Source organism: Heloderma suspectum, chromosome 3, assembly GCF_057233095.1.
Source record: "Heloderma suspectum isolate Gila_16-S chromosome 3, 16-S_ref, whole genome shotgun sequence".
In the NCBI taxonomy this organism is placed as follows: Eukaryota; Metazoa; Chordata; class Lepidosauria; order Squamata; family Helodermatidae; genus Heloderma; species Heloderma suspectum.
The window spans coordinates 200784661-200928839 of NC_139460.1; the positions used below are offsets into that span (position 1 = coordinate 200784661).

At 43.6% G+C, this 144179-nt stretch overlaps 3 protein-coding genes across 5 annotated transcripts; 1 reads left to right on the plus strand and 2 right to left on the minus strand.

The window, feature by feature from the left end:
* Positions 1-12531: 12531 nt before the first annotated feature.
* LRIT2 (leucine rich repeat, Ig-like and transmembrane domains 2) lies at positions 12532-31008 on the minus strand. 2 transcript variants are annotated; one of them, XM_084841868.1, is made up of 3 exons: positions 30907-31008; positions 19918-20699; positions 12532-15374 (listed from the first exon to the last, which is right to left on the minus strand). In XM_084841868.1, the coding sequence occupies exons 2-3, from the start codon at positions 20528-20530 to the stop codon at positions 14575-14577; spliced, it is 1413 nt and encodes a 470-aa protein (XP_084697994.1). In that variant the 5' UTR covers positions 20531-20699; positions 30907-31008; the 3' UTR covers positions 12532-14574. The 2 variants fall into 2 exon arrangements, with proteins under 2 accessions (XP_084697994.1, XP_084697993.1); XM_084841867.1 differs by lacking the exon at positions 30907-31008 and adding an exon at positions 21306-21421.
* An 85-nt stretch (positions 31009-31093) lies between these two features.
* On the plus strand, positions 31094-111129 carry RGR (retinal G protein coupled receptor). 2 transcript variants are annotated; one of them, XM_084841872.1, is made up of 8 exons: positions 31094-31188; positions 33096-33198; positions 101516-101672; positions 102511-102632; positions 105845-105998; positions 107471-107588; positions 108504-108617; positions 110334-111129. In XM_084841872.1, the coding sequence occupies exons 3-8, from the start codon at positions 101539-101541 to the stop codon at positions 110475-110477; spliced, it is 786 nt and encodes a 261-aa protein (XP_084697998.1). In that variant the 5' UTR covers positions 31094-31188; positions 33096-33198; positions 101516-101538; the 3' UTR covers positions 110478-111129. The 2 variants fall into 2 exon arrangements, with proteins under 2 accessions (XP_084697998.1, XP_084697997.1); XM_084841871.1 differs by lacking the exons at positions 31094-31188; positions 33096-33198 and adding an exon at positions 94741-94887.
* Positions 32263-58238, minus strand: LRIT1 (leucine rich repeat, Ig-like and transmembrane domains 1). Its single transcript, XM_084841869.1, has 4 exons — positions 58117-58238; positions 52173-52639; positions 35232-35537; positions 32263-33263 (listed from the first exon to the last, which is right to left on the minus strand). Exons 1-4 carry the CDS (start codon positions 58236-58238, stop codon positions 32263-32265), a joined length of 1896 nt encoding a protein of 631 aa, XP_084697995.1.
* Positions 111130-144179: the final 33050 nt, after the last annotated feature.

Sequence of the window (144179 nt, forward strand, 5' to 3'; positions counted from 1 at the left end):
CTTCATCTCATACCAGAAGCCTCCAGGTATAACTAAGACAGCCTAGGATGCTAGACCTGGCACTCACTGAAATTTGATGGGCCCTGTCTCCACCTCAGAAATTGGCCTGCCCCAGCCAGAACTTAGGAACCCGACCCTAAATCTAATTGGAGCAGAATTTGACACCATTCCTAATCATGAAGGCTTCACACAAAGAGACTGATATACCCCAAAGTAAGGTGTGATTAATCCACTTTGCCCCAAGTGATCCAAGATCAGTTCTTAGATGCAGAAGAAAGGATGCAGGGGATCACTGCAGGAGGTGACAGGCTGATGTCAAGGAATAAGTCAAGGAATAAGGGGCCCAATACAAGTCACAGAGGACCAACATGGGACAAAGTAGGAAAGGCAGGTGACTTTGAAGAGCTAAAGGTTCCAGAGTTTTCAGGGATCAGATGCAGATTAGGCCAGCAGTTCCAGCCATTGACCTGCACCGGATGGCACATAGGAGGCCAAATAGCGCATAGGAAGCATCGTACCAGTGCTTCCACGGTCCCCTCCCCTCCCCACCCTCAGGAACACCCCCTTTTTGGCTGCTCCACACTGCTCTTCCAAGCACAGAGCCAGGGGTGAACGGCACCTCCTACAAGGCAGTGGGGGAAGGGGCAGGTCATAGGATTTCTGGGAACCAAGCTTAGGGCGCTGGCTCCAAGCTCGGTTTCCAGAAGCCAAAAAGTCCTATGGCCATCTAGACATTGTCTAGCAGCCATAGCATTGCCCCTTAGTTGTTGTTTTGTCAGGCATGTAGGAGCAGTTGTTAAGCATGAAATGGTGGAGGGAGAAGAGAAATATTAATTGTGTGCTTCACACAATTTACATGGCTGTCTAAAGGTGGTTCCTATAAGACCATTAAGTCCAGGGTCTAAAAATTACCTAGCTGCACCACTGAGGGGAAGGGGCAGAGAATAATAAAAACAAGCTCTGCAGAATATTCTAGCAGAATATTCTACAATACAACATGTAGTTTAGGAAAGGGTATATTTTGTCCCATCCCCTACATATGAGCTGTCTTCATAGAAGTGTGAGCAGGTTTTGTTTCATTTGGGGTAATATTTCTAAAGTTACAGTGCTTAATTTCTAGAATGAGAGGGTCTGAGGCTCAAACCTTCCTTACAGTCACAACCTCTGACTTGGATCCTTCCCTATAATCCTAGTTGTGGGGAGAGGCAGGCTCTAGTTACTCATTGGGGTAGGAAGTACACTCTGCACATTCTCAGAGGTGCTCCCACATGTGTTCTCATTTCACATGTTTCAGGGTCAAGTCTTGGCATTCTAAACAGGTATTTGGGCTGGCTCTGGAGGAGCCCTGGCCCAAACAAAGACCTCAGCAAAACAAAATGGCACATCAACACATACAGTATTACAGTCAAAGAAAATTGTACATCGACCCACATGCTCAGTATTATTGAGTGTAGACTTGTTCCTGAGCTATATGCTTCATTTCTCCAGATCAGTGATGTAAAACTTTTACAGAGGAATAGAAAATCAAGTTCTCTGTTTCTAAGAAAGACGGAATTGCTCCCTATATACCTGCAAATCCGTTGTTTACAGCTTTTATGACTATCCTAAACACTGAATGTTTCAATTTCCTGTATTCGTGGGACTTGAAATAAGAGAAAAACTGAAGGCGTGACAGAGAAAGAGCACGAAAGATTCCATCATACAGGAAATCTGGTGTCAGAAATGTTTGCCTTTGAGTAGAACTGTGCAAAAGAAATGTGTCAATAGGAGAGAAAGACAATAGGCTCACTTGCTACCCTGTTACATCTGAACGTCTGTGCTGACATCAATGGCGACTACAGTAGCAGCATCGCTAATATGTTGACACGTAGGATGATACTACCATGTCATTATATACATGGGACAGAAAACATAAGGGTTGTAAGCTGTGTCCCACCTACCAAAGGGTGTGTGTGTTTACTAAAACCTCCTGCCTTTTGCCCCGAATGTCTGAACCACAGATGAGTCACCACATAGAAGCAGCATGGGTCAGGAGGGAGACCTGGCTGTACAGATATGGCCTATAAGGTATATATTGCATGCCCCTGGTTCTAATAGCAGCATATATTAAGCACTATTACCAATTCAGCCAGAAGGCTTATGGAAGCCTAATTCTATATTTGCATCACCTAGACTGGATTGTTAATCTTCAACTGTGGCCCTAATTCGTCGCTAGTTTAAATGAGAGTTGCTGCCACCAAAGCAGCATGTCCTGCTGAATGTGTGTGTTTGTATTGGAAGGGTGGGGTGAATCTGAGGATGTTTGAGAGAAGTAAAAATCTTTGATGTTTGAGAGAAGCAACCAGACTAGCCAATTTGCCCTCCATTTTATGTGGTCAGTTTCAATCCTAAAGGGATTTTCCATACATACATATAATCCTCCTACTTCTATTTCTTGACAAACTATCCATCAAATGTATTTGCACAGTTCTACTCTGGAGTACAGTCCTAAACCCACGAGTCAGATCTCGAGGAACAGTCTATTGAAGTCATAGCAACAGGGAATGGCTTGAAGGCACATGAAACAGTTCTGCTATGGAAATATATCAGGTTTGGTGCTGTAACCTACCTGGATGGGAGAACTCCTAGGAACCATATGTGAGTTGCTTTGAGCTCTTAGAAGGAAGACCTAGGTATAAGTGTCATAAATAATCATAGAAAGAACCACATTTCTTGAGTGTATTATACCCAGAGGTTTGCACTTCCACAATGTAATGACTTCTAAATAATGCAAAATCTATATTTTATTTCTGAATGTACTTAAACAAATGTACTTCTTAAGATTCCAAAAGTTTCTAATGACTATCTGTTCTGTTTTCTTTTCATCATGTTTATCACCAGTATTTTTAACATGACAGGGATCAAATAACTCCAGGGTCACTATCTGTTAATGATTTATACGGATTGTTCATGTCCTGGAAACTCTGTCCATATAGTACATAGAAAGCTTATAATAGGCATAGAATGGAATCATATTTTTTGTGAAGTCAGAATTTTGTGCCCAAAGTTTAATCTGTTCTGCCTTTTGTTTTTAAATTATGCATTAGAGTGAGAAAAGGGGAGCTTCTGAAAGCAGAAAAAAGCAACAGCAACTGGTACATTTTAGAAATACAAGAATGTTATTTTCCTGGGAAACGTAACTGTGAGGGCAGTGCTCCCTGAAAGGCAGGTTAAAAATCAATAATAATGATGATGATCATGACAATGATAATTTGTTTTGTGTACCTTCTCTGGAATGTCCATCTAGGAATTACAGTGATCATTGGTGGGCACTGATCATGTCTTTTCACAAGGCCTTATTTAATCATTTAAAGTAATTAAAACAACATAGATCATTCTGTGTTCACAAGAAGCCCATCTGCCATGCCACCTATATTATTTATCACTTACAAGCTCATATCTCACTTTTTCCCCTCTTGTATAGGAGGCCCAGAGCAGCTATTGCTCCACTAACATGGAGAGTAGCACAACTGCCCATAATTTGGCAAGCTAAAAGGTGGCAACCCTAAAAAAGTAGCATGGTTAAGAAAAGACTTATGCTGTTATAAGTTTTGAAAGAACTAAGGAAACCTGTTTTTATTGTAGGTCATACAACTTTTTTTTTCATTTAATACAGTTATTCTTTACCAAGTAAATGGCATTCCAAATGTTTTTTTGTTAATAAAACCTGTAAAATGCACCTGCTACCCTATTTTGTTTTCCTGATTTTCCCCACTAATTACTTCGATTCAATATTGTATTCTTTGCCAGAACATGTTGTCAAGGCAACCCAGATTGTGCTAGAAGCCCTCAGACAAAGAGCTGGTTGGGTGCTGCAACTCAACATGTGAAATCCTGTTCCTGTGCAGAGCTGGCCCTACCATTAGGCAGAGTGAGGTGTCTACCTCAGGCAGCTGATGCTGGAAGGTGGGGGATGGTGGCAAGGTGTTGTAGGACAGAGCTGTGTGCCTTCTACTCCCTAAGCCACTTGCTGCCCATGGATGTAGTGGAGAATACTATCCCATTGCCAATGCTGATTCAACTTCCGGTCTAGTCAGCCACTGTATGTGGAATGGGAGGGCGACGCCATCCTGTCATTCCTTTCAGGCAGCAAAATGTCTTGGGTCAGCCCTGCCACCACTGGCCAAGAGTTTTTGGCCCTCACTGCCTTTAGAGTCCCCAAGTCCTTCCTGACCTTAAGCTCCATGAGGTTTCTTCAGAACCCCTTCTCTGATAAGACCCTTTTCCCAATCCATTGTACCCTTCCTTCAGTCACCTTGCCTCTCCCTGTAGACTTTCTGTGTCTTTATCTCCTGAGTCCTTTACCCCATCCTTGGCGTGATCCACAGAGTTTTCCCTCTTCCTATGCCCTGTGTAAGGCTATCATCCCAGACAAAGTATTGGCCTACAAGAGCTGAAAACTTTGGGTGTGGGGGGTTGAGCATTTGGAATGATCTACTGATGAAATACCAACTCAGCCTACTGGTGTCAAAAGTTTTACTACCACAAGCACAGTACAATACAGATATTCCACACATATATGCAAGCAAATCTTTTGCATACAATTGCTTGATTTAGAGAACAGATTTTGTTGCCAAGATTCAGGCTGTCAGAGAATTTGTAAAAAAACACACACATTAGCATGTGGTGAGGAAAGGGGGAACTGGAAGGAGGGAAGGGCATAAAGATGAGAGTGAGATGGACCATAGGGTTACAGTGGGAGCGGGGAGCAATAGATGTCACAGAATAGAGGCAGAAGGCATTGCAGGGCACTTAAGCCCCACCTACTGACTACTAAGAACTCCTCTCCAGTTTCTGAGCTTTCCAGATACATTGGCCATGAAAGAGGACTTGAAACTTGATTTTAAAAAAAAATCAAATCTTAAATGAGAATGCCAAACTTTATACCAGATACTACAGGCATGGAACAGAGCCAGTCTGGTGTAGTGGTTAGAATGTTGGACTGGGACTCGGGAGATCCAGGTTCTAGTCCCCACTCAGCCATGAAGGTCACCGTGTGACTTTGGGCCAGTCTCTGTCTCTCTGCCTAACCTACCTCTCAAGGTTATTGTGAGAATAAAATGGTGAAGAGGAAGACCGTGTAAGTCACCTTGGGTTCCTTGCAAGAGGAAAAAAGGTGGGATATAAATGTAATAATAAATAAATAATAAAAACACATATACAAGGGACTAATTCATATATTATGCTGATGATATAGTTGCCTGCCACCTGGGGCCTTAATCACATGGGTGTTGATTTATCTGGTTAGATACTTGTGTGAGACAAGCTCCATGAGTGAAAGCTCTCATTTACAGTGATTAAATGAGATGGATTCCTGCATTCAGCAGCGGGTTGGACTCGATGGCCTTGTAGGCCCCTTCCAACCCTACTATTCTATGATTCTATGATTTTCATTCTGGCTAAGTTTGGTCTGGTTATGGACAGACCACTCCATTTCTAGTCTGTGTTGGTGTCACATGCATTCACTCATGGATTTGTTCCATCCCATTTCAAATCTGCATGAAAATGCATATTTAGATAGTATTTTTAATGCTTTTTCTCACAAAACACACATTCCTAAATATATGTTTTCTTAAAGTACGGATTTCTAAATGTGTTTTAGCCTAGCATACGCATTTTGGTAAATTATTGAAGTCAAGAACTGCATCACAAAATTTGGGGAAGCACAAAATTCAAAGGACAACCTCATTCTTATCCACACATCAGTCCGGAAGCTGTGGACCAGGTTGTTTTGCTTCAAAATACAGACTGAACCAAACCCTCAAGCATCCGTAGTTGAGTCAGAGCCATATGGGCGCCTCTGTGTCACACAAGCCCTACTCTGGGTCCCCTGCATCATCATCATGGTGATCACACGTGACCGAGTAAGATTGTCTTCCAAAGACAGAGTCTATATAGATAACTCTTTAAAAGGATTAAACAGATTCATAGAAGATAGGTCAATCAACACATTAATCTCTAGCACTGGGTCTGCAGGTGGCTGTAAAGGCTGATTCTGGATCTACACAGCCTCCCACAGTGAGGACATAGGTTTCCAGGTGGAAGGCGATCACGATGAAGGTTTGCTAGACATGCCTTCCGCTGAGCTCATTTCTCCCTTTCGCTCTGTACTCGTGCTTCTTCAAAGTCCATAGCACCTTTAATATAGGCTGACCTCCAGTTGGAATGCTCATGAGTTAGAGCTTCCCAGTTCTCAATGCTTATGTTACATTTTTTTAGATTAGCTTTAAGAACATCTTTAAATCTCTTTTGCTGTCCACCAATATTCCGTTTTCCATTCATAAGTTGGGAACAGAGTAACTGCATTGGAAGATGATAATCAGGCACTTGAACAATATGGCCGATCCAGCGAAGTTGATGTTGGAGAATCATTGTTTCAACGCTGGTGGTCTTTACTTCTTCTGGTACGCTCACATTAGTCTATCTGTCTTCCCAAGTAATTTGCAGAATTTTTCGGAGGCAGCGTTGGTGGAATTTTTCGAGAAGTTGGGAGTGGTGTTTATAGATGGTCCTTGTTTCACAGGCGTACAGTAAGGTTGGTAGTACAATGGCTTTGTAAACAAGCATTTTGGTCTCCCTGTGAATCCGATCCTCAAACACTCTATGCTTCATTTGGGAGAATGCTACAGTCACAGAGCTCAGGCGATGCTGAATTTCAGCATCCATGTCAGCTTTTGTGGAGAGATGGCTGCCAAGATAAGAAAAGCATCACACCGTTAAGCTGGATTGATGGTGCTACAGAGGGATTGGTTTGTGCTTGCTGATAAAGCACTTTTGGGTTTTTTTATGTTAAGTGAGAGGTCAAGCTTTTCATATGCTTCTGCGAAGATGTTTAGGATAGTTTGGAGATTTTCCTCTGAATGTGCGCAGATTACGTTATCATCAGCGTATTGAAGTTCTATGACAGAGGATGTAACTACATTACTTTTTGCTTTCAGCCTACTGAGATTAAAAAGTTTTCCATCTGTTCAATATATGATTTCTACACTAGTGGGAAGTTTCCTTTCAACAAGGTGTAGAATCATAGCAATGAAGATAGCAAATAAGGTTGGAGCAATGACACATCCCTGTTTAATGCCTGACCCCACTTTGAATGGATCACTTTGAGAACCATTGTTACCCAAGATTGTTGCCGTCATGGAGGAGCTGCAAGATGTTCACAAATTTATTAAGGCATCCAGTTTTCAGAAGGATAGTCCATAGAGCAGTATGATTTACAGTGCCGAAGGCCTTAGTCAGATCAATAAACGCCATGTACGGGGGTTGGTTTTGCTCCCTGCATTTTTCTTGGAGCTGTCGTGCAGTGAAGATCATATCAACTGTCTCCCTGGAATGGCGGAAGCCATTTTGGGATTCAGGGAGGATGTCTTCTGAGATAGGTAGAAGGCGGTTTGTGAGGATCCTTGCCAGGATTTTGCCTGCCGTAGCTAGAAGGGAGATGCCTCGATAGTTTCCACAATCTGTTCTATCACCCTTTTTAAAGAGAGTGATAATTATGGCATCCCTGAAGTCTGCTGGGATCTCCTCCCTCATCCAGATTTTTTTGATGAGCTTGTGAAGCTGTTGTGTAGCTTCAGGCCCACCTTCTTTAAAGACTTCAATAGGGATCCCATCGGGTCCACTAGTTTTGTTATTTTTCATTTGGTTGATGGCTTTACTGACTTCCTCCAAACTAGGGGATACTGCACGCTCATCTCTGGGGGGTTTTGTGGGATTTGCAAGAAAACCTCATCAGCCACAATACAGTTATGGTTAAGGAGGTTGTGGTAATGCTCTTTCCAACGCAGTGCAATAGACTCTTTGTCCTTTAGAAGTTCGGCACCATCTATTGAGTGTAAGGGGTTTGTACCATGGTTTGTTGGTCTGTAGATGGCTTTTGTGGCATTAAAAAAGACCCATGCATCATGGACATCTGCAAAATGCTGGATTTCTTGAGCTTTCTTTATCCACCAGGTGTTCTTAAGTTCTCTAGTTCTTCTTTGGACCTCAGCCTTTGCACTGGAGTAGATTTTTTTCTTAGTGGCACAGTTGATGTCTTTTTGCCATATTTGGAAAGCTTTCCTTTTCTTATCAATAATATGACCAATCTCCCTATAATTCTCATCAAACGAGTCCTGATGTTTCTTAGTTTGGTATCCGATAGTTTGTTCACAGACTGCGATAATGGAAGTCTTCAGTTTATTCCAGTGTTCCTCGACATTTTCAGGGGTTTCCATAGGTAGATGTCCCTTGAGGGTTGTTTGAAAGCACACTCGCTTAATAGGGCCTTGAAGGGCTTGGGTGTTCATTTTACACCTTGGTTTTCTTCCTTGGAGCCTACGTTGAGGGACAATCTTAATGGCCATTGTGGAACTAATTAATCGGTGGTCTGTCCAGCAGTCGTCAGCACTCGTCATGGCTCTAGTGAGGAGTACATCGCAGCGATCTCTGGCACGGACAATTACATAATCTAGAAGATGCCAGTGCTTTGACCGAGGGTGCTTCCATGATGTTTTAAATTTATTTTTCTGATGAAAGTGTTGGTAATGACAAGATTATGCTCTGCACATTTAGTCAGAAGTAGAATCCCATTCTGGTTGCTATTGCTGACTCCTTTCCCAATGGTACCTGGCCACAAATCAAAATCACGCCCAGCTCTTGCATGAAATCACCCAGGAGGATGATTTTATCCCCCTTAGGTATCTCTGATAAGATGGTGTCCAGTTGGGAGTAAAAAATTTCTTTGATGTCTTCATCAGCATCTAATGTTGGTGCATAGGCACTTAGAATAGTTGCCTGCTGCTTTTTGGCGAGTTTTATTCAGGAGGTTGAGAGTCATTCATTAATGCCAGTAGGAACTTCTGACAAGAGCTTCATAAGATCCCTTTTAATAGCAAAGCCTACTCCATGTATTCATCGTTCTTGTTCAGGCAGTCCTTTCCAGAAGAAGGTGTAACCTCCTTTTTCTTCCTTCAGTTGTCCCTCTCCTGCTCTTCGAGTTTCTTGGAGTGCTGCTATGTCAATGTTAAAACATCTCAGCTCCCTTGCAATGATGGCAGTCCTGCGTTCAGGGCATTCACTATCTGTATTGTCCAGCAGTGACCATATATTCCATGTTCCAAAGTTCATTTGTCTTTTGCAACCACTAAATGGTGACCCCGCTGGACATGGTAATTCCATCAGGGAGAAGATGAGGCAGACTATGTTTAGGGCACCTTTTCTAGCCCCCTCCCCTTACAGGGTGGGCAGAGTGGATCTTGAATAGGACTGCTCAGTCATGGATACAGCTGCCGAACTACTCAATTGCCGTGATCCTTGAGTCAGGATGACTGAATCTGTATCCACCGCCCATGTGCCGGTCCATGACTAGGGGCTTCCAGATTTCACAGTCCTGCCCCCGTTGCCATTCGCCGATCGCCATGGGACTTTTGGTTGGTTGGGTTTAGATTGGAAGATGCCTGTGCATGAATTTGTTTTATGTGTGGAGATCAGTGCACAATGATCAACACACAGTCTTCACAGAAAAGGCTGTAATCCAATGGCATGAATATCATGACAATTGGTGGTCCTTTATCTGCTGCAGCCTTCATCCGCCTTCTCAGCCATTGTAACATATACCTTGTTATCTTCTGCCTGTTCTGCCATTGAGGACTTTCTTGGATCATTCTTTGTCTGGTTCCTCCCCCTTGACCTTGCCTCCATGGGTGACCCTGCTGGGAGTACATAACTCCCGACGGCTTTGCTCACAGGATTCATTGGAACACACAAGCCCAGTCACCACAGCAAGGTGACGATCCAGCGGGTAAGGGGTCCCCTGCAGTAGCTTTGCCACCAGCATACTATATGAACTGGCCCCAGGCCTCGGCACACAGCTTAGGTAACACTGTGTCTGCTTCACTAGCCATCACCATTGTCTGCCATTGCTACAATTTTCAATATGAATTTGCATGGACCTGTTGCAACATTTAAGCAGCTGTTGTATGTTTAAAAAATCTTATACTAAACATGTGTACTGACATCCCGATATTTTGCATTTTCACACCCCTGTTCTGCCCCAATTGGTCATTGTTCTGTGTGTTCTACTCTTTGCACTTAGAACGGCTTTGATTTTCCCTTTCTAGATCAATCAGCAGCTGGTTAGGCTTTACTACCTGCAATCATGCATTGATTGGTTGTTCCTAGGAAGAACCTCTCATCACCAGTTCTTCCTCAGTGCAAGCAAGCCTTCCTCTGGCCTGGTTCACTGCTGCTGTCTTGCGTTGCAGCCTGGAGGGCCTGCCATTTGCATTGTCTTTTCATCTCACTCAAACCATTTCATTTATTTTGACTACTTCAACTTCCATTCATCCTCCTTCCAGAGATAAGTGTTTGATCATCTGCACTTATCAGTTGCATGCTGTTCAAGTTGTGTTTTCAATAAAGTTGAGAATTCATTTTTATGGAAGTGTGGACTGAATGTAAATTTAGCTGCCTGGATAGACACACAGTCCTGCATATGTTGAGGCCAGAACAATCCCCACTCCTATTCATCGGCTGATACTGGCAGAAGGTGGAGGAAACGTAATGTGTTATGACACTAGGACGTGAGCAAGTTATACAAGACATTATGGCAGGGGAAGTAGACATGTGGCTGACATTTATGGGAACATCCATAGTTTTACATCATCATCATCCACCTATAAAATGCTTAAAATTTTCTAAGAGCTGTACATATATTGGAAATATAAGACCAGTCCTTCCCAGAGGTTAAGGATGGGCAAACATGCCATGTTCGAATTCTTTGAAGTTCTCTGAATTCTTCCTCAAAGATCAGTTCACCTCATTCGCATTCACAAACACAAGCATTTTTTTTCCAATTGGGAAAAAGTACACATTTTTAAAAGTGCACATTTTTCCCAGTTAAAAAAATTAATTCCTATGTCACCCTCCAGAGATGTATGTGCAAAATGAATAACTGTGTCACAACAGAGAATAAACGTGGGGACATCTGGAAAATGATACATTTTAATTTTAAAACATGTGTTTACAGCTAATAAGAACTTCTTACCACCACACATACTCTTGATATCCAAAAAGTAAAATGTGATGAAACACTCATACCTAAGGATCAGAACAAATAACTTGGAGGAAATCGTCACTGTTAAATGAGCAAGGAAAGCCCCGAGGTTAGCTACTCTACATAGAAGCTCTGAAACAAGGATCTTACCTGTCTTATTAATGTGATATAGTAGAAAGCAATGGATTTAGACTGGAGAGACCCAAGTTCAAATCCCTGCTTAGGTGTGAAACTTACTAGGTGACAATGGACCAGTGACTATCACTCAACCTAACCTACCTCATAGAACTGCTGTAGAGGGAAATCATCTATACCAGGAGGATGAACCTCAGGCCTTGGGGCCAAATCTGGCCTGCCTAACATCACAAACCAGCCCCATTCTTTGGTGGTGCCCTGGGTTTGTGCAGTTTTTTTCCCCCATATTCTGAAACGTTGAAATGCCTACGGCATGGTTACTGGCAGCAAGAGGTTTAAGCTAAAATATGCCGGCATTTTTGTAATTCTGACCGCGCCCCTTTTGACTTTAGCCCCACCCCGTTGCTTTCCCCTCTCAGAGCTTTTCCAAAATGGAATTTGGACCTCAGACTGAAAGATGTTTTGCACCCCTCGTCTGTACACTGTCCGGAACTCTTTTCAGGAAGGGTGGAATACAAATTCATTTACAAAATGTGTCTCTACACACTTTTTCTTTCTTTCTCTCTTGAAGAGCCCAGTAACAGAATGTTAGTGGGAGTTTCATGCTTTAGCTCAAGGTTACATTTTAATATATATACACCTCTCCAGCCTGGAGTTACACAACTGACTTTACACACATTGTTGTTATGGGCAGGGAGGGGGTTGCAACTTATTTAAAAGAAAACGGCTTCTACAGTCGTAAGAATGAACAATTGTCATGTTTTAAACTGTACTCCGTTCCACTGCTTGTTTTGTTATTCATTTTGTTGTTCATTCTTGCCTGATTTCTATTTTAATTTTGAATGTTTTTTTATTGTAAAATAGCCTTGGGTGCTTGTGCAGAAAGAAACAGGATTTAAAAAACCCTTACAAATAATAAGTAAATTCATTCTGTACAAAGGGAATTGCATTTTTCCTTATGGTCTACGATCTGCTTTTTCCCATTCAAGGGACAAGGGGTTATCAGGATGTTTTAAGGGGAAAACTAAATGTGATGCAGATCTGTGAAGTGTCTCCCAGTCTACTTATTTTTAGTGCAGCTGGTGGGTGGAGGAGGCTGTGAATTTTATAGGAAAGGCTGTGGAGAGAGGGGTGCTTTACCCTTTCCTCACAGGCCATTTGCCTGATCAAAATCATTCTTCCCCCACCCCACCCCCCAGCCGCTTTTCTCCATTCCAGGGAAAATATACATCGACTCGGCCTCTTTTCCCCATGGGCATTGGATTGTGTCCTGTGTGCACAATAAGTCATCCCCATAAGAATGCACACTTTTGTGTCTAAAATATGCACACACATTTTTATTTCTAAATAGCAAAACAACAACAACAACAACCACCCACAGGATTAAACAAGAAAAGTAGTATAGCTTCATTTCAACAACAAAGAGTCGGCTCCTCTGTGGTTTAAGCTTTCTAAAGGTGAGTGACACCACATCTGTTCTGCTATCTAATTTGGGGCATTATCCAATGCGACATGAGCATTAATGTAAATTACACTGTGCTAGCAGAAGGCTAGCGCAATGCCAAAAGTGTTAGCTGGCATGAAGAGTTTTCCGGGGAATCCTGTTGCACCAGCTAACACTACTGGTGTTGTGCTAGAGGTCTCTGACCCTAGCACAATGTAATTTCATTAGCACTCGTGTCGCATTGGATACTACCCTGGGTCTGCAACTAAAACTATGCTGGCTTTTGTACTGTTTATGAAGATGCTCATGCGAGCTCACCAGAATGCTAAAATAAACGTACATAGTTATAAATGGCTGACTTGATCCAGCAAGGGATATCTGTACGAACAGAAGAAGAGCCTTGCTGGATCAGACCAAAATCCAATGTAGCAAAGCATCCTGGTTCCAAAAATGGCCAGCCAGATGCCATCAGGATGTGCATGTTCAGGGTATAAAGGCAACAGCTTCTCACAGTGTCAGTCCCAAGCAACTGGTATTCAGAGGTACTCTACCTCTGAACATGGCTTAGCTACCATGGCAAGTAGCTCTTGATAAACCTCTCCTCCGTATTTTTCTCCATGCTCCTTTTGAAGCTGTCTATATAAATTTGTGAGTGGAAGTGAGACTTCTTCACATGGTGCTGATGCAGACAGGCATCCACATCCCAATGCTCATCAGGTCTCATTGAAATTGGTGGACACCTCTTTTGATGCTGATGGAGTTGTGCAACCTCCTCCAGAATCACTAGTCATTACAGCTGGCTAGACCTGCATTGGGACTGATGATGAACGCCCACCCCAGAAGCACAGCTTATGGGTTGCATCTAAAGTTAGTCCTACTTAGAGTAGACCCATAAAAATGAATGGGACTTAAGTTAGACTATCATTGAATACAACCCTATGTTTTAAGAAACCAATTTGTTTCTTTTTCTCTTTTTTCTGTTTCAGTCTTACACCGTGCTGCACTTATGAACTATTCTTGTGCAAAACAGTCCCTAATATAAGTGAGATATTTCCCCATTTTGCTTTTAAACGCAGGCAAACAAATTCTTCTTGTCTTACCAATGCAATTGTGGCCAGCAGTTTCAGGTCAGAATGCAAAAGGAGAACCTATTCTCAAAGTGAAAAACTTGAACCCAGCACATTTCAGAACCTTCATCGGGGCAATCTACAGAGAATTTAAATTATAAAATCTTTAAAGAGTAAAACCATCTTTAAAGAGTAAAAATACAAACACTGGTACAAAAGAAAGAGGCAACAAGAATACAGTTATAAACTGCCGCTATAAATGTGTTAGGTTCAATAAAAAAGTTTTTTCATGGGCACATTTGAGAATATGTTCTCTTTTCACATTCTGTCCTGTTTTGGTGCTTCCTGTCTGGTTTTTGTCAGTAATTGACTGAGATTTCCCAATCCATTTGTTTAAACAAATAAACAAAGCGAACGATTACAATGGGAGCAAGTGTGGTGAAGTCCTAAAACAGCCTGGTAAATCTAAATTACAAATGGACCTCTACAAAAGTTCCCTGGCCACATATTGATAGTTCATACTCATAAGATTGTTCTATAAGCATTACAGTTCCATCCATCGATTCCCTGCTTTATAAATCATAAATCATAACTAGACAGTGAAAGAAGTATGGAGTTCCCTTTGGAACAGTATGCACTGTGTATTACTCCCTTGCCTATCAAAAACCCTGCCTGTTGCAGGTTTGGGTGGTTCCATAGCCATTTGAAAACAAAGGTCAATTGTGTATGCTTGTTGTCACACAATGACTTCGATGTAACACAAAGACCTACTGTCCACAAGTGTGGGATACTTCTGTCAGTCTTCCTATATTTATCTTACACTTATCTAATATGGGATTGTGCTTGTAGATTGGCTAATAGAGGTCAGCGCTATTTCTGTGCTCAGGTTTCTGTTTGTTGGCCTTCTCCTTGTCCTCACATGCCTTCATTCTTCTCTTGTCATCACCGGAGTCTCGGTGGCACAGCCCCTCTTCGCTGCCAGTTGGCAAGCTGTCGAATGTATTCTCTTTGTTGACTCCTTTCAGATTTTGCCTTTTCCGGTTCTTGTGGCAGAGGTCAGCACATTTCTCCATGCAATTAAACCTGGTCTCAGTGGTGCATGCATACATCCCAGCTGGGACGGCCAGCACCATGGCACACACAATGATAATGATGTGGATGAGTTTCTCCCTCTGTTCCAGTTCACTGATGTCACTTCCTGTAACAAACACAATGCATTGCCCCTTTTGAGGTGCCTGGTTCCTCAGAGTAACACACACTTCATACTTGGTAGCAGGGAGCAGGTCATTGACAGAGTAGCTGTTGATGCCAGGCCCAATGTAAATCATGTCTTTCTTGGTGTCATCATACTTCCCAAAATGGAGGGTGTACCAGGTATCCCCTGGGTTCTCAGTCATGGTATACCACTCCAGAGTAATCCCATAGACTGTCTGCTTGGCAATCCTCACATCAATGTATGAATTCTCCTTGGAGATGGAGGAAGAAAAGGAAGAAGCCACCATTTGGGGGGCTTGAACTTTCAGCGTGGTAGCAGCGGAGGTGTTACCCAAGAAGTTGGCAGCCGTGCAGGTATAATTCCCCTCATCCACAAGGTGTGCTGAAGGAATCACCAATTCTGTCTTCATTGTATCTTCACTAATATGGGTAGTGGACACTAGGGGAAAAAACAGACCAAAAGCAACCATGTTAAATTCTACTTTTCATCAACAGCAGCACTCTAGTTATCCTATTGTTTTGCTTTCTATAGCCCTATCAGAATCATGGAAAGCTTCTTCTGTTTTTAAATTGTAGAGATGTGCAGATCTCCTTGAGAAATTCCATTAGTTTTACTGAAACAATTTTAGCTTCCCTTGAAATTCCTCAAATGTTTTGCCACTGCAGGAACCTCCAAAATTAGGACAGCAAGGTGGTATACTTAGGCTGCATTCCTCTACCCACTGATCTGCAAGTAAGCTCACTGAATAAAGAGGGCCTTACTTCTGAGTAGACACGTATGTGATCGTACTTTTAAGGTATGAGACTTGCACTGGGGAGACCTGGGTTCAAATCCATGCTTGGCCATGACACTGATAAAGCTTGTGAGTGATGTTTGGCTAGTCACTATTTTCCAGCTTGTGCCAGCCCTCTCCTTTTTAATCTCTCTGGGGTCCAGTATATCCTATGCATAGTAGTGGCGATGGTTGATTATATTATTATTATTGTTATTGTTACTGTTATTAGCACTAGTAGTAGAAGTAGTAGTAAAATCTTGCTATAGATGCAGATCATAGGTGGGAACAGGCATTTCCCCCCCATTGAACTGGTATGATGGAGGCATCAGATTCTCTGTTCCATTCTTTCTCACCTGTGCCCCACTGTCAGGCTTTCATGGGACTGTTTCCAACAAAACTCAATGGGTTGGATGCAGACTTTGTCATATTTAAGAGTAGACCCATTGAAATCAATGGGACCAATGTTAGTCATGATTTTCTTAACATTAGTCATGAAATCAATGGGACTGATGCCAGTCATGATTTTCATAAGTTCCATTGATTTCAATGGGTCTACTCTAAGTATGGCTAAATCTGGATCTAACCCAATAAAAATTAAAGTTAAAACTCCCTCTCTCTCAGCCTAATTCAGCCTTCCCCAACCAAGTGCTCTCCAAATGTTTTGGATTACAACTCCTAGCATTACTGACTATTGGCCACACTGGCCGGTGTTGATGAGAGTTGGTCCAAAATGTCTAGAGGCACCAAGTTAGCTTATATTGCTTGCATTTCTATTAATTCTTTTTCTTCCATTTCACTTTGACTTTTGGATTGCAGGGGGACAGATTAGTTGTTCTCATGCCTTTTTCAATTATGCAGACTCCCCTGAGTCCAATTAATAATTAGTCAATTAAGAATGAAGTAGTTCAGGGGATGATCAGAAAGAATCAGTGTTTTGTTTCATTTTTTAATGGATCAGTTCTGAACCAGTGAGGCCTGAAGCCTCTTCATCAACACACAGGTGCCTCGAGGCCTCCATAAAGACTGAGCACCTCCTGAGCTGGATGGAACATTCCTCACCACCACTAGACTTCATCATACTACTTGTGAATAAGTGAGGTGATGATGGAGAAGGTACCATCCAGGCCAGGAGGGATGCGGGCTGCAGGAGGCCTCAGATATTCCCACACTTATACAGTAGACATGATCATGCAGTGATCATGGGAATTCCAGCATTTGTACATCCCATATTTTGAAGGGACCAAAGACCAATCGTTATGAAGAATATAGATTTGTCCAGTGCTTATGGAAATCCTACATAGGATTTGACAGACATTGTCTGGAGCCTAGTATTTCTCTAGTGTCTCAAAGCTTAGTATTTCATTCAAAAATGATATGCCAGGAACTTTCTCCTCTAGTGTCAATCAGGATTTTTAAGTCAACAGAGAAGTAATAATTCATAATGGTTGGCAACTGATCCAATAATGTCATAATAATATGGGACTCTTGCCTACAAGACCAATATCTTCTTTTCTACTCAATAAGGCCTGTGGATCAAACCAACGTTAATGTTTCTAGCTGCAGCTGTTACGGTGAACTGAAAGAAAATTGCAATTAAGACCTATAGGAAAATACAGGGTCCTGTATTATTTATTTTGTATTTTTTGTGTCCTCAGATAACTCAGAAACTAGTTCAACTAGTTTCATTTGGACTGTCTAGAACAATTTACTTCAGGGCTGAGGGCAGCCTAAGAAAATTTAAGCCCCATAGGAATCTGTTCAAGAAAGTAAGACTGCAGAATTATAACTCAGTCTTAATTTTGTTCACTCTGCCATTTTACACTCCATTTTAAGATGTTCAATGACAGTGGGCAGTAAGTATCCAATTTGGCAGCAATGCTAACATAACCTACATAGCATTTGCTGGTGCAACGTTTTTTCTGGGAAAACCCCATAAGGCCAACAAATGCCATTGGTGCTGCATTAGAAGTCACTTAGGTCAGTGCCAGTGCTGAACTGGATACTGCCCAGTAAATTTGCAGCATGAGAAAATAGATGAAAAGCCTCCATATCTGGTATGTTTTGAAGAGAGCGGGCCTAATCCAGCAAACGTTAGTTGCAACTGTGCTCTATTGACAGCAAAGAAAAGGGACTTAACTGGGACTCACCTAGCTCTGAGGGATTTCACTTGGATTGAGTCATGGCTAATTTGTGCTGGATTACGCTCAATGTCTACAATCAGCATTGTGTTAGGGATGCTTAGTCTGAATGATTTCAGTTCAGGGCTGCATCATGACGACTGTATACAAATAACTGATGATCAAGCCAAAGGTAACAAACAAAGTAAGCAAGTAGTACCAGATATGGGACAGCTATTAAAGATTACAAAAATGGCACTCCACTGATACTCCGAAGTGCGGGGTGAGCCCTGAAGACTAAGATGGGGTTCAGGTAGGAGAGAAAGTTAATGGATTCGGCAATCGCATTAAGATTTAAAAAAAAAAAATGTCAGAAAACAGATGACCTAGGATAAGCTTCTTCAGCTTGACCAATAACTCAACAACACTGGAGCAGTCTAATTAAAAACAGTGGGAACCCTCAGAAACAGAGGAAGCTGTCTTAGAACAGGGAAGCTTTTTGGCCTACTCAGCCCAGGCTTATCTACTCCAACTCATAGTGGCTGTCTGTGGTCTCATGCAGAGGCCTTTCCAGTGGAGGCTGGTGGCTCTGATGTCTGTGGGGCTGTGAATCCATTCTGGGTTTCAGTCAGAACTCTAAAGGAGCTATCCAAGGTGCTGAACCCAATCCCCCAAATAGTTTCAGCACCTTAGGTAGCTCTCTGAAGTCCTGACTGGTTCGGACTGAAACCCAGAGTAGATGCACAGTGCCATGGACATCGGAGCCACCAGCCGCCACTGGGTCTTTCCCTTCACTGACCACCTGATCCTTTGAACCGGAGATGCCAGGGATTAAATATGGGACATTCTGCATGCAAAGCATGTGCTCAGGCACTGAGTCATGTTCCCTCGCCTATGTCAGCATGTTGCAATTAGTTTCAAACATAAGAACCACTATTCTGGTTTGCAAATGCATTCTTCATTGCAGGGAATCATCTTTAGAAAGCCTTAAGAAATGTGGGGTGCCAGGAGATTCACCACACCTACTTAGGTATACAGTATGTTTGATTTTTCAGTCTACTGCTTCTGCCACCATAGAGATGGAAGCTGGTGGTGTAGTAATTTGAGTGTTGGACTAGGACCAGAAAGACCCAGGTTCAAATCTCCATTCTGTGATGAAGCTTATGGGGTGACCATGACCCAGTCACCATCTCTTGGCTAACCTACTTCATAGGGTTGTTGTGAGGATAAAATGGGGGAGAGAATAATGAATGCGGCATTCCGCTTCTTAGAGGAAAGGCAGGATACAAATGTAATAAAAAGGAAGGCATTGGTACTGATGGTACCTGATGCTTCCGTTTTCCCAAATCAGTGTGTTTCTTTAATGACTCAAAACCTGATTGGCTTTAGTCATATAACACCATATGACTGATATTCAGGCTTCATGGAGCCTTTATATTCAGCAGCTGGCAGTCCGGGCCGCAACATAAAATGCAATACCGCTTAGTCCCATTGAACCCAATGGGCTAAACCAATTTAACTGCTTTATAGACCACACTCTGAGGAAGAAGAGGAGAAGGAGGAGGAAAAGAGGGGGAGGAGAGGATTAGTTGGAAAACTTTATAATTACTGTAAAACAGGGACCACTTCTTAGCATGAATAGTAGAGGTGTGTGCCAATTCAGACCCCAATTCAGCGCTTTGGAAAATGGCCTGATTCTGCTTGGACCAATTCAGAGGCCATCCACTTCGACTCAAGTATCAAACTCGAGTCAAGATTTGGAAATCCAAAGCTTCATGGCTCCCATTGACTATCATGGAAATCTTTAAAAAAAAAACAGCTATAACTTGTTTTCTATTTGTCAGAAGTGGATGAAATCTGGGGGTGGAGGATGCTATTAGAGACACAGTGTCTGCCTTTCTGAAGCCAAATCATGAACAAAGCTCCATGCAGGGTCCACCTTTGGTTCTGGTCACTTTGGAATGAAACCCACTTCACCTCAGGAAACACCAGAAATGGTTCAAAGGGGCCTGACAGAGCTCAGACTTTGGGCTTTGCCCAATCTGATGTGCATCCCTATTAAATTGCTTGCCTTGGAGTAAAAGCTTACCATTAAATCCTCGCAGGTGTTTCAGCATATAGGTCCACCAGACTGCTGGGGAAGGACTGGCCTGTACCAAGCAGGTCAAAGTCGCATTTAGTCCAACCAAGACAGTAATGTTGGACTCAAAGGATGATACTGAGGGCTTGGTGCAGCTGTTCAGCTCCACTTCATGAAAGTATTTTCCTGCTCTAAATTTAGGACTTGAACAAGTTAAATAGGAATTCATCAGGATGATGGGTGGGCTAACAGACTTGATAAACTGGACAAACCCTCGCAGGCGGCAGTCACATAGCCATGGGTTAGCGTGCAAGGCCAAGACTGCACTGGAAATAGCTTCCACCTTCTTCTTCAGCTGCTGGGAGTGTTGGTACACAGGCCAGTTACAGAAAACATCCTTGGAGATGATAGTAAGCTGATTGGAAGATAAGTCTAAGTAGGTCATGTTAGGCAGATAGCGGAGGGCATTCTCTGGAAGTACATCAAGCCGGTTGTGCTTCAGATCCAATATTTTTAATACCGGGGTATCTTGGAATGCTGTCCATGGTACTGAACTCAACTTGTTCCCCTGCAATCTCAGCTCAGTCAAGTCCTTCAGGTACTCGAGGCTTTTTAGATGCATGACTGTGATGTTATTAAAATTAAGCCAGAGATATTCCAAGCCACTCACATTAGAGAATGACCCTCGAAGCAATTCGGTCAGGTGAGAGTTTTCTATTCTAATCTTTTTGATATCTTCAGGGATGCCTTCTGGGATCTTTCTCAAAGATGTCGACAGGCAAAGCAAACTCCTGGAATGGAAGTCAGCCAAGTTAACATATTGCTTTTATGGGGGTAGCCCATTCAGGGTTTTTTTTTAAAATTCATTGTATCAACTGTGCCAGTGAATGACTGCAAAGTGGACTTTTCTTTTTGCAGGCACTGTAACAATGAATTTGATTAATTTTCATCTCTCTGGTCATAAAACCCAAATGAAAGCACATTAACATGGTTATTAGCATAATAGTAAAAAAATATTATAGGAAACTAGTCATCCCCTAAGATTAAAAATCACTTAAAACCAAATATAATTGTTAAAAAATGCTCTAGATACTTGACACAGTCCGGCTACTACCTAGCTAGTTGAAAACAGTTGAATGGAACACACTTCTCATCACTATGCTTATTTATTCAGAAGCCTTATTCTGTAACTTACACCCAAATAAGTCTGCTCAGGATTGCAACCTTAGTTATTACTAACTTTTGCCCCATTTATTTCATGATGAACTTTGGCTGGATTGTGCCTGTTGTCATCATTTCCCCCGTCTGATCCTGTTTAGCATTATAAGAAGACTGCCCAGAAAGCGAGATCTCAAAAACACCAGTTTTTCCCCTGTGGTGCTCTCACTATTTCTTACCTTCCGAAGTTATAATTGGAACAGGAGCATCCTGGAACACAAGAGGAAATTGCCAGGTTCGTCTCATCAAAGAAAAGAAGAAAAGGGAGGAGGAATAGGTGACACAAGAGGTCCATATTCTTCTGTAAGTAAATACCATACGAGTTTCACAACAGACATAACAGCAGCCTCCAAGTAGCAAATCCTATTAAGACTAATCTCCCTTCACACAGGGCTAGCTGCTTGGGAAGGCAGGGCCAGATCTTAAGGACTTGTGTGCATGTTGCACCACATGCTGTTCTGCCAAGAGGTGCTCCGGTCACAGTAGCTTAGGAGCCTGTCCCTATGCAATGGTTAGCTTTAATTTAACGGATGAAGTGAAAATATGCCAAAGGACACTGAAGTATGCCTCTAGCCAGGACACGCCTGGTTCAAATCACATCAGGCACAAACTCATTATATTTTATTTATTTTGATTTATTTATAAATGTATAAGTTGTCTTTTGGCCCAAACAGGGCCCCAAAGGTGAATTACAATTAAAAATGGCCTTTACGGCATGCCACTCTCTCAGCTCAGCCTCTCTCTCTCCCTCTCTCTCTCTCTCTCAGTCCTCTCTCTCCCCTGCCATCTCTCTCAGCCTCGGCTCCTCTATAATATGGGGAAAATAATATGCTATATAAGTGTGTATATGTATGTAGATAACAACAGTAACAACCATAATATTATAAAATCAATAGAATAACAGTTATTAATATAATAATAATATCGTAACTATCAATGCAGATGCAGCAATACAGTGCACTTCTATTTTCAGAAGTGACATGTTGACATGTTCAGAAGGCACCTTACTTCCACCCCAATCAAATTACAAGAATAAAATGCGTCCAATTAAAAGACTACATAACAACAATTTAAAAGTACATTATAGTAACAGTAAAAAAAAAAAAATCCATCTAATTCCCAAGGGTCTGGTGGAACAAAAAATTCTTCACCTGCCTCTCAGAAGAGACAAGTGGCAGGGGGAATCCAGACTTCTCAGGGGAGCAACAGAATTCTGGGGGTACCCCCTGAAAAGGCTCTGCTCATGATGACAGAGCACAATCTTAGTTCTGTAGAGGACAAATTCTGGATTAGGCCCACACTGGCAGATCTTAAAACCATTGCAGGGGACTCATATGGAACTCCCCGAGATATTCAGGGCCCAAACCATATAAAGTTTGAAGGTTAAAAAAACAGTATCTTGAACTGAATCTGGAATCAAACTGGCAACCCATATAGGTTTCCTCAGTGGCAGCTCTCACCTGTGAATAGGCAGGGTGTGTGTGTGTGCTGTATCAGCTATCATTTCCAAACTGGCTTCAAGGGCAGCCCCATGAATAGTGCATTATAGTAGTCTGTTCTGGAAGTTACTGAGGAATGAATGACAGTAGCTAGGTTTCAGTAGTGGGCAGAGCTGGCAAATCAGCCGGAGTTGGTAAAAGGCACTCCAGGCCCCAGGAATCCCCTCCTCAATCTATGAACCTGCCAAGTAAGAGAGATCATGATTCTGTCAAATGCAAGCATTTCCCCAGCCAGTCCAGGATTTCCCTACTTTCACTGACTCTTGTTGCGTCTGTATTGAAGTTCAGTTTATTTGCCCTCATCCAGTCCAAGGAAGGAACTGCCTCACCTTCATCTGATGAAAAGGGGAAATAGTAGGGATGTTAGAGAATTCCGCCACAGATCCCAGGGGGGCCGAATTCCAGTGAATTTGGGCCCCCGGAATCCGTGGCGGAACGGAGCCCCACCCACCCACCCCCATCCCACGAAAGCCCTGCGAAATGGAGCCTACCTGGCTGCGGCTGCGGCTCTGGCTCCCTACGCCATTTGCATCCCTGCTTTAGCCGTGATAGGCTACGTAAATATTTGCATAGCCTATCATGGGCTTGCGTAGGGACGCAAATGGCGTCCCCTACGCAGGATGCCATTTGCGCCTGCAGCAGCCCAGCAGCATCTGGACGCCCCGCTGCGGGTAGGCGTGGCCAGCAGCTCCGCGGCCTGGCCACGGAGCAGAGCTGGCCAGGCAGGATTCCAGGGGGGAGGAACGGATCGCCTCCCCCCCGTTGAGGATTCTGGGGGGAGGAACGGATCGCCTCCCTCCACCTGCAGAACCCGGCGGAGGCAGGTAAGCGGGGTTTCGTACACCCCTAGGAAATAGAGCTGGGTGTCATCAGCAGAGTTATGGCTTCTCACCCCATATATTTGGACAACTCCACCACCACCACCACCCTTGATGCCCATTAGTTGCATCTCAGTGTTAAAAAGCAGGGGGGACAAAACTGAATTGTGCTGAACTCACTAAGACAATTCCCAAAGGATAAAACAATAGCCCAGTAGTCCTACCACCACCACCTTCTGTTATCAAGGAGCATCTAGGGATGTCCCTGGCCTGGAGTAGATTTTCACAGAGGACAGTGGCGAGTCAATTGCGAACTTTTCACAGAGCCATATACAGTGTCTAGTAGCACATGCATACTTATTTAGTAGAGTAGTTGGCAACCATTTTGAATTTGGAGTTGCTTCACATAGCTGTACACAAATATAATGAAGGTTAGTGCTTCTTGCTACTAATACCAAGCCGATAATGCTCAGTGATTGTCCCATACATTTCATACTTTCCATCTGATAAGTCTGTTCTACTTTGCTCTGAGAAACTTTCTTTCCTGCCAAGAAGTTAAGGCTCCTCTTTTTTCCCCTTGGCGAAGAGGGGGCGGGGTGTCTGCTGACAGTCTTCAGCTAGGTGAGACAAGCCCTATAAAACCCTGGACAGATTGGCCTGCTGCCTGTTCTCATCTGAGAGGAGGAAGGCATACCCCCTGGTCAGAAAAACAGCCCCGGGGGCAATGCCTGCTGCTTCAAAGGAAGTGGGGCAGCTACACCTTCGAGTTGAGGGGCATGTGTAAGCTTATCTCTGCTGTTATTGTCTGTATCTACTTTCCATCAATACACTGTATATCATTGTTTCACACAAGTGGACTTGAATCATACTGGTGCCCTTGAATCTATCTAGTGTGGGTCCTGAGTGGATCAGGACCCAGGTTTAAGACAGTCCTCAACTCCCAAACCAGATGGGTGATCCAGACTACTATTGTTGGCGGTATTGAAAGCTGCCAAGATAGCCAACAAGAGGTACAGGAAAATCAGCAATGTCATATTGCCCGAATGTCTGCCTCTCCCTCTCTCAGCACAGGTCACCAATTCCCATCATCACTGCTCATTGGCCATGCCGGCTAGGGTTGATGAGAGTTGTAGTCCAGCAACATCTGGAGAGCTACAAGCTGACCACCCCTGATGTACATCATCCACATAGGTGGTCCACCCACAGGCTCTCATTTACACAAACAGGACCTCTATGCAAGCCTGCTCTGACTAATGCTTTTAGAAGGCAAATTGCATGAGGCCTGCTATTATGTATGACCCATCTCTAAGAATCTGAGCCTAAATCACTGACCAAACAGCAACATTATTCCATCAGCCTGTTCCTATATTAAGCTCTTAATGTGAGCATTCAGTCCAGCACTAATATGCTGATTGCTGATATTATTAGAGCAGAGATGGGCCCATCCACTGTTTACCTTGCTGTGAAAATCCCAGCCTAATTGATAGCATAACCCATCTTGCCTTGCTGGATGGAGGAGGTTACCCCACAAAAAGTATTCTTGCATTTTTAAAATGTCAGCACAGGGCTGGCACAGTTCAGAGTGAGAAATCTGTATTTGTTTGGTGACATCTAGTGTCAGTACCTGGTTTAATAGTTTTCCACAAGCATCATGGTTTGTTGTTGTTTTTAATTAAATTTTTATTTATAAAGATTTATTTTATCACATAAACATTTAAAAAATAAATATAGCATAAATATAGACGATACCCAAATGAAATAATTAAAACCATCAGGAAACAAAAGCAAACTCCATATTGATAGGGAAATGATAAGCCACATCCCTCTCTGGAGCTAGGTCAAAAAAAGAAATGGGCCTGATCTGGCTTAACCTGCATTAAAAATGTCATCAGAGGGCTGTGGCATGTTTCAGAGTCAAAATCTGTATTCTTTTGCTGCCATCTGATGTCTGTAGCTGGTGCTGCTGTTTACAGCAGACACTATGTTGATGGAAAACTGATAAGCTACATCTCTCTGAGGCTAGGTTGAAAACGGAGATTAGCCTGAACCTGCTTAACTCATCACCTTAGAAGACCAGGACAGAAAAAGTATTTATAGATCTCCAGTGACAGATTACATTTATTTTCCCCAGTCCTGGCTTGCATTTGTTGTAAGTATACTTTGGTCCAAAATCTGTAGCCCTTTGAGCCAGTAGAGCCATAGAATCATAGAGTAGTAGGGTTGGAAGGGGCCTACAAGGCCATCGAGTCCAACCCCCTACTCAATGCAGGAATCCAAGTCACAGCATCCCCGACAGATGGCTGTCCACCCTCGTCTTGAAGGCCTCCAGTGTGGGAGAGCCCACCACCTCCCTAGGGAATTGGTTCCATTGTCGTATTGCTCTAACAGTCAGGAAGTTTCTCCTGATGTTCAGCCGGAATTTTGCTTCCTGTAACTTGAGCCCATTATTCCGTGTCCTGCACTCTGGGATGATGGAGAAGAGATCCTGGCCTTCCTCTCTGTGACAACCTTTCAAGTGCTTGAAGAGCACTATCATATCTTTCCTCAGTCTTCTCAAGGCTAAACAGGCCCAGTACTTTCAGTCCCTCAATAATTGAAGAAGCTGGCATTGATATAAACATCATGGCAAATACATTTTCTTTCCTGAGCATATTCTCATCGACATAAACAGTGTTTATGTTTATGAACACCTTCATGGACTATTTGGGCTATGTCTCATTGGCTAATTATAGCAAAGCCATTAGGTTGTGTGCTCAGTTGCTCCCAATTACTGAGTGTGTTACAGTATGATCATATCCTCCACTTACGCTATCTGGACATTACTGAGTCCCCTTGCATGTGACATAATGTGACATTATGTTGTGCTGTGAAGCTACCATGTCATCACTAAGCTACTGCTACTGTACCAGTGGAGGTCCACAGATGGGTACTGAAGGTGGTGGGGTGGGGAAGAATAGAAGTGGCTAGGTTAGTGACAGTTCCTTAGGACAGTGGACTGTGGCCACTTCCATTGACCAGAGAACCAAAGGTCTGTGGGAGGCTGCATCCCCTGCCACCCAGGAAGAACATCATGGCAAGGGGGAGGCCAAAATGGCCCCATACATCAGCCAGAGAGACAGCAGGTGCAGGGAGCTCATTTCACCCCTCCCTGCCAGAAAGAACACCTATAAGAACTTTGACACTAAGAGCGGGTGCCTCCGTTTTGCTTCTTCTTCCCCCCCCCCTCTCCCAAACACTTTTCCTTTTGTGTCATGTGTTTTAGACTGTAAGCCTGAGGGCAGGGACTGTCTCATTATTAGTCTTTGTAAGCTCCGCTGGAAATCTTTTTTGAGCAGGGTGCAATCCTATGCTTATTTAGACAGAAGAAAATCCTACAACTCCCATTGTACCCTAAGTTGTGATGTTCTGATTTGGTAAAGGTGCTCTTCAATGATAAAACGGATAGATGATAACACTGCACTGCACATCAGGTGGCCAACTGCAGCAATTCCCATAATTGTAGACCAGGAACGGTTGGTGGCAACACCTCTCGCCGATGTTGAAAGAGGTTTGCTGGCTTCCAGTCTATTTCTGAGCCCAATATAAAGGGCTGGTGTTTACCTTTAAAGCCCTATGTGGATTAGCATCCTGGTACCTGAAGAAATGCCTGCATAAGGCATGTACCTGTGCATTGAGGTCACCTTTGGATGCTCTCCACCAGATCTCCCCACCATCAGAGCTAAGGTGAGGGGTAGCCAGAGACAGAGCCATCTCAGTGGTGATACTCCAGTTGTGGAATCCCCTCCCTAGAGAGGCCTACCTGGCTCCAACATTATTATCTTTTTTTACAGCAGGCAAATACCTTTTTTTCCCCAGGTTTTTAAATATATTTTAATGTATTAATGAATGTGTACAAAGGGGTAGGAAACATTTTTGGGCCCAGGGGCTGAATACTAATTTGGGAAAGGTCTCAGGGGCAGCATTCCAGCAGCAGGTGGAGCCAAGGACAGGAATTAAGTGGGTGGGCCCAGATATAATTCTTACTAATTTGGACATTTTCCCACCAAGCATACAAACCACAGCTCAATTCTAGACATGCCTACTCAAGAGTAAGCCCCAGTGCCAAAGCTTTTGTGCCTGCAAAGCACCTGTCAGTTCTATGCAGGGTATTTAAGAGCAAGGCATTTAATGTTTAAATGCCTGTAAACACCATCTAATCTTCAGAGATAACAGCAGCAGAATCTCGAAGGGGAATCTGTTTTGTCACATTCAGCCTGCAGCTGGAGGTTCCTCATCCCTGGTTTAAAATATGCTATTTTATGTTATATTTGTATATTATCTTATTTTTGTAAACCTCCCTGGAAGCTCTGCAGAAAAGCAGCATAGAAAAATATGTACATCATCAATACATACTGGGATTTGGCTCTAGGCAGCACCTATAAAGAGAGGTCAACTGCTCTTTTTACAATTCTCCCCATGAAATTTTTCAACAACATCATATCCAAGCTTCTAATTTTTTTCTTCTTCTTCAAGCAAAAATTGATGAAGACTTGGGTTCAAAGGCTTCATGTCACTGAATTGTTCAGTGTATATTAGGCTGCCTGGCTTGAGTTGGAGGTAAACCCTTGTGAGTTCAATGGGCCTTACTCCCAAGTAAGTGTGCATGGGCCTGAGGTCATAGAGGGCCAGACATGCCTGTGTATAGCTGCAGCCAGAACTCGAATCCACAGCAATTCCTGGAACGGGACTGAGAGATGTCAGATGTATGTGTGTGGGTGGGTGGGGTAGAATTCAGTCTGTGCACCATTTTATTTGTTTGTTTATTACATTTCTAATCTCTGCCCAATAGCCATTAACCATCACCAAGCTCTGGCCAAAGTAGAAAATTGTAAGGAGCCTAGTAGGAGTGCAACAATATGCCAGATTACATTAAGTGCCAAGGCCTAACCCCTATAAAAAGGTCCAAATCCAGCATGCTTTCCGTTCTAGCTGATGCAAACTCTGCTGGCCATCTTTCTCCTTTTAATGCTGTGCCTCTAGCTCTGTTCATTTCATCATCACTCAGTTTCTCATTTTTCCAACCGTACCTTTGATTCATTCCGTTTCCTCGTTATGAAAATGTGTACACATTTTTTTTGTTCATTTTCCCCCAATATACACATTTTAATGCAATTTTGCCTAATATATGCATTTGGAGCAAGCCATTTTCCCTAACAGACAGCATTTTTATATGCTCTTTTCCCTAATATATGCATTTTGCACACAACATTTGGGAAAGTGTGACAATCAGAGCATAATTGTGTTTCGGTTCACGTATTGCTTCAGGAAGTGTGAATTGGATACATTCACATTTGACTGTGAACCAAATGAATTCTTCCTCTATCCCTTCCTGCTGTACCCCATTTTGTTCTCTTGACTTGGTCTGGAAGCATGAGATCAGGCCATAGTTCCTATTCATACAAAAAATGGTGGAGCATGGTGGATTTGTGCAGTTGTGTCTGGGGGCTGGATCCAGGGCTTGGAATACAGCTTGTTCCCCCCCCCTCCAGTTTTTTTTTTTGCGGGGGGGGGGGAATCTGCTATTACTTACTACTTACACTGTGAAAGTCCCCTGATCAGCTCAGGGACAAAATCTCAACATTGTTAGTGGGCTACAACTGTGCAAATGTCCATCATTTAACAAATCGACTCTCTTAGTATCTTTTAGGGCACAATCCTATGAGATAGACAGGTGCCTCTGACACACACACACACCCAAAGTCGGAGGCAACTGTCTATCCAATGTAGGGTGGAAGCAGCACGGAGGAGAGGATTCCCTCCATGCTGTACCCACTCTATACTTTGCCTTAGACGCGCTCTGTATTTTGCCTTAGACGCATGGCTGGCTGGGGAATGCTGGGAGTTGTAGGCCTTTTCTCTGTCTAAACATGCATAGGATTGTGCCCTTAGAGAATGATTTTTCTCTGTAGGAAAAAGACACAGAGAAGGATTGAGTAAAAGGAGAAACGATCCACGAACAAACAAAACTTGAAGCCAGCCAGCCACATCCAAACCAACACAGAAGCTCTCACTTCTTACTTACTTTGCTACAGATAGAACAAACAAAAACTGAGTCATTAGAACTCAATCCCTCCCCCAAAGCACAACAATTGGAACCTCTGGTAAAATGTGCCCTAGGATTAGAAGGTGGATCTGTCCGTAAGTTAACCAATCTCCCTCTTCCCCTGCTTATAGTCAGCGTTTAGAGAAACGAAACCAAAAGACGTTGTTTGGAGAGGAGACAGAATGTCTGTCTGCACCTCCAAAGCCCAAGTCAGTAATGAAGCCTTATCTGAGTCCAGTTTCAGTTCTGGTCACTTCGGAGGGAAGCCTGCTTCACCTCAGGAAACACCAGAAACTGTCCAAAGGGGCCCAATTTGGCTCAGACGTTGGCCAAATCTGATGCACATCTGATGCTCCTGTTCCCTGCTGCTTGATCCCACAGAGTATCCAAGTGCAAAGAAGATGTGTATGTTCTCCCGACTTACAGTTTGAACAGGTACATCCTCACAGGACCTTTGTAATTTGCAGCCCATTCAAACTGGAATGTATGAAGCAGCTGTAGCATTTTGAGCTGCACAGCCTTACAAATCAGAAGAGCGTTGGTTGTTTGCATGCAATTTGTTTCTAACTGCAGTCAGAGCCTGAAACTGCATATGGAACTCCATACTGCAACAACATCTATTCTTTAAAAACAGTGGTTTTTCAAGGTATCACTAGTTTTCTGTCAGCCCCTTCATTTGCCTTTTCTCTTCACTAAAGCTGCCTTCCACAACATTTGGCGGACAGTCAAAATATTGGCTAAACAGTGACAGGTTCCTCCATATATACACTCTCTCTCCAGGAGACTACTGAAGAACTCTCTCTCTCTCTCTCTCTCTCTCTCTCTCTCTCTCTCTCACACACACACACACACACACACACCTGCTGTAGAGTGAGCGATTTACACATGTTGGTCTGGTTTAAACTGAAGTAGCCGTAATTCAAACTACTCTGAACAATTTCTCTAAATGACACTTGGTCCATTTACCCTGAAGGAGCCACATAATATTAAAATCCTAGCTATAGAGTTTTAGTCGGAGGAAGCATCTCTGAGCTATTTCACCAGGGTACAACAACTCTTGGGACATATATGACAGCACACCCGCCTGCTGCCATCTGGGGGTGCTTCAACAGCCAGCATATTTAAGGGCGCAAGGTGTTGCACATTTTGGGCACCGTCAGTCAAAGAACAGCCACACTGGAGCCAGAGCTTTTAGACTACCTCATTATTAGGCCAACCTTGATTAGGATCCAAAACCCAGAATCACCATTGACCCATCTCATCCCCATCCTGAATAAGCCAGTGTCACTGGTTTGGCTTGGCTATTAGTTTTCATTAGATGTTTAGGTCAGAGTTGTTCAGTGATCATGGTAGAAAAGGCTTCTAGGACTGATGGACTTACCATACTGTTCTTGTGGGGGATGGAGAGGGAGGTAGCGGGGATAATAAGGAACAGCAGCAGGCCAGTATCAACCCATCCTGCTCAGCAGTTGCAGCTATCTTTTTAAGAAAAGTCACTGATCCATTTGTTCCAGCAGCGACTGATGTTGCTTTGCTAGACAAAGGTGGCTGCTGCTGGAGAACATGATGAATGGCTTCTGCAATAGATGCAATGGTAAAATGGGATGGGTTGATGCAGAGCAGCACCAGATCTATCTGCTTGTCCTCCTCACTTCTTCTCTGAGTAAGTACAGAGAAGTATAAATTGGTTAGGGTTTTTTTTTTCTAAGATACCACAAGATTCTTTGCCATTTTTGCCAAAGGTGAGGCATTCAGTCCTCAAAGCCTCTCCTTTTTTCAGGTAACAAACAGCTGATGATTCTGTGAATCCTGCTGCCAATTTAATGTGACTTTTAATATTGATCCAAAGTCATTTCTCTGTGTGTCACTCAGAAGGGAATTTAGCACACCTCATTTTAAATTATTTGATGGACTCCAAACTGAGAATAGCCAACAAGATGCTACAATATGCGTTCAACATCGTTACATATATGTACATGTATTCACGGAACAGACTTCATTTTGCTGAAAGGAACAAGGGACCTAGGGTGTCTGCAGGACAATATGTGACACTCCCATTACCCACCAGGCTTCCTTTCCTCCTCTGGATATCAAATCCTTTCTAGGGAACTACACAGTAAGTAGGAGCTAACTGGAGGGGGATCATTTAAGGATCAACCACCATATCTCATATTTTTTTAAGGATCCACCACTCCGTACTAGCCTAGAAGAAGTCTCCAGTCATTTTCAGCCTCACAAAGACTTACATTTCTTCCATGTTCATCTGCGCATACACACACGCACACATACACCCAGTCTCCACCCCTTACAGCCTTCAATTTCACAGCTGTGCCCTTCTTGGTGTGGGGAAACTAGAATCCAACCATCATCTGCTGGGTCCTGTTGACTTACAATTTCATCCCCTCTCTTTCCCCCACACCCTCACAGTCCCGTGGAGAGGAAGTCCCGCATTACATGAAACTGTAGAAAATGAAATCTTTCCATTGTAGATTAATGGATACATCATTGAATTTTGAACTGTAGAAAAAAAGTCCCATTAAAGCTGCATATAGTCTTTTCATCATGAAATTGAGGGTGGGATGGGGATGTCCCAGTAAAACCACACGTAGTTCTTTTGCCAAATTTATTGGGAGACAATACTTGTGACGTGAGAGTCTTCAATGTCAGGCAACGTGCAAATTGCCAAATCAAGGGACATAAGTACATTTGTTAAGCAGGTGTTACTAACAGACAAATATCAGCAAAAGTATTCATTCGGTTGTCCTTCTGCCTTTGGGATTGCTTCGGAGTCCACACTAGACCGTGCAGAGAGCAACCTGTTAGATTCATCAGGTGTGTGTCTAGTCAAATATTCCCCTTCCATTCCTTTCACTTTGGCCCCTGGAGAGAGGCTTTCAAAGGTGACGTAAGAATCTTGAATTTCCTTGGGTTTCCGCGTGAAACATTTCTTGCAGCGCCGTTTCAGGGCCCCACAACAGACCACTAAGGTCAGAGGGACTGCGATGACACAGGCCACGCTGATGACCACCACGTTGATCAACTTTTGGGTTCCACCAGCACTAGTGACTTCATCTGTGGAAAAGATGATGCACTGCTCCTTCCTGGGGATCAGCCCTTTGACACAGACACATGCAATGTATTTTGTCTTCGGCATCAAACCATTGATGGTGATCTTAGTCTTACCTGGCTCCACATTGATTCTACGCATGTCCCTTTCTCCAAAAATAGCATAAAGGATGCTGAACACCGTCATATTCTTGGCCTGCGGAGCCTTCCATGCTAACGAGACACTATGATCAGTGTCTCCTATTACTCTGACAGACCTTACGAGGCATTCAGGCTCTTGCTGGGCAGTGGATGGACTTGCTATCAGATTTCTTGGATTGTTGATCATATTTAGTGCCTCATCTCGAAGTGCCATGTTCCCTTCTGTGTTGGTGCGAATTGATCTGATACCCAAAGTAGGGGACGTTGATGTTGTGATAACATACCTTGCAACTAAGTTGTCATTGTAAGCTGCCACTTCCATCCCACTCACTTTTCCATTCCACGTTCCTTTTGAATTGGCAGTGGTGTCATCTGTGCTTTCCGAATCAGTGATGATCAGGGAGATGAAAGCTTCTGTTGCTCCGAGAAAGTTTTTTGCTTTGCATATATATTCCCCAGAATCAAGGTAAGAGACAACAGGCAAACCTAAAATAGACCAGCTCATTCCATCACTGGAAATTTCTTGATGCACTAGAAGGAAAGAAGGAAGAAAGACCATGACATTCAGCTAAAAGGGATGGCATTTATTTTCTTTTAAGTATCGATTTGATTTGGATAATAATGGTAATTTTTCTGTTAACTTCAGAGGATATCAAATCAGAATCGATATTATCATGATATTTAAAAAAAATACAAGCAAGTTAAAAACAGAAGCAGTGCCTTTCTGGATTGGACCAACTTCCTTCTATTCCACCTTGATCACATGAGCAGAAGTTGTTGACCAAAGGAGCATGGGAACAACCACAGCGGTGACAGGACCATGCTACCCTGGTTAATGTTTAAAGCAGGGTTGGGCAACTTGTGGTCCTCCAGATATTTTGGCCTACAACTCCCATGAACCTTAGCCAGCATAGCCAATGGTGAGGGATGATGGGAGTTGTAGATCAAAACATCTGAAGGGCCAGAAGTTGCCCACTCCTGATTTAAAGGGAATGTCACTCTGCTTAAGAACATAAGAACTGCCCAGCTGGATCAGACCAAGATCCATCTAGTTCAGCATTCTCACAACCACCCCTTGTTGTTTCTCCCCAGCATCTGGTAACCAGAGGTATACCGCCTCTGTACATGAAGACTCCATTAAGTTATCATGGCCAACACTCATTAAGAGCCCTATTCTCCACGTACTTGTAGAATCCTTTTTAAAGTCATTGCTGAGCAAGTGTCTATAAGTCAATCCACGTTGAGCCAGTTCACATGACATGAGGGTGGTTAATAAGCCACGGTGGATTGTTAACCATGCTGTACATGCAGGTCACATGCTGGCCTGATTTACATAATTACCCTTGCTGAGCATGGCATCTTGTGTTGTCCGAACTCGAGGAGGGTGGCTTGTTGGGGTGGTTTTTTTTTTTAAAAAAAAATAAAATTAAGGTGTTATCTTCGAAGAATCGTGGCTTCTCCATGATTTTTTTTTTTCTAATTCAGGCATGATCTTCAAAGATTTGAAAATTTGAAGCTTCACATCTTCAAATTTTTGAATCTTCGAAGATCATGCCTGAATTAGAAAAAAAATCGTGAAGAAGCCACGATTTTTTGAAGATAACGCCTTAATTAAAAAAAAAAAAAAAGCCGAAGTGGGGGATAGAAGGAGGCAAAACTTAGTCTCATTTGAAGGGCTAGAACAACCTCCTGCTCAATGCAAGAAGCCTGATTCCCAGGTGGTCATCCATCCAACTACTGACCGGGACTGACCCCGCTTAGCTTCCAAGATCAGACAAGCATGCAGACATCCAGCCCTTTGCTTGTTGCTGAGGAAACATTGAGTGCTGAGGAAGCTACGCGATCAGTAGCCGGAAGACGACATGGGGCCGTCGAGAGCTGTGATTGGACAGGAGGGAAATACAAACACCGCCGCATATGGACAGGCGGGGGAGGGGACTATGACCAGATACGGTAGCAAAAGCGGAAAATCAGAGCACATTAAGGGGAAATACTGGGATATCAGGCTATTGAAAGCAGGAGCACAGAAACCAGAAATTCCGGTTCCAATTTGAGGTGGGTACTGCATAGTGTGAAAGACGGGCGGTGAAACCTCATTGGAAGCAAAAACACCTGTAAGTGCAGATTGGCCCTTATAGCTATCTTTAAAACCTGGCCTGAGAAGCAGACTTAGGTTGCCATCCTATACATACTTACCTGGAAAGAAGCCCATTGGAACTCAGTAAGGCTTACTTCTGAGTAGACATGCATAAGATTACATTTGAGAACAACCTTCCCCAGCCTGGTACCCTCCAGATGTTTTGGACTACAACTCCCAGCATTCCTCACCATTGGCCATGCTGGTTGAGGCTGACGGGACTTGAAGTTTGAAACATCTGGAGGGCACCAAGTTGGGGGAAGCCACACTGGAATGATTGCTTTCTTCTTCACAAGAGCATGTGGTTGCTTCATTCTTCAAAAAGCTCAATCACAGCAATGGAGAAGGAGGACTCAGCCTACCTGTCCCATTGAGTGGATTTCCATCAGCCCTCCTCCAGCTCAGCTCAGGAATAGGTACCCCAGTGGTCCCACAACGTAACAGCACTGTGCTTCCCAAGATGGTCTTCACTTTGGCCACTGATGTGTGCACGACAGGTCTCTGGCACTTTCTCAGTTCGACCTGGCTGAAGAAAACACCAGACAGACTCCGAGGCGTGAAGCATTTGAGTCTTGGTTCGATGAATGCTACGTTGGGGGACTGGAAATTGAGGAAGTGGACCATTTCATAGAGGCTGCAATCACATGCCCAAGGATTGTCCTGTAAACCTGAGGAGAAAGGCAATCAGAAGATCGTTAATCATTACATCATCAATAAGCCAAACAAGTGAAGATCCACGTAAATTCACAGACAAGTTTACTGGTGCATACCTGCTCTATCTCCATCTTGCCTTCACTCTCTTTCATACCCACAGCCATTCACACTGTTCACATGCAATGGAAGAGTAACATTGCAATGGAATATATTGCATTGGAATATATTGGAATATAAATGGAATATATATAAATGGAATATATATAAATATATAAATGGAATATATAAATGGAATATATTGCATTGTAAATGCGATGGAAGAGTAACATAACATGCTACTGAAGCACATTATTCATATATGCACCAAATCACAGGTGGGCCAATCATGGCCCTCCAGATGTTGTTGGATGGCAACTCCCAACATCCCTTAGGGCTACTGGACATTGCAGTTCAACACTATCTGGAGGGCCCTGCACTACATTCTCGCTCTTTTCTCTCTCTCACTCACAGTCCCTAATATTTGAGTTGACCAGCTGTTCAAGAGTGCTAAACCTCCTTCTCTGCGTTCTCTTCCTATCAACATTACATAGCCCTGTCTGTCCTTAAATCTTCTATGCAGACAGTTGTTTTAAAATGTTTGAGCAGTTTGATCATGTCATGGTGGGTTGGGGGTCAAGTAGCAAAAACACTATTTTCCTCCATTTTGTTTTTCTATGACCCTAAAAGTTCCTGCTATAAAAATATATCCAAAGCTGGCTTTGACTTTGCAAAAAGATATGAATTTATTTTATTTTAGATGTTTGTGCATTTGTTTGTTGGTTTGTTTAACATTTCTGTACCACCCAACAGCCGAAGCTCCCTGGGCAATTCACACAATAAAATTTAAAACCATACAATATAAAAACGTAATGTCAAAACTTAAAAAATTTTAAACAATGACAGAATAAAACCAAAGTAAAAACCAGCAGCAGTGAAGATCTAAAAAGCATTAACACTGTTTTAAAAACCAGAATGACTAAAAGGTTTGGGAAAATGAAAAGGTCTTCAGCTGGTGCAAAGTTTTCAACACGCATGCTCTGCCCCAAATGCCTTGGAACACAAAGAACGTGCATCAAAAAAATATTCTTGAGTGCTACTCCCCACCAACCTCAGCAATGAGGTTGGCTATTAGAGAGAGGGAAAGTTGCCTCAGGCAGCTGATTTGGGGTGTCATAAAAGGGCTGCAGATTGTTAGCTATTTCATTTATTATTGTTGTGCTTTTACTGACAGGGGTAAGGTGCTAGTTAGATTTTCTGCCAGAAGTGCCAAAGTGATTTGGGTAGCTTTGGGTACTATGCACCTTGACTTGGGTGCAGGCGGGACACAAAATATATTGGGCTGGCCTTTATTGCAGATTGCCCTCCCAAGAGAGATTCATCTACTTCGCCACCCTTCACAAGCCAGACAAAGACAGTCCTGTGGTTTCCCTGAGCCTCTTGTTGAAGTTTGTGCTTCAAGTACACTATTTTTAATGGGATTTATTTGTGTTTTGACAGTTTTGTAGTCATATGAGCTGCCTGGAATGACACCATGTGGCACTACTTCCACCATACTTTAGTACAGATATCTCTCTTTTCACCCTCTGATTTCCTTGGAAGCAAATAGGATACAATTGAAACAAATAATAATAGCTACCAGGCCCAGCCCAAAACAGTTTGCTCCCTGAGGCAAAGGACAAGATGTCACCTCCCCCCACCCCTGATTCCATCAGTTGCATTTTATTTCAACACTGGTGACAGGACAGTGTCCTCTGCTGCCAGGTACCTCAATGGATGCAAGGCAGGCCCCATGGCACATACAGCTCCATCCGTGCCATGCCTATGAACATTTGCCACCTGAGGCGGCTGCCTCACTGTGCTTTGAGGAAGGGCTAGCCTTGATCATTATTCCTTTAATGCTGGAGCAATAAAGAAATGTATATGCAATTATTTGTTGGTTATTTGTATTTATAAAATATCTATACAGCAAGTTCTCTAGCCACGATACAATTAAAAATATAAAACAATATAATGGAAAGATCTAAAAACACAACAGTAAAACCAGTGGGATGAACAGGTAGAGTCACTGAGGGAGGGGCCCCACTGAGGGCTTCTTGCCCAAGAGCCCCCAAAAACCTGGAGCAGGCTGGTTTCAAGCAAGTTCACACCCCCGCCCGGCATCTCCAGGTAGGGCTGGGAAAGGCTCCTCTCAGAGCCCTGGATAGCAGCTACCAGTCTGGGTAGACTAGCCTCTCTCAACCTGATGCCCTCCAGATGTGTTGAGCTGCAGCTCCCATCATCCCCAAGCATTGGCCATGCTGGCTTGGGGCTGATGAGAGTTGTAGTCCAAAATCTGGAGGACACCGCTGAGCTAGCTGGGCCTATGGGTCTGTCTTGGTATAAGGCAGCCCCCTATGTTTTTATGGAAGACTCAGTCCCCAATCTTCAGATGGTGTCTTGTGCCAGAGACACTGTTGCATGCTAATATCCTCATGCCCTCATGGCTTTCAGGCTGATCTCTGCCACTGCCATGAAAGCTAACCATGCCAACTCTCCGCTAGAGGCACACCCACCTGCTCCAGGAAGGTCTCACAGGCTCACTTGCCTATGCGCAGAATATTTTTGTTCAGGCATTCCCTAAGACAGCCTTCCCCAAAATGGTGCCCACCAGATGTTTTGGATCGCAACTCCCATCACCCCCAGACAGCATGGCCAATAGTCAGAGATGATGGAAGTTGTAGACCAAAACATCTGGGGGGGCAGGTTGGGGGCAGGTTGAGGACAGCTGCCCTAAGAGGATCTGCACACAGAAACCTCACCGCCTCTTCTTTGGGAAAGCAAAAGCTAGTAAAATAGATTAGAAATGGGGATTCATGGGGGTGGGGAGAGAAACAGCTGCTCAGTTATGAAGGAAAGACAGTGACAGGGATAGAAAGAATGCTGAATTATTCAGTTCCTCCTTTGCAATGGTCTTTATGAACACGCTGCAGTGTGATGAGATATTTGGAAACACCCACAAACTCAAGGATGGGAAAGAGCTCTGATCAGGATAACAAAGGGAACGTGTTGATTTGTCACCATGACAACCTGAATGCAGCCGCATCAGTGAAGCTCAAGGATTTTCATGGTAGGCTCCTGAAGAAGACAGCTGGGTGAATCTCAGGACATAGCTAGGCCCTGGTGCCCTCCAGATATGTTGGACTACAGCTCCCATCGTTCCCAGCCAGCATGGCCAAATGCTGGCTGGGAATGATGGGAGTTATAGTCCAAAAGGCAACAGATTCGGGGAGGCTGATCTAGATGTTTAGCAGCAGGCCCACATCTGGCAACTTAGTTTGCTGCCAAACTGCTGCAAAGTGGTAAAAGGGGAAGATTTTGGTAGAGAAGCCAGAGGTAAGGAATGCTCTCTCTCTCACACACACACACAGCCACTTTTCCCCTATAGTCCTCCAGCCACTTGCATTTTTATTAGACCCCCATTCCACTCTATCCAGTAGGTTGAGAGAAGCTTGCAGCACTTTTTCCAACCAAAACACTTCAGTGCCCAAGGTGATCTGTAACACAGTCCCTCTTCTCCTTTGAAAAAATGCCCAGGGGTTGTTTCCATTCCTTACAGCAAAGCAAGGAACACTCACATATCCTGAGCTTTTGCATGAATACACAAGATGATGGCTGGATCTACACTTACCACCTTTTTTAGCTTCCAGTGAGGTTTCACCGCCTGCCTTTCACACTATGCAGTACCCGCCTCGAATTGGAACCGGAATTTCCCACTTCCATGCTCCCGCTTTCAATACCCTAATATCCCAGTATTTCCCCTTAATGTGCTCTGATTTTCCGCCTTCCCTACCGTATCCGATCGTAGTCCCCTCCCCTGCCTGTCCATATACGGCGGTGTTTGTATTTCCCTCCTGTCCAGTCACAGCTCTTGACGGCCCCATATCATCTTCCAGCTACTGATCACATAGCTTCCTCAGCACTCAATGTTTCCTCAGCAACAAGCAAAGGGCTGGATGTGTGTGCACTTGTCTGATCTCGGAAGCTAAGCGGGGTCAGTCCCGGTCAGTAGTTGGATGGGCGACCGCCTGGGAATCAGGCTTCCTGCACTGAGCAGGGGTTATTCTATCCCTTCAAATGAGATTACGTTTTACCCCCTCCTATCCCCTGCTCAGGATGTTTTTTTTTTTTAAATTAAGGCATTATCCTCGCAGAATCGGGGTTTCTCCGCTATGTTTTTTTTCTAATTCAGGCATGATCTTTGAGGATTCAAAGTTGTGAAGTTTCACAACTTCAAACCTTTGAAGATCATTCCTGAATTGGGGGGGGGGGGATCACGGAGAAGCCCCGATTCTGCGAGGATAACGCCTTAATTAAAAAAAAAACATCCTGAGTGGGGGATGGGGGGTGAAACTTAGTCTCATTTGAAGAGATAGAACAATCCCCTGCTCAGTGCAGGAAGCCTAATTCCCAGGCGGTCGCCCATCCAACTACTGACTGGGGCCGACCCCGCTTAGCATCCGAGAACAGACAAGCCCGTGCAGGAAAACAGCACAGCACTCGAGTGTGAACCGAGGTTGCGCATTCGATGAAGCACTGCAATGGGGAAAATGGGTGAGTGTGAATAATCACGTTTTAATGCGAGAGCGTTTAACCCGAGGGGACACCAAATTCATTGTGATGGCGGGCGCAATGTAGATCGGCCCCAAGTCTTCCTCCCATCTGGCAGCATCTCCAGTGAAAATCTTTCCTAATTTACACTGCCTTCCCAATTTACACCTCTCCTCCTTGACTCTTGGAATGACAAACGCTAAGCACTCATCTGCGGAAGATTCGCCCTGTGTGGACATTCCGCAGAGCCTTTTATGGCCTTTTGACTGCATATCTGTGTCCCCCCCACACACACACATTAATAATCATCCTACCTTGAACACAATATTGAATGGTGTGGTTTCAGTATATTCTTTTGCCTCCGCTTGCTCTGAGGATCACTGAACACACGCTTCAGCATTGTGAGGAAGGGATGCTCATAAAGGATGCCATTCATCTTCTGAAGTGCTGGACCTGTTTTTAAAACCATCTGAAGCTGGGAATTTATTCACTGAGGGTTCATCCTCTGCAGCAGCTAAGGAAAGCTACCTAATTTGGTTTCTGTTGACTTGTTTTTACCTAGTACAGCATCTAAAATGATCTGCAGCTTTGTTTAAACTGCCTAGTTTCAATCTACTTCTGTTTTCTACTGATCGAGAAACCTGGGTGTTTCACTCATAATGAGGACACTTCTGGGTATCAGCTGGATTTTATATTGTCACAGATGGGCGGGGGGACAACCATTGTTTCTTCCTTCTTCCCAGCAATCCTAGGCACAGTTCCAGGTGAAACTAGAAACTATCACATCACCTGAGTAGATTCCAGTTCTAATGTCTCCAAATCCTCCTCCTCCATTTCATATTAAGGCTCTGGCCATGCAGACATCATGGCTTCACTATCAAGTCACACACCCCCTTTCACATGCATTTCACACACATCAGGATCTTGCCTGATGAAGAGGTCTCAAACACTTCTACATTTTTGTGACCTTGGAGTTGGCCTAATAAAGGTATTTCACTAATATGGGTTTTGGAATTATTTTTAGAAGAGTAACTGTGGGAGGCTAGGTAGGAAATGCCCTGTCTGTCTGTCTGTCTTTAATTGTTGTTCAGTCGTTAAGTCGTGTCCGACTCTTCGTGACCCCATGGGCCATAGCACGCCAGGCCTTCCTGTCCTCCGCTCTCTCCCAGAGTGTGCTCAAGTTCATATTTATTGCATCAGTGATGCTATCTAGCCATCTCATCCTCTGCCATCCCCTTCTCCTTTTGCCTTCAATCTTTCCCAGCATCAGGGTCTTTTCCAGGGAGTTTTCTCTTCGCATTAGGTGGCCAAAATATTGGAGCTTCAGCTTCAGCATCTGTCCTTCCAATGAGCACTCAGGGTTGATTTCCTTTAGGATAGACTGATTTGACCTCCTTGCAGTCCAGGGCACTCGTAAGAGTCTTCTCCAGCACCACAGTTCGAAAGCATCGATTCTTTGGCACTCAGCCTTCCTTATAGTCCAGCTCTCACAGCCATACATTACTACGGGGAAAACCATAGCTTTGATTATACGGACCTTTGTTGGCAAGGTGATGTCTCTGCTTCTTACTATGCTGTCTAGGTTTGCCATAGCTTTCCTCCCAAGGAGCAAGCGTCTTTTAATTTCATGGCTACAGTCACCATCTGCGGTGATCTTGGAGCCCAAGAAAATAAAATCTGTCACTGCTTCCATTTCTTCCCCTTCTATATGCCAGGAAGTGATGGGGCCAGATGCCATGATCTTAGTTTTTTTTAATGTTGAGTTTCAAACCAGCTTTTGAACTCTCCTCTTTCACCCTCAACAAGAGGCTCTTTAGATCCTCTTCACTTTCTGCCATTAGGGTGGTATCGTCTGCGTATCTGAGGTTGTTGATAATTATCCTGGCAATCTTAATTCTGACCTGTGATTCATCCAACCCGGCGTTTCTCATGATGTACTCTGCATATAAGTTAAATAAGCAGGGCGACAATATGCAGCCTTGTCATACTCCTTTCCCAATTTTGAACCAATCGGTTGTTCCATGTCTGGTTCTTACTGTTGCTTCTTGACCCTCGTACAGGTTTCTCAGGAGACAGGTAAGGTGGTCTGGTACTCCCATCTCTTTAAGAATTTGCCACAGTTTGTTGTGATCCACATAATCAAAGGCTTTAGTGTAGTCAATGAAGCAGAAATAGATGCTTTTCTGGAATTCTCTTGCTTTCTCCATGATCCAGTGAATGTTGGCTATTTGATCTCTAGTTCCTTTGCCTCTTCGGAACCCAGCTTGTACTTCCAGTAGTTCTCGGTTCACATACTGCTGAAGCCTAGCTTGTAGGATTTTGAGCATCACCTTGCTGGCATGTGAAATGAGCGCAATTGTATGGTAGTTTGAACACTCTTTGGCGTTGTCCTTCTTTGGAATTGGAATGTAAACTGACCTTTTCCAGTCTTATGGCCACTGTTGAGTGTTCCAAATTTGTTGGCATATTGAGTGCAGCACTTTAACAGCATCATCTTTTAGGATTTTAAATAGCTCAGCTGGAATACTGTCATCTCTACTAGCTTTGTTGTTAGTAATGCTTCCTAAGGCCCACTTGACTTCACTCTCTAGGATGTCCGGCTCAAGTTCAGTGACCGCACTATCATGGCTATCAGGGTCATTAAGATCTTTCCTGTATAGTTCTTCTGTGAATTCTTTCCACCTCTTCTTAATCTCATCTGCTTCTGTTAGGTCCCTGCCTTCTTTGTCCTTTATCATGCCCGTCTTGGCACAAAACGTTCCCTTGAGATCTCCGATTTTCTTGAAAAGATCTCTAGTCTTTTCCATTCTATTCTCTTCCTTGATTTCTTTGCATTGTTCATTTGAGAAGGCCTTCTTGTCTCTCCTTGCTATTCTCTGGAACTCTGCATTCAGTTGGATAGATCTTCCCCTTTCTCCTTTGCTTTTCGCTTCCTTTCTTTCCTCAGCTACTTGTAAAGCCTCATCCGATCTGTCTTTAATACAGCCTCCTATTTCTCTGACTTCCTTTACTTTCAATCCTTAATAAAAGAATAAAAGAAACCTGGAGTTGTTCTTGATGATGATGATGATGACGACGAAGATAATGATTTTGCTAAATTGGAATCTGTCTCACCCATGTGCTTAACCATCTGTGCTACAGGCTTTCTAAGGAGAGGTGGAGCAAAGGTATGGATTGGGGTCTTGTCTAGACAGACCAGAGGACTTGCTATAAAAAAAAAAAGCTTCCTTCTCTTTGACTAATTTCCATAACTCTCCACTCCCTCATGCTTGAAGAGTAAGAAAAAATAGAGGCTGTTGGCAGTTGTATGTAATTTACCAAGGCAATGCCTCTTCAGCTGTTCTACATCACAAGAGTGGCAGAAGAGAGTGTCCTCTTTTGCTACACCACGGGTGGTGAACCTCACACCTGGGGGAGCGGGGACATATCTAGGCTGTCTGCACACCTGAGCTTTTTAGCAGGATCGTTCTTCTTTAATCACTGGTTTTCACAGGAGCTTTAGATGACGCCGCTGCTCTGCTGCTGCCTCACAACTTTCCTTCTCTCTTCCTGTGTTATCTGAGAATGGAGAAAACCCAGCATTTTCTGTGCTTGCGATTTTCCTTGCAGCTTGGCCCAGCCATTAAAAGACATAATGCGGAGGGACGCGCCATGAGAGATGCTTGTATACTGGACCAGTCTAAATCCCAGAAGGATCGGGAATCAAAAGGAACGGTTTGTAGTGGAATAAAATGCCAGGTGTGAAGAGAGCCCTAGTCAACCAGGGGTTCCATCTGGCCCTCCGGGGTTCCCCAGAATTCTATGCCCCCTTCCTCTGGCCCCGCCCCCTTTTCCCCAGCTTTGGTGCAGTTTTTCCCCATTCTAAACAGTTGAAATGCCTCTCCAAAGGCAGTAAGAGCTTTAAGCTACAATAAGCTGGTATTGTAATTTTGGCCTAACCCCCTTTGCCTTGTACCCTGCACACCACTGGAATGCAGCCCCCAAAGAGCATCTCTGAAACTGAATATGATCCTCGGGCTGAAAAAGATTCTCCACTCCTGCATTATACGTTCAGAGAATCTTTACCCCATAACACGGCAAATATGCATCTGGACTCCCATTCTCAGCCAAAGGGGAAGGAGCTAGTGGAAGGGGGTTGCAGGGGGAAAGTGGCTGGTGAGGGAAGGGGTTAAGCTTCTCCTCGCCCACTCACCATTTCTCTGCTGCAAGTCACCTCCCTACAGATTTGCAGTTGCTCCGTTGCAACCCAAGTTCCCAGAACTGGGTTTGCTGCCAAAAGCTGGTGTAGCCCTGTGCATGGTTGCATGAAAAATCATGAAGAATCAGAACCAAAGCTTCTTCTTTCTTTCATCTTTAAGGAGGAGGGAAAATCAGGGAGTTAGTGGTGAGGATTTCTATAAATAGAAATATATTAGAGGGTATAAAAAGCCACAGATCTATTAACATTAGATAAAAATAAGAGTGATGATTAACAACCCAGCAAGGCTCTGATCAGAACACATCATGCCAGGACAACCTAATTTCCCTTACTCAGTGGTGAATGGAAACTTAACAGTGTGCTGTTTTAAATTAGAGACACAAACGGAGGTCGGAGAAATGATGTACTCATCCTCTTCTAAAAATGCTGAAGATAAGAAGCGGGATTCACCTAATTTTAATACTGTTCCTGCTGCTGATAGTCAAAATGTGTTCAGTATTTTTTAAGTCTATACTATTGACTATGTCCACCCTAATGGCAGAAAGCGAAGAGGATCTAAAGAGCCTCTTGTTGAGGGTGAAAGAGGAGAGTGCAAAACTTTCCTGTTTGAAACTCAACATTAAAAAAACTAAGATCATGGCATCTCGCCCCATCACTTCCTGGCATATAGAAGGGGAAGAAATGGAAGCAGTGACAGATTTTACTTTCTTGGGCTCCAAGATCACCGCAGACAGTGACTGTAGCCATGAAATTAAAAGATGCTTGCTCCTTGGGAGGAAAGCTATGGCAAACCTAGGCAGCATAGTAAGAAGCAGAGACATCACCTTACCGACAAAGGTCCATCTAATCAAAGCTATGGTTTTCCCAGTAGTAATGTATGGCTGTGAGAGCTGGACTATAAGGAAGGCTGAGCGCCGAAGAATTGATGCTTTCGAACTGTGGTGCTGGAGAAGACTCTTACGAGTCCCCTGGACTGCAAGGAGGTCAAATCAGTCCATCCTAAAGGAAATCAACCCTGAGTGCTCATTGGAAGGACAGATACTGAAGCTGAAGCTCCAATATTTTGGCCACCTAATGCGAAGAGAAAACTCTCTGGAAAAGACCCTGATGCTGGGAAAGACTGAAGGCAAAAGGAGAAGGGGACAGCAGAGGATGAGATGGCTAGATAGCATCACCGATGCAATGAATATGAACTTGAGCACGCTCCGGGAGAGAGTGCAGGACAGGAAGGCCTGGCGTGCTATGGTCCATGGGGTCACGAAGAGTCGGACACGACTGAACAACAACAAATTGACTATGTATTGACTTCATCTGAATAAACAGTATGAATATTTCTAGACTGGTATAAATCCATAATGTTAATACCTCGACATTCTAACATCTCCTCCGCACTGCTGCCCTATTTTCTTATTTCTGTGTTGTTGCTTTTTCTTGTTGCCAACTCTGATTGAAAGAAAAGGTTTATGTATGATAGCATAGTGGCTAAGAGACTGCACTATGAAACAGGAAGTCTGTGGTTCGACCGTTGCCTCTGCCATGAATTCAGTAGACAAGCCACTCTCTCTCAGCCTCAGTCTCTCCCCCTCCTGCTCCCCACTGCTGCATCTGCAAGGAGGTCATATCAGTTGATCCTAAAGGAAATCAACCCTGAGTGCTCATTGGAAGGACAGATACTGAAGCTCAAATATTTTGGCCACCTAATGCGAAGAGAAAAGTCACTGGAAAAGACCCTGATGCTGGGAAAGATTAAAGGCAAAAGGAGAAGGGGACGGCAGAGGATGAGATGGCTAGATAGCATCACCGATGCAATGAATATGAACTTGAGCACGCTCCGGGAGAGAGCGCAGGACAGGAAAGCCTGGCCCATGGGGTCACAAAGAGTTGGACATGACTGAACGACTGAACAACAACAACAACAATACTGATTTCCCTTACAGAGTTGTTGTAGGGTTTACAACTAGATAATGCATAGGAAGCACCTTGGGCACTTGAAAACACTGTGCAAATGTTAGGTGTTATAGTTCACAAGGAGAACCCAGTTGATACAAAGTTGTCCCTATCACTAGACAGAGCAAGGAAGCCTGCTGCACTGAGATTCTTTAATGGGCAGCAAATTTGTCAATGGTTTAGTTCAGGGATCCCCAACCTTTTTGAGTCAAAATGGGCACATCTGGAACTTTGAGAGAGTGTCATGGGCACTCTCACCAATTGGCTGCTATGGGATGGGGTGGGGGTGCCCATTCATAAAATGGCTGGTCACAAAGCATTCATTTCCTAGAAAGCAAATGGTGAGACTAAGCAAAAAGTAACTTGCTCAAGAACCTAAGTACAAGGCAGAGGTGGCGTCTGAGCTCCAAAACACAAAACCACTCTTTCGGGCCCAAATAAAGATGGCGCTGGAGGGCAGCACTTTGCTTTGCAGCATGCCAGACTCCCAGTTAAATAAAATAATTAATTAAAAAACCTTTTAAAATAAAATAAAAACCAGGAGGGGCAAGAAGCCTGGTGGGTGCCAAGAGAAATGTTCATGGGCACAGGAGAGTGTTGTTGCACTCATGACCTGCTTCTGAACTTCTCATGGGCATCTGTTTGGCCACTGTAGGATCAGAATGCTGGATTAGATGGGCCTTTGCTCTGATCCAGCAGGGCTCTTCTTATGTTCCTAGGTCCACATCACATGCTGGGGCAAGAAACAAATCATGCTCAGCTTAGCTGGGGCATCTGGTGCTGACCCTGGATGGAAACAGAATACTGAACTCTAGGGCCCCATAGTCAGATGCAGCAGGATTCTTTGTAGGTTCAAGAGGTGAGCCCTAACATGTCCAGACAGTTTGAAGGGGATCTGTGTTCCATCTCTCAGATCACAGGCACTTCACTAGTGTCTGTAAATATACTGCTGTTCAAGGGGATTCTTTGGGTTGCTTGTGGAGGGAGGGGTGACTTTGTGTTTGCCATTAGGGTTTGGCTGTTTACACCACTACCACCACCAACACCACCATCCCAGCCCTAGCAGGAACCTTCATAAGGGAGCTGCTGCTATGTTTGGTATGTGTTTTCTGTCTTCAGCTCTTTACCCTTTAATGAGGACATCAGCCTAAATAGAGACTTTTTCTGTCTTGCCTCTCTTAGAGCTTTGCTGCCTAGAGACGATCAAGGAGGATGAGGGTGACCTTTCTTGGTTCAGAACATGGGGCCCTAGTGAGAAGAGGGTCTCTTTGAGCTTTAGTACATGAGGCTGTTAATCCACTGTACCTACTTTTGGTTTCTTTGCAGAGTTGGGGTCCGAGCACTACATGAGGCTCATTTCCTTTACTGCTTTTCCACTACATAACCTCTAGGTGGAGGTGTCATATAGCAGGATAGTGCAAATACACAAGAGGAAATTGCACTTGCTTTTGCTTTCCCAATTAAATGCCGCATTTTCCCTGCTCTAAAAAAACTTGCCAAATGTCCTGGTTAGACACAGAAGCAAAACTGGAGGGTCATGATGTCATCTAAAGAACCCATAAACAACCATGAATAGGGAATGATGAGTGCTTGATAAATGTGTAAGAAAGCACTTTCTTTACTTGCGGGTGGGCTGTCTGAAGTGTCCTGTGGTTATTTTGTACTATCTTTCCTCCCCCCCCTCCTTTTTTTGCTGTGAGTTTGATGTAAGTGTGGTATCTGAACAGTGTAGTGAATTGCTTATGTAAGTATAATGTTCCTCTTATTTGGTACTAAATATCGTTAACTGATCTACTGGTATGTTTTTGGATATATTTTAAATGAACTGTAATTGAGTTGCTAATTTCCAAAGAAGTAGCTGTGTTAGTTTGGTGCAGCAACAATAATAAAGATTCTTGTGCCACCTTAAGCTTTAGACTAACACATTTATTATGCATAAGTTTTTAGGGACACCATCCACTTGTTAATGTAATATTGTAATATATTGTAATTATGGTTATTGTATTTGTTTTTCCTGTGAACCACTCTGAGCAAGATGTATTGTAGATAACCTGGTATACAAATAAATTGATTTTGATTATGACATGTGTTAGCAGTACCCCTCAGATGACAGAAAACTTCAGCAAACTGCAAACGCTTTAGAGGACAGGTTAAATATTCAATATGACATTGATAAATGGCAGAGCTGAACAAACGCAATTCAAGAATAACAGATATAAAATTTTACTTGGAGTAAAGAGAAACCAAATGTTCAAGTTGAAGGATGGCCTGGCTAGGTAGCAGCACCTCTGAGAAATGTTTCGAGTTTACACTCTATCAGAGTGAACATGAGATAACAGTATAATCTTGTGTCTGGTAAGCTGATATCATTTTAGTTTGTGTTCATAGGAGAATCATCTCAAGAAGTTAAAGTATTCTTCTATTCATTCCTGGTAAGATGTTATTTGGATTATACTGCCCCATTTGTAACATAATTGAATCAGCTGCCTTGGACAGTTGTAAAATATTCTCCTTGAAGGTGCTTTAGATCATAGCTGTATGACCTCATGCCCAAATCTGGCCCACCTGCGATCCCAATCTGGCCCTTCCCTCGGCCCCACCCCCTTCCCCCAAACTGCCAATCATTTGGTGGTTTCCTGACTTGTGCCTGCCCTCCCCCCCAATTCTAAAAGAATAAAATACCTCTTCTAAGGCTTAGTTACATGCAGTCAGAGCTTTAAGCTAGAATAGGCTGATATTTTTGGTAAATTTTGAACCCTCCCCTTTAATCCTGCCTCCTTTGGCCTCTGGCCTCATTACCACTGGAATGCAGGCCCTGAGAGTTTCTCTAAAATTGAATTCAGCTCTTGGGGGGAAAGGGGTTCAACACCCCTGCTTTGGATGTAGGTTACCCTGTTTGGGGGCCACTGCCTGTAGAGTGCACACAGCATGCGAAATCACCATCTTAACAGCAAAGTTGTCCCCAAAACACATATTAAAATGCACACATCAAATAAGTCAATGAATCAGGGTGTCTGCGCTCTGTGACCAATGGCAGCAACACCAGTGTGCCAGCATAAGTGCACAAAAAGGGTTCTTGGCATTTGCTCTGTGTCTACCCTTATAGTACCATATGGTCCCTGAGTGCTCTTGGGCATGGATATGGAGGAGGGTGAATGATGGAGATAAACCAGCTCACACCAGTATTGGTGGGTGCCAGCTGGCCAGCTGGCCTTTTTTTTTTTTTTTAACATTCCAGCATGTTTGGTCTTCCTCTGCTTCAAGATGAAGGCAGAGCCAGGACAACAGAGGCTCTGGGGTTAATGCAGAGGACTGGGCTGCTGAGTTAAGAATGAGGAGGAGGTGGCAGTGAGATAGGTGATGGAGAGAATGGGGATTTTTCTTTCTAGGTAGGGGTGGGGGGAAAGCAGAGGAGAACATGGATTTGGAGGCATGCAGAGAATGCACTTTAGAAGAGGGAACTTAGTTTAGGTGGAAAGCATTTTGGGAAAGGAATCTTTGGAGTAATGGATTCGGACATTCATTTTGGTGTGGGGAGTTGAAATGGGAACAAATGCTTTACGTAGTAATTAATTGAAGTGGAGTTGTTTCGGGGGGTCTGGAATTTTGAGGGGAATTAATACAAAGGGAAATTATTGGCGGGTGGTATGTTTGGGATTCGGATCCCACTATTGCCTTTCACTCAATGTGTGGCCTTAAAACAGCCGGCCTTCCCCAAATTTGTGCCCTCCAGATGGTTTGGACTTCAACTCCCTGCATGCCTGACAATTGGTCATGGTGGCTGGGGCTGATGGGAGTTGAAGTCCAACACATCTGGAGGGCACTTGGTTAGGGAAGGCTTCTTCCCTAACCAAGTTCCCTCCATATGTTTTGGACTTCAATACATTTGTCTCTCAAATTTACTCATTTGCTTTCAATAAAGGATGACACAGCAACAAAAGTGGAAGTGGGCACATTTGGGTCTCCAACTGCACCGCTGCCTTGTACTTGGCTAAGTGGAGCCAAGGGAAGATGTGGTGGCCTTCCTTGTCCTGCAGAGTGAAGATACATGCCCAGGAATTTCTTTTAAAATTCACTTTCTTCCTGTGATACATATTTTTAAGATATGCATGCAGCATTCATGGCAGTAATTGTGCATCACGAAGAAGAAATTAATTACATAGGTTTCTATCCAAGGGATTGTATCCAATGTTAGTCTAATTTATTCATTTCAATGGGTCTACTCTTAGTAGGACTAACACTGGATAAAATCCATAAAGGACTCTTTAGCCTAAAATCTCCATCCAAAGGAGGGTTCCTCCACAGGGGCGGGGGGGGGGGAGGTAATTCTTCCACATCCCTGCATCAGGTGCAATTGAATCACTCCATCACTGCTGTTACAGAGACACAGCACAAGTCCCTGACCTCAGAGGAGGCGCACTCAGAACGTAGGCTCATGAAGAAACACAACTGGCTGTCTCCTCTCCAACCATATCCAATTTTAATTCAAACAAAAGATGCCTCAGCTATCAGAAGTTTGGAGACAATGGCCTGGATCCAGACTGTGCCATTTATACATGTCTGCTCAGAAGTAAATCCCATTGAGTTCAATAGGGCTTACTCACAGATAAGTGGGAGATTGGATTACTATAGATTGTAGATGTTTAGATTAGTGCAATGCACTTTACGTGGGGCTACCCTTGTGCTTGGTCCAGAAGCTGCAGCTAGTGCAGAATGCAGCAGCCAGGATGCTGAGTGGAGTGCCTGGCAGTGCACATATTACACCAGTGTGGAAGCAACTGCCCTGGCTACCTCTTAGCTACCGAGCCAAGTACAAGGTCTTGCTGTTGGTGTGTAGAGGCCTGAACAGTTTAGGACCAGGTTACCTGGCAGACCACCTTCCCCAATACAGACCTGTGTGATCATTAAGATCATCGGAGGAGGTCTTGCTGGTTGTACCATGACCTGCAGACTGCCATCTCACAGCAACCAGGAATTAGGCCTTCTCCATGGTGGCACCCAATTTATGGAATGATCTCCCCCCTGGTATCTGTAAGTCGCCAACTACAACATGTTTTAGGCACCAGTTAAAGAGCCGCTTCTTTACCGAGGCCTTCATTGAGTGAGTGTTCTGCCCAGTCAGTTTGTTTATAATTATGTGTTGTAGTGGTTTTTAATTGGTTTTAATGGTTTTATTATTGTTTTATATTAATGTTTTAGTATATGTATTTTAATTGTATTTTAATGCATATCATGATGTATTTTAATGTTTTTCATAGAATCATAGAATAATAGGGTTGGAAGGGGCTCATTAGACCATGTTGTAATTTAATTTTCTTGTAAACCACTCAGATATATTTTTAAATATGGACAGAGGTATACAAACCTATTCAATAATGAATGAATTAACATAGGATTCCAGCCTAGATTAAGACCTTAGGCCTCACTAAAATCAATGGGACAAGTTAATCATGACCAGTCCCATTGATTTTAATGGGAACCAGTTTCAACCAATTTCAACCCATTAGTCTGGATCCAACCCAATGGTCTGTGGCCATAAATCATGTAGGGTTGGATCCAGGACCTGCCTTCCATTGTCAGAAGGGCTCTGCTTGTGGAAAGTGCCTCTGCCCAGTTTGGGGGGATCCCCCTCCTCCTCCCCCCCATCCACAACACAGCTCACCCCATCCATCAGGGTACATAGAATCATAGAATAGTAGGGTTGGAAGGGGCCTACAAGGCCATTGAGTCTTTGGGTAGCATTTTCAGGGGCTGGATGGGCTGCCATGGGGAGGAGGGGGCAGGGAAGTCCACTTCCATCAGCACAGTTGATCCAGCATAAATCTGAATCCAACCCATACAGTTTTGTTTCTCTCACTTCCATAGTAAGACATCTTACCTAAGATGATCTTAGAATTGTCATTGGGGAAGTATGGAACCGCCTGGAAGTTCGACCAGGCTGCGGTAAGTTCTTGAGGAAGCGTCACCAGTTTATTGCTTGAGATATCTAGGTAAGTGATGTTCCGGATGTACCGAGCTGCTTCGGCTGGTACAGAGGCGAGTTCATTGTTGTGCAGATCCAGCAGCCTCAGCTGGGGCAGGCTCAGGAGGGCCTCCCACGGGAAGGCAGTCAGAGTGTTCCCATCCAGTCTCAGCTCTTGCAGCTGGTGGAGGCCCCTGAAGTTAGTCACACTGAGACTTGCCAAAGAGTTGTAGGGCATCCAGAGGAATTCCAAGTTGCGGAGGGAATGGAAAGACTCCCCTGGAACCCTTCGGATGGCAGTCTTTTCTATTCGGAGTTTAAATGTATCCCCTGGGAAGTTGACAGGCGTAAGCGTCATCTCTGGGTCATTGCAGAGAACAGCTCTGTTGGAACCAATGGATTGTTGAAATTGTGCTTCAAAACTTTGAAATCTTTTGATCATCTGCTTTGTTTATGCATAGATATATATATATATATATATCCTTTCAATTTCCTTTTCTGTGCCTTCCCCGCTCTTACTATAGAACTTTGCTTCATTTTATAACATTTAAATAAGTGTCAATGACTGCAGTGATCCCTACTTGGGTATCACGCATACTCTGGTCTGACTGAGGCTGGGTTCAGACAACATGATAACCCACACTCAAGAACTGAGTATGGGTGGAGTGTGGGTTGTCGTTGAACCATGAGTTCTAGTTGAAATGTGGGTTATTGTGTTGTCTGAACCCAACCACAAACAACCCACAATTCACAACCCAACAACAAACTATGGGTTCTCTTCATGGGTTGTTCATGGTTAACAAACCATGGTTTGTTAGCACTGCTGGGTTCAGACAACATGATAACCCATATTTCAACAACAACCCCCAGCTCAACAACAACCCATACTCAACCCATACTCACCCTTGAGTGTGGGTTATCGTGTCATCTGAACCCAGTCTGAGTCTTCCTTTTTCAGTTATTTCTAGGAGGAGGGGGATGGGGGTGAATACCAAAGGCCACAATTTTACAATGGTTTGTGGAGTCAGTGCCCTTTGCGAGCTACTGAGCATACAAAGCAAAGTGTGCCAAAGTTAGGTAATTGGTCCATCTGGACCAGGGTTGTCGAACTGCTTTTAGCCCAAGGACCGAATCCAATTTTGGAGAAGCTCTTGGGCCCCTCAGTCCAATGGTGAGTGGTGCTGAAGGCAAAACATCAGGGCCAAGGGTAAAAGGGTATACAGAAAATACCAGCATCTTCTCGCTTAAAGCTCTTACAGCCAGTATCAAAGCCTTAGGAGAGGCATTTCAGCCTTTTAGAATGGGGAAAATCTGCACAAAAACTGGGAACCCACTAAATGACTAGATCCAAAATGGGGTGGGGCCAGGGGAAGAGGGCGTATCTATCTGGGGAGCCCCAGAGGGCTGGATTGGACCCTAGGCAGGCCAGATTTGGCCCCCAGGCCTGAGGTTCTGCAACCCTGAACTAGACCATTATGGCCTTCTCCAACTGGCTATGGATCTTCAGGATTTTCCCAGTCTTGCTATCTAGATCCTTTGACTGGATGTGACAGGGTAAACACTGAACTTTTGACATGAAGAATACAACCTCTTGGGGAGATCTTGGGGAGGGGAAGAGATTTCAAGGGGTCAAGATTCTCAGTAAGGTTGCAAGCCTGTGGGGGGGAGGGGGGAGGTTGGACAAGGGAGGATTTATGGTCAAACCATTAGACAGGTCAGCTCTGGCCAGGTACATCCTTTTTTAAGGTCTAATACAGGCAATGCGTTGCCATGGAAAAACAAAGATATGATGCTGGAGCAGTGGACTTCATGCTGTCTCTTGGAGCATTTAAGCCAGCCTGCACCAACCTGGCTCCCTCCAGGTGGGTTGGACTACAACTCCCATCACTCCCAGCCAGCAGGGCCATTGGTCATGTTGGCTGTGGCTGATGGGACTTGTAGTACAACCCATCTGGAGGGTGCCAGGTTGAGAAAAGCTGGTTTAAGCTATGCTCCCACCTACACTCAGCCTGTATCTTTGTAAGTAAACACAAAATGCCAATACGCGTCCAGTGACCACCTCTCCAAGGAGACCAAACCTGGCTAAGTGCTGTGCTCCTGAAGCATCTCATCACTCACACAGGTGTTCCTTTTTAAGCTGCCCCAGGACTCATTGTTTTTGCAAAAAAAACAAACTAACATGGCTAAACATTTGGAAAACCAAAGGTGAAATTATTGGACACAATCCAGTGCCAGTTACAGGTCTGAGGGGATACGCAGGCAATTTGCCCTCCCCTTCTCCTTCCTGCAATTGCCCACTTGCTTGCTTTCTGCTGCTGGTCATTATTCCTACTTCAGCCTAGACAGAAAGAGCAGACAAATGATCAAGCAGCCATTGTTTGCTTTGACTCTCCCTCTGGGCCAGAGGGAAAAATTATGTGAACAGGTGGCAATGGCAAGAGAAGCAGCAACAGGGTCAGGGAGCTCTGGTAGTCAGCAGTGGAGCCCCTACTAAGGTGTGGGCCTCAGCAGGGGCCCAACAGTGCTGACCTCTGATGCCAGCCCTGGTGCAACTCAGTTCAAGCTAAGCATTTTTTTATCCCCATGATTTTAAAGGGAGTGATAGGAAATCCAACCTTAACCATGTTTGCTTGGAAGTCATTCCTACTGAATTCCAAGTAAATATGCTTAGGATCACAGCCTTATACACATGTTTAACTGCCACACACCACAATCAGTGGGAGTTCGAAGTGTTTACATTTGGCTGGTTCAGGTCTATTACTCCTATTCTACTGAAATAACCACAACTAGTAATCTTAAAAATGTCCACATTCAGGGAACACTCTCCATAAGCCTGTCAGCCACAGAACTCCTGTGGACCACAGAAAGTTCTGGGGCTCTTTCTAGGACCTAGACCAAGTTCACATGGGTCACTGACCAGGCCTTGTTTCATGCAAAGTGAGAGCATACCCTGTAATATGCTCAACGCACTTTTGCAGCTGTGCATTGCCGGAGAACATTGACAGTGGCTTTTCTGGGAAGCTTGACTGCCATTACTGTCTTCTCACTAAGGAACCACTACTAAGCATCCAAGGAACCCCAAGATTCCCCAATACACAAAGAAGAAGAAAGGAAAGAAAGGTTCCTCTTGTTCAAGCACCGAGTCGTTACTGACCCCTAGAGGGACGCCGGTTTTCCTTGGCGTTTTCCTGGCAGACTGTATAGTGGGGTGGTTTGCCATTGCCTTCCCCAGTCGTGACAGGCACTTACACCCAGTTAGAGGATTCTGAACCTCCCCATTTATGTAATTCTCATATATTCATCAGTAACTAGTGTAATCTTTGCCTATCATGGCGAGAATGCCATGATGGGAGTCAATGCAGTGAAGTCATTGTTTCAGAAAAAAAGATTAACCCATGTTGCTATTAAGCAACCATTCTCTATGTCTCTAGTGCTGCTAGAGATCAGAGGGAGAAGCCTTGTTCTGTGTTCCCTTCCTTGAATGTATCACTGGTTGGATCACAGAGTAGGGCCTCTTCTGTGGTGGCCCCCATCTTCTTGAATTCCCTGTTTATGCAGATCTGTCAAGCCTCTTCCTTGCTTTCTGCTCCCAGGTTGTTACATTTTTATGCAAAAGAGCTTTTTCCCTCTGTTGCTGTCATGTTCTTTTCCCCCAGCTGTTGCTGTTCCAGTCATGTTTTTGTGGATTCTTGTATGATATGGAATAGCATTTTGACAGGATGCATAGCTGCTTATTTTAGCAGGTAACAAGTTTATAAAATCTTTCTATATTTATTTTTTATATATATTTATTTACAATATTTATATACCACTCCACATCAAAAGATTTCAGAGCGGTGAACAGCAAGGATAAAAGAATAAAGTACCATGTTAAAACAATTGAAACATTTTAAATATGTATTATTTAATTAATTGATTCAAAATATTTTTACCCAGTCTTTTTGAGATACTCAAGTTACAAAAGCCAGTTCCCAACATCCCATCATTCCAAGAATCAGAATCCAGTATGAGTTTATTATGCAGATAAAAGCAGAATTGAGCCTCAATGGCTGGGGGCCACTAGGGCAGGGAACAAGCTCAGCCTCATCACAAAGGTGTCCCCAATTGCTCCCCTTTACCTTCTCCCATGTAAGTGAACAGTTTCCATTTATTCCTACCACGGAGAAATTGAGGGCTCCGGTTGGGGACAGTGTGGCGGTGAGATTGCGCATTCGGTATGGAACAGTCATCACCTGGAGCAACCACTCCCATCATCCCCAACCAGCATGTCCAATGGGGTGATGGGAGTTGTAGTCCAACACATCGGGACAGCCACCAGGTTGGGGGAGGCTGACCTAGGGGTTCATATATAATAAACTGCTAGGGTTGGTAGGACCTTTTCTAATGCCTGGCACTGAAACATGCTACTATAACTAAAATGAGCCCTGTCAAATGCGTGTCCATCCTTGTCTTTCAAGTCTCTGGAGAAACACATCCTTGGGGCAGCTTGCTCCATTGCCTACATAGCTTTAGGAAGTACTTCCGACAGTTTTGAATCCATTTAGCTACATTAGTCTAAGTCTTGCTGATATTTTATCGTATTCTAGTCACCCCCAAAGGCATCACTGATTCAGTAAGGTGCCACAGCATACACATGGGAACAAGACTTCCTTCTATTTTACTTCCTAGAACAGTAACTAAAGAACATTTCCATAAGCCATTAGCTTATTTGTAAGAAAAGCAGCCCTGGTTGATAATACTCTTACAACATTTGTATTTTACAGCAAACAGCTGTCATTTTTAAGCGAGTTGCAAAGATCCATGTTATATGCAACAACTGAAGATCTGTAATTTCTTTAATGTTTTATTATTTGACTAGAAATCTGCTGCACACACCACACACACACATACACACACAGGTGTGTGTGTGTGTGTGTGTGTGTGCATGCGTGTGTATAGGAACAATGAACGTGAGCTGTGAGCAAGGAAGTTGCTCGTTCAATCAAACATTATTTCAACACATCAGGCAATCTTAGGCAAACCATTATTCCTCAGGCCAAGAACTCCACTTGCAATTCAGAGATAACAATTCTGACCAGCCTTACAGGGCTGTTACAAGAATTGGTGGGGTGGGAAACTAAGTGAACAAATGTAAATCAACAAGGAATCTTGCTCCCCTACAAATCTCTCTGACTACCTGCTGAAACACATTCAGTCCTGTTCTATGCTTGCAAATATTTTCAGTAATATAGTTTGTATGTACCTCTTTAGCCATAATCCACATGTATGTCCTTAAAATGAAGACATATTGCTGTTCTTTTTAGACTGAATTGAAATAATTCTTAAATGCTTGGAATAAACATCAGGTCATAGTTGTTGTTGTGTGTGTTGTTGGTTTTTTTTTTTTAAAAAAAAACCTATTCAGCTAGAAGACCAGTAACAAAATGAAATATATAAATAATGTTTAAACCTTTTTAGAAAAATAAAAGTCCAGAATTATATTTTGTCTCAGTCCAACATAGCTTTTAAAAACTTCTTTGTTTTGCATACATTTTTCAAAAGCTCAGTTTTAGTCCCCCATCCCCCAACATTGTACTAATGTTAATTATATCAATTCAGCCGTGGTATAGAAAATCATCAAATGCCATCTTTGAAATCAGATTACAGTGTGCTCCACTGCTAATCCTACAGCACATAAAGCCATAGTACAAAGTGATTGGGAAAACAGCATTTGCAATGAAGAACTACAGAGCAACCCATGTCTACTTGGGGTTGCTGCTCAGGCACTGCACTAGACCTGTACTTCAAAAAAATGTCCACCAAATGATGCTTTAAACTCATTGAGAAATAGTTTTTAAAAAACCAACAGTTGCAAACTTACCTTGCTTTTGTTCCTTCACTGATACTGTGGAAAGAGCAGCTACATTGGGAAGGGCAAGAGCAGAGAGCCAACGGCAGCCCCACAAACATTAGGCAACAAACCAAGCCCACGGTGACCCACATTGCTACCGGGACATGAGAATGGCACCAGGATCCTAGACAAAGTGGAGGAGGTCGTTCTCTATTGTTTGATCCATGGGACCGGTCACATCTTGTTAATGCGCCTTTGTCTTCTGTCACACAGTAATCTTCCAGCCTGTACTGAAGCCATCAGATAAAAACGGATAGGCAGGGGATTAAGGCTGAGGCTATTTTCATGTAGGTGCTTATTGCTATCTGAAATCACAGAGAGGTCTCTTCCTTCTTCCCTCAATATCAAATGGTTCACAGTGATGCATGAATTGGAGCTGAGCAATAGAAACAATTTTAAAACATTGTTCTTTTTAGATTAATGTAATGATCAATGCATTTTCATTGTATTCCTCTAGTTTGGAGTATTTGTCTTTCATTAACAGTGTGGTGTACTGGCTAGAATGTTGGACTGGGAGCCAGGAGATCCGGGTTTGAGTCCCCACTCGGCCATGGAAGCTCACTGGGTGATTTTGGGCCAGTCACAGACTCTCAGCCCAACCCACATCACAGGGTTGTTGTTGTGAGGATAAAATGGAGAGGAGGATTATGTATGCCGCCTTGTGTTCCTTAAAGAGGAAAAAAGGCGGGATATAAATGTAATAAATAAATAAAGCTGACATCAGAGAGAGAAAATGTCCATGGACTAGCAATAACATGGTCTGAATCTCGGCCCAATGCAAAAAAAGGCTTGCAGACTTTTCACATTAATGAGTAGCTAAGATATTAGCTGTAACTTGTGAGCTTGAAAATCTCTAGTTCAAATCTTGTGTCTATCAGAGCAATCTTAAGTGGGGATGGGGGAGAGTGAAGTGGTGGATGATACTCCACTTCCAAAGCCCTGCTCACTCTGGCCAAGGCAAGAAGTGGAGGGAGTTCTTTAAAAAATCCCACACACACACACACACACACACACACACACATTGGTTTCAATGGGAGAGATATTAACTACAACCGCTCCAGATGGCTATGTTAACAGGCCCAATCTTGGAGCCTCTCAGGGAAGTGTGAGGGCTTTGGATCCAGGAGATTCGAGGCCATCCCCAACACACACCCCTACAACACCCTATTTTGTGGCCTAATGCCAGCAGAAACACCACCAGCAGTACACCTATGCCCAGATAGGGTGGCCACTTATGAATCACCAAAAAAGAGAACAAAAGAGGGTGCTGATTGCATAAAATATGCATATGCTAATTTATATGTATAGGTGCAAATTTAGAAATAACTAATATAATTTAAATAGCAATACAGGACGTCTTGCCATAGTGTGGAAGATTGTGACCAGATGATCTGTGTACCTTGCTCAGTCTGCTGTCCAGATGCTGTCAATGGGCAAATTCAAAGCTGAGCTCTTCCTTCTGATAGTTCTTTATTGTTAAACTGGACTTGGACAGGGCAGCCTTCAGATAGAGGACAGTCCTCTGTAAAATAGGAAATCTGGTCACCCTAGGAGGTTTGTTGATGCTGCTGGGTTGCCACACACGTTTAGCTCCTTAAAAAAAAAAAATTGTAAAATTCATAAATGATCTGGAATTAGGAGTGAGCAGTGAAGTGGCCAAGTTTGCCAATGACACCAAATTATTTAGGGCGGTTAAAGCAAAAAGGGATTGTGAAGAGCTCCAAAAGGATCTCTCCAAACTGGGAGAATGGGCATCTAAATGGCAAATGCGGCTCAAGTGTAAAGTGATGCACAGTGGGGCAAAAAAATCCCGACTTCAAATATAGCATGATGGGATCTGATCTAGCAACGACTGACCAGGAAAGAGATCTTGGGGTTGTGGTGGACAGCTCAATGAAGATGTCAACCCAGTGTGCGCCCGCTGTAAAAAAGGCATACTCTATGTTAGGCATAATTAGAAAAGGAATTGAGAATAAAACTGCCACTGTCATGCTGCCCATATACAAATCTATGGTGCGGCCACACTTGGAATACTGTGTATAGTTCTGGTCACCACACCTAAAAAAGGATATTGTAGAATTGGAAAAGGTGCAGAAAAGGTCAACTAAACTGATCAAGGGGATAGAGCATCTCCCCTATGAGAGAAGGTTACAACAGCTGGGATTGTTTAGCTTGGAAAAAAGAAGGGTAAGGAGAAACATGATAGAGGTGTACAAAATTATGCATGGTGTAGAGAATGTGGACAGGGAGACATTTTCCTCCCTCTCTCAAAATACTAGAATCTGGGGTCATCCCATGAAGCTGATTGGTGGGAGATTCAGGACAGATAAAAGGAAGTACTTCTTCACACAGCGCATAGTTAAACTAGTGATGGCCACCAATTTGGGTGGCTTTAAAAGGGGGGTGGACACATTCCTGGAAGAAAAGGCTATCAATGGCTACTAGTCCTGATGGCTATATGCTGCCTCCAATATCAGAGGCGGTCTGCCTATGTACACCAGTTTTAGGTGAACATGGATGGGTGGGTCCTGTTGTGCTCATGCCCTGCTTGTGGGTTCCTGGTTAACAGCTGTTTGGCCACTGTGTGAACAGAACGCTGGACTAGATGGACATTTGATCTGATCCAGCATGGCTATTATTATTAATAATATTATTAATAATAATTACATTTATATCCCACTTTTTTCCTCCTTAAGGAACCCAAGGCAGTGTACATAATCCTCCTCCTCCTCTTTATTTTATCCTCACAACAACAACCCTGTGACGTAGGTTGGTCTGAGATTCTGTGACTGGCACAAAGTCACCCAGTGAGCTTCCATGGCCAAGTGGGGACTAGAACCCAGATCTCCCAACTCCTAGTCCAACACTAGTCACTACACCACACTGGTTCTTCTTAATTACAATGCATTCATATGAAATGTCTATATGAGTGTGTGTGTGTGTGTGTGTATGTGTGTATACACACACACACATTAGCAAACAGACCCAGCTTCGCATGGGTTGGAATTGCCCTTAGGTTGATACAGGGAAGCCTTCAAGAAAACATGCACAGCTATCACAGTTGGACACATTGTTCCCAAATCTGAGTGAAGGCACACCTCCTGGCACCCCTAGGCATGGCCCCTGCCATGGTCCACCCCTATAGCCCCCTGAGGGAGGGGTTTGTCCACTCCATCCCCCTTAGATGGAGCTGCCCCACAGCAGGGAGGAGGGGGCATGCCTATAACTCAGCCTCCTAATCTTCCCTGGCTTCAAACTGTGCTTGTTTTTTTTTTTTCATACTTTAACATGCTTTTTTTTTTTCAATATTTGAGGCTTCTGTGGGAAAGTTAATGTCTAAAAAACAAGAAAAACAGGAATGTTGTATGGTTAAAATCTGTTTGCTGCAGTACTGAATCATGATGGGAAGTTTGGTTGCAATTGATCAAATGGTATTGAAGCAGTCTAAAAATTTTGATTTGCCACCTTTTTGGTTCAAGATGGTGGTTGAAATTTTCACTATGCCTAAAACCATTTGAGACAGAGGTGGAACAAATCCTAAAACTTTCATAACAATCAGATGTATGGTCTTCGAGTCCATCGAGGATATACAAAAAAAAAATTCCTTTTATTTGTATAAGAAGAGAAGAATACACACACACACACACACACTTCAACAAAAGCAGACCAAATATCCAAATAAGCATCCATTCGCACCACCCATTCAAATGTTGAAAGCATTCTAAGAACTTCAAATTATTGCATTATAGGAGGTGAGCATTTATCCTCCCAATGTTGTAATATCAAACTTTTTAGCTGTCAGAAGGGTGCAGAGAATCCATTCGGCCTGACCATGCACAAATTGATTTTTAACTTCCAGGATGCAGGTAAATAATTTCAAGAGCATGTACATCAGTAAATGTTAAGGAATGTTCCATTACTAAATTTATCTGTATAATATTCTCCTGCCCAAAAGGGGCACCTTCTGGGCATTGCCAAAACATATGCTTAGAAGACGCATTAGCTGCATTACACCTCTAACAATTAGCTGACTTAGACCCGCCTTATTAAAAAGACATTGTGGTGTCCGATAGACATGAAAGAAAAGTTTTTGCTGAATACGACGCAACCTGAGATCCACAGACACTTCAGATACAAAAACTTCAGATACAGGCACCTAATCCATTGATTAGGCAACATGGGACAATCCAGTTCCTTATTCCATTCCTCCTTAAGATCCTGTATATCATATTTATTCACCAATAATAAGTATTTCTAGACATGGATCGTAGGTCAATTTGCCTGATCGGCCTCTGTAAGTGCTTCCAATAGTGAGGGAGACTCTGAAGCTATAAAACCAGCAGGGCCAAACCTAAATACTACCAATGTTGTAACTGCAAGTATTGCCATTCAGCCATAGCTGGCAAATCATATTTAGAGAATGACAAAAATTCATCATTAGCACCCACCACTTGATCCAAGGTAAAAATTGCCTTCTCCATCCATATCAGCCACAAAAACAGTTTCTTACCCATTTTTAAATCCGGATTTCCCCATGGCGTTAATTTATCTCATCTGGGTGTCTCCACTCCGGGTGTGCACAAGGGTGAGGGAAGCACCAAATATGTTCTTTACACAAGAACAGGAAGGAAAATGTATGTTCTTTAGCATGTGGGCGAGACAGGAATATGAAGTGTAGACGGTTCCTGTGTGAGAGACAGGAAGAAAGGAACACCGGTTCTTGTGGCATTTTTGCAGGAATGATGCCATGGTATTAACAGAGCTTTCAAAAGAGAAAGATCATTTTTAGTTTATCCCACACTGGTTTTGCACTTTATTGAAATCTATATTTGTATGATTGAATTCTGCATTCACTTAATTAAATGCTGCACTTTATTGGGCCTTGCACTTTATGGATTCTAATCCAATTCTGCCTTAGATTATTCAGTTTATAGCTGAATAAACTATAAAATCTGATAGCAATTGTTACACACTGTAATCTGTTGCTGCACTTTATTCCATCCTTCTCTGACTACACTATATTTAAGTAGCTGGTTAGTATGTGCATGGGCAAAAGGATTCCTGAGATGGGAGGATGGGGTGCACCTATTCCAGTAGTCACAGGCAGAGGGAGGTATGATGCTAGGGGATGGATTAGCTAGTCGAGGGGAAGAGTGGTAATGGTAAGATGTCTAAAACCGTACTCTCTTCTCATCCGTCTGCTATCCAAAGGGATGTCAACCCTCCTCTGGTGTTGTGGTCCTGCTTTTCCTCTAGTGTTGTGGCCCTGCTTTTGAATGCCAGGTTGGTCCATACAAAAACATCTCTTAACCATGATTTAATTGTGGATGAAAGGGCCAGCCTGGCATATATAACAGAAATCTGGGCATTTAAAAGTTGATTATAGTTTTTTCTGACTGTGTGGATTTTAGCTAGTTGAGGAGCTTTGTTTTAATTTCATTCAGTTTTATGGACTGATTTTTATTGGGTTTTTATTATACTGTATGTATATTTTTCTGTTTGCATACTGACCTGGAACCCATTTTGGTGGGTGAAGGGTGATCTAGAAATTGTTTCAATAAATAAATAATGGGCTGTTCAGGCTTTGCCTATGGCCATTTTCATGTTTCATTTCATGTATTACATTTCTATGCCTCACGGTAGCCAAAGCTCTCTAGATGGGTCACAAATTCCAAAAAACATAGGATCCGCACATGTTCCTGTGTGGAGTTTATGCAGAAAATGTGTATTAGTTCATTCACTTTAAAAAGTTCTGTCCTGTCATTCTTGTCAAACATGACAACATACATTAGAGAAAATGTGCACATCTAAGTATGCATTTCCATACATATTTCTTTTAAGAAAAAGCAAACAAAAAACACACTCATATGGAAACAGAATTGAACAAGCTTGAGCTTTAAAAAGTGACCATTTTGATGAGATAAAAATTGACAGATCTATCCATCCACAGAACAGTATGCATTGAGCGGCATGAGAGGAGCTGGTCCCTTAGATATCCAGGCCCCAAGCCAGTTAGGACTTCTATGAGACTGGAAAGAAACAGATAACCAATGTAAATCAAATTAATTCTATTTGATCAAATAAATCAAATGTACTTACTAAATAGATCAAATAAATTAACATCCATATTAGTAATATGTTCCAACCAAGTTCAGATTGCATTCTGTACCAGCTGATGTTTCCAAACACTTTTCAAGGGCAAGCTCCAAGTACAGCAAGGGAGGGGAACCTCTGGCCTAGGGAGCCTCACCATCTAGCCTGTGGAGCTTTCCTAGGTTCTTCCCCTTCCTGGATGAATCCCCAGTGGAGGCTGGGCGGGGCTGTGAGTCCATTCTGGGTTTCAGTCAGAACCAACCAGAATTCTAAAGGAGCTATCCAGAGTGCTGAATCTTATCCGCAAAACTGGGTTCAGCACCTTGGACAACTCTTTTAGAGTTCTGGCTGGTTCTGACTGAAACCCAGAATGGATTCACAGCCCCACTGAAATTGGAGCCACCGACCTCCACTGGGAATCCCTATGGTTATCAGTGGGGGGGTGAGTGTGGGGGGGACTGGCCCATACTGCCTTTTCTGTTGGAGAAGTTGCTGTATGGGCAAAGCCACTGCAACTGGGCTTGTGGATGGAGCACTTCTCCAGCTGCCTGCTCAGCAACAACAGCATTGCCTGCCCCCACATCCTCTCCCCAGTGGAGAGAGGGGAAGTGAAGTGGCTTTGCTGCAAGTGGGCCTTCTCCCATGGCTGAAGCCATTTCTCAGCAGATCCACTGGGAGAATCATCTTCCTGACGCACCCATTGGGACCAAATGACATCAGGGGTGTGGCCACCTGCCCTTTGATGTCATTTGGACCTTGGAGAGCTGGGTAGGGATTCATCTGGCCCACCACCCAATTTTGATTGCCCACCCCTGATGCAGAGTGTCTTACCGGATTCAAGTCTGGAGGTAACTAGAGCATGAGTGAAACATATCCATAACAAAGTCCTCAAATGAATAGCAGGATCACACTGACATGACTTTTATTACATTGGTGTTATTGTGACACAGTATGCACAGACATCCAGGCCTTCGGGAGTTGTCATGGCAACCACAGAATTGCTCTGGAAGTTTGACGTATGAGAGCAGGCTAGTTGATTTTGAATGCCTCTGTGATGGAAAGTTAATAGTGGTCTTGTTTGCTTCCTGTACGACAGCTTTGTTATTGACACCCTCCCCTGACACTGCATATATTTAAGGGAACACATTCAACTGGAAAACAGGAAAAAAATTAGAAGTAATTTATAAAGATGTCTTAATATTGTATACGTGAGTGAGTGAGTTGTAAGGATCAATATCCAGGCATATGTGTATGTGTGCTGCTAAAATTTAATTAATGTTAATTTAATAGCAATTTATAGACATTATCCAATTGCAAAAACAATAACAAGCTGTGGAACCCTTCAGGAGCCACATGGGTGAGCAGAGCTGGCAGTAGGTGGGGTGGTGGTGGGTGGGACCAGGAGAAACACAACCCTTTCACTCACACACTTGTTCACTACTACAGGCACAGTTTCCCACTGCTATTTGAAGCAGGAAAACAACAACCTTGCCTCTTTCAGTTAAGGCCTCCCCCACCCTACCCCGCCACTGCCTTGATCAGCGTTCCTGATCAAGATGGCTGGTTCAGCTACCTTACCTGCATGCATCGCTGGGCGAGGCAAGGTTAACGGCTTTCCCTTCTCCAGAAATCCTTGATCTGGACAGGGCAGCTGATCACTGATCAGCTGGACAGTGGCAGAAAGTGGGCGGGTCTCATCAGTGGGCCAGATTAAGTGCAGCTGAGGGCGTTGCCCACCTGTAATTTGCACAAACACGCTCTCAACTTGGCTTTATTTGTATTCATTTGTTTCATTCAGTATTAATAGGGAGCACACTTGCTAGAACACACACTGAAATTATGCTGACTCTTGCTTCCTTTTTTAATCTTAAACTGCAGATTACTGTTTTCTTTCTTATAGGCCAGAAAGGCAAAATGAGTAGTGTGTGTGTGTGTGGGGGGGGGTGATGACATCAGTAGGCCTGGCCATGCCCACTGACATCATCCAGCTTTCAGATACCCGGGGGGTGGGGCACTTTGCACACACACCCCGCCAAAAACCTATTCCCCAATACTAAACTAACAATATGGTTTTATTCAGAATTAACTGAGCTAATATACATGTCTCAGAATACAATATCTGATAAATTTCCAGATTGTTTTTTTCTTTTTCACACACATACACACACTTGGAGAATTCCGCTCCCTCCTCACCTGGAGAATATTAGTTTAAATGGCTCCATCAATTTCACCATCCCCAAATAGGGTGGGGATTTTTGGAGGCCATTTTTGCTCAGCTCTGCATAGATTTGCTCCACTAGTGTGCTGTTTCATCCATGTGGCAATGCATAGGGGTCCTTGAAGGAAACACTCTAGACTGAGGAGAGACTGTAGCTCAGTGACAGAGCACCAACTTTGCATGCAGAAGGTCTCTGGTTCAATCCCTGGCATCTGGAGAGCCACTGCCAGTTAGTGTCGACAATACTGGGCTAGATCGACAAAGCGTATGATTCTGTATAAGGGAGTTCCTAAGTTCCTATGTACCTGTAAGCAGCCCATAAGCCTCAGAACATACCTCACATTAACACAATTCCTAGATAAGGAGGACAATCCTGGTGGCATCCACAATGCAATGGATCTCCAGTTGTACAATAGTGAGAATGAGTGACCCTTGTTCAGCCATGACAGCTCAAGCAGCTACCTAATATACTAGTTAAAATAGTAAATAAATGTAACACAAGCAGTAACAATTCTTTATCCTGCCATTTTGTTACCCAGACTTTTTTTTTTAAGGCACTTCGCAGCCAGCTGCTCAAGTGATTTCATTAGTCAAATGTATCAGGCCAAAAAACCCCTTCATGAAAAAACCCCTTCATGGATCACTGCCTTGTTGTGGCGAAGGGGCTTGCGTAACTCAGTGAAGCCATAAGCTATGCCGTGCAGGGCCACCCAAGACGGACACGTCATGGCGGAGAGTTCTGACAAAATGTGGTCCACTGGAGAAGGAAATGGCAACCCACTCCACTATTCTTGCCAAGAAAACCCCATGGAACATATCACAAGGCTAAAAGATATGACGCCGGAAGATGAGCCCCTCAGGTCGGAAGGTGTCCAATATACTACTGGGGAAGAGCAGAGGGAATTTCCAAGTAGCGCCAGAAAGAGTGAAGCGGCTGGGCCAAAGCCGAAAGGACACTCAGCTGTGGATGTGTCTTGGTGGTGAAAAGAAAATCTGATGCTGTAAAGAACAATATTGTTTAGGAACCTGGAATGTCAGATCAATGAATCAAGGTAAGCTGGAGGTGGTCAAACATGAGATGGCAAGACTGAACATCGACATCTTGGGAATCAGCAAACTAAAATGGACAAGCATGGGCGCATTTAATTCAGGTGACCATTATATCTACTACTGTGGGCAAGAATCCCTCAGAAGAAATGGAGTAGTACTCATAGTCAACAAAAGGGTGGGAAAAGCAGTACTGGGGTACAATCTCAAAAACGATAGAATGATCTCAGTACAAATCCAAGGCAAACCATTCAACATCACAGTAATTCAAATCTATGCCCCAACCACTGATGCCGAAGAAGCTGAGGTTGATCGGTTCTATGAAGACCTACAACACCTTCTAGAACTAACACCAAAAAAAGATGTCCTCTTCATCATAGGGGATTGGAATGCTAAAGTAGGAAGTCAAGAAATCACCGGGATAACAGGCAAGCATAGCCTTGGTGTACAAAATGAAGCAGGACAAAGGCTAATAGAGTTTTGCCAAGAGAGAACACGCTGATCATAGCAAACACTCTTTTCCAACAGCACAAGAGGCGACTCTACACATGGACATCACCAGATGGTCAATATCGAAATCAGATTGAATATGTCCTTTGTAGCCAAAGATGGAGAAGCTCTATACAGTTAGTAAAAACAAGACCTGGAGCTGACTGTGGCTCAGATCATGAGCTTCTTGTTGCAAAATTTCGGCTGAAATTGAAGAACGTAGGGAAAACCACTAAACCATTCAGGTATGACCTAAATCATATCCCTGATGAATATACAGTGGAGGTGAGGAATAGATTGAAGGGATTAGACCTGATAGAGCGCCTGAGGAACTATGGACGGAGGACCATAACGTTGTTCAGGAGGCAGCAACTAAATCCATCCCAAAGAAAAAGAAATGCAGGACAGCACAGTGGCTGTCTGATGAGGGTTTACAAGTAGCTGAGGAAAGAAGGGAAGCGAAAAGGAAGGGAGAAAGGGGAAGATATACCCAACTGAATGCAGAGTTCCAGAGAATAGCAAGGAGAGACAAGAAGGCCTTCTTAAATGAACAATGCAAAGAAATCGAGGAAAACAATAGAATGGGAAAGACTAGAGATCTTTCAATCGGAGACATCAAGGGAACATTTTGTGCAAAGACGGGCATGATAAAGGACAAAGGAGGCAGGGACCTAACAGAAGCAGATGAGATGAAGAAGAGGTGGAAAGAATACACAGAAGAACTATACAGGAAAGATCTTAATGTCCCTGATAGCCATGACAGTGCGGTCACTGAACTTGAGCCGAACATCCTAAAGGGTGAAGTCAAGTTGGCCTTAGGAAGCATTACTAACAACAAAGCTAGTGGAGATGACAGTATTCCAGCTGAGCTATTTAAAATACTAAAAGATGATGCTGTTAAAGTGCTGCACTCAATAGGCCAACAAATTTGGAACACTCAACAGTGGCCACAAGACTGGAAAAGGTCAGTTTACATTCCAATTCCAAAGAAGGGCAATGGCAAAGAGTGTTCAAACTACCGCACAATTGCACTCATTTCCCATGCCAGCAAGGGGATGCTCAAAATCCTACAAGCTAGGCTTCAGCAGTATGTGAACCAAGAACTCCTGGAAGTACAAGCTGGGTTCTGAAGAGGCAGAGGAACTAGAGATCAAATCGCCAACATTCGCTGGATCATGGAGAAAGCAAGAGAATTCCAGAAAAGCGTCTATTTCTGCTTCATTGACTACGCTAAAGCCTTTGATTGTGTGGATCACAACAAACTCTGGCAAATGCTTAAAGAGATGGGAATACCAGACCACCTTACCTGTCTCCTGAGAAACCTGTACAAGGGTCAAGAAGCAACAGTAATAACCAGACATGGAACAACCGATTGGTTCAAAATTGGGAAAGGAGTACGACAAGGCTGCATATTGTCACCCTGCTTATTTAACTTATATGCAGAGTACATCTTGAGAAACGCCAGGTTGGATGAATCACAGGTCAGAATTAAGATTGCCAGGAGAATTATCAACAACCTCAGATACGCAGACGATACCACCCTAATGGCAGAAAGTGAAGAGGATCTAAAGAGCCTCTTGTTGAGGGTGAAAGTGGAGAGTGCAGAAGCTGGTTTGAAACTCAACATTAAAAAACTAAGATCATGGCATCTGGCCTCATCACTTCCTGGCATATAGAAGGGGAAGAAATGGAAGCAGTGAAGATTATATTTTCTTGGGCTCCAAGATCACCGCAGATGGTGACTGTAGCCATGAAATTAAAAGACGCTTGCTGCTTGGGAGGAAAGCTATGGCAAACCTAGACAGCATAGTAAGAAGCAGAGACATCACCTTGCTGACAAAGGTCCACATAATCAAAGCTATGGTTTTCCCAGTAGTAATGTATGGCTGTGAGAGCTGGACTATAAGGAAGGCTGAGCCCCGAAGAATTGATGCTTTCGAACTGTGGTGCTGGAGAAGACTCTTATGAGTCCCCTGGACAGCAAGGAGGTCAAATCAGTCCATCCTAAAGGAAATCAACCCTGAGTGCTCATTGGAAGACAGATGCTGAAGCTGAAGCTCCAATATTTTGGCTACCTAATGCGAAGAGAAAACTCCCTGGAAAAGACCCTGATGCTGGGAAAGATTGAAGGCAAAAGGAGAAGGGGACGGCAGAGGATGAGATGGCTAGATAGCATCACCGATGCAATGAATATGAACTTGAGCACACTCCGAGAGAGAGCGGAGGACAGGAAGGCCTGGCGTGCTATGGTCCATGGGGTCACGAAGAGCTGGACACGATTTAACAACTGAACAACAAATCAGGCCAAAGCCTCTGAGAGAGCACCCTTGGCGAGTGGCACATCTGACCTACTGATGGAAGCCTGAGAGCACATTAATGCATTATGTCATTTGGAATTGGATTTTGCACTTAAGGCTGATGAAGAAAACTCCTCCAGACCTATTGGACTTAAGTCATTACATAGAACTACTAGGTGTGCAGATGAAATAAAAGAAATGCTGATGTATTTTGGCATGGAATATTAAAGCCTATCAGAGCTGTTTCTTTGGGGTTTGTGCAACTGGAACATTACCTGATTAAAAGCGGGTTAAACCAGCTGCCACCATCTTTCTTACATTTTCTTTTTGTAAAGGTTTTTGTTTCCCTTCTTTGCATCTGATCATGAGGAAAAGGCACTGGAGCAAAGCAAAAAATAAAAATAAAAATCATGCACTGGAGGAGTTTTGCAGTGGAGGAGTCCAGTGTCAAATGGCTAGTGCTGAGCTCTTGTGTATCAGCACTCAGTGCCAAATTCTTGCCCTTCCCCAGGGCATAGTCTGGATGCAACATAACAAGCTTGCTGAAGCGAAGCAGATCTGGATCCTTTCAGCACCTGGATAGGAGACTGCCTGGAAATCCTATGCACACCCAAACAGCACCCAGCATCCTCAGGCAGGTGCCAAGGGTCCAAAACACCAGCAGGGCCCACAAGTGCTGATGTCATTCTGGATCCACCTGTGCTCCTGTGTGTCCTCTTTTACAAAAGACAGTTTTCTATTTAAGGGGCTGCCAGAGGACCATCTTCTCTTTGAAGGCATCATCTTTTTGAAGGACTGACCTGTCCAAGTCTGAGTTAAAGACAAAGAGCCATCAGAACTATCAGCCATCCACAATTAGCACCTGAACAGCAGGCTGAACTGGCAGGTAGGCAGGCACACAGGTCACCTCATCATAGACTTCCACACTATGGTGAGAGGTGCTGTATTTCTATTTAAATAGACAGAAATACAGTATACCTATAGATAGATAAATATCTATAGATAGAAAGTATGCAAAGTTAAAATAATTAGTATAATTTTAAATTTGCATATGATTTATCTATCTATAAGCATATGCAAATTTTATGCAAATCGATGCCTTCTTTTGTCCTCCAGTCTGGTGATTCATAAGCAGCCACCCTATGTGCTCTCATGGATGCTCCATCCAGTCTCTGTGGGTAGTTTAAATCATGGGCAGCTCACAGCCACCTGCCACAGATCACAGCAGTGCTGTTGCCCGTGGTGGTTCCCCTGCTATCCTAGCCACCCTTTATTTTGTTTTTATTGTTTGTAGGGTATCAGGACCACTTTTCTCCCTCCCTGCCACTGCTGCCCAATTTCTTCTTATTTTTACCTTTGTGGGGTTGGCTTTGCTCTGCTCCCCTTCCCTGGCTGGCTGGCAAAGCATTGCACTGGCCAGCTCTGAGGCTGCAGCCACACGCCATTTTAATTTAGATCATTCCCACCCAGAGCGAGAGTGGCAGTGAGTTGAGCTAATCAGGCACCATCTTTTGGGGGACGGGGCTCGCTGAGCTTGCTGCCACTCCCACTCTGGGAGGAAATGATTTAAATCAAAATGGTGTGCAGCTGCAGCCTTGGCTGCCCGTGCAGCACTTTGCTTCCACCCCGTGATTCATCACTGCTGCCTCTCTGGTGTTGTTTGGGGGCCCTCTGGGCTGCCCCTGGTCTATGGGGCCCATGACTAGAGGCACCACTGATCTTGGCATTACCTGTAGATAGCGATATGCTAAGTGCCATGTGGAACCACCACTTCAATTGTGATTCCAGCCGCTTAAAGGAAAGTGATGCCTCATTTATTTATTTATTAATTCATTCATTCATTAAATTTATTAATCTCCCATCTGGCTGGTCACCTAGCCGCTCTGGGCAATGCACAACACAAGAACAGTTTAAAGCAATAAAATACTACATTAAAATACTACATTAAAATACTCAGCAGTGCTAAAGGGACCTAGACATTATAGAAGGAAAGGTTACAACCCTTCCCTCTAATGTGCCCGTTTTCTGTGTGAAAAGAGTTTTGCCATGGGGAAACATTCCAACACGTGGTCCTCTACCACATTCTGAAATGGTTCGGACAGGACGGGCTGAGTCACATGATGTTTTTGAATGAGTCCTTCAAATTTAGAGAGATGATGAAGAGAGAGAGAGAGTTGGTGCATACATTTTGAAGGGACAAAGAAGAGGCAGAGTAACTTTCAATGTTTCCTTTCCTTCTTTTGGTGTAATATAAAAAGTGAGGCTTGTATGTCACCCCCACGGTGATATTCTTGGCCTCATATAGCTTCTGGAACTCATGGATTTCCCTGTGGGGATACCATGACACCTATTGATCATGTGACGCCCATAATATGCCAACAGTAGCTTCACCATCCTCTCTAGACATGTGAAGTAATTCTCAGGATCACTTAACTGAACTGAAGGTATTTATCCATCACTCTGTGCTGCTTTTTAAACTGAATTTGATACAGATTTTTTCCTAGATTGATTTTAAGTGAAACGTTTTTTGATACTGGGCTGTATACTTTGTCACAGCAGCAAGTAGGGTGACCACTTGTGAATCACCAAAAAAGAGGACATGTATTACCAAAAGAGAGGACAAAAGAGGATACCGATTTGTGCAAATTTGCATATGCTAATTTATATGTATAGATGCAAATTTAAAAATAACCATAATTTAAACAGAAATATAGTACATCTCACCATAGTGTGGAAGACTGTGACAAGGTGGCCAGTGTGTCTGCCCTGCTCAGTCTGCTGTACAGGTGCTCACTGTTGATGGGCAATTTCAAGGTCCAGCTCTTCCTTCTGATGGTTCTTTACACCAAACTTGGACTGGACAGACCTTCAAATAGAGGGCACCTTCAAAACAGAGGACAGTCCTCTGGCAGCCCTTGAAAGAGAAGATTGTCCTGTATAAAAAAAAAAAACAGGACAGATCGAGACCCTACGCCCAGAAAGCACTTCTTCCCCCCCCCAGGTTGGGGCACCTGATTTTCGCCAAGCCATTCTACCTACTGAAAACCTCCACACCTTATCCCATTCTGTTCTGGAGGGTTCTCCAGCCCTCAGGAGCAACTTTTGTGGGAAGGGACAGGGGGCTTAAGTGACCCAGGCGATCAGTAAAGAAACAGAAGGTGCTCTGACTTGTGTGAGTGTGCGTGCCACCTCTGGATACAGCCCTCTGTGTTTTAGATTGGCTGTATTGCTGTCTTGATATGGCTGTTTATTTTTGTTGTATACTGCCTGGATGCCAGTTGGGCTGGCATGCAATCATAAAATAAACACATCCACACATAATTCTCACCATTGCTTTAACAAGATATGGATGCATTCTCAAGACGGTAGATGTGGCAGTGAGCAGAAGTGCTTAAAAATTGTCCTTGGAGGGAGCAATCCTATGGCTGCTAGCCAGAGACTAGACAGCCTTAGGATACGTCAGTTTCAGGGAACTGACCTCCCCACCTCCCACACTGCCTTGTAGGCAGTGCTGAACAGCCCCGTACTCGTAAGAGCAGTGCAGAGCGGGGTAAAAGGGGCGTTCCCGGGGGCAGGCCAGGTCAGGGAGGGCGGAAATGCTGGTATGACACATCCTATGTGTCGTCTGGCCGCTGCCACCCCCAGTCAGACTTCCCCTGGCTAGACAGCAGAAATCAGCTGTCTAGCTGCGAATGCAGGGCAGGAGAAGCACGGAGGAGACAATCCCCTCCAAGCTTCTCCTGCCCTGCATTGGATAGGCAGTAGCCTCCAAGTTCAGAAGCAGCCGCCTATTCCCATAGGATTGCGCCCTTAAAGAATTATAAAACGTGTCCATTACAAGATTGAAACAGATTTCTAGGACACAACATTATCATGCTTTCTTCAAAATGTACAAGCCTAAGGCAAATACATTGGGTGGGTAGATGGGGGATAGAAAGAAAGTGAAACAACATCCCACCTGGTTTGTTTGAAATCTTTTTGGGTTTTTTTTAGTTGACACCAGACTATTCCAACTGGCCACTTTATGCAGAATCAATCTGTTCTGATTTGAGCCATAATAGTATTACCTTAAGCCCCGCTGGGTCACCTCAGCTTAGCAGAGACAGTGCTTGCTTCATTATACATCAGCTTTGTTATCAATTCATTGGAGCAAACAAGGAGAATAAATATTAGCCATTATTCATTTATTCAATGCCTCATGCAATAACCATTGCACGGAGGGGTGGGGGAAAGTGTAGGGATGCACTCGTAGGTCATGAACCCATGTCACTTGGCCCAGCCACCCTCTGTGGGTTAGAAGAGAAGGTCTGCAGTGGGGAGTCTGTTGTACTCATGTAGGCGACCCCTGCAATGCAGTCCCATGATCATGCAGGGTTCTGAATCACATGGGGAGCCTAAAAAAGTACAGCAGGCTCCTTCCCCCCTCCCCCCAATGCTATAGGCTTTCCCCTGGTGGGGCAAAGGGTAGGGCCAGCTAGGACATCTCTGCTCTCCTCTTGCAGGATGGTAATCACATGAGGAATTGAGCATGTCAATAGGGCTGTTCTGTATCTCAGACATGGTGCCCATGAGTGCCAAAGTCCTCACAAACACCTCTCTTGGCATCCACCAGTCTCCCTGACCCTCCTATTTTGTATTATTATTATTATTATTATTATTATTATTATTATTATTATTATTATTATTAAACTGGAAGGATGACTTGCTACAAAGCAAAGTGTTGTCCTCCAGTGCCATTGTTATTTGGGTTCAAAAGTGCAATTTTGTGTTTAGGAGCTCAGACCTCACCTCTGCTTTTTACTTCGGATCTTGGACAGTTCTTTTTCTTTTAGTCTCATATGTTTGGCTTCTGTGAAATGAGTTTTCCATGACTGGCTACCATGGCAGCTATTTCATGAATGCACAAAGAGCCCCATGGCAGCCATTTTTTGAGAGTGCCCAGGACACTCTCTTAAGAGTCCAAATATGCCCACCAACCTAAGAAGTTGGAGACCCCTGCTGTATGGCTTGATCTTGCCTCTATTTTCAAGTGTGGCATAGCAATATCTCCCTAACATGCTTCAGTGGAAACTGCAGGCAGAAAAAAAGTAAATGGAGGGGGGAAATGCCCTGGTTTAAACTAGGGACAGCTAACTATCCCTCTCACCAAATTACCTAATGAGTTAGTACATGTTAACATCCATAAAGAGACCTTCCATTCCCTGGTTGCCACACTAATACAGTTTGCTTTGTGGGCCCTCTTCCCAATCATCTGAAGAACCTGGTTTGCACACCAGCATGACTGGTGGAAGATCTGCATGGAGTGCCATAATTTACACTAAGGCAACCTTCTCCCACTGGGGGCCTTTCAGATCTTTTGGACTACAGCTCCTAGATAAGTGGGTATAGGACTGCAGCCTTAGAAAACCAAAAATCCCATAGCAATAATACCCTATAAAGCTCCACTAAAGGTTGCCATGTTACTGGGGAGATTTTAAAGCCATGATGCATAGGTTGTTATTCTATCAGTTTGACAATTTGAGATATAGTAATGCCCATTTACCTGGGATGGACCTTTTGCTGATAGGGCTGTAATTTCCTAGACCTCCCACTCAGATCTCTTTTTAAACAAAAACTATTTTACACTTACATTGACTGTCTTCCAGTCCACTGGTAAGGACACCTGAGGTGTTTGTGTGTATGTGTTTAGATAAGATTCATACTTCTGACAAAAGATCATTTGAGCTATCCAAGAACTCTCAGAGAAATGTCACAATTTAGTGTCATTCAAGGAGCACTCGTGGGGGGATGGCACCTGGAGGAAGGCCTCCAGCCTGATGCCACTGCCCTCACCAGAGGGCAGTGGAGGAATACATTTTCAAACAGAGAATAAAAGGAACCGCCACCACAAGCAAATAAGGGGCTCTGAAAAGTCCCCTATTTCTTTTACTCCTTTTTCACTTGCCTTCCAATTTCTGGTGGGGGTGGGTAGATTTCAAAGCTGAAATTTTCTAAAGAGACATTTTGGATCAGCACTGGTACAAAATCAAAAGACTTATTAAAGTGCAGGTGCTATTTTTTGTGGCTCCCCCCCCCCTTAATAGTTAAAGGCACAATCCTATGCATGTTTAGACAGAGAAAAGGCCTACAACTCCCAGCATTCCCCAGCCAGCATGGCTGGCTGAGGAATGCTAAAAGTTGTAGGCCTTTTCTCTGTCTAAACATACATAGGATTGCGCCCTAAATGGTGGGCACTTTGATTCAAATTTGGTAGGCCTGCCAGCAGCTAGATAATATTGCATCAGCAACCAGATCTGGCCTGTGTGACACCACTTGCTCACACCTTCTTTGAGCTCTTATGTTAGACCATGAAATTCCCAAATATATTTGCTATTATTTCTGTCTCAAAGCCAGTCTTCAAAGAATTCAAGAAGAAAATTAGATAAGTCATACACATTAAAGGTCTTGCTACTTTGACTGGAATTATTGCAAAAAGGATGCCACCCTGAGTAAACGGGCGGACATAGTTAATCTGAAAACAGCCTTTGCTGAGTTATCTTCAATGGGTCAATATCCAGTGTTAGTCCAACTTAAGTCCTATTCATTTCAATGGCTTTACTCCAATTAGGACTAACATTGGATACAACCCACTATTTCTGCACTGCACAGATCACAGGCTTACACAATGCTTGAAACAAATTCCTAATTGGTGTGAGAGAATTCAGTCCAATTAAGCTGGCCAAGTTAAACCAGGAATCTTCAGGCTTTATGCTGCTCATGCTTGTTGTTGTTCAGTCGTTCAGTCGTGTCCGACTCTTCGTGACCCCATGGACCATAGCACGCCAGGCCTTCCTGTCCTGCGCTCTCTCCCGGAGCGTGCTCAAGTTCATATTCATTGCATCAGTGATGCTATCTAGCCATCTCATCCTCTGCTGTCCCCTTCTCCTTTTGCCTTCAGTCTTTCCCAGCATCAGGGTCTTTTCCAGGGAGTTTTCTCTTCGCATTAGGTGGCCAGAATATTGGAGCTTCAGCTTCAGTATCTGTCCTTCCAATGAGCACTCAGGGTTGATTTCCTTTAGGATGGACTGATTTGACCTCCTTGCAGTCCAGGGGACTCGTAAGAGTCTTCTCCAGCACCACAGTTCGAAAGCATCAATTCTTCGGCGCTCAGCCTTCCTTATAGTCCAGCTCTCAAAGCCATACATTACTACTGGGAAAACCATAGCTTTGATTAGATGGACCTTTGTCGGCAAGGTGATGTCTCTGCTTCTTACTATGCTGTCTAGGTTTGCCATAGCTTTCCTCCCAAGGAGCAAGCGTCTTTTAATTTCATGGCTACAGTCACCATCTGCGGTGATCTTGGAGCCCAAGAAAGTAAAATCTGTCACTGCTTCCATTTCTTCCCCTTCTATATGCCAGGAAGTGATAGGGCCAGATGCCATGATCTTAGTTTTTTTTAATGTTGAGTTTTAAACCAGCTTTTGCACTCTCCTCTTTCACCCTCAACAAGAGGCTCTTGAGATCCTCTTCACTTTCTGCCATTAGGGTGGTATCGTCTGCATATCGGAGGTTGTTGATAATTCTCCCAGCAATCTTAATTCCGACCTCTGATTCATCCAACCCGGCATTTCTCATGATGTACTCTGCATATAAGTTAAATAAGCAGGGTGACAATATGCAGCCTTGTCGTACTCCTTTCCCAATTTTGAACCAATCGGTTGTTCCATCTCTGGTTCTTACTGTTGCTTCTTGACCCTCATACAGGTTTCTCAGGAGACAGGTAAGGCTGGCTAGAATCATTTCCACCAGCATACATCAGGCCCTAATGTCTACTGTACCTCCTGCTTTGAAGTGTAGGCCACATCTAAACGAAGTATACATGGTTCAATTATAATTTCTCTTTCTCAGGGCACCCAGGGAATTGTAGTTCTCTGGGGAGGAAGAATAGGGATCTCAGCACCTTCATCATACCACAGTTCCCAGCATTCTTTGGTGAAGTCACGGCAATTATACTGGTATAAGACCATTATATGTTTGTAGTGCAACTAACCCCTAATAGCCATTGCACACGTTAGCTAAATCAAACCCTGGTTAGCCACCAATTGTATCATCAACAGGGAGCTGCAGCCCAATGCAGCTCCCTGATTAATATACCTGAATAAGTGTTTGTCAGATTCACATTTTACTTTTTTAGGTGTACACCTAAAATGTTTTTGGTGTGCCAAGGACAAGGGATTGAACCTCAGGTGAGGCAAGGGAGTGGCCCTCAGGCTTGCATGGTGTTCACCGCTCCCTATATAACCTTTAATGAGAGCTAGGCCCAATTGCAGGGCAACACATGAACATTCCCTCTTCTCACAGGAGATGGCAGTCATGAGGAACCTGGAGAGGAAACAGGAAATCAGTGTCATCTGGGGAGGAAGTAGGAAGTTTGTGTTGGCTGAAAAGCAGTATTTAAGGTTTAGAGAAGGAGCCAGGGTAGGGAGGATTTTCTCAGAGCTTGGCTGGGTGCCTGGAAGCTGGTGAGGGGAGGAGAAGGAAAGTTGTGTGCTGCTTAATCCCCCTTCCCTCTGTCTGAGGCTTGAGTCCTGGCCCACAAATCCTGCACTCCTTTCTGAATCCTTCTGTGATTCCACCTTGTAGCGATACAGCCACAATAAAAAGAGGGTGGACAGATCATACAAGCAGGATCTACTTGTGTAGGCATTTCTATATATAAGCCCCAGTTGTCACTCACCAGTGCTTAAACATATGGTTGGGGAAGGCACACAAACCTAAGGCTCACACCTGCATTCTACCACTTAACTATGTGTTCAGGCCACACATGCTCTAGAGACTCTTGTAAAGTCCCTATTTAAATGGTGTGATAATTTAGAGATTTTTATGATAAAAAGTCAAAGCATAGGCATAAGTCAGAGGAAAGGACTGGGAGAGATACAGCTGAATGCTAATAGATCCATTTGGCCAAGGTCACATGCTTCACAGTCCTTGCTTCAATCCGCCTCACAGCAATTAGGGATGTCTCAAAAATATGTGAAATCAATTCTTGAAGGACAAACTCTGGGGCATACAGGCCCTCCATCATACACTGAATACATTATGGCTGATTTCCATCAGGCAGCCTTCCCCAACCTGGTGCCCTCCAGAGGTGTTGGGACTATGACTCCATCATCCCCAGCCAGCATGACCATTGTAGTCCAGCATATTTGGAGGGCACCAAGATGGGGAAGGCTGCCATAAGGTTTTCCTGTGGGTCATACCACAATTCAGCTGTTGCATTCATAGTATTCCCTCTTGTTGGCAATAGTCAGGTGTTTCAGCATCTCGGGACAATACTTATGGGGGATCTCTGGCCCACAGGCCTAATTTAGCCCACGGAGATTTGAACTCCCTCCATGGGCCCCAGCCCTGCCCAACCTCCACCTTTGGAGGCTACCAGGAGCTTGGGGAGGAGATGAGGAGATGAATCCCGGCTGTTATTTCCCATCACAGATGGAAGATAACAAGGATTCCCCTTACTTAGCCTGCTGCTTGCCCTCCCAATCGGGAAGGAGAGTGGGGCATGCTAAGTGCTTCACCTGCCCCACAGTCCTTCCAGTGGAAGAAGGTACAGGGCAGGTGAACTTGCTCCAACCAAGAAACAGCTTCAGTGAGTGTGGGATTTCCCTGTCTAGGGAAAGTTGTTGTTGTTGTTGTTCAGTCGTGTCCGACTCTTCGTCATGGACCATAGCACACCAGTCCTTCCTGTCCTCTAGGGAAAGTTCCCATGCACCAAAGCCAGGGACCCAGTCAAAGCAAAGTGGTGGATCATTCCTCCACCTGGTGCCTTAATGGCTTTGGTGCTTGCTGGCTTTCCTCCGCAGGGTGTAATTATATGTGTTTGTATTTGGTTGTGTTGTATGGGAGGGGGGACTCATTTGAGAGTTATGCTAATTAGTATAAAAGGACTCACCTGATACTGTAAGAGAGGAATGTAAGTTTGAACACCAAACATTACATGGTGTCAGAAGTGCAAGGAAATTGATCAGTTGAAGTCTCCAGAAAAGCTGTTATTTGAAGGTAATGTGGCTGAAAACTGGAGAAATGGAGGCAAGGATTTTAATTATATTGCATAGCAAGTGGAGCTGACAAGAAAATTGAGACGCTTCAAGCGGCTTTATTCCTGCATGGGGAAGGAAAAGAAGCCAGAGAAATATATAACATCTTCCATTTTGATGATGAAGCAGATAAGCACAAGATACAAATTTTGCTGAATAAGTATGAATTATATTGTGCTCCTAAAATAAATGTTACATATGAGAGATATAAGTTCTTTCCAAGGGCTCAGAATGAGGAGGAACCTATTGACTCTTATGTGACTGACTTAAAGTTATTGGTATAGTCATGTGAGCTTAGCCAGCTGTGTGAGTCTTTGATTAAGGATAGAATTGTTTGTGGAATGAGATCAGATAATCTCCAGGCATGGCTGTTGAGAGAAGTGGTTTTAACCTTGGAAAAAGCTGAGGACATTTGTAGAGCAGAAGAAGTGACTGTAAAGCAATTAAAAGGACTGGGATCATCTGAGAAACAAATAGATATTTTGAAAAGTAAAGACAATGTTAAAAAGAAAACTCAGCTGCATAATGGGAAGACTGTGAAACCTGTTTCAAGTTTTGCTTCAAGTTCAAAATATTGTTCTACATGTGGTAACAGCCATAAGATAAGACAATGTCCTGAGTATGGCAAAGACTGTCAAAAATGCGGAAGACCTAATCATTTTGCAAAGATGTGTAAAGTCATAGATGCCAAGATTGTTCACAAGAAGATGCACATGCTGGAGGAAGAAGATTTGCAATATATTTTTATTGGGACATTAACATCTAATAAGTTGGAAGAAGAGTGGACTGTAGATCTTAAAATAAAGAATAAGGATGTAAAGTTTACAATAGATACTGGAGCACAAGCTAATGCTATTTCCTTAAGAATGTATAAGAGCCTTCAGAATGAACATTTACAGAAATCAAATATAAGATTACTTACTTAGTCAGGTGCAAGGTTGGAAGGGCTGGGGAAGTGTGTTGTGAAATGTACATACAGAAGGAAAGAATTTGAGATAGAATTTCAAGTAGTAAATTTTGAAACACAAGCCATCCTGGGTTTAAAAACAGTTACTAATTTAGAGTTAGTGAAAAAAGTAAATGTGTTAGAAAATAAGGAAGGAAAGGAAATATATTAGCATTATATATATTAGCATTATGAAGATGTGTTTCAGGGATTAGGATGTTTTCCAGGACTTTGTCTTCACAACAGTGAAAGGAGAAGTGAAGGGAGGCTTACCCGGATTTTTTCAAAGAATCAGCTTTCATGCACTTTGGTCTGCCCAGGGCTCCACGAGTGAGTGCACCACTCCAGTATAAGTCGCGTCACATAATATACCTCTGGGTGGAGTGGGAGGATTGGCGTAAATGTCATCAGATTGGCAGTGCTGCTCAACCAGTAAGAAAGCCTCCCCCCCCCCATCCAGGCTCTCCTTTTTCCTTCCCCTGATACTCCCGTAAAGTGATGGATGGAAACTTAGCCTCATTGACCACAATGGGTGTTACTTCTGAGGAGACCCTTTACCCAAACTATGCCCAAGTCCACCAATTGTTTTTTTTTATTTCTCCCCCTCTAAAACCACTATCTCACTCTGTCACTATTGTGCGATAGCGCTAATGTGTGATAGTGAAATAGTGAGAGACATGTCTCATAGCTGTTGCTAGACAAATACGTGATAGTTACATAGTGACATCAAAAACCCCTTTGTAGGTGCGATTTTGTAAACCTTCTTTTCTGGATGGGTGATTTCTTTCATTTCTCTATGTCCCTATCACATATTTGCTCTATCACACAAGTGTTCTATCGCTCTATCACACAATTGCACGATAGAGCAAATGTATGGTATAGGCATAGAGACATGAAAGAAATCACCCATACAGAAAGGAAGAAGTAAAAAAAAATCGCACCTATAAAAGGGTTCTGAATGTCACTAGGTCGCTATCATGCATTTGTCCAGTAATAGCTATGCCCCCAAATAGTGGCATAGTGAGGTTGTGAGATAGGGGATAGAGGTATTGCTGGACAAATGCAAAATAGTGACATACTGAGATAGTGAGATGGGGGAGGCATAGGTACTGTCGACAAAAGCTCTATTGTGGTTTAATACTTTAATTTTTTTTAAAGAAGTTAGAGGCTGCGTGGAGCACCCCTATACTTTGCAGGGATGGCTACCAGAATTCAGTGGTATGCAAAGTGAAATAAATGCCATGGGGTAGCACAGAACTCTGATGACCAGCCCTTAAATGGTGGAAACAGCTGGGAAACACAAGTGGGGAAAACACTGGGGAAACACCCCTTGACTGGGGTCAGTGAGGAGAAAGACACACCCCTGGGCAGGGCTACAATGCCAGAGTAAACGCAGAGGCTGGTGTACACCACAACAGAAGGGCAGACAAGCCAAATTAAGGAAAACAGTCAGGCTAAAAGTAGTCTCAGAAGAACTTGGTTTTTGGCACAAAACTCTGGAGTGGCTGAGAGATGGCCACGACATCATGTATCCCTAACAATGTCCAAACACAGCCAACTCAGAGTAAGTTGCTCATGGAGATGCCCCCAGGTCAGTATGTAAACTGAATTTGTGAATTTGGTAGTGTCTTGTCTACCTATTTCTGATTTGAAATATAAAGAATTTAAATTAACAACACTGAAAGATAACATTTTGCAAGAATTAAAGGCAGTTATTTTGACAGGATGGCCAGAAAAGAAAACACAAATTTATGAAAACCTTAAACCATATTGGACTGTTAGAGAGGAATTAAGTGTGTATGATGGTTTAATATTTAAGAACAATAGACTAGTTGTACCCCAAAAGCTGAGGAAATAAATATTGGAATTAATTCATGATAATCATTTGGGAATTGAACTGAGTAAAAGAAGAGCTCAAAATGTGATGTTTTGGCCAGACATGTGTATGCAAATAGAAGCGTTGATACAATCTTGTATGCCAAACTTTCACAAATAATAATCAAAAGGAATCAATGTTACCTCATGGAGTACCAGAAAGACCATGGCAGAAATTGGCAATGGGTTTATTTGAGTGCTATCATCAATAATTTGATTTCTGCTATGTGTACACACCCCTGTTTATTGAGTTATCACACCCTGCCTTTCCTCTAGTGATCAGAAGTCGTTGTTCCATGTTATCATTACAACACTGCTGTGAGGTAGGTAAGAATTAAAGAAAGGGACAGGCCCCAAGTCACACTATAGCCTTCCTGGGTGAGTAGAGACCAAAGCTCAGTTCTCTTCAGTTTAGCATTTCTTCCATCCATTGTACTGGTACACCAATCGCTGGGTAAAGCGAGCTCTTTTAGTTTTAGGAATTACAGGCATAGGAGGAAACACTGGCAAGTCTCTTTGTCTATTTGTTTGGACTTCCTTGGCGTATCAATAAACATTTAATGGTAAAAATAAAATAAAAAAAACTGTATCCAGCAGAGACTCCATTGAAATAAATGTAAGGGCACAGGCAGAAGGCCAGAACAAGAGAAGCTCCTGATAAATTGTGCCCACAGTGTTTGCACTGTGTGATCTCAGGAGAAATCAAAACAAGATGTTTTTGGACCTCTCTAAAAGAGCACACCAGGGACAATGGAAAGGAGAGTTTATGCAATAGCTGTGTCCTCTCACTAGAACAGTCTGCTCTCCTTTTTCATGAAGGTTATAAAAGGCCTTTTAAATATCCACAGCAGAGACACTGAAAAAGGTTTTACAGGGCAGGCTCATAGAAATCCCATTGTAATGGTCTGTAAGTGGATAGCATTGAATAGGGTACAGTGTCCAGATCTATGTTTCTGCTTGGATGTGCAGTAGAAAGAAATCAAGCCAGAAGCCCCTTTTTAGTGTGAATGCAAACAATGGACAAAGGCCCTGTCTATAGGATTTATTTTTCAAGACTGTATTTGTTATAAAAAGGCCATGCAACCTATGACCAAACACAGGACAGGACAGGACAGGAAAGGAAAGATCATAATACAGTAATAAAGGGAAAGTATTACCAATTATCATGTCTGCCTGGCATTCCATTTTCAGTCAGTTTCAAATATATAAATAATACATATATTGTAACTAAGCCAGAGACATCAGGGGATTGTCTCCACAGTTGATTTGCTGCTACCTGACTCCTTTTGGAGGTTTCTTGGGGTACATGATGTCGTAGCCATCCCACAGCCATCCCAGAGCTTTCTGCGGAAAAAACGGATTTCCTGAGACTACTTTAAGTCCGATTCTTTTCCTTAAGTGGGGTTCTCTGCACTATAGTTGTTGTGTGCCCCAACCCTTGCATTTACTTTGGGTATGCTGGTTCTGCCCAGGGGTGTGCCTTTCACCGTGACCCCAGTCAAGGGGTGTTTTCTGTCCCTGTGTTTCTCAGCACAAACCTATTAGTGTCTACTCAGAAGTAACTCCCATTGTGGTCAATGGGGCTTGTCCCCTACATGCGCACTCCTGCAGTTACCGAGATCCCCATAAATTGAAATAGCATATTTTAAAGCACTAAGTAACTCCCCTAAAGGCTGTGAAGCACTATCTCGAAGCTGCATTTCTTTAATGTTTGGTTTATTGCGGTTAGGAAGTCACTAATGCACAGCTTCGATCCTTTGCAGCATCAGATTAGAAAGGGGGCTGGTTGGAGCCACAATCAAGTGTTTACAGGGGTAAAAGCTGACTGGTGTAAGTCCCCTAAATGACAGTTTAAGAGGGAAGGAGAAAGGGGGTAGAATCTGGAGGTGGGGAGCCTCTCTTATTGGTTGAGCAGCCCCTGCCAATCTGATGACATTCCATTCCAATACCCCCATCCCACCCAGACCTATGTTCCTATCAAGCGAATTACAAAGGTGCAGTGCACGCGTTCATGGCTCCCTGCATAGACCAAAGCTGATTCCTTGAAAAATCTGGGTACTCCTCCATTCACTTCTCCTTCTGTTGTCATGGAGATCCCCCCACCCCAGGTTACTTTACCTAAGACTGCTAAATTCCATAATTTAATATGCCATTCCTTCAATTTCAGATTTTGTTAAGTTTTCAAATACTTAGAATATGACACTCAACCTGCCATGATGATGTGGAAGAGCAAATCGCCTTTAACGAAGTCAATAAAATACTTCAGAGTCTAGAGATTAGCTTCTGAACTTCTGAGGAAACTAAGAACACACGTTTTGAGGTTGTTCTCTCCTGAACATGGGTTGCTCTGTCATCTGGACACATGGCAAACTATTAAAAAGAAACTGGAAAAGTTGATGGAGGAAAGTGGGAGCCACTCTTCTTCGCATTCTAGTTACTGAGGAGATATGGCGCTCAGCTCCCCATCTTTCCTCTGAAGCGCATAAACATGTGAGGCTACCTTAGAGTTGAACCAATGGTTCAGCTAGCTATGTGAGATGCTTTTAAATGGAGATTCCATGTAATCAACTCATGATCTTAATATTTATTATTTCAGAAAATTTAATATACCGCTTTTCTTTCTTAAAAAAAGATCCCAAAGCAGTTCACAAAGTAAAATTATAATAAAATGCAGTAAAGCCAATCAATTAAACAATGCAGCAGCAACAAAGCAGTAAACGCTGATCTTATGCCAGCAAAGCACAAAGCATGCATTCTGTCATTGAGCTGTGGCCCTTCCTCTAAATGTTTTAGCCGTGGATCCTCTCCTTTCCCTGCCCGCTAGGATTCGAACCTGATCATGGGATTTGAAAGGACCTGAGGGGCACAAGCCCAGTAAGAGCACCTATGCTAAATGATTGAGCCACAGCCCTTCCTGTGATAAGCCCAGAAGCGTGGACTTGGTCCTCTCCTGATTCTGCATCTATTTTCGTGATGGAGAAGCCCCAGCCTGTAAATGGTCACGTGCAGTCACAATGGACAAGACTGCATGTATCCATCACAGCTTAAATGCAGGCTGTGTTTGTGCCTCAGGATCAAACTAGATGCTACAGGAAACTGGTGGCGGCTTGTCTACTTCCCTTGCTCCCCTCTGTAATAGTACTACAACTTTCTTGCAGTGGCTCAGTAGTAAATTTTGAAGTGCAGGTGGTCATCATGGCAGTTCCCATAGCTATGCCAACAAGAAGAGTCCAAAAATATAGGCAGATCTGTTGTCCCATATCAACAAACCATTTCTAGCTGTTTTCATCACCAGGAGCAAGCCTCATGTGAAGCTAATGGGTCTAAATTGCCCATTCCAGACCAAGCTACTCCAAAATACTTTGTGTTACAACAGAGATAGATCACAACTATATACTGTTGCTGGGGAAATCCATCCCCACCCCACAGCTACTGTGAGAATTGCAGCTACATTCAGAGGGAACAGGGAAGTCTGAAGGGGATGACAGGTAACATCAGTGTCCCTGCCAATCAAAGGGCCCTTGTGCTTTGATCCCACAAGCCCTGGCACCACTACGACACTGTTTTCCCATATCCTGAAGTCATGGCATTCCACATTCCCCTTCCACTATGCTACATCATTGGCTGCCAATAGTGGGAGCATGGAAAATAAAGCACACTGTGATGTCATGACATGAGGGAAACGTGGCACATGGCAGCTGCATTCAGTGGCAGCAACGCTAAGCATGTATCATAACATCCCAAGTCATTGGACCTGAGTTCAAAATGTACCCTGTGAATCAGCTTTGAGTGGGACTACTCAGTGGAGGCTGATGGCGCTGATTTCAGTGGGGCTGTGAATCCATTCTGGGTTTCATTCAGAACCAGCCAGAACTCTAAAGGAGCTATCTGAGGTGCTGAGCCTATTTTGGGGACAATGTTCAGCACCTTGGATAGCTCCTTTGGAGTTCTGACTGGTTCTGACTGAAACCCAGAATAGGTTTACAGCCCCACCTAAATCAGAGCCCCCAGCCTCCACTGGGACTACTTAACTGGGCACCAGCTTGCAAAGTTGATTGGCCCTTTTGGCCTACTTCACCTCATTAAGCAGCTCAGATATGTAACTTTGGTTTGCTTATCTACAAAATTATTAGAAACAAATTACAAAATAGGGCCAGCGAAGGAGAAAAATAGTTGCACAACAACTGTTGGGAAAATGTCCTGTTGATTTCTTTCATATAATAAAGAAATGTGTACACCAAAAATTCCTTTTGGTGTACCCATTTTCCCTAATTAGACATTTAATAATGTGTATTTGTTTTTTCAGGTCACTCCCCAATTACATATTACTTTCCCTCCCAGCCATAACAGCCTTCCTTAATTCTTTCCCAGCGTTGCAGAATTAAGTGGGCTGCAGTCTTAATCTTGTCTCTACAAAGGCCTTGTTGTAAATTCAGTGAATGCTTTCCTTTTGCCGTAATTCACAAATACGATTTGCAGTTGTGGGGCATGGGGAGCAGGGAATGGGGATTCATTCATGGCATTCTTGTAGGGATTGCTTTGTTGGGATTAAAGACCCAAAGCTTTTATGTAAGTACATTTATGTGTCTGTGCATGGTTTGGTCCTTTAAGAAGGTCATGGTCTTAGGCTACTGGAAGAGAGGAGGAAAATTCAGTGAAAAGAAGTGATAAGGGAGTGTGCTGGCTGCAGTGGGGAGCCCAAAATAGGGGGCAGTTTTATTGCACATATGGTTACTTCTGCATATCCCGTTCCCGAAGGCTTCACTGAATTAGAGGTGTTTGTCATTGGCACTGTCCTGCTGGCAGAAGGTAAGCTGGTATAGCATATAGCAACTGGAAGATTCTCTCTATTTGATTACGCAGTTTCAGAATAAAAATTGAGTCGGAAACCATTTCAAAGGGAAATAATGTGCACTTTAACCATCTCTATTTACCATGGACAAGTCCTATTTTGAGGGGTATCTGTTTAGCTTTTGTGGAAGAGGTCGAGGTGGATTTTAAAATGTTGCTAAGACACTGCACACCTGAGTCCATGAGGTTTCAAGTCAAGCCCTTCCTTTGGTCTCTAGAAGATATATATCTGAATGGGAAGTGGGCTGCACTTTACCATGTCCAGCCTCCCCCAACCTGGTGTCCTCCAGGTTGAAAGAAGCTCCATTAGAAAAATCAGCTCCATAATTTAAAATGATTGTTGTATGAGGAGCTCTTGGACAGAGGAGTGAGAAAATGGAAGTGGTAGAGAGTTACAGTGGAGTCCTATGGATGTTTACTCAGAAGTAAGTCCCACTATGTTCAATGGGGTTTAGTGCGAGGTAAGTATGCATAGCCTTCCCCAACGTCAGATGTTTTGGACTTCAAAACTTCCTGTTTTGGCCAATGATCAGGAATGCTGGGAGTTCAAACTTCTGGAGAGCACCAAGATGAGGAAGGCTGCCATAGGGCATGTACATATTAATGCATATGGAAAGACACAAAATGCCAGCTTACTCCTTTCGTTCTTCCCTTTTCCCCAATACTGATTGTAAATGTTGCCAGACATACTGGAGTTGCTGCTGTTGTATAGTAACTAGTATTAGACAGCCTTTCCCTAGCACTGAGAAGGGGAACCCCAGTCCTGATAGAGCAGGTAGGGCCTTTCACAGGAACTGGTAGGCCAGATGGGAAACTCCTGTGGGCTAGATTTGGCCTACAGCCTGCAGATTGCACTTAAAACAACCTTGACTTAAAACAACCCTGTAAGGAAGGGCAGTATTATTATTTCTATATTGTAGTTGGGAGGGTGAAGCTGAGAGGCAGTGGATTGCTTAAGAATCCTATTAGTGATTTCATAGCTCAGATTATATTTGAACCAAGCTCACACTCCTAGCCTAGTTCTCTAAGAAGACCAACTATAGCTGCCAACAAGAAGGAATAATATCATATTTTAAAATGGATCTTAGACTCCTTTCTTGAAGTTCAAGTCATGATATTAGACTTTTGAGATGCTAACATCTGTCTTCCTGTTAAATGCCATTTAATCTTCTCCTAAGACATGCTGTGGATACCAGTCTCTTTTTGTTATAATCTTATGTTACACCAGTAATGTTGCAGAGGACAAAACTGGTAATTGGACACAATTGCTACTTCATTGTTGTTGTTCTTACAACAACCTGCCTGTTTGGTTGCTGTACTCAGCAGGAGATACCCTCCTGGTGGTTCCCAAGATTTCAGCAGTCCAGTCCGTGATGGCTCAGAATAGGGCCTGTAGCATCACAGCACCCACTCTCTGGAATTCCCAACCACTACAGATTAGACAGGCATCAATTCTTCTGACTTTTCGGTGCCTACTGAAAACATAGTTTTTCCCACAAGCATTTCCAGGAGGGTAATTATACAGTAATAATACAGAGTATTTAATTACAATCTTATACTGTACTGTTTTGTACATCGCTTATACCTTTTTATTAATGTAGGCGATTCATTGTTGTTGTTGTTGTTCAGTCGTTGAGTTGGACATAAATATAATTAAATTATTATTATTGTAATTATTATTATTATTACTACTATTACTATTATTATTCCAATTCTCTGGATGATCTAACTCAGTTGATTCATGTAGATATTAAAAAGCGGGACTGAGCATTAATGTTAAACAAAAGCAATAGCCAACCCACAGGCCTTTTTGTGTGTCTCTGCCAAACCACTGATAAAAATAATCTGTAGAATTCCCCCAAGGGGTTTATTGCTCCCCCAAAAGCTTCAGCGTAAAAATCAGTTCACAACCATCTGGGAAGCTAGACAGTGTTTCTGGGATGCCGTTCCAGATGGTTGTGAATTGATTTTTACATTGAACCTTTTGGGGAACAATAAACCCCTTGAGGGAATCCTTTGGATGATTTACATCAGTTGTTTGGAAGAGACACATAGGAGGCCAGAGGGTTATTTTCAGCTGCCCAATATGAAAAATTTAGCTGATTCAACTTGGTTTTGATGAAGTACTGAAATAAGATATGATCCGGAGATCTTATCAGCAACTACAGCCATTCCACTAACTGCAACTGCAAACAACAGCTTTTATCATTCCATCCTTGACTCAGTTTCTATAACAGTTCTATTATACTTCTAGCATTACAGTTTGCTTTTTTGTACAAGTCTAGCTTTACAGTGTTTTTTGGTCATACCAAAATTCTGGAGCAGATTATAAAGCAATCCATCTGTAAGCACCTTGAAAACAATGCAGTGATTACTCGAAGCCAACGTGGATTTGTCAAGAACAAATCCTGCCAGACGAATCTGAGCATGGCAGCAGTGGAGCGCGTGGGGTGGGGATCCAGCAGGTGAATGCCTGGACTCACACACACCCAAAAAAGTTGCCCACCTGTCTTATACAGTTATATAACTTTGCTTATGCAAGCACCTGTCTTATACAAGTTATATAACTTTGCTTATGCAAGCAGGTTTCTGAAGTTGTTTTAACTAGGCTTTCATACCTGAAATAAGGTGGTGTGATTTTTGCATATTCCTCTGTTTCTTTACAAAACTGTGGAAGTCATCTGTCAGTGATAACAGCTCTATTGTCTATTTTATATGATCATGTATCTCAACATGAACAGGGTAAGACAAGAGTCCCCAGTCTTGCTAGGGTTTCTTCTCTCTCTTAAAACTCTTTTCAATTTTCAATTCACTCCTTTAACATGTAAGCAAATCTAAGGAAAAAGTTGTGAATGAATCAGAGGCTTAATCAATGGTTGTTTTCCTAGCATACACAATTGTGCAAAGAAGCCCAGAAAAGACTATTTGTACTATTAACAGAAAGAGGCAGCAATCTGTGTAGTTACATACATATCGAATTAACTAAGAACCCTCCAACTATGATCTTTTTCAAATAGCTGTTCAGTTTGAGAATTGATTTGACTTTCAGTCTAGGGCAGGTATGATGAACTGGTTGTTTGGGGGCTGGATTCCAACTTTATCTGGCCTTTGATGGCCCTCCCTTTTTTGTTTAATTGCGCAGCAGTTCCATGTAAGGAAATGAATAAATGAGTCTCCATGTGAAGGTGGGAGAGAGGATGCAACCAGGGTTCTTTCTGCCTCTCTCACTTTTCCCATGATCTTATAAGCCACACTTCCACAGGGACAACAGAAGAATCCTGTCTGCTTCAGCAGGGGGACGGGGTGTGGACAATGAGGACCAGGGAGGAGCAGCGGGACAGGAGCTATGGCCACATCTTCTTTCACAGCTGAATGTTTGTAAGACAGACAGAACGGTTCTCCAGATTGTAGCCTAGCAATCCTAAAAAGACTGCATCCTAGCATCATTTCCAGATAAGGATCTCCCTTGATCTTGTGTATGCTGACTGGAAAGTAAATCCCACTGAGTTCAATGGGGCTGCCTAAAGCATGCAGGGAAATATTTAAGTCCCATTGCTTCCAGTGGGATTTAAGAATGTCTTATGTCCTCTGGATTGCTTCCAAGGTAGGCAAACACCCTAAATCAGCCTTCCGCAATTTGGTGCCGTCAAGGGCTCCTTAGAGGGCTCTCTCAGTCTAATTTAGTAGCCAAGTCCAGATGCAGACAAAGGGATTCTTTTCAAAGCTTTATTCTTCTTTTACAACTTACAACTCTACAGGTAGCAACTAGATCTGAGCAGCAGCATCCCTATGCCCTAAGTTGGAACAGTTGGTCCCCGTTTGAAAGGCAGTTACTGGCAGACCCCTGAATATAAGGACTAGGGAGAATCCCTCCCCTTTTCCCTTGGATTCTCTGGGCGCAACCATTCTTTGAGCACGAACTATTTGGCGCCGCTCTCTGCATCTGCGCCGTGCATCCCCCCCAGTCTGCTATCTGTGCTGAGTCACTCCCTGGACTGCTTTCTAAACTAGGCATGTGGGTGGGAGGAATCTCCGTCAGCTGTTGGTCCTGGGAAAAAAGGAGCACGCTCCTCTCCCGAAGGAGCGACTGCTCTTCCTCAGCATCAGAACTACTCTGGGATTCTATGGGCTCAGTGTCCACCCTGACAGGTGCCCTCCAGATATGTTGAACTTCAACTCCTATCTTCCCCAGCCTGCAGTTGGAGGACACTAGGCTGGGGAAGGCTGCCCAAAATGTTCCATATGACTTCCCGCAATATGTACAAAACTAGGCTAAGAGCCAGAGAAATACCTCAAGCCAGGGGTGGAGAACCTGAGGCACAGGAGCCAAGTCTGGCCGTCAGGAGATCCCAATCTGGCCCTCCAGGTTTCCCCAGAAGACTGCGTCACCTTCCCCTGGCCCTACCCCTGGCCCCACCACCACTGCTCATTTGGTGGTTTCCTGGCCATTGGGTAGTTTTTCCCCCAGCCAAAAAGGTTGAAATGCTTAGGCTGAGTCATGGGCAGTAAGAGTGTTAAGCTAAAATGTGCTGGGATTTTGGCCCCACGCCATTTTGCCACTGGCCCCACCCACCACTGGAATGTGGCCCTGAGAGCTTCTCCAAAATTGAATCTGGCCCTTGGGCTGAAAGAGGTTCTGCACCCCTGCTTTAAGCATACCTAGAGGCCTGGGTATTCGGCCATTTCCCCTTTGAGCAACAGGTCCCCATGTCACATTACATGCAGCTTTCGAAACTCAGCTGAGCTTCAAAAGCAGTTTACCATGTGGTGGACTGTTGGGGAGGACTGTTTAATAAAATACAAATCCAAAGCTTTCTTCAGCATGAGGAACTGAAGAAACGACAATGGAAGGAGAAGGCAATTGTAGCTTACCCGGATTTTTCAAGGAGCCAGCTTTGCTCCACGCAAGGTTCCATGAGTGAGTGTATCCCACCAGTGAAAGTCGCTTCACAGAACATACTTCGGGGGGGGGGGAGTGAATGTCATCTGACTGGCAGGGGCTGCTCAACCAATAAGAGAGGCTCCTCCCCTCCAGGCTCTCCCCCTTTTCTCCTTTGAGAATAAGAGAAGCTTCCCCACATTCTAGGGACAAGCCTCATTGACCACAATAGGAGTTACTTCTGAGTAGACAATAATTGGTTTGTGTTGGGAAATACAGGGCAGACTCCTTCTCTCTCCCCACCCCTTACTTCCTTAAATATACAATCCTTTCCAGAGCACAGTGCTCTCACTGCCCTGCTTCGATCAATTGAAGCTTCGAAGCTTTGACATCAAGGCTCCCTAAATGCGTTATTTCGATTCATGGGAATCTCAGTGTGCATTTTGGGAACAAGCCTCATTCACCACAACAGGAGTTACTTCTGAGTAGACACACATGTGTTTGTGCTGGGAAAGGCAGGGAGGGGAAACAAAGTGGGGGGAACCAACTCCTTTTCTAACCTGATGCTGCACAGGAACGAAGATCTGAATTAGTTACTTCCAAAGGCAATAAACCAAACCGGGAAGAATCGCTGCTTGGGGAAAGTGCTTTACAGCCTTTAGGGAATTAGTGCTATAAAATGTGTTATTTCAGTTGAGGGGGATCTGTGGTGTGCCCATTCAGGGGACAAGTCTTATTGACCACAATGGGAGTTACTTCTGCGTAGACACTAATTGGTTTGTGCAGGGACGGGAAACACACAGGAAACACCCCTTGACTGGAGTCATGGTGAAAGGCACACCCCTAGGCAGGGCTAGCATGCCCAAGGTCAATGCGGGGGTTGGGGCACACAGCAACTATACTGCAGAGAACCTGACTTAAGGAAAAGAATCAGACTTTAAGCAGTCTCAGGAAATCCATTTTTTTCTGAGATAAGCTCCAGGATGGCTGCTGTATGGTTATGACTTCATATATCCCTAACAACCTCCAAACGCAGCCAACTTGGACTAAATCACTCATGGAGACACCCCACTGGTTATGTCGTCTTTGGATCCTGGTCTAGTTCTTAGGGTGGCCAAAACAGAAGAAATGCATCCTCCAAAAAAGGACAAAAGGGCCACAGATTTGCGTAATATTTTCACATGCTCTGTGTGTGTGTGTGTGTGTGTTTATTTTTTTAATAGAAATACAGTGTGTCTCCCCATAATGGCGAAGGCTGTGAACAGGTGATCTGTGTGCTTGTTCAGTCTGCTGTCCAGGTGCTGACTCTTGATGGGCAATTTTTAAGGCCCAGTTCTTCCTTCTTAGGGTTCTTGAGCTTTAACTGGACAAGCTTAGACTGGACTAAGACTGGACAACCTTTCAAACAGAAGATGCTACACATAGAGGACTGCCCTCTATAAAGAAGGACACATGGCCACCCCAGTTTTTTATTTGCTGAGGTTTGTTTTGGAACAAAATGCCTATCTGGACAGTCATATGAAATGTGCATTGTGTACAAATGAGAGAAATCCTTTTCTGGAAAAATGGTCACGCTAAAACCATGTAAGCATAAGTTTCCATATTCACAAAGTACCTGTTGTAAGGACGATAAAAGCATTCTTCTTTCTTTCATGAATCGGACAGTTTGTAGAACTTATGGTGGATGGCTGCTGTCATTTGCTTTATTAAGGGAATTTGGAGAGAGGCTGCACTCAGAGCTACTTTCTCATAATTTTCGGTCAGTGTCCATGCATGAACTGGCCCCTTAAGAAGGGAGCTGCCTTGGGCTTGAGAGAGAGTCTGTCACAGAGAATTGGCTAGTCTCCTGATGAGGCAGAGCTTTGCTTAGTCTAGCCTTACTGCTACAAAGATGGCAACATCTCACCCTCTCCCAGAAGGTTTCTCTGAACTTGAAGTATTTGGTTTTGGCACAGTGATGATGGCTGAAGGTAAGCTGGGATGGGGTGTAGTGGGACAGGAAAAATCTGATCAGAGCTTCTCCTTGCTGTTTTGTTTCTTCACTCAAGCAAAAAAGAAGATGAAGCATCTGACAAACTAAAAAAAAACACCCCACACAACATTTTCAATAGACCAGTATAGGCTTCGGGGTAAATGTTGTTACTATGACTACACCATTGTTCATTATGCCTTTATAGAACAGGGCAGAGGTTGCTTGGTAGTTACATGTTATGTAACTAGGCTATTGAGGAGTACAAGATAAGTTTGCTGTTCAATGAATTCGGGGAATAAAGATCTTTGTTATGTTTCTTCCATATGGACTTGAAAAGTGATTTTGCATTAGGAGGCAAGGTTTATACAGCTAGTTCATAGATCGTACTATTTACTCTATGAGTAAGTCTTGTAGCTTTTCAGTTTTGCCCATTTTATTGAAAATCATTTGTAGTTTTATATAACAGAATGCCTCAGGTATGGGCAGTCATAAGCAAGTGTCCAAAACAGGGAATACATCTTCACTTGATTTTAAGCATGTTTCACTTACAAAAGAAAACCATTCTGAAAAGTCCAGCTAAATGGACTTCCCCTACCCATTTTTCACATAATTTTACAAATCCTCAAATTCTCCACCAATAGTGATTATTGTAAGAATTCTAGTACACTTTGCAAATGCATTCACAATGGTCATAAAACAGCTGAATGTCCCAGCTTCAGAAACAGTTGTGTTAGTAATAAATTAGCAGATGCCCCATGAGTCCTGTCCTGTATTATCATCTTTTCTTCTGTATTTATTAATTTGTTTTTATTCTTCTGGCCTTTCTCAGAAACCTGTGAACTTCGTAGCAGCTTTCATTTTTTTTACCGTATCGTCCATTGTTGTTCATAAAAACAGATAATTTCCTCAGTTTTTTTTTTAATGAGAACTGAAAAATGGGGCACAACCTGGTCAAAGTTTTAAACACACTTTTATTTCCCATTGAACTAGAAATTCAGTGCCTAAAAAACATCCATCCATCCCACTGAAATCAATTCAAAGTGCTTAACGTCAGCTGGATTGTGCTCGATGTGTGATGGTTTTATGCATGTGACATTTTATGATGATTTGTGCCAAGCCAAACGTGGATGCTATTCCTGTTTATATATTTTCGTTTCATTTTAATGATCAAGGAGAATGGTTTGATTATTTGGCTAGGTTCAGGGAGGAAATGGGGATGCAGACTGATAAATGTAATCATAGTGAAGCTGTTGTTTTTGTTGTTTTTCAGGATTGTCCTATCTATGAAAAAGAGCAATGTATGTCTTTTGTCCACCATTAAAATCTTGCAATAAATGTAGTGCATAATCCCTTCAAAGTTGAATTGACTTCCATGGGAGGAAGTTTGGCTGCAATCCTATGCACAATTTCCTAGGAGTAAGCCCCAGTGAAAACAAGGAGACTTACCTTTGAGTAGACATGTGTAATATTGCTGAAAACCACATGCACTGACTCTCTGCTTTAAATCAATGGGACATTAAAGTGTTTTACTTTGGATGCACCATGTGCCAGGTTATAATAGTCCATCAGCAATGAGCATAGGGTTGGATCCAGAATGGCCATTCCATGAACAGAAGGGCTCCTTCTGCTCATGAAACAGATTGAGATCCAGTGGAGGCTTCCCACTGGAGAAATGAGGGGGAGACAATTTGTTTCCCCTGCAGTCCCCCATGCTGCCTCTCATGCTGATCTCAATCCAGAGCAGATTTTCAGGAGGGCATGTGGGATCTATCAAAATCACTTCCTTCGCTTCCTCTTGCATTAGCACATCTCTGCTGATCTAAATCCAGTGTAGTTGGAATGATTCTAAGGAAGCTTTCCCCAATCTGGTGCCACCCAAATATGTTAGACTGCATCTCCCATCATTCTCAGCCACCAACTGACTGGGAATAATGGAAATTGCAGCCCCTCCTATCTGAAAGGCATCTGGTTGGGGATGGCTGCTCTAAGATCATTCTAAAGCTGCAATACCGTGTACATTTCTGTGAATTGAGTGCGGCTTGCCTCTGAGTAAACTTGTGTAGGATCAGACTGCAACAGCTGCAGTCCTTTACTTGGAAGTAAATTCCATTGAAAATGGATGGGATTGAGATGAACATATGAAATATGCAGTATACAGAAAAGTGGCTTTAGAAAAGGAAAACCAAGTTCCCAGCCCTGCATAGCCATGAAGGTCACTAGCCAGTCACTAAACCTCCACCTGGAATTATATTTGTGCAGCATACATGCTCTGTGGCCCTTCCTTCAACTCAATCCCAGTATAAGAAACCTGCATTTATATCATAGACTTGGGAAAAAATAAGTTAGGAGTTTCCTCTCAAGCCAGAGTAGCATAGATTTGGTCCATAAAAACATTCATTTTGAAGTGCTGAATATATCTGGTGATGCAGAAAGAAGATATGTTGTAGTGATGTGCAGACTGGTCAGATAATCTTTAATACTGTCATTATCTATGCCAGTAGATAATCAGGGATAATCAGCGATGGAAAACCTCAGGCCTGTGGGCCAAATCAGGCCCACATAGATCCCCCTACCCCAGCCCCAGCCCCTTTCCCAGCATTCATGCAGTGTTTTCCCCATTCTAAAAGGTTGAAATGCCTCTCCTAGGGCTTCATTACTGGCAGTTAGAGCTTTAATCTAAAGTATCCTGTGTAACATCACATTTGGCTTTTCACCATTTCAGTTCACATGAACCATCAACCAGTTCATACATTTTGTTCCTGAGAATATTCAAGAAAATAATTGGAAGTTTGGCCATTTTTGTTGTAAGATGAAAATTTGAAGGGTTAAACACAAAATTCGGTCTTTACAGAGGTTAACCTTTCATTGGTCTTCTCTTGTAATATGTTGTCAGTCTTTTTGAAAGCTCATCCTTGACAGATAGTTATATCTTTTTCTTGCTGTAAAATGAAACAGCAAGATAGGTACCCTGTGGATTTAGAATTGCTGTAGTGTAACCCAAAACTATCTGCGCGATTTTAATTCCATTACTTGAAACCAGTTACTGAAAGTAATGACATAAACGTGTTATACTCATAAGAATCTGAGGGTCTCCTTTCTTAAACTCCACAGTCCTCCTGGGAGTCTGGGGAAAATGGCCTTTTGCCGATAGAAACAAAGAAATAGAAATGTAGTCGCCTGCGTAAACTCTTCTAAAAGAATGTTTGGAATCCATTCTAAAGGAATTCAACCATTTTTACGAAGACTTATATATGAAAGATAATACTCCTGATCCTAATAAATTTCAGGATATTAATCTACCAGCTGTAAATGAAGTTCAGATTGCGTTTCTATCTCATGAAAAGCTGATGAAATTTTCTGTGCCTTTCAATCTGTATCAACATGGAAAGCACCAAGACCAGGACTTTTAAGGGTATATTAGGTCCCATTTTACTTTTCACCTTAGAAGAAGCTTTTATTCTCCCAAGACATTATTACTAAAGCTAGTATTTCTGTTTTCTTACAACCCAGGAAGGAGTCAGTGGAGCAGAACTCTTCTGATAAAATATCCCACATACAGTGATCCATGATTGTACAGGGTTCTCAGTCCTGAGTACAGTTGTACATACATAGGGCTTGATCTCACCTTGAATGCATGGTGGGGCCAGTGGATGCATGGAGGTCAGGGTGAGACCAGCGGGCATGATTCTGTTTCCTCCTCCATCCATTCACTGTATGCAGGAACATTATATGAGAAGATGGCTAATGTAATTGCTATAGACCCATTTTTCTTAAAGATGTAGACTCTTAACACTTTGTCAACAATGATGGGCATTACAAGAAGAAATATTATGGTCATATTGATCTACCTAGAACAGATGAGGTGGTCTAAATAATATGGCCTGGATCAAATTAAGATGGCCTTGTTCAAATTAGGCTACTTTTAGTTGTATTTATTTATTTATTATCATTTTCAGCTTTATGGAAAAAATCTAAAGTCATGATACTGTTAAATACAGACAAAACATTTGACTGAATTAATTAGTTTTGTTTTGTTTTGAAATATATTACATCAATATAACTTCTTCGTTAGCTTCCTAGGGCTGCAATTCTGTGCATACTTACCTGGGAGTAATTAGCTAAAACTAACCCATAAGCATGTGTGTTCAAAGTTGACTGTGAAGTGAAGATCACCTAAATATTTTCTCTTAGCCAAATATCTCAGTTAACTTTTTCTCAGTTAATGATTAGTTTGGTGCTCCAATGTTTAGCTGTGAAAATCAGATGAAATTTAGACATAACTAGAGTGAATATTCAAGGAAGGGAATTATTATTATTATTTAATAATAATTACAATTGCAATTATAAATGCAATTATAGGTTGATGGTATTGGACTTGGTCTAATCCATTTTCCTCAGTTCTGAAACTGTTAGAACTAATAAATAAATGCTTCCCTTGATCATGTTTTTTAATAAATTGGAACACATCAGTAATCATGCTTATCAGCTGTAAGGAGACAGAACCTCTTCCACAAAGGTAGCCATTCCAGCTGAATTTTAGTGTTATTAAGTATTTTACTTAATAACAGCTGGTCTGTCAACCATCATCACCACTAACTTGGATCCTTTACTTGAGGATATTAAATCAAATTTCACTCTATGGCCAAAAACATCCATTTTCAATCTGGGCCACAGAAGCATAATATAACTGGCCCTTTTACTTCACCTGGTTTATGATGATGGCTGTCTCGAATAATTCTGCATAGAATGTTTTTGAAATTTGATCAGATAGAGAATTCTTGTGAGGGACCTGAGGAAGAGATCCAATTGACCATAACAAATTGCAGATAACCTTCATGGAGGACTTAATTTTCACAGACTTCAGTTATACCATCTTGCTGGTTTAATTTTTGAAGGTAAGTGTTGGATTAATCCTGAGGCTGAGGGAGCTCCTAGGTGGGTCAAACAGATGGTGGCATACTACAACTACTAACTGGCTTAATGGTATTACCATCTCAACATCAACTGAGTGTCTCCATCTATACTACTGCTAAACATGGCTGGCAAGTAATTGCAGAAGGGTTTGACCCATTTATACATGTGCTCTCTCCAGTTGGGAGCCATCCATCAATATGCATTGAGAATATACTCATAACGTTGGTTAAGCCATTTCACTGAAGAATTTTTTATACTCCTTTCTCCAACTTCTACCTCATTGACTTTTTTGTTAAATCAGATTTAGGTTCTCAGAAACCTGGGTTGTCTATGTTCACATAATAGACATGCTTGTTTGTTTAATGTGTTTTTAAACAAACAAACAAAAAAAACAAATATTAAAATACTGAAATTGGATATATTGTAAGAACCTGTTTTATTTGTTCATATGTAATTGCTACATTTACATCCCACCTTTTCCTCCAAGAGCCCAAGGCAGCATACATGATCATCCTCCTCTCCGTTTTATCCTCACAACAACCCTGTGAGGTAGGTTAGGCTGAAAGTCAGTGACTGGCCCAAAATCACCCAATGAGCTTCATGGCCAAGCGGAGACTAGAACCCAGGTCTCCCAAGTCTTAGTTGCCTTTTTTTAAAGAGAAAATACAAGTGCACTGTTGCTCAGTGAAGACCACCATACCCCATGCAAAAGAGGGAAATACTGCTACATCAAAAGAGGGTCTTTTTTTCCCCCCAATAATGCAAGTGAAACCAAAGGACCAAACTAGATGTGACTTGGGCAATCCATGAATAAGTTCTCTCACAGGTATTTTATTTGTTTTTCCCATTTAAAAATGGTGGTGGTGGAGCACAATTTAGATCGGGCCATGGTGAAGAAGTTAATCCTTTCCCCTCCATTATTTTCCAAATTATAAATCCCCCACCCAAGTTATTTGCCATACAAGGGGAAAAGAGAGCTAATTTACAGGTATCTTGTCTACTGCAAGACAAATACCAGCTTGGGAGGTTTTAAATCAGGAAAATAGCACAGGAGGGGAGAATTCATAACCCTCACCTATCCCCAATGCCAAAGACCTAATCCAAATAAATTTCCCCATGGTTAAATAATAATAATAATAATAATAATAATGATGATGATAATAAAAAAAAAACCTGGGAGGGTTCCTGTACACCAATATCCTCTGTGGACATGTCATGCTTAGTTAGACCTGAGGTGCTCAAGCTATAGAAGTTTCAAAGACTGCAGAGTTTCACCCCAGTTTTATTTTTCTTTTCACCCTTTTATCTTGATGAGGGAGGTGGGAGAAAATTTGCAAAATCACCATTTTCCTACTAATCAATTTGCCTCATGTTTGATTTGATGCCTCATTCATCTCTCTATTGCCAGAGCTGTTGCCCTAATTAGCCAAAGCCGACTTTGATTTTATAATGTTTACAAACATTAGTATCTGGAATTGTACCATACTTTTTGTCTGTTCCAGTTAGTTCTGTTCAACTGAGCACAAGTATACAGCCCTGTCTTAACATTGTTGTTTTGTTGTTGTTTTAATCAAGTTTTTATTTAATTTCTATTATTATAAGCTGCCTTGAGTGCCATTTTCTTGGTCAAAAGGTGGGGTACAAATCAAATAAATAAATAAATAAATAAATAAATAAAATGCAATGTTATAAAACAATTGTATTTTTTCCAGCATTGCTTGGATTCTCCCTGAATATGTTGACCATTGTCTCTTTCTGGAAAATCAGAGAACTTAGAACACCTGGTAACTTTCTGGTTTTCAACCTTGCGTTGTCTGACTGTGGAATCTGCATCAATGCATTCATTGCAGCTTTCTCTAGTTTCTTAAGGTAGGTTTTCTTTCTTTCTTAAGATAATTTATATCCTGCCTTTCCATTAAAATAGAGCACTCATGGTGGCTAACAGCAAGTTAACAGAAAAGAGATGTGATGTATGCATCCGTATTTGTACATATCCTATATTGTAACATACATCTGGATGCTACAATGTTTGGACATACAGAATTCAAAATCTATATAGTGAAAGCTTCCAACGCCATAGCTCAGCTGTTTCCAACCTGGTCCTCCCCAGATATTTTGGACTATAACTCCCAGCATTCCTGACCATTGGCTATTCTAGCGAGGGCTGATGGGGGCTGAAGTCTAAAACATCTAGAGGTTGGGGAAGGCTGCCATAGTTGGTGATTTCTTTGTCTATGGCAGGCTTCAGTATGGAATGTCAGTATCCAGTGCATGAGACACTGACTCAGAGGATGGGGTAATGCCATTCCAGTCCCCAGCACAGAGTCAGATACTAACCCAAAAGACACAGTATTAGAGGATCCACATTATTCTGGTGAACTGCAGCCAGCAGCCTTGACACTATGGCCAGCCCTATGATTAGGCATAGTGAAGCAATTGCCTCAGGTGGCAGATGCTGGGAGGTGGCCGGAAAGTGGTGGAAGAGAGAGTTGTATGTCATGTGGCCTGCCCTAAGCTAGTCTGCTGCGGGGGGGGGGGGGGCTTTAATGAACTTCCCTGATCATTCCAAACTAAAAAGAAAGCATTACATAATGTTAACGCTACATGAATGCTGATGCCCACTCTCTTCCTACCATTGTTGAGCCCAAGATCAATGCCCCTATTCTCCACCTCCCTGAAGTTCCATTGTTTTCATTTCACTTTTCAGATATTGGCCCTATGGCTCAGATGGTTGTCAGATTCATGGGTTTCAAGGATTTTTAACAGCACTGACTAGCATTAGCTCTGCAGCTGCAGTTGCTTGGGACCGATATCATCATTACTGCACTAGTAAGTACTCTTACCTGATTTGTAATTTTTGAAAATATTTTATTATAATTTAGTTATAAATACATTACATTTGCCCTGATGTACAAAACTGAGATCTGTTCGAAAGTGCAGAAAAAATTATATAGAAACATGACAAAATATTTAAGAAAGTTTCCTATGTGTTCTCATTCATGATGGAAAGTGGAATCATGGGGCACAAATCCATAAGACAGGAAGATGCCGTATTTCTAGGGGTGTGCAAATCAGCAAAACTCAAACTCACTGAACTTCTCCAACTTCCATCTCAAAGCTTGTTGCAACTCAAGTCTGTATCAGATTGTGAGCTTTTTTTCACACACAAATCCATGCATATTTTTGTGCATATTTTCCCAAATATACTCATCCATTGTGTGCATCTTTGAAAAGTACATATTCTTTTCCCATTGATTAAAGAGTATTTGTGTGTATTTTTCAAAAGTACACATTTTTCATATGTATTTTTCAACTGTACACATGCTGTTGAACACAGTTTTTATGTGGGTTGTCCCCCCACCCCATGAATGACATTGCAAGCTCAGAAATGTTCAGACTTTGACTATAAATTGCGTCTGAGTCCATGTTTGATCCGGAAGGCATGAACTGGGTAAATCCTGATCAAAAACAAACCGAAATGAATTTTGGATAAATCCTTACTTATGTCAAACCATGGGTCCATCTTACTCAGTTTTGTCTACATTGCCTGGCAGTAGCTCTCTGGGATTTCAGACAGAAATGTTTCCCAACCCAACCTGGAGATGCTGGGGATTGAACTTGGACCTTCTGCATGCAAATCATGCGTCTTCCTCTGAGCCATGGCCCATCTTTACCACTTTTAAGTCCCATTTGTTTCAAAGGGAGAGTTTAGCACATGCTTACATCTCTCCCATTGAAATAATTGGGATGAAAAAGTGTAGAACTGTGGCAGGGGGGCAAAGACTTAAACTCCCCACCCCCATGCCATGGCCCCAATCCAAATTGGAATCCCTTGCAGATGCTATTTGTAAAACAAAAAGATATCAGGAGTTCCCGTCACAGAACTCTCATTTGAGCTTATCTCCTACAACTGTCAAAGTCATATGGATGCATATTTAGATATATGGACTGCTTATAGTAACGTATATATTTGAAATGGAAAAGTTAATCCTTTTTTCCCCCTCCTTGTGGGTTGTTGTTTTTTTGTTTTGTTTTTTGCCCTTTTCCCCATATTGAGGAAGATGCTAAAGATTACTGTATATTGATATGCTTCATGATGTGATTTTTTTCCCCCTGTCCTTTCTTTTTTGTCTGTTGTAACTGTTGTGTGGCAACTAAAAATACTTTTTAAAAAAAATTACAGAACTCTCTTCTAGTTTGATCTTCATATACCAAGCAAATTCTTTTCAAGAGAATGTTGTAAAGACATTCAGCCTGGTATTAGTAAGTCTTCAACATATCCATGTAGTATACTGCAAAAGCTTATCTCCATCCCTTCTGTTGACTCTTCCTTGGTACAATAAAAGCTACATGAAGATCTCTTTAAATAGTCCCTTAGCCATTTCAGAGCCACTTTTCAGCATGAACAGCTCCTACATCACTAGGGTAGCATTTAAATGACCCAGTGGGACCAGACCATGTGGGTCTTTCCCACTGAATTAACACCCTGTTGCTCTCAGAAAAGGTGGCTCCCAAGGGTATATGGGTAACATTTAAAGGGATCCTCAGCCAGTTAGGCACTAATGGGGTGCTTTATTTTGTTTGTTTAAAAACAGGAGCGACAGTTGTGCTTTCACTGAAACAAAGCCACTTTGGAAAGCTTGTAACCCAAGATTATTTCCCTAAGAGATATATACCATTATTAGTTTTTTCTCTCCTGGAACTGCTGATTGTGTTCAGCTATTCTTGATATTTATTTATTTCCTTTCTATACTGCCCAGTAGCCAAAGCTCTCAAAAAGTTTACAACAATTAAAACCACAAAATACATGATAAAATACAATATAAAATGTAAAAGTTTAAAACTACAGTATAGAAGTACAACCCCAAATAAAACCTAGCAGCAGTGCAGAGATTTGAAATACAGTAACAGATTTAAAACAACAGAACTAAAAGACTAAATTGCCTGGGAAAATAAAAAGGTCTTCACCTGGTGCCCGAAAGAGCATAACGTAGGTGTCAAGCACATCTCTCTGGGAAGCTCATTCCACTACTGGGGTGCCACAGCAGAAAAGGCCCTCTTCTTGGTAGCCACCCATCTCACTTCCTTTGGCAGGGGCTCCTGGAGAAGGACCACTGAAGAAGATCTTTGGGTCTGGGCAGTACATATGGGAGGAGATGCTCCTTCAGATAACCTGGCCCCAAGCTATTTGAATGTTAATACCAGCAATTTGAATTGGGCCCAGAAATGGACTGGCTGCCAGTGCAGAGACAGAAACTTATTTACCTTTTTTGTACACCAGAACTCAAGGTAAAGCCAAACCTTCAGATAATTCACAACCATGCTATCTAAAATCAAACTAGCAATTAAATCCGAGACTCAGCAATAGGGCTTAAACCTATGAAGCTGTGGATCTATATTTGGGTAATAAAGGGAACATTATCTTTACCTGTTGAAGAAAAAAACTCAACAAGTTTCAGTGTAAATTAAATCTCTCCCTGTGCTATGAAGCATCAACCATGGTGACTGTCACTCTGAAACTGATCTTAACATTTTGGGATTAGACCACACAAGTGGAACCCGCAACAAAATGTTGCAGTATGGAGTCCTCTTTGTTTAGGATTCTTGACACTCCCTGCCATCCCTGCCTGCTCAGTTTTCCTTTTTTTTTTTCCCCTCCCAACAGTCTGTTAGCATTCCACACCCAGTGAGCATGCTCAGACCTTATTGGGCTGTTTGGGGGAGGTTTCCCTCCCCTTAGGTTCCCTCCCCCTAAAATATTTTGTACTTCTGCAGCCCCAGGGTTCCTTTTCAAGTCTGATACTTCTTTCTTGTGCATAGATGCTTCCTTTTTGGCTACATGAGAACCAAAACTTGGAAGTCTGATATCTCTATGGGTGGATATGATAATTTACCATGAAATAGTGTGGAAAATAAACAGGAGCTTTGGATGTCACAGTGTTACAGAGTGAAATGGAGGTACCAATCCATCCAAGCATTCCAGTTGCTCAAGGAAACCCTCTAATTCAAAATAAAACTTTTCACATGTCTCTGATGTGCAGGAAGTAAGCTGCAGTGGAACTCCGTGATCTCCATGGTGATCTTTGTCTGGCTCTTTGCCGCCTTTTGGTCTGCGATGCCACTTCTGGGCTGGGGCGAATATGGCTATGAACCTCTGAGAACATGTTGCACATTGGACTATACCAAAGGAGACCGGTGAGCTAGATCTCGGTGTTGCTGATGCCTTAGCATGTCCCTGTGGCTTTTTGTAAAGGGAGACACAACCAGCCAAAATGAATTTCAGAGAAGTATAACCCATAGCCACCTCTGTAAGACTGTGGAGGAAGAAAACCTGACAGCACCTCAACTCTGCACCACTAGCAGAGCGGGCCTTGCCATGAGGCAGAGTGAGGCAGTTGCCTCAGGCAGCAGAAACTGGGAGGCGGCAGCAAGGTATTGGTGGAGAGAGCTGTGTGCCATGCAGTCTGTCCTGTGACACCTGAGCTAGCCTGCTGCCTTCAGGTGCAGTGGATGATGCTGTCCCATTTGTCAGCATTGAAGAAAGATTCACAGAACAGTCCACCCTGCTTTTGTATATGAAAGAGAGTGGACACCATCTTGTTCTTCACCTCAGGCAGCAAAACGTCATGGGCCAGCCCTGGCTACTAGTTGGCATGTCTATACTCTCCATCAAACGTTCTGTAGGAGATGCTAGACCTGCATTGGCCTAATGCTGCCATTACAGAGATGGCTGCAGTACACATTTCGATGACTTGGGTTCACATAGGCATGTTCATCACTTGATGATTCAAAACTTGATAGCTTTCAGCTGAATGTGTAGAAAAGGTCTACCTGTGATGGCTTCATTCACGCATGCAAGCCACCGCTTGAGGATCAAGTGATGAGTAGGCATTGTGTTCATCTGCCCAGAGTCACATCTATATAGAAGCACCAACATGGAGGTGGACATTACGGAGGCAGCTATGTGGTAAGGAAGTACAAGCACAACATTATGCTTAGAATTCTTAGATTACCACTGGTAGTACATTTCCAAGAGCAACTTGCTTTTGGTTGCAGCCACTCCCAATCCCTTTTTGCTAAGCCCTTTCATCGGAAGTCTAAAGAGCTTTTACCACCCTATACTTAAAAACCATCCTTGCCCTGTAAAGCACTCAACACATAGCCAGGACCTTCTTGGATCCTTTGCTTTCTACTTTGCTTATATCGCCTCCCTTCTCCATTACGGTTGGGAAGTTGCAATATTACCCAACCTGCCCCACTACCAGTGTTTCTGTTGTGTTCCCCCACCCTTATAAGTCATGCAGCCCACTAGGGGTAATCTTTCTAAAGGTCCAATATTGCATTGGACACACATGGGTAACCCTTAAGGCATTTTGCTGCATCTTAGCATTGTATTTTTAAATTGATTTTTTTTTTAATTGACTGTATATTTACATTGAATTATTTTGTTATATGGTTTACTTATATTTGTCTGATTTTGTTATATTGATTATGGGCTTTTTGATTTTGTGTAAGTCACTTCAAGACTTTCTTGGCAGTGGGCAGTGACAGAAATGAAATTGATAATGAATAAATCTAATCGAATATGTAACTTCCATTATGATGAGTGGCTTTTAATATCAAATACATAAATTTACATAATAGATTTCCATATCCCTTTTTTACAGAAATTATATCACTTATCTTATTCCTCTGGCTCTTTTCAATTTTGTGATCCCAGTTTTCATCATGCTGACAGCCTATCAATCTATAGATCACAAATTCAAGAAAATTGGACAATTCAGGGTAAGAAAACACACTGAAGTGAAATTCCTTCAGAGCTTCTGAGCCAAGCTTTGGACACTGCTTTCTTTCCTACTCAAGAAAAAGTCCCCTGTAGCTTGATTATATAATGTCTTATTGAAGTACCAGTCTTCTAACTTGCTTCGTTGTCATCGTATTTTGAAATTCACTCAGCTTTAGGGCAACTTGAATTTAAACTGAGAGAGAAGGGCTTTCACCACCAGGGCCGCTGCTCCAGACCCCATCTGTTAGGAAGATTCACATGACTGGACTAGAGAGATAGGACTGGCCCAACCCAATAGGCCAGGAGTGAGGAACCGCAGGCCCAGGGGCCAAATCTGGCCCTCCTGGGGTCCCAATCTGGCCGTTTGCAGTTACCTAGATGGCCCCACCCTCTTCCTCATGCCCCACCCTCTTTCCTCCAACCACCAATCATTTGGGAGTTTCCCAGCTTTTGTGCAATTCCCCCCCCCTCATTTTAAAAGGTTGCAATGCCTCTCCTCAGGCTTTGTTACCGGCAATAAGGGTGTTAAACTACAATATGCTGGGGAGAACGAGTTGTATGGTCTCGCCCCTTTTGCCTTTGGCCGCTCCCACCACTGGAATGCAGCTTTTCCTTTTTCATGGAGGAAACTCAAGTGGAACACAAGTGGGGTAATTTCATACCTCATTATGTCCAATCTATTTAAAAATGGAATGAAGGTCATTTAGTGCAGGATACACCCTGGAGGCTCACCGCATCCTCTAAAGGGCCCACAAACTTCCGTGAGCGAGCAATCTCAACAGCAGGATAAAAGCTCCGTGTGAAGAAGCCCTGTGACTGACTAATGTTGAATGAAAGGTGATTTGTTGGTTATACCTATCATTTTATATGGATCATTATGAATACACTGCCACATCCTTTCTGCTTTTTTCCAGTTTAATACTGGTTTGCCTGTGAAATCTTTGGTCATTTGCTGGGGGCCCTACTCGCTTTTATGTTTCTATACTACAGTTGAAAATGTGACTTTCATCTCACCCAAAATCCTAATGGTATGTAAAAATTGACTGAGCTAGTGAAATACCAAAATCTATCCTCCAGTTTCCATAAAACATTCTTGTCCTGCTAAAGAGATTTTCGTTCTTCTGCCGCTTTCTCAGGGCACTTTAGAATTTCTTTAGAATTTCTTCTGGTGGTATTTTTGAGCTTAACTTATTGTTGAAAGGTGGCCAAGCGTGCCATGTTTTCTTTTCTTTCTATTGCACTTTTCTCCATCACTCTGCAGCCTTCCCAGCTGTCCACACTTTCTGATCTGAAAAATCCCCTCATGAGGAGTCAACTCATGATATGTTTCCCTGGGCTTTAGTTAAAGCATTGGAAGCCAGGGAGGCTGCAGACCACCAGAGAGATAATTGTACAATAAAAGACAGAGCACTCACATATCTTCCTTGGCCATGTCATAATTAAAGTAAGTGCAAGAACCTTACACCTCACCCAGCAGAATTTCAGCCGCATGTTCATATTTGAATTTTCTTTCGAAAGCAATTTCTTTTCTATCGAATTGAACAAGAACAGTTGAAAACATGTGGAATAATTTTTCAGCACAGCACTAGTCTGGGGACATAAAGGTGCCAGATGCAATCCAGCCCAAGTTAAGCAGCTGATTTCAAGAGGAGAGTATATTAGGAAGAACATTCCACAGTCAGAGGCCAGGAAAGTTAAAACCTATAATGGCATTTCTTCATATTCATCCCTTTCCACCTTTCCTTCTCTCCCTTTACCATCTGTTGTCTTCCCCAAATACCGTCAATTAGGGGTGCCCACCTCTCATTAAATCCATTCCATCAGTGTTTAGTGGATTGTCAAACGTCTTTTGTTCTGTTGTCCGCTCATTGATGGACTTGGAATTTTTTTTACCAGAATTTCATTCTACTTGCGCTAATTCGCATTAGCTAATGCATACTTGTGCAAATGCACTAATGTGCACTAGTTAATGCAAATTACCACTAATGTGTACTTGAGCTAATACCAATTACTGCAAATCTCCACCACCAAGTGAAAATCCAGACCACAAGTCCACAAAAACTGGTCCGGTGAGGAATCTGCAGGTTGGATTCATAGACATCTGTACTCATTTGAATCCATTGCGCAGATTTCCCCAACATTCCCACCATCGAATTTGGATTGCAAACCCTTGGCAACAGGCAACTAATCTTTTTGCTTATGACTTATGAAACTTGGTAAAGCAGCATATGCATTGATGGAACTGGATAAATAATAAGCGTCACCACTTGACTGGCCTTAGAGATCAGGCAAAAAGAAGCACACCTGAAGTCCCAGGCAAGGTGCCACGCCCATGAGAAGACATGTAGAAATGAAGAGCAATCCATCCTTTGCCCAACCAGCAAAGATCACAATGGAAATTTCCCATGCTGGTTGGGGATGATGGACATTGTAGCCCAACCGATCTGGAGGGCACCTGGCTGGGGAAGGCTGGTTTAAATGAAGGGTTGTTGTTCATACCAGAAATGTTAGCATTAAAGGACCCTTTGCCTGTGACTCAACCCATGTAGGTCAGTGGCTGGAGCCAATGTTGCTGCCCCATCAGCCCTTGTTCCATTAAGAACGTATGGCCCCTGTTAAAAATTAGTTGCTGGCCAGCATACCACAGCCCAAACCAGATTCATTTAATTGTTTGCACGACCTCTCTGTATGGAAGCATGGAGCACTACTAATCTGAAGTTGCTAAATGTTTTGCTTCTTAACAGATTCCTGCTGTTATTGCCAAGACCTCACCAGCCGTGAACGCCTTAGTCTATGCCCTGGGAAATGAGAACTACCGAGGAGGAATATGGCAATTTCTCACAGGGCAGAAGATCGAGAAAGCCGAAATTGATAACAAAACTAAGTAACCTCTCACAGCATTAAGCTAAGGGCCTCTTCACATATTACAATCTTTCAGTTAGTTGCGGGGGAGAGGGGTTTAAGTGTGCACTTCAAAATATAAAGTGTGAATGTGATAAATAGGTGTTTGACAACATGTACACCCATATGGGTATGCTCATCAGAGAGCCTGGATGGACCTGCGTGTTAAACTCAGGTGTTGTGTGAAATGGCCCTAAACAAAGGCAGACATTACTGCAAGCAACCTGTCTCAGAAACCATGTGCATTTATTGTAACTTAATTGTGGTTCCACGTTGGAAAGCTTTTGCATTGTCTGCCAGCAATTACTGTATTATGGAAAAGATGTCATATGGATCTAACTGTTGAACTTGTCTTTCAACCTGTCATGTGCTGTTTATCCAACCAGCTGCCTCAGACCTCAGCTGGTCAATGTCAGTCACATTTTATATGTCAGTGCAAAAATAAATTGCAAGCTGTGAAGAACTGGGCTGGGGGGCTGGGGGGAGAGAGAGATGGAACAGCAGACTTCAGAAAACAAACTGCAGGAAACACATCGAGGGCATCCAGTGATGCCTGGCGGAAAACATTTCCACTTGTCTTGTACATATGGTATTTCTGGGTTATCAAGAGATTAAAGCAGTCTCCGGCATTTTTACGCCATATGTTTGTGTCTGTGTCTTCCATTTGCATAAAATGGATGTTTGCAAAAACAGGGCATTATTTCTGAATTCTTTACTTATTTGTGTCATTTATTTAAACTGGCATCTGACTGAGAGATGCTGGACTGGATATTTCATCAGTAAAGCCTGGCAAATCAGTATACATTATATATGTTGTACAGGTTTTGAATGCTTCTCAGTCTAGCAGTCTGCCTAGCAAGGTCTGTATTGCTATATTAATTAGGTTTGACTATACGTACTGCAACATTTTATTTTGTTTTGTTTTTATGCCCTTGGGCTGGAGCTAAATGTTGTGAGACGCACAGAGTTGCTGCCCAAAACAGCAGCGCTGCCACTCCCCCTCCTCTCTCCCCTGTAATATTAACAGAAGCATTTGGAGAAAACCTGATGTGTTTACAAGCCATGGTTTGTGAGGGGCTGCCAAAACAGGATATCAAACCACAGTTTAAAGCTGGTTTGCACTGACTGTGGTTTGTTGTAATGTTTGAATTCCTAAGCCATGGTCATGGCTGTTGCTCCACCTCAAGAGGCAGCTGCAGCATGGAGATAGGAGGGTGCTTGAGCAGATAGAAATGAAAGCAGACAAGCAGCTCTAAACCATGGTTTGCCTGTTGTGCATTTTGAAGCTGAAGCCATGGTGTGGATTCTTAACTATGGTTAGTGCAAAGCCATGGTTTGGTGTGTGATGACTGAATTGAGTCAAAGTGCATCTACAATTGAGTCATATGCATCACACATTTTATATTTGTCGACTTTCAGTTGGATTGAGACTTAGTTATACTAAGAGTAGACCCACTGAGATTAATGGGATCAAATTAGGCATGGCTAACTAAAGTTCCATTGACTTTAATAGGTCTACTCTAAGTATGACTAAGTCTGGATTCAACCCACTTTGTAAACATGTAGTGCGTATGATATCACTGTACTCCATAGAGGGGTGGGGAAATACAGGTGGTGGTCACATCATGTCACACACCTCAACTCAATTCAGACACCATCCCAAACCATAGTTGGCACTAACCCTAGATAGGGGTGCACGAAAGCCACTTACCTGGTCTCACAGCTTGCTTCGCGGTGGGGGGGAGGCGCTTTGCTGCTCCCCCCAAAGTTCAGGCCGGGGGGGGGGAGGCTTCCCGCCTTGCCCAGCCAAAATTCAGGCAGGGGAGGAGGCGCCTCGCCCGGCCGCAAAATAAAAAGTAAAAAAAAAAAAAACACTCCCATGATAGGCTACGTGACGATTAACATAGCCTATCATGGCTAGATCTGCAAAGTCTGCCATAATAGGCTACGTTAATTGTCACGTAGCCTATCACGGGTGACTTTTTAAAAAAAAAGCGCATACGCAAATGGTGGCCCCCACAGGGAGCTGCCATTCGCATTCCTCATTTGGTCGCAGTAGTCTACGTAAATCTTTACGTAGACTACAGCGACCAAATAAGGAACGTGAATGGTGGCTCCCTATGGGGCCGCCATTAGCCGTACGTGCTTTTTTTTTTTTAAAGTCACCCGTGATAGGCTACGTGACGATTAACGTAGCCTATCATGGCTGACTTTGCAAATCTAGCCGTGATAGGCTACGTTAATTGTCACGTAGCCTATCACGGGGGCGTGTTGTTTTTTTTTACTTTTATTGGAATGGCGGCGGCGGCAGCCGGTCGAAAGACCAGCTGCCGCCTCTGCCCCTGTCGAAGACCTGCCGAACCTCCGCCGGGACCCGCCGCCGGGAGGGACATTCGGGAAAGGTAAGTCCCATCCCGGGGGGGCGGGGGGGAGAATTTCTCCCCGAAACTACTTCGGGGGGCCGAATACATTGGCACTCGGCCCCCCGAAGTTTCGGGAAGAAATTCTCCCCCGTCCCTAACCCTAGATAAAAATCCACACCATGCTTCAGCTTCTAAATGTACAACAGGCAAACCATGGCTTTCTATTGGATTAGCTGTCTAAGTCGCATAATGGCTATGTTCGCACATCACAACAACCCTAGGTTTTCTTTCTTTAAAAAATACCATGATAGTTGTGAAAGAAGCAGGAGTGAGCATCTCTGGTTTGTTTGGCATGACGTCTGAACCAGGAATTCTGTCGTGTTGTCTCCCCCAATACCACAGAATTCCCGATTTGGATGTCATGCTAAACTCTCCATTATTTAGCCCCAGCAGGAGAGATTGAACAGTGAGAGCTGTCAGGGTTGTGCACAGGGAGTGGGATAGTAGTTCAGATTCTGAAGGAGAACTGCCAGACATAGGGGAGGTGTTTTCCCAGGCTAGTCCAGACATGACTGGCCCAGCTTCTCAGGTTACAAATGCCCAGATGGTTGAGGATGAGGGTCCCTCTTCACACACCCCTGTGAGAGACAGGAGGTGGGGTTTGGGGAGTCCGATCTAATAGATGCCAGGTGCAGGCACAGAGCAAAGAGAGAGAAGGCAGGGGCGGAACTTGGATGGTCTACTCAACTGGCCTTGCATGAGAAGCTGCGCTCAGAAGCCTCACGAGAGAGAGGTTCCTCCCTCACTTAAGTTAGGCTAGTGAGACTTTCTTCCTCTTCAAATGGCGGGCAACTCTCCTAACTTCCTTTTGAATTCCCCTGAAGGCTTTCCTTTGTAGACAGAGTCCCTGAGAATTTGCATCTCTATGACCCTGTGAAGTAATGGATTAAAAGCTGTAGACTGAAGCCTCTCGTCTGTGTTTGTCTTTGGCATTGAAATAAAGTGGAGGCTAAAGGAATCCTGACATGAGCCAACACACTCCTTTGCTCCCACTTCATTTACAACAATGTGTTGTGATGTCTGAACACAGTCAGTTCCTAGTGTTCATCTCAGACTTCTGGGTGGCTCACTAGTACAGCCCTCAGCCTGACAAAGATTGGGCAGTGGCCTTCAGCCGACAGAATGAAAACCTATATCAGGGGCTGCTGAACACTGCACAACAGTTAATCTACAGTTCAGTGGAGGCTGGTGGCTCTGATTTTGGTGGAGCTGTAAAGCCATTCTGGCTTTCAACAGAACTAGCAAGAATTCTAAAGGAGCTATCCAAGGTTCTAAATGCATTTGGGGGATAGGTTTTAGGAGCTTGGGTAGCTCCTTTAGAGTTCAGGCTAGTTCTGACTGAAACCAACAATGGATTTATAGCCCCACCGAAATCAGAGCCACCAGCCTCCACTGCTACAAATACTTCATACAATAAAGATTCCAATAAAGTACTGAAAAGCGTTCCTACACATACTCACAACAGCTCAAGCTCATTATCCCAAATAATGGAAATACAATTGCCTGGTGCACTAATGATGAGAAGGCAACAAGGAGAGCATTTTGTTCCCTTAAGGCCCCACATACAATTAAATTTCTTCCATTGCCTTTTTAACATGCAGGATCTCCCACGAACACCAGAGTTCCTGTGGACCTTTGCATTGGCCCACTTGCATGCCCAGCGCCAGAGATATCCAGAAATGCCTTTCACTTCCACAAAGGCAGGAAGGAACACACACAGTCCTGTTTTTAAAAGCACTTCGTGTCAGAATTACTCATTATAATGCGACACTCCCTGTCAGGAATCTCTCAGTGTTAAATGTTCCTGAAGGACTTTCTTGGGAAGGCACAAGCAGAATAAGAGGCAGGACATCTACCCATAACTATCTAGGCAGGTTTCTGAGGTAAAGAACGGGTGGGCGGTGGGATGAGACACACATAGGCTTAACACCTCACTGAGAACTAGGCCTGAGTCTCCAGGGAGAGAGGTCACAGGAGGCCTGCCGAACATGGGCTTTGCTGTGGGATTAATAGTAGAAAATGGAGGGGAACTAATCCAGTTGAGGACCCTATTATTGCCTTGCAGTACTAGAAGGAAAAAAAGAATAGCAGTCTATGATTGCTCTGTCCCAATGCCAAGTTTTGAAGACAAAACTTCATGGTGGATGAGGGACTGTGCAAATGTAAATATGATTAAAGCACTATAGTCAAAGGTCAGTATATGAAACAACACTTTCTTTCTCTGTTTCTATACTTTAAGCCTTAAATATTCAGAAAAGGATTAGGAAGGCTATACTTTTGCAAGGACAATGCGCAGTGTCGCTCCATGAACATATAGAAGCCAATTCCAAACAAGAATACAACATAAGATGGTAAACTTGAGACTGACTGGCTCTGGGATGGCCTTGGATCAGGATTTCTCTTTGCATTAAAAGAACAGCAGTGAGGGGATTACATTCTTCAGAACTTAGCCAGGCACCATTATCCAGGAAGTCACAAAAATCCATATTCAACATTAATTCTAAAACTCATTCTATAGAACGATGCTTCTAGGAGCTGAACAGTAAGCAGCGATCAAGGCTTCCAGTCTGCATCAAACTTACAAAATATTTCTTTTCGGAAAAACATATGTTTGGAAAGGCAAATACCCTGGGGGACTCGTTCCTTGCTCGTGCCCATTGGAGAAAAATCACTTCCATAATATTCTCCATTCTGTGGAGTACACCCAGTGACGTTGCAGCATTAGCAGGAATGGACACCAGCACGACAGGAAGCTAGAGCTCGCCAGCAGAACTGGAAACTAGCCGAAACCGCCACTTCCAGAAAGGGACAAGTCGGCGGAGCTCACAAAAAATCACTCTGCTGACTTGTCCCATCCCAAAAGTGGCAGTTTTGGCTAGTTGCCTGGGCTGCGCTCGCTTCCTATTGTGCCGGCTGGCATTGCATTAAAAACGGTGCAACGTGTTTGGTGTTGATGGACTGCCAGCACTGGATACTGCCCCATTTATCCAGCCTCAAGCCAATTGCTACTAGAGATTCCTTTCAGTGCAGGTTCTTTCACTGAAGGTTGAGCGACACTGGTGTAGGAATCTTTCTACATACGGGAAGTGCAGGAATATCTTAATCATGTTGCATGTTTACATAATCATGCTATGCTGCCCTCTCGTATGCCAGTGGGAATTCATCTACAAAATACAAAAGCAACAAAACAGAACTGAGCTACACAGATCACAGTGGGAGCAAGGTGGTTCTAAAGCCTTTTGACAACATTTGCACAATGTTACTGAATCGTAGCTTAACGTATCATTCTTTGTTTAGGTATTTTTGGCGAAGGGGTCATAGGTTGCATCCAGACTTAGTCATGTTTAGAGTAGACCCACTGAAATTAATGAGACTTAATTTAATCATGACTAGCTTCGGTTCTTTTGGTTTCAGTGGGTCTACTCTAAGCATGACTAAGTCTGGATCCAATCCATTTTTTCTTTTCTCTTTACATTGGGGTAATTATAGTTTTCATATCCATGGAAATCATTGTACAGCGAGAATAAGAGCCAGTTCATGTTGCTCCTGAATGCTACACCACTTGTGGACAAGGCAAGGAAGTAACAATCCTGCAATTTACTCCCCACTTCCCACAACAGTGGGAACTTCCAAGAGCAGCATTGCCAGACTGAGTTTCCACTGGATGAGAGAGCGCTAGAGATGTACGATGCATTTGTAATGTTTGCTTTCTATACCAATACAGAGCAGTGCAGGTAAACAGGCACTCCTTCCAGGCAGCACTGCAAATCCACTATTTATTTATTTTATTACATTTATATCCCACCTTTTTTCCTCTTTAAGGAACCCAAGACGGCATACATAATCTTCCTCCTCCTCCATTTTATCCTCACAACAACCCTGCGAGTGGCCCAAAGTCACCCAGTGAGCTTCTGTGGCTGAGTGGGGACTAGAACCCAGATCTCCTGACTCCCAGTCCAACACTTTAACCACTACACCACACCGGCTCTCACCATCCCACATCAGATCTCCAGAGAGAGCAACTCTGCACACCAATGTGCTTCATCTTCAGTCAACAGAGTTCTCTCTGCCCTCTCTCAGTCTCCACATTCAAAAACATAGTTGCTGCTTCCCAGTACTCTGGCCCACTCCACTCCAGTAATGTATAACACTAGATAAATCACATAGGCTGGATTGTGTGCGACATCACTGCACCAGTGCCACCAGCCTCCCGGGTCATTTTGTGTAACATCCAGTGTGACCACTTAAATACATGAGTGACTTCACTAAATCATACAGTATTAAATTGCCATGGGATAGCACCACAGGAATGTAGCAACTATCCCACTCAGGTAATGTATAAATGTGACATGAGATAAATATATGCACACACATACAGAAACTTATACACATACACACTATGTTGTTCAGTTGGATCACTGATTGTACTTGCTCTAAGTCATGCTGTAAAATGTTGCCACGAAAAAAGGTAGATATGCCTTTGTTTAGGTGATGATGATGTCATTGTGATGACACACATTAACACACATCGTGATGACACATGGTCAGCAGTTCTCAAATTGTGGGGTAGGCCCTCCTGAAGGCTTGCTGGATACCTGAAAGGAAAGGCGTTCCAAGGACAGATAGGATCCCGAGGCAAGTGGACCTTCCCCCCTTCTATCAGCCAAGATCTGGATGGATTGAATAGCCCCTGGCAGATGACCCACACTGATTCACTTTAAGACATTTAAATAAATAAATAAATAAATAAATAAATAAATAAATAAATAAATAAATAAATAAATAAATCTAATCACCCATCTGGCTGGTCACCCAGCCACTCTGGGCGATGTACAATAATACAACAGTTTAAAACAATAAGATTCCACATTAAAACATCGTATTTCTAAAAATACCCTAACCCACCCCAAATGCCTGCCTGAACAACCACGTTTTTAATACGTGGTGGAAGCTCATTAAAGAGGGGGCATGGTGGAGTTCCCTAGGGAGGGAGTTCCACAGAGTGGGAGCCACCACAGAGAAGGCCCTCTCCCTCATCCTTACAGCCTAGCTGTCCTGGCTGATGAGACAGAGAGAAGGCCATCTGAGGCTGATCTTGTTGAGCGGCCTGTCTGGTGTTACTGGAAGTGCTCCTTGAGATAGGCTGGGCCGGAACCATATAGGGTTTTAAAGGTCAAAAACAACACCTTGAATTTGGCCCAGAAAACAACTGGTAACCAATGCAACTCCTTCAGCACCAGAGTGATGTGATCACGCCATCAGTGGTCTTTAATCAGGTGAGCCGCCACATTCTGCGCCAGCTACAGCTTCCATACTATCTTCAAGGGTAACCGTACGTAAAGCACATTACGGTAGTCTAGACGAGAGAAGACCAAGGCATGTACTACTGATGGGAGCAGATGGTCAGGAAGGTGTGGGTGCAGCCACCATATCAGATGGAGTTGGTACAGCATTGTCTGGCTCACAGCTGACACCTGAGCCTCCATGGACAGCTGAGAGTCTAAAATGACTCCCAGGCTGAGGACCTTGTCTTTCAAAGGTAGCCATACCCCATTCAACACCAGGTCAACATCCCCCAGCCTTCTCTTGTCTCCCACCAAAAGTACCTCGGTCTTGTCAGGGTTCAGCTTCAGCTTATTCCTCCCCATCCAGCCACTCACCGTCTCCAGACATTTGGACAGGGATTCTACAGCCAACCTTGGTGAAGATTTGAACGAGAGGTAGAGCTGCATGTCATCCGCATATTGATGACACCGCACCCCAAACCTCCTGATGATAGCCCCCAGCGGCTTCACATAGATGTTAAATAGCATCAAGGAAAGGATGGAACCCTGTGGCCACCCCCAAGTGAGTGGCCATGGGTCCAAAACCTCCTCTCCCAGTGCTACCCTCTGATACCTGCTGGAAAGGAAGGATTGAAACCACCGTAATACAGTGTCTCCAATGCCCAACCCCTCCAGGCAGTCCAGGAGGATACCATGGTCAATGGTATCAAAAGCCGCTGAGAGGTCAAGGAGAACAAGGAAGGAGTATTCACCCTTATCTAAAGCCCTCCTCATATCATCCACCAAGGCAACCAAGGCCATTTCTGTCCCATGCCCAGGCCTGAAGCCCAACTGAAATGGATCTAGATAATTGGCTTCTTCCAAGTGTGCCTTCAACTGCATTGCCACCACTCGCTCAATCACCTTGCCCAAAAATGGCAATTCGAGACTGGGCAAAAGTTGTTCAGAACTTGGGGATCCAAGGAGGGCTTCTTTAAGAGTGGTCTTATCACTGCCTCCTTGAGGGCTGATGGAATCACTCCCTCCCCAAGGGAGGCGTTCACCACCGCCCTGATCCCCTCACCCAGTCTCTCTCTGCAGCCCATAATGAGCCAAGATGGGCAAGGATCAAGTAAGCAGGTGGTCGGCTTTACAGATGAAGGCACCTTGTCCACTTCATCAGAAGGAAGAAGTTGGAACCAATCCCACAAAACCGATTTGCCACAGACCATCTCTTGCTCACTAACTTTATCCACAGTGCATGGAATAGCGCTCCTGATCCGATCAATTTTATCTGCAAAGTGCCTTGCCAAGGCCTCACAGAAGGCCTTAGAATGCTCCAGCAGTTCCAGAGCAACTGGACTGACCAGGGTCCGGACCACTTGGAACAGCCCCCTGGGATAGCACTCTGCAGATGCAATAGAGGCAGCATAATATTCCTTTCATGTGATAGGCTGAAGATACAGCTCTAGCCCGTGTCTGATCATCTTCGGAGCGAGACTTCTGCCACCAGTGCTCTAGCTGTCTCACCTCCTGCTTCAGGGCTCATAACCACAGATTGAACCATGGTGTAGTTCAAACCCTGTTCAGGGGGAGAGGGCGTTTCAGATCCACCCGATCTAATGCCCCAGTGATTGCGACATTCCAGCCACCCACCAGGATCTCGACCCAGCGGCCATTTGTGTGCTCCAGAAAATCCCCAACGCATTCAGGAATCCATTCAGATCCATAAGATGCCTGGGGCTGACCATTTTAATGGGTCCTCCACCCCTGCGGAGGGGTTGTGGAACTGAGAAGTCCAACATCACCAGATAGTGATCTGACCATGACAAGGGTGTGATGGATATACCCCGACTTCCAGATCACTCCCCCCTTCTCCAGAAACAAACACAAGGTCTAGAGCATGACCGGCTACATGGGTGGGCCCAGTTGGAACAGGGTACAGCTCCCAGGAAGCCATGGTCTCCATGAAGTTCCAAGGTGCCCCCATGAGGACAGCCTCTGAATGTACATTGAAGTCCCCCAACCCCAGTAAGTTAGGGGACTGTACATGCACATCAGACACCACCTCAAGCCCCTCAGCCAGGGAGTCAGTCGTGCAGCAAGGTGGGTGGTACACGAGCAGAATCCCCAGACTGCCCAACCTCCAGTACATGCATGCAGCAACCTTGGTCTCCCAGAGAGGGGGTCTGGTGAAGACCAAGGACTCACAATAGATAACAGCCACTCCCCGTCCCCGATCCCCAGCCCTTGTCTGCTGTGCATCCAAAAATCCAGCTGGACACATGGCTGCAAGAGTGGGAGCAGTGGCCTCAGCCAGCCAGGTCTCCGTAATACATGCCAGGCCTGCATCCTCATCCTGGATCATGTCATGGATGACAGATGTTTTCTGGATAACAGACCTGGCATTGCAGAGCAGCAAATGAAGGCCAGAAGGTGGAATCATACCTCCCCCAGCCATCCTTTGGCTCTGGACAGGCCAGGAGCAGGGGACAGATATTACACATCTCTCCCTTGTTCCCCTTACCTGGCATGGCCTGCCCCTAGCACTCCAGCAGCACCTGCCACCCAGCCTCAGTATGTTCTGGCCCCCAACACTTCCCCACTGCCTCCATCAGGTGGACACATGCCCCCTTGCTTCTGCCCATCAGGCAGGCTACCCTCCCCTAAAAACACAACAAACCCCCCAAAAAAAACCAGCCCCCACCAACAGTTAAACAAAAATCAACAAAATACAACACCTTTATAAATATTAACCCTCCCAGGCCACCTTAGCCAGCCAGCTTATATAGTCCTTCCAAGAAGGGACAGGTGGAGGTAGTCAGCACAGCTGGCTCAGTACCTGGGGGCCTGGTCCTGCAGGGAATGGTGGTCTGCCAGGCAGAAGCCCACAGGGAAAGCAGTGGTGGTGGTGACACCAGCAGCAGCAAGCAACAGCAGCAGCAGACACTCCCTCTTCCCTGGGTGGTGGCTTCTCCTACAGATATTGGCTCACTACATACTACAGTTGTGTTAGTATGGGTGTCTTCCCCCTGTACCATCATCCCACTCCGATGAAGTTCTCCATATGTGAACTTTAAGACAGAGGTAGGGAATTTGTGGGCCTCCAGAAGTTGTTGGACTATGGTTCCTATCATCTATTACCTTTGGCCATTCTGGCTGGGACTGATGGGACTTGAAGCCCAACAACAACTGGAGGGTTATAGGTTCCCCAGTCCTATTGTAGAGCTTTTCTACACAAGGCTGTTAACTAGCAGTTAATCTGCTATATCAGTTTTCAGTTTTGTCACAGAATTGAGATCCAAGCACTACATGAGGAAGGTTTCCTTTCCTGCTTTTCTACTGCATAACCTTTAGGTGGCACTGTGGTATTGCAGAATAGCACAATTACACAAGTGCAAAAAGCATTTTCTTTCGCTTTTACAATAAATACTATGTTTCCCTTGCTCTAAAAAACTTGCAGAAAGTGCTGGTTAGACATAGAAGTGATGTCAGCTAAGAACCCATAAACAACCATGAGTAGGGAATTACAAGCACATAATTAATGCCTCATGTAGAAAAGCCCCTAGAGAGAAGGGTCAGATGTCCCATTCTGTTTCTTTTCTAATGCCAGCACTGGATAAGTACCCAGTCAAAAGATCCTCACATGCTCACCTGTACAGGAGAATATCTGCACATCAGATTATTGGTGCTGAGGGACTGAAAGCATTTTGTACTATAGATGGCTGCTGTTTGGGGCTGGGGCGCTGCACTGGTTCAGCATAGCAAACTGATTTCAGTTTGTCATCAGTTTGGTATCAATTTGGCATCCATTTGTGATATAATCAGGGACTGGCACTGCTGCACACGAAGGGGCTTTCTGGAATGTGGATTGAGGGGGAAATGAGAAAAGACTGCCGTGGTTCAATTGGGAAGAGGTGGGATTGGGGCTATTTGGGAGCCCCTTTGAGGGAGCCCATTCTCCCCAGAATAATTTTTGAAGTGAACGTGTCCCATCTGAGGGGAGATGGGAGCACAGAATCAATTCCTGCCTGCGTTACAAACTCCAAGCCCTGTTCAATAACATTGGCCTGTTTACTCGAGGCAACTTGTAATGCACCGTGAGGATTTGACCAATTTAGAAACTGAGCCGGTCTTATTAGAGAAGTCACACTGCCTCCTGCCAGACTGTGGAGGATGCTGCAAGGGAGCTTTTTCCCCCTTAATATGCTTAAAGGAAAAAAAAAACTGTGGTAAAATAGACTGAAGCTGGAAGTCTTCCTTTTACAGAAGGAGTCGTAAACTGCACCCAGGGCTGCTCAGGCAGTTAACTGTGACTTAGGTTAGTAGAATGCCTGCAAGAAACAAAAATAAATAACCAAGCTGGGAAGAGAGAGAGAATGAAAGTGAGAAAAGACTGTGGTATAGGGCGAGGCGGGGGGAGGATCCAGTCATTTAGGGAACAGTCTAAGAATCTCTTCCTCAGGCTTTTTGTAAAAGGGCTTTTCTACATGAGGCTTTTAACCCACCATGTTACCAAGGCTTCTGCTTCTGGATTCTTTGTGGGATTAAGATCAGATCCTATACACATGGTTTTTTCCCAGGGTTTTTCTTTCTCTGCCTTTCTTTTTGTGCCATTACATAACCACTAGATGACACTGTGGTATAGTGGAACTGTGCAACTACTACAAGAGGGCTTCATTCCACCATTGTCAAATATACCAGACTTACCCTGATTTTTTTTTTTAAAAAAAAAACAGAGAAATTGTTGCAAAGGATGGGAGAGGACCTGGAGGATGACAATGTTGTGCAAATCACCTGCAAACTACTGTGAGTGAGGAATCATGAGCGCACAATAACAGCCTCATGTAAAAAGGCTCAAAATCACTCAAATGAGTTGTTGTTGCAAAAAAATGCTCTCAGCACTTTAGGCCAATGGGAACTTTCACTAGTACAGGAAATGTTGCCTTTACTCTAACTGGCTTCATTTGCCCTTGGAGACATCAGCATATAGCCTAATCTGATTGGTTACACCATATTCCAGTATCATCACTTCCAGCAGACAAACCCTGATTGCCTGGGACTGCTTGAGGAGGAATACAATGGGGAGTGGGGGCAGGGAAGAAGTCAAAATAGCAGCAGAAGGGAAAACAATGGCTGCAAATTTTAGTGAGCAGCCATGAGAAAAGATAAGATTAATAACTTTTCCAGAGACTTTATCCACACAACCTTCAACTGCATTCAGCTCACGTTCCACTGAGCTTCTGGGGATTGCCATCTTTTAATGCTCCTTTGCTTTCAGAATTCCCTAATACAACAGAGAGAGAAGTTCCAACCCAGCTTACTCCTTCATATATTAATTTTCTATTTGCAAGAAATGTGGTTCTTTTTTTCTTCTTCTTTTCAACACAATGGAGCATTAGAAAACCGTGATCCTCCACCCACAGTCTGAATCGGTCCCCTCCATTCTACTGCCTGATTCCTGTTGTTTTCTGCAGCATCTGTAGACTGGGCTTCAAATATACCTCCTGTGTAGAAATTAAGGGATTCTGACTTTCCTGGCAGGAATATCAAGAAATAAAGCTCAATGCGGCACTGAGCACTGGAACAGTCTTTAACCCATCGATATAGAAAGCCTCAGACTACTGATTTAAATTCAATTTTTGGTGTTAAGGAGGACATTTGCACATCCCCATTGGGGGCAGGGCAAAGGTTCCAGTGGAGGAGAAGCAAGATTCAAAGGCTTCCTGTTGGATAAAGTAAAGATTAAATTCTAAAAATGCAGCGTATTTTTAAAACTTTTGTTGTGGTAATTTCCTTCTTTTTCTACTTCATGATTTAATCATGATAACAGTATCATCATCCACACAGGACAAGCATGCAGGGGTGCTGTTAGGCCTGGGTGCCTGGAGCCCTGACCCTGAATCTTTTTACCAGGGTCCCAGATCTATTCCACGGAGCTCTGAGTTTCCATGATGCCAATGGAGGGAGGTTTTTTTCACAGTTTAATTGCCAGGCAGTTTTCAAGGGGGATCGCAGCTGAGGAGGGAAGAGTGAACTCTCCCCGTCCCACCTGCTGAAACAGCAGCACCCCAAAACTCTTCCCTTGAATAGCAATTGAGCTTAGAAAAAATGTTTTCTAGCTCTTTGGAATGATCCAGGTCAGGATGCAAGTTAATTGAAGAATTTGTTTCATTCCGGATGATTTGGATGAGAAATCTATCAGCTGGTTTTGCCTCCTGGAAAATGTAAAGAAATTATAGTAATTATTTCTAAATTCGTAAATATAGATTTGAATTAGCAAATGCAAAGTTCGTCCAAATTTATGTCCCATGTGCCTGGGCTTGGAAAATGTTAAGTGCCTAGCAATGCCCCACATGCACATCCCATTGAAGTTAAGGGACCTGTAACTTTGACATGCCTGTCAAGTAAATAAACCCACAGGGGGAACAATCCTAAGCCCCCAGAAGGCTGCCTGAGGGGCTACTGGATGTGGGGACTTCCCTCCACACTGGCAGAGAGGGAGGCGCATCAGCAGAGTGGGAGGTGCATCCACAGAAGTCCTCCCTGCATGGTTCTGCTGCTGTGGCTACCACATCTCGTGGTATTTTGCCTGCAGTGGGGCAGATAATGAGGTGGTTGGGGGGGGGGTGTTGAAGGCATTTCAGGGCAGCCAAGAATCCACAGGATTCTGGGACCACTTGTTCTTCCAACAAGCCCTCAAAAATAGCCAGAAACTATGCCAGTTCAAGAGCTGTCATAACAAATTCCCTCCCACTGGAGGGAATGGGAGGAGAGTGGGAAGAAAATGGCTGCTGACACCCCACTTCCTGCCCTGACCATTGTGGATAAAAAGGCTCTGGATTCAGCAGTGGCTGCACTGAAGATGTCCTTCACTCCAGGACATAGGATTGCTCTGTTAATTATCTGTATCCCTCATGTGTAAAACCAGTGAACTGGCCAGACAAGGCTGCTCATGAAATGTACTTTGAAACACTGTGGACCTACTCTTCCTGGAAGGCAACCCTGAAAGCCAGACGTATCTCATATTTAACTTGTATTCTGATCATTTGTGACTTTCTGTCCATTCCAGCTTTGCAATTGGTTTTTTTAAGCGATTAGTTCCATTAAGTGGTTATCTGTGCTCTGATTTCCTCAGGAAACACAAGTTCATTTAATCCTCTTAGGTTCTTAAATGACGCAACAGGCGACTATGGCTGCTGTTTCAAAATCCCACTGGTACCAAAACAAACTGGTTAAAGAGGAAAAGGAGTTTCTGCTCTAAGTTTTCAAAGGTGAAGAAGTTTTTTCATGCTTTCTTTTGTCTTCCTGGGCATTTGTCAAAGATGACGAGTGGCGTTTCGGTTAACACACACAATGGGGAAAAGACTGGACAACTAATTTAAGAAGACAGCTTAATTTTGTTATATGCTTATGGATACTCCCAATAAGGCTAGCACAGAGACTCACCTGCAAAATGACCTTTGTAACCCTGCAAATCTCATCCTACACACATAACACAATTGCAGGCTGGGCTTCCCACCTGCTGTTCCATTCCTGGAAATAAAGCAAGAGATGTGATTCTTGGTCGTATCTACTGCCACCAAAAAAAGAAAATTGAAAGGCACGTCTTGTATCTCTTTCTGTGGGTAAATAGGTGACATCTGGCCAAGTGGTGCTGAGCTGAAATGGGAGGGCATTTTTTTCAACAACAACAACAACAATACCCACCCCCTTTCAGTAATTTTTTTCAGAGATTGTTGCAAAAGGCTTGAGAAATTGATTCTTAGATGGAACCCTGATTGGTTGGATTGCCCATGTGTAGAGGAAGACATACAGCAGGGGTGGGAAACTCTGGCGTGTAAGCCAAAGCTGGCTTGCAAGTCTTCCCCATCCAACCCACCAGCTTCTCTCCCAGGCCTGACCCAATGCTCAGTGCTAGAGAAAGGACATCAGGGGACAGAGCTTCAGGGGGAAAGGTTGGGGCTTCAGGAGGAGAGGCCTACCCCTCGACACCATCTGGTCCTGGGGGATGTCTCGGGAGGCAATCTAGCCCTCAGCTCTGGAACAGTTCCCCACCCCTGATGTTCAGGGTTCTAGCACATCAGAGCCAGGCCGGTACGATCCAACAGAAAAAGATAGGGAGGCCCTCCCTCCTGCCTCGACCAGTTGCAGGGTGCCTGCGCTTGGTGCTGAAGTTTGTTAGGTATTTGTGTCTCACTGCAGGTCCTTATGTTTAATAAAGTCCTGGGCCTTCCTCCCAAACACTGTGTGATGTGGTCATTGTGGTGGTGGGGCAGCTCTCTTGCTACGAGGAGCACAACAGAACTGAACTGAAAACCCAGGTGGAAAAAGCTCCATTTCCCTAACAATTGAATTTGTGTGTATTTTTACCTAGACTGCTGCCCGATTCTATTTATTGAAATCCATTTGGGGTGGTAATAACCCGTCTTGAATATAAATTTAAATTTAACGCTCACCAAAGCAGCTCACGCGTGCACTTCTAATACAGTGTACAGAGACACTTCAAGAACCCCCTCCTTCGAATAAAATTTACTGAGTTAACTCTGGTTTTGTTTGATTGTTTGGTTGTTTTAAAGCTCCATTGGAAAGGTGTGCAAAATGGGCATGGATCTCATTCTCAAGAGCAAGGACAGCCAGCTGGAGGCCCAAGGGTCTCACTTAGCTTCCCAGATGATTTTTTTAAAAAAATCTCACCCTTGATAGCCTGGATGTTCTGAGTAGCACCATTTGGTCCCATATTGGTGCATCTGCTTCCTCCTTCCTTCACCGGCAACTTTTCCTTATGTACCCAGCAGTGCCAGCTCCAGGTTCTTCAGAGGCCTTGGGCTAGATACCCTCAGCCCCTCCCTCAGTGGGTCTACCTTCTCACCACCTTTTTCACCAGCCACTGTTGTTCCTCCTCCTCTTTCTTGTCATTTCTACCACTTGCACAGGAAGAAAGCCAGTGAGCAAGCAGGCCATGGCATCTACTGCTCCTCCTTCTTACCACCACTGGTGTCTGGGCCAGAGCAAGACGCAGGTATACAAGCAGTTTACAACAGTGAAGAGGAGGAGCAGGTCCAGGGGGCTCTTGTCAGTGGGCCCCTGCTGGGGTGGGGCCTTCTGCAGGTGCCCAACCATGCCTACCCTTGACATTCGCCCTGGTAACCAGATTCTTCCTCCAGCCGGGAGATCCGGGTTCTAGTCCCCATTCGGCCATGGAAGCTCACTGGGTGACTTTGGGCCAGTCACAGACTCTCAGCCCAACCTACCTCACAGGGTTGTTGTTGTGAGGCTAAAATGGAGAGGAGGAGGATAATGTAAGCCGCCTTGGGTTCCTTGCAAGAGGAAAAAAAGGCGGGATATAAATGCAATAAATAAAATAAATAAATAAATAAACCTCCACTACCATCACCACCCCAAGCCTTTACACAGTTCTAGGCCTTGGTCTTCACAAACAGTAGACCAGGATGTAACATTGTTCCTGGACTGTGCCACTTCAGGCTGCAAGGAGATGTCGCATCTTTGCAATTGTAGCACAGACCTGGGGATAAGGAGGCAAGACAACGTATTTGGGTTAATCAAGGAGCACAGCTTCGTAAAAATGACAGCAATGGAATGAATCCCTTAACTTCAAACCTCCCATAGTGCTGGGGCCTCCCTGGCCTGGTGCTGTGGACGCCAGTTCTCCACTCACCTCACACGGACATCTGGGCATGCTCTGCCCTGGCTCCAAACTCAGGAGCTGTCTCCTGTTTCTCCTCGCCACACGCAGGGAGGGAGACCCTGCCTCATGACACAGGGTGCATGAGGCAGGCAAACCCCAAGCGGTTTCTGTCCCTTAACCCTTGGAACCTACTACCCCTGAAATCTGTTCTCAATTATCACACGCCTGGGCCTCGCCAAGTTGCTCTAACCATTCGACAAGGGTGGTGATCTCTTTTAAATGTGCAGCCTATTGTGACTTCATTAGAGTTATGAAACCCCATTGTCACATCATGGTAAATGTGAGTTCAATTAAAACTGTGCACCAAATGACACCACGAACACGAGATTTCATATCTTGCCCGGTCAACATGTGCATTTTCCAAGTCATGATGAAAAATGTGCACAAGCAGTCAATGTCAGTCAGGTAGTGTGTACAATCACACACATACATACACACACTTGGGAATGCTGTGTATTGTCCAGGCAATCTACAAAATGTCTCTGATCAATTCAAATTCCCTGACCTTCATTGGCAATTATCCCTACTGACCAGGCAGTACGCAAGATCCGCTGTCAATGTTCTCCCTTGATGCATGTTCACTGTGCCTTCTCCAATATGTCTGCAATTGCTGATGTTGCTTCTGCACATTCACCAGTCAACTCACATTAACCTGTTGCCCAGAAATGCAGTGATGCATTAGCAGTCTGTAAACTCAAGTATACAAATGTTACTGAGTTTAGGGTGGCAGGAGATGGGCAAGGGGAGAAGGCAGCATATTTATCTCAGGCAAATCTGCTTCCACAGTGTACAGTTAACAATGATATGACTGCGGCATCCTCTAAGTGCCAATTAGAGATGCATTTCTTTACCCACCCTTTCCCTGATTGCTTGTGCTGCCCAGTTCCTCTGTTCATTACAGTGTTTGGAGTACTTGGTTTTCATGCTTTATATAATGTTTTAATAAATGTTTTATATAATGATTGCATAAATGTTTTGTATACTGTTTTATATAATGTTTTAATAAATGTTTTATATAATGATTGCATAAATGTTTTGTATACTGTTTTATATAATGTTTTAATAAATGTTTTATATAATGATTGCATAAATGTTTTGTATACTGTTTTATATAATGTTTTAATAAATGTTTTATATAATGATTGCATAAATGTTTTGTATACTGTTTTATATAATGTTTTAATAAATGTTTTAAATAATGATTGCATAAATGTTTTGTATAATGTTTTATATAATGTTTTAATAAATGTTTTATATAATGATTGCATAAATGTTTTGTATACTGTTTTATATAATGTTTTATATAATGTTTTAATAAATGTTTTATATAATGATTGCATAAATGTTGTGTATACTGTTTTATATAATGTTTTAATAAATGTTTTATATAATGATTGCATAAATGTTTTGTATACTGTTTTATATAATGTTTTAATAAATGTTTTATATAAATGTTTTTGTAATTAATATTATGTATTTTAATCTTTCTTTGTAAACCACTAAGGTTTTTTTTTAATGGTGAGCAGTATATAAACGTAATAAATAAATAACTAAATAAGAACAAAAGCGGGAAAGAATCCAATGTTGGGGTCTTGATGAAACTATTCTGAATGTGCCCCATATATAACCACCAAATAAAAAATACATTTGCACCCCCTACTGGGGAAAATTCATGTTGAAATAGTATCAATCTCATTCAATACACTACGATTCTCTCTTCATTGGGAACCGTAATCCAGCTGTAATGTCATCTTTTGTCTCCACAGGATTCATTTGTATGCAGATACATGTTTGGGGGAAAACACTTTATTCTACATCACTACCCTCCAGGTCTATCCAGGAATCCATTCTCACCTCATAGTGTCCTCAATCCAAACACTGCACAGATCAAGTCAATATTTTCGTGTCTGCATGCCTGAGAAATATTCCATGAGCTACTCCATGGAGATAAAATGTTACATCAAAAATGGCCCTATGCACTAAAAAAAAAATGTCTGGAACATAATAAAGGGGCTACACTTCTTTTTAAAATGTTTCTTATAGGAATTGCACTTAACTTAATTTGCCATTAGCTTTGTGGCCTAATGATACATGCAACAACAAAACAGAGGGAAATCTAAATGCCTTCTCTTTTTTAAAGAAGTGCTTGTTTGTAGCAACTGAAAAAGTACCTTTTTAAAACTTGATATGAAAACCAAATGACACATTTGCAAAATAGATGAGAGTCAACCAAAGCTAACCGTTTTTAAAATATTTCAGTGGGAGTCTCATGTGCTAATGATAGGCATTGCCACATCCAAAGACTGGAAGAAAAGTTACGTTCTGAAGCTGTCGAGATAAACTACAGTACTAGAGTAGCTTAAATTAACACAGTAAGACCCGTATGCAATTATATATTTCAAACACCAGGTGGCAGTATACTGCCGCAGATGATTGAAGGCGCTGTCCATCATCGCCTCGTGCTGAAGTGGCAAGAGTTGACACTTGCGTGAAACTGACGGTACTGTGCATCCAGTGACTATTTCACACATTACGTTGAAGCAGATCTGGGGTTGCCACATTGTGTACAGATGACAGAGATCTATAGCCAAACCTGGCTCTCTACTGGGTATACCTGCAGAATACATGTTTCCCCAAATACCTTTGTCTAATTCACATGTAATAGGTGTATACGTACAGCGTTCCATCCTTCAAAATGTAACAATAATCATAGCTTCCTTTGAAAAAGCCAAGTGCACTCTGCCTTTCCTAACCATTTATCATGCATAACTGGCATTTTATAGGAAGTTTCAATAGTTGATCTCTAAAGTTGTGATCTATCCTCCAGGCTCTGGTGCTTGTTGGATCTAGCAGGGTATTCTTCCACGTGACCAATGGTATTGCCATTTATATGCCAAGTGAAGGAACAGTCCATTTTGTTCCATTTGGCCAGGGGTGGGGGGGAGACTAAATGGCCTTTATTTCCTCCATCAAGAAAAGACCACATTTGCTAGGGAATGAATCCGAGAACGTTATTCAAACTGTGACATCCTTTGCCTAGGTATCCAGAAAAACCAAAGAATGGCCTGTTACAGCTCACTCATTAGCTATTTATTTATTTAATAAGAGCAGTTATATCCTCCCTGTAGGAAACTGCCTCAGGCCAGCCCAGACTAACTGTCAGTCTAGCAGGCTTGGCCGCCTTCCGTTTCGCTTTGGGGGGTTTGTTGAATTGTGTGTTGGGGTGGGGGGCATTTTGAGTGAAATCCTATAGTGCAGACTTCCCCAGTCTGGTGCCCTCCAGGTTGGAAAAGGATGCACTATACTGGACTTCCATTCGCCCCAGCCAACATGGCCAATGGTCAGGGATGCTAGGGGTTGTCATTGAAACCATCTAGAAGATACGAGGTTGGAGAAGACAGCTATAGTGAAATGAATGAGGAGGAGACAAATGATTCCATTTGGGGGGAAAGCCAGTTTGCGGAGGAAGAGAACTTAAGTATAGTTCCACCACAGGAGATCTTACCTTCCCTCCCCCCCTTCCTCATTTCTCTTTCCTTTTTATTTTAGTCTTTTTTCCCTTTTCTTTAATAGTTCTTATTTAAAGCTGCTGACTCAGCAGGCAGCTTTGGTGATGTGGCAGCAGCAGCTGAACTCCACCACTCTTCTGCTTTCCTGGGCTTTAAAAACAATGTTATGCAAAAGAAGGGGTGGGAAATGTCTCCTCTTCCTGGCAGTGGCTGAGTCGCAATGGGTCTCGGAAAGAGGCCTTCCCCATCCCCTGCTTTCTGGTTCTTTTAAGAGGAGCTGCTGCCAGGGACTGAACTGAGACCCTTCTGCCCCGGAGATGTGGTCTTTCCCCTTTCCATGGTGCAGTGCCAAATTGCATCAGCCTGGTGCCTTCCAGATGGTTTGGACTGCAATTCCCATCAACCTCAGCCAGCAAGGAGTGATGGTTGGGGATTATGGGGACTGTAATCCAACACATGGGGGAGGGAACCAGGTTGGGGAAGGCTGCATTACATGATTTACCCTGATGAAAAAGGCAGCTGTGGGGATGCTGCTATTTGCTATTTGTCTTTGTTTACTGCAAACAGGACTCTCCTAGCCCAAGAGCTGCCCACGTTCTTTCTTCTAGGTGTGTATTGGGGGGGGGCAGTGTGCTCCGTCTCTAGGAGAAAGGAGATTGCATTCTCTCACGAATGGGAGAGGCAGAGAGGACCCTGCCAAGTCATCTTGACATAATCTGTTGGGAACCTTGAAGGCTGATCACATCCGCTGGGAACAGAATGATCTCCACACCTCTGACAACTACACTGAGGAAGACCCTGGGGGATAAACAAACCTCACAGCAGATGTTGGACAAGGCTGGCACTGCTTTGATTCTTGATGCACAGCTGGTGTGTTAGACATCACTCCATGACTTAGGGGGACAACACTGGCAAAGGGGTCATGCAGCAGAACTTTCCCAAAGGGGCCTCATGTGAAGGAAGAGCACTGTACTCAGTTTGTCTCTTTAAGTCACCTTTGTAAATGGTGGACCAGTGTACATATTGGGCTTTGGGAATAAGACAAGCCCTCCTTAATCATCCCAACCAAAGGTCCATCTAGACCAGTGTTCTGTTTCCAGTGGTGGCCAACCGGATGCTTCCTGGAAACTCACATGAAGGTCACAGCCCTCCTTGAATATTTATCCCCTGAACCTAGTTTCAGAGTTATACTGCTTCTGGATATGGAGTTTCCATTGAGCTTCATAGCTAGTGGGCATTGATTGACCTTTGCTCCAACATCCAGGCCAGGGGTGGAGAACCTGTGGCTCTGCAGATGTTGGTGGACTCCAACTCCTATCAGCCCCAGCCAGGATGGCCAATGGTGCGGGATTATGGGTATCATAGTCCAGAATGTCTGGAGGACCACAGCACCCCAACCCCTGATCTAGACTGGTGGCTATCACCATATTTTAGGGAGGGTTGTTCTCTAACATGTGCTCTTTCTTTCTTTCTTTTTTGTTCTTTCCCCCTGCCTCCAGTTCTGATTACACCAGAAACTCCTGTTTCCACTTTATGTAGATCAACCAGGCAATAGAAATATCCTAAATCAATTGGTCTCTAAGATAAAACCAAAGTGCTTCACAACATATAAAAAGACATCAAATTACAAAGTCAATAGCAGTAACAGTGGAAGAGTTCAAAATCATAAAATTAAAAATGTCAATTCAGCACATCTCAGAGATCCCATGTGTGTGTGTGTGTGTGTGTGTAATAAAACACTTCCCAGAATCTTCTGCAATGTGAAGGGGTTCCTAAATCTGGGGGGCGGGCAGGAATGTTGGGTTCAAAAGTGTCCCATGAGGCTAGCAAATATGGAAGGAGATATACATAGAACAGGGATGGTGAACCCTTTTTTTAATGTTGAGGACCATACACTCCAGGCAGGGTAATCTCTTGGGGTGTGCACACCACAGAAGACAAGGCTGGAGTTAGCAGTAAATGGGGCTGAAACCAAAGGGGGTGTGGGCAGCAGTCAGTGAAGCCACCCTTTTTCATTCTGCCACCCCCTCATCTCTCTTTCTCTGTCTTTCTTCCCTTCTCTCTTTCTCTCATTTCCTCCCAGCTAAAATCACCCCTCCCGAGTGGGTGGCAATTAGGGTTAAGGGGATAAAAGTTCCCATTCACATGAACGGGACCTTTTTTTCCCTAAGTCTAATTACCAAGGGGGTGATTTTCAGGGGATGGCAGCATGTGGGGAGCAGAGGGTTAACCCTTCCTTTCCCAGCTGCCATACCCCTGAAATACACACACACACACACAGAGCATTCAGGGTCAGGGGGGGAAGTCCCATTCACACCAGTGGGATCTTTTTTCCAAGCCAAATTGCTGCTGCAACAGGTAGGGCCACGGAGGGTCGGCCATGGGTCAGATTCAAAGGCACCACAAGGTGCATCCAGCCCTGAAGCCAGCAGTTCCCTACCCCTGAGATAAAGTGTTAAGATTAAGAAGACCTTCTTAATTATGAGAGCAGCTTAACAACAGGATTGGCTGCCCTCTGCTACCATGGAGGGTCTCAATGGAAGAATGCGGTAGTCAGACATGGTTTTTTTTGCCAGTGCCCTATATTCAGGCTTCACAGAAGAATCTGGCTGACCACTGTTAGAAACAGTACACTGGTTTAGATCTAGAAAACCTTTAGTCTGCTGTCAAATATTCAAATTTAGCATAAAAATGTCAAAACGTTGCCACTTACGTTTTGGATGTGACAATTTGGATTTGCATTTTGAATGCGATTTTTTAAAAACTTAAATACAAACATTGATCATTTTAGATGCGTTAACACCTCTTTGTTCATTTTGATTTTGGCAAGCATCAACTAGGAAAGCTCATCTGCTGTTCATTGCATTCAAATCCTGGCACACATTAAATCTGTTATATAGCAGCTATCAAATGTGATCAGATATTAAATCCCTTTTCATACTAACTGTCAAATAAAAAATACCATTGTCAGCCCCCATTCAATACGCTTGTTAAGATCAGCAAGTGGTAGGATATTACACTGACATTCCCTTAGATCAGTCTTCCCCAACCAGGTCCCTCCACTACAATTCCCATCATCCCCAGTCAGCATGGCTTTGCTGGCTGGAGATGCTGGGAGTTTTAGTCCAGCAAGTTTGGAGAGTGCCAGGTCCAGGAATACTACCTGAGATCCACTATCTTGTTAGCCATGCCTCAAAGACACAGCACATTACGCACAGACTCTGGAAGAAGGAGCAGAGGGAAGATCTTTGGGTTTAATCAAGGGCTGAAACTTTACAAAACCATCTCTGCAATGGAAGAAACACCTTAACTTTAATTAAACCACCCACAGTGCAGGTAACTCCCTGGGCAGAGGCTGCCAATGCAAATAAAGGTGACAGTTGGTCCTGAAGCACTTTGCTACTCCTGCCCTGAACAGCACTAGGCTGGGCGAATGGGGCAGAGCTGAAGTCAACTGCTACTGGAGAGGGTGTCTTCCTGTCCTGTGTAAACCTCCCCCCTGCCCAGACTGCATGAGGCTCATGAAAGCTGACCGTTGCCTGCACCTCGTCCCTCACTGGGCACAAAGCCGCCCCACTCATCCACCCACTTAGCCTGGCTAATATTATACAGAGCTAAAATTAGTAAGTAACTACTGTGAAGACAAAACTCACTGGAAAAGACCCTGATGCTGGGAAAGATTGAAGGCAAAAGGAGAAGGGGATGGCAGAGGATGAGATGGCTAGATAGCATCACTGATGCAATGAATATGGACTTGAGCACGCTCCGGGAGAGAGCGCAGGACAGGAAGGCCTGGCGTGCTATGGTCCATGGGGTCACGAAGGGTCGGACACGACTGAACGACTGAACAACAACTACTACTACTATAACAGTGTAAGCAAGAATGAGGCAGCAAGTTGATGTAAAGGTTAAGAGACTCCCAAATGGGTGTGATGTGGTTGGAAGATGACATCACAGGTCAAACGGTCTGAGGTCGGGACTGGATGATGCTAAGAGCAGCATCCCTCTACCTTCTCCTCCCTTCTCCCCTGGTAATGTCTAACACAGCCTTCCCCAACCTGGTGCCCTCGAGATGGGTCAGACTACAGTTCCCACCATCCCAAGCATGCTGTCTGGGGGTGATGGGCATTCCAGATGGATCAGCCCCAGCATGTTGGTTGGGTTGATGGGAGTTGGAGTTCAATCCATCCAGAAGGTGCCAGTTGGGGAAGGCTGGTCTAGGAAAGTTTTGACCTATGGTGTGCACAAGTTGAGAGTCTCCCTGCCCAGGGCCCACTTCATTGGCTGCTGCTTCCATGGGCAGGAAAATGAATGCTGTCCCACCATGCAGTTAGTTTTATGAGACATGATCAGGTAACAGGAGAGGAAGAGCCACAGAGCTGCTATTTTCAATGGCAGCCGTGTGCTGCTGTGTTATCTAGTTCTGTCCTGGTTTTGTGAGGAGGCGGGAATGGCAAGAATGATTAAATGGATTGCTGGACAGATGGGACCATTAGGTTGAATCCAATGTTAGTCCTACTTAGAGTAGACCCATTGAAATTAATGGAACTTACCTTAGTCATGACCCTTTCATTTCACTGGGTCTGCTCTAAGTAGGACTAACTTTCTATCCATCCCATTTTCTGGATTTTCAGAATGTTAATTTCAAGCGTACTGGGTTGGATCCAGGATCTGTCTTCCATGGGCAGAAGGGCTTTGCCCATGGAAGGTGCCTCTGCCCAATTTGGGGGTATCCCCCTTACTCCCTGCACCACAGCTCACCCCACTCAGCAGGGCTCCTTGACCCCCTGGGGACTTTCCTGGGGCATTGGAGGGGCTGCTGTGTGAAGGAGGAGACACGGAAGTCCGTTTCCACCAGCCCAGTTGCATGCACCTAAATCTGGACCTAATCCCAGGCTTTACAATACAGCAATGGGATATATGGAGAATGTGCAATGCAATGCCTAACTGTAATTCTTTTGATAAACTATTTTAAAAAGAAACAAGTGTTAAGAAGAAGCTTAGAGATCAAAGCCATCTCTCACATCTTGAATCAAATATCATTGGCTGTCAAATGAACGTATGTGGGGGGGATGAGCGAACCTTTGGCAAATATTCAGGTATTCAGCAAATAGCTGGATAGCTGGGAAAATATCAAAATTTGGGAGACCAAATTCATCTCAGCTCCAAGCCATAGCACTGACGATATCTGTCAAGAGCATAGTTCATTCCATGCAACTGGGGACACGTTTCACCTTACAGCAATATACATTAATTCCTCTGCCAAAAGTGATTCAATCTTTACAGCCAATTAGCTCTTGAAAGCCCAAGCGACTGCAGTCAAATATCTCTGGAACTGTTTTTCTTTTTAAATGATTTTTTTCAAAATCGTTTCCTGCCATTCCCCCTTATTGCCCTGATCAGAACATTAAGTGATAAATCATATGACTGCATTGATCTGCACTTCCCTGGGTTAATTCCTTAATTGATGCAGCCTGTTTAAGTATACACAACTTGAGTTATGGCAGCCCTTGAGATTTTAACCACAGCACTGGGATCCAATCTATCGGGTCTCCATAGATTGGATCCCAGTGGTTGGAGAGATCAAAACTCAGGCCTACACAAAGTGCCACAGCTCTGGTGCTGAGTTCAAGAGGGGACAGAGCATGTACAGAGAGATTGTCAGAAAGCCTTCAAAGTGCAGAGAAAAAAGCAAGGGGTAAATATTCAGCACAAGAAAATGTTTGCGCTGCTGTATTGCGTCAGGCTAAGATCATATGGCAGTCATTTCCAAACCCTCTGCCAAGACACGCTCACGCTGTGAGAGAACTGTTTGTGTGCCATGAGACATTAATGAATTAAATAATGAAATGCATGCACACGCCCACACCCCAAAAGCCAACATGCCCAGAAAGAAGGGTGGCTCTTCTGTCAGCATATGAAGCATTGCTCTGGGCTGGCCTCCAATGTAGCCAGATAATCGCACCACATCTGTGCCTCAGGGGTGGTTGGATCACTCACTCGCTCTCTTGGATCAATGCTATGAATTTCCATTAGATCGAAGCAGTGTGAGTCTGCAGGTCTGCAGCAAAATCCCATACATCTAAGGCAAGGACCCTTTTTCCTATCGAGGTCTGCATTACCTTGGGTGAAGCTGGTGCTGTGCCAAAACCCCACCTGCCTTTTCGTAACCTCTTCATTTCTTTGAGAAAGAGGCAGTTGTTTTTCTGCCTCTTTTATTGGGACGTTGGCAGGGCCAGAGCCAACGTGGGTGAGATTACAGATGTGACCAGTGGAAGCTGGTGGCTTCAATTTCTGTGGGGCTGTGAATCCGTTCTGGGTTTTAGTCAGAACCAGCCAGAACTCTAAAGGAGCTATCCAAGGTGCTGGACCTATTTGGGGGCTTGGGTTACACACCTTGGATAGTTCCTTTAGAGTTCTGGCTGGTTCTGACTGAAACCCAGAATGGATTTACAGCCCCACTGAAATTGGAGCCACCAGCCTCCACTGGGGTCTGGCTGTCACTCTTCCCTTTGTTTAGCATTTGTATCCAACCATTCTCTTTCCCCACCCTGACCAAGGTTCCCTCCCTCAGCTTTGTTGTTGGAGGCCAGGGTCGGAAAGAGTTCATAATGCCACTACCATGGAGCGCGATCAGTGAGGGTGCATGGCCTGGAGAGAGGACAGAGGTCTGGACTGAGAGGCCTGGAGGGCCACATTTGCCCCAGGGGCTGGAGGTTCCCCATCCCTGCTATACATGTTTACACGGCAGTAATCCACACTGTGCTCCATGGGGCTGTCTCCCAGGTAAGTGTGCACCTCGGACTATGCGTGTTTACTCAGACATGAGCCCTCCTGTATGCAATGGGACTTACTCTCCAGCAACTATGCACAGGATGGCTGGCAGGCAGCCTATGATTTTTAACCTACATCTGAACAAGCCTGTGCAGTACAGCTTAAGTTTCAAGGTCAGATACTGGGTTTGGTTTGGTTTTCATACCAGCTGATTGTTGAGAGAGCAACCTGCAAACTCATAATGGCCTGTGAGATTTTAAATGACCAATGTGATACAAGTCCAGATCATTCAGAGATCAATTCATAAGCAGATGCCCAGCTAGATTCCTTGAGTGAATTACTGATTATGAATTATGCACTCAGGCGTCCCCCCTGGTATCAAAGATGGCTTTGTTCCTTCTAAAAGAATCAGCATGGACACTTGACCTTTCTGTACCTGCCAAGTGAACCTGCAGACTCACCAAATCTAACTTGAAATCTGAACATGCACTTAGAACGGTTTTCCCAGTCCATAACAAGTTGTTCTTTTAAAATCCAGTATGCTTTTTTCATGTTAACTAAAAGGAGATCTTCTTTTTAAAGAAACCATTTTGCACACTCCACACTGTAAACCTGAATATATATATTTCAGCCACAAGGTGTCACAAAACTTAAAGTATAATCAGTAGATCAGAGTTACCTTTCAGCTTTTTCATTCTGCTGGAGGAAGAACCCCAAATATTTGAAGCCAAACCACACATCATATTATTCACACAATTAGCAATTACTTGATGTAGCATTTTATCATGCTCAATGGATGGAGATTGTGTGAGCTGTAGCTCAAACATCTGGGGTTGCCAGGTTGCCTACCCCTGGTTTAAAGTAGAGCATCTGTTGGGGGGGGGGTGTCTGATCCATATTGGGACCATGACATGGGGGGAAGGGTCCCACCATGGTCCCAGTTCTGGTCATCCACAGCAGTGGTTGATACTTGCATTGAGAGGAAAGCTCCCATTGGTGCCAGTCTCTGCAAGAAAAGCCATTCCAGTGGAGCCGGGGAACCTTGAAAGGCATGTTCACACATGCATGCACTTCACTGGATTTCTTACAGGTCAATTGTCTCAACACTTTCTACATGAGGTTCTTATCCAACACCTTTACAGAGGTTTCTGCTTCCAGATGCTTTGTGGGATTAAGATCGGCTCCTTTACACATGCTTTTTTTCCAGGGGTTTTCTTTACCTCTCTATGTTTCATTGTACAACCACTAGGTGCCACTGTGGTATAGTGGAATTGCACAATTGCATGAGACTCTCATTCTGCCATTTCTAAATCATATCAGACTTTCCTCATTAAGAAAAAAAACCCCTGTGATAATGGTTGCAAAGCATGGGGGAGGCCCTGGAGGATGACAATATCATGCAAAGGACCCACAAACTACCGAGAGTGAGCTGCCACCACAGAAAAGCAACATGTTGGAGGCATTAAGAAAGTTCTATCTGTGGTGTTTTGATGACACAGTCACATGTGCAAGTCACCATCCAGGGCCAGTAAAATTTTAAGAATACTTTTTAACAGTGTTGTTTTTATTGTATTTTTATACATTTCATTGAGTTGGATCCCTGCCCCCTCCTCCCCACAGCAGCCCCTCTAGCTTCCTAAAAATGCTACACAGAGAGTCAAGGTACCTCGCTGAATGGGGTGAGCTGTGGTTCACAACAGTCAATTAAATAATTTATAAACAAATGTTGAAACATTTAAACATTTTAATTTGGCACTGAAAATAAAATAAAACTGTGCACACAATCGTATCTCCTTTGGGAGGGCATTCCACATTTGAGACACCACTAGAGATGGCCAACTGGGCTTGACCAGACTTGACCAAGACCTTTGTCAGTGTCTTCGGGCCTCCTCATGATCTTATTGTTTTTTACTGATCATATTACGTTATCATCATCTTCATCATCGCTTTCCAGTTCTTATATCCTTTTGCTTTAAGTTGCAAGGTCGAAGTGTGGGGTGCTGCAATTCAGGATTCCAGCTGGTCCATTCAATGCCTTCCCCCAGTTTTCCATTCCCCCACTTGCACCAGTCAGTCAGTATTCAGTGGTCACTGAGCACACTCAGTTCTCTTCCATCAGCACAGTTGATCCAACCTCAATCTGGATCCATCCACAGAACAGTACATGGTTGTTGTTATTGACATTATTTAGGGGTGGTCCCCATTAGAATGTGTTGAACATCCGCAAAGCTTGGGGTCCCGCTGAGCCTCATGTCTGGGTGGTGACATTCTGGCTACAGAAGAGCAACCACATTTGCAGCCTGAACATCAGAAATGGAGAGAATGAGAACAAGGATAGGTTGGATCCAGGCTCTGCCTTCCACAAGAGGAAGAGCTCTGCTTGGGGAAGGTCCCTGACCCTGATTTTGGGGAGTCCCCCTCCCCCTCCACACACAAAGACACACCGCAGCTCACCCCTATTTAGCAGGGTCTCCTGACTGTCTGTGTAGCTTACTCAGGGAGCTGAAGGGGCTGCCATGAGAAGGAAGGAGTGGGGAAGTCCAGCTCCATCAGTGCAGTTGATGCAGCATAAATCTGGATCCAACCCCAGAACAATTGTTGTTGTTGTTGCTGTTATCCTTTTCACATGGTGGAGAAGGTAAACTAAATCAAACCAGACAGCTGGTTTTGCCCTGTTTATGGCTAAGAGGTGGCCCATTAAGAAGCCCAATTTATGTGACTCTTCCCCTTCAAAAAGGGGTGGTGGTGAAGGGGGGAGATCACATGAATCACAATGTACAACAGTTGCATTTGTTTTTCATTTAAACTTACACCACTGTGCCTCCCTTGCAGGATTGCTGTAAGGATGAACTGACCTCATGTACGGGAAGTGTGCTCTCTGTCAAGGCTACAGCGCAGACTGAAAATGAATGTGTCCATCTGGCAGTGGAAAAGGTGGTGTGATGAAAATGAATGGAACATCCCAGGTGCATGTGTGTGCAATCTCTTGTGTCAGTGTCTCCGTTGGGCTGCAGCCATCAGCTGCCAGCTTGGGTCAGAAGCACACGCCAAAGCTGCCTGCACATCTGGAACTGTCATAAGATCATAGGCGTGGTGCCGAGTCTTCTGCGAGTGATAAAAGTTCTCCGTTCCCCCTTCGACGGCATCGAGCATTGCCTTGGAAATTCCAAAGCCGGTCAGGACAGGGTTTTTTTGGTGTGCGAGGCCTATCCATCACTTCACGGACTGCTTAACATGAATTTCCAGATCGCTTATTTACTTATGTGCATGCAAAGCATCGTTGGAATGCCCACGGTGTTGAAGAGCTCCCCTCCGTGAGCTAATCGGGAAACCTGATTATCAAGATAAGAAGTTTTAAGTCAACTGGAAAAGCTCTTGGCAATTCAAAGAGGTGTTTACAGGCGGAGAGATAATAGGTGCAGATATACACACAGAGGTATATATAACATACATGGATCCTGAAGATTCTTATCCATTTCTGTGGTCTCAGAGAGGAAAAGTGAATACATTCCAGAGGGGGAGCCGCTTTATTCTATTGCAGCAAAAAACAACAAAGGGTCTTGTGGCACCTTAAAGACTAACAGGTTTATTCTGACATCAGCTTTCATGGATTATAGCCCACTATAGCTTTGCCACCATGAAGAAAAGACAACATCCTAGCAAGCAAGGCTATGACATGATTGGTAAGAAGAAGCAAAAGGGCAAACGGAGGTGAGTTCCAAATCAATATGGGATATGAAAATATGTTTGGTCCTTCTGTGCATAGCCTATGAGTGTGTGTTTGGTACTGAGACTGACAATTAAATACTGGGTGGGATTCAGACATACTCATACTTAGAGTAGACTCATTGAAATAAATGGGACTTAAGCCATTTCTGTGGGCCTGCTCTACATACAAACTCGGTTTGGATCCAGCCCACTGTTTGTGTAGCCAAATACAAGACTAATTATAAGGGATGGAGTGGAGTATACCCCATCGCCTCCGGTGCACAAAGGGGGCCAGTGATGTCGCCATGGCCTCTGCAGACTGGAGGCCTTGGATCATGCTCAGAGAGACTTAGCCACTGTAGGCCACTTGGCATGGGCCAAGTGTAGAGTGCTGAATCCACTCCAGATGTCACAATCCACTCCAGAGTTTCGGCAGACCAGAATGTAAAAGCATCCATTCCACTCCCTGCCCAAACTTTTTCGGAGGGGAAGCTGTGGTTCCAGACATCCCTCTTAGTTACCATTGGTATCTTACTGCAAGGGAGTCAGGCAGAATTTATAACAGGCTCTGGACTCTCTGCGAGGAAGACTAGGCTGGCCCCCTCTCTTTTGTCCTTCCCTGTCAGGCAAAGGTGTTTTTATTCAGGCAGGCCTTTGGCATGTAAGCTGGTCTGTTGCAGAAGGGGATCCTTCATTGGCTGATGCTGCTTATTTCATTGCTGTTGTTGTTGTTGTTTAATTGTTTCTTTAATTTATTTGTTTTTATGCCGTGTTTCAATTAAGATGCCATTGTTTTTTTCCTTTTTTAAAATCTTTATGAAGAGATTTCAGATACATGGGTGACAAAAGGAAGCCAAGTAGTATCATGTGCCTTAGAATTAGTATTCCCCTTTGCCACACCTACATTGTGAGTTAGCTTTTCCACCAGGGCAAGCTTCCATACTTGACTATGCCAAATCTCTAAAGTAAAATCTGAAGATTTCCACACACACCCCTACTATTGTATGTCAAGCTGCTGTTAAAAGAAAAATTGTAAGTTCCCTATGTAATAATGTTGTTCCCATAAATTGGGAAAGGGATGTGAGTACTGGGGTCTTGGGAACTCATTGTTTAGTAATAATAGAAATATGATTAAAAATGTGGTCCCAAAAATCTGATACATGGGGACAAAGCCACCACATGGGAAAGAAGGACCCACATTCTGGGCACCCTCTCCAACCATTAGGGGATAAAGAAGGGTTCATAAAACTCAATTTCACCAGAGTAAGGTACCATCTATGAAGCAACTTGAAAGCTACTTCCTATACTGAACTGGAAACAGATTTTAACGGAGGTGATGACCACATAGTTTTCCATGCTGAGTCAGAGATAGTCAGACCTAGGTCTGCCTACCCAACAGCCCCGAGTCCAGAATTGGTTGAATTCTGCATCTACCATTATGTGATATAAAATGGAGATCAAACCCTTTCTCTGGCTTGGAGAAGATGTTGTTTTTAATCTGGATTTTATTGTTCGCCACCTTGATTGCCATTTTTTGCCAGAAAGGCAGGATAATTAAATACATAAATAACCTATCAAGCAGTGGGAGTGTCACTGTCCTGCTGTTGCCTTTTTTTCCTTCATGTTTGGTGGGATTACATGGAAATTAGAGACATTGGGGTATTGCAGCCATGACTAGAGCAGACATGGAAAAGCTGACAGAGTTGTAGTAACCCAATGCAGCGAATGCCTTTATGTATGTGTAAATAGGATTTCACATGGATAGGGCCAGCTGGGCTGGGAATGGTGACACTGGATGCTGCACATGTGATTCCCCAGCCTGACCCAGAAGAAATTGGGGCTGCACATGCGTAGAAAGAAAGAAAGAAAGAAAGAAAGAAAGAAGTTGCTGAGGCTAGATTCAGCTGTATAATGGGATTTCAGCTTCCTCTCGAGGGCTGTATGGATATGTTCCCCACCCGCAGCTGCTGCTAAACATGCACTCTTTGGGATTGGGGCCTTGCTGTCTAAGAGAAACGCCTTATATCATGTTCCAATATATATCAAAATGGCCTCCTTTTCTGAATCTATATTGGAACAAAGCAGCAATTCACCAACATCATTTTGGACATGTTTTCAGCTCAATGGAACTTACTCCTGAATAAGCCTTCCTAGGATTGCAACATCTTTTTGGACAATTTTAAAAACTTACTTTTTAAAAGTGAGCCTAGCAACTAAATATGGGTGTCTTTTTTGACATTTTTAAGGTGTGGGAGGAGTTATTTTGGGTGTGAGGGGACCACATTGCTAATAATATTAAGGC

Bases quoted from the DNA above. Each gene is read 5' to 3' on its own strand.
- LRIT2 (XM_084841867.1), bottom strand. From the start codon at position 21,421: ATGGACCTCTTGTGTCACCTATTCCTCCTCCCTTTTCTTCTTTTCTTT. The intron at 20,700-21,305 runs GTAAGAAATAGT...CTTCCATTCCAG, and splicing joins TCCAATTATAACTTCGGAAG to GAGTTTGCTTTGCCTGTCGA. The intron at 15,375-19,917 runs GTAAGCTTTTAC...TTTTTCCCCTAG, and splicing joins ACACCTGCGAGGATTTAATG to TGTCCACTACCCATATTAGT.
- LRIT1 (XM_084841869.1), bottom strand. From the start codon at position 58,238: ATGTGGGTCACCGTGGGCTTGGTTTGTTGCCTAATGTTTGTGGGGCTG. The intron at 35,538-52,172 runs GTAAGATGTCTT...CTTTCTCCTCAG, and splicing joins CAATTCTAAGATCATCTTAG to GTTTACAGGACAATCCTTGG. The intron at 33,264-35,231 runs GTAGGCTGAGTC...CTTTCCTTCTAG, and splicing joins AAATCCACTCAATGGGACAG to TGCATCAAGAAATTTCCAGT.
- RGR (XM_084841871.1), top strand. From the start codon at position 94,809: ATGGCAACATCTCACCCTCTCCCAGAAGGTTTCTCTGAACTTGAAGTA. The intron at 94,888-101,515 runs GTAAGCTGGGAT...TATTTTTTCCAG, and splicing joins CACAGTGATGATGGCTGAAG to CATTGCTTGGATTCTCCCTG. The intron at 102,633-105,844 runs GTAAGTACTCTT...TCTGATGTGCAG, and splicing joins ATATCATCATTACTGCACTA to GAAGTAAGCTGCAGTGGAAC.